The sequence below is a fragment of the Dipteris shenzhenensis genome, chromosome 14 (assembly GCF_047967505.1).
Source record: "Dipteris shenzhenensis isolate YYH24624 ecotype China chromosome 14, Dip_SZ_1.0, whole genome shotgun sequence".
NCBI classification, from domain to species: Eukaryota; Viridiplantae; Streptophyta; class Polypodiopsida; order Gleicheniales; family Dipteridaceae; genus Dipteris; species Dipteris shenzhenensis.
This window is the reverse complement of record NC_141609.1, coordinates 1457877-1602055: the sequence shown is the minus strand read 5'-3', so window position 1 is coordinate 1602055 and position 144179 is coordinate 1457877. Positions and strand designations below refer to the sequence as shown.

The following is a 144179-nucleotide window of genomic DNA, read 5'->3' as shown; positions in this document are numbered from 1 at the left end:
CATTTTTATAAGTAGTTTTGGATAAAATATTAAAAAAACTCTTCAAAAAACAAATTAAAACAAAAAAGTAAGCTGATTTTGTAGGTTTTCAAGCAAATAAAATTAAACTAATGAAGGAAATATCCTAGTATAAAGTTCTAATTTGAAGAAATATCCCCGATCTACAAACTAGCATCCCATTGGCTCCTCACATGCTAGCCAACATCCACTCACCCATGCTCTCTCTTGCTTACATTTAAAAGGGATTTCCAACAATTAAAAAGTTAAACTTTTCTTTACTTATTAATAACTCATGGAAACAATTAACCATGCAATTTTTTAAAGAAATTTTAAAAGATTAATTAAAATGTTCACCAAATTTTTTGCTTTTTTAAATACTTAAAGAATAAATAGATAAAATTAATTAATTAAGTAGGTAGTTATTAATAAATTTAAATAATGAATTAATTATTTAATTTGACTAATTATTAATCAATTATTTAATTGGTAAGCCCCCCCCTCCCCTTACCTCTCTCCTCCCCTAGCCCATCTTACCTCACCTAAACCCTCCCCCTTTGCTCTCTATCTTACCTCTCTCCTTGCCCTTACTCCCACCCTACCCCCCCTCCTACACCCTACCTCTCTCCTACGGCCCCCCACCCCCCTCCCCACCTCACCTACACCCACTTACCTTTCTCCTAAACCCTCCCCTCCCCCTCCTGCTCTCTTCTTGGTGATCGTGACCGTGGCAGCCAGGCCCCCCTTCCATCCTACCTCTCTCCTAAACCCTCCCCCCCCATCCCCCTTACATGTCTCCTTTTAAAAAAACCCACCCCTACTTATCTCTCTCCTAAAGCCCCCCCCCACCCCCCAACCTCCCTCCCTCCTTACCTCTCTCCCCCCCCCAAAACACACACACACACATGCATGTGTGCACGCATGCACACAAACACACACACACACACACACACACACATACACACACACACACACTTACCTCTCTGATAAGCCCTCACATCCCCCTCCCCTCTTTCCTCAATCATCCCTGGGGGTTGCAGCAGCTAAGCCTTGCATCCCACATCACGTTTCCCTCCCCTCCTGCCCCCCTTACCTCTCTCCTCCTTGCCCCCTAACCCTTGCTCCTCCCCCTTACCTCCTTCTCTCCTACCCTCTCCCTTCTTACCTCTCTCCCCTCGCCCCCCCCCAATCCCACTTTATCTGTCTCCTAAAGCCCCCCCTCTCTCCCCTTTCTCTCTGTCCCTTGGTGGCTACAGTCGCTAGGCCCTCCCCCTCCCACATTATCTCCCCCTGCCCCCCCTAAAACAACCCCCTTTCCCCCCCCGCTTACTTGTCTCCTTCCCCTCTACCTTAGCTTTTTCTTTTCCTTCCCCCTTACCTCTCTGTTCTCTCTCGTTAACGTCTCCATTACCTCTCTCTTACCCCCCTTCTCTTTTATCTCTCTTCTCTGGCGGCCGTGGGTGTCTAATGCTTTTACTTTTTGGTGCCACATCATCATATTGCCATGTGTCATACTGCCATGTCATCCCATTGCTGTTGTCACACAATCACATTGTGTTGGTTATGTTTGGGCCCATTTCATCATTTCTAATATGTCATATTGCCACATTTTCCTGATGCTCATGCTATGCCCTATCTTTGCCACAGTATACAATCTACTACACCAACAACTAGGTCACGCAGGAAAAAATGGGGAATGGAACCCTCTCTTCATCAAAGATTACTTGTAATTATTAGAGGAAATATTGGTAATAAGAAAGAAACAAATGAATTATTTTAACAGGGCATAACTTTCTATGGATAAGGAATTCTTGAAGGATGAAAAAAGAAAGTTGTTTCTTTTCTATGCTCTACCTCTTTATCACAAAAAAGTCAATAATAATAGCTTCCATCTTGTGGTCATAGTTTGAAATCTTCATGGTTGCTAGGAGGTTCAAGTTGCATTGTTGTAATAGTAAATCAAGATGCCAAGGAAAAACAATCCATGATATTAGGATGAGGGGATTATTAAAGAATGAGGCATCCGATACTCATACATTCAAATGAGGCATCTCGATGCATGTTTTTTGACCCTCATGCATGATAAGTAGTAAAAAAGACACAAAAATGTATCCCCAACCATGTAAATGAGATCCGATGGGCACAATACTTTGCATAGTCCTTAGATGTGTGCAAAGTATAGTACCATCAGAGAATCATATGTTTGAATAACACTCCCCAATGAGTTTTTTTAAACCTTCGAGTGCAACAGTGGTGAAAACAAAGGGAAGAATGCATCCTCGATCATGGAAATTATATCCGATGGGAATGATACTTTACATAAGAATTAAAGCAAGTGAGATTCATGGTCACCATGTAAAGCACCTTCTCCATTGAAGATAACACATTCAGATGGGACACCCTGATGCATGTTCTTTGATCCTCATGCATGATAGGTGGTGAAAAACAAGGAAAGATACATCCTTGAACATGCAAATGAGATTTTATGGCCATGGTAGTATGCATGATCCTTGATGTGGTTGGGATTAAAACTTGTGCAAATTATTGTACCCATTGATTCGGATGGGACACCCCAATGCATGTTCTTTGACCCTCATGCATGACAAGTGGTGAAAAACAAGGAAAGATACATCCCTGAACATGCAAATGAGATTTTATGGGCATGGTAGTATGCATGAGCCTTGATGTGGTTGGGATTAAAACTTGTGCAAAGTATTGTACCCATTGGAGACTCGTAGTTTGAATGAGACTCCCCAATGTGTGTTTTTTGATCCTTATGCATGATGGCGGTAGGTAGTGAAAAATAAGGAAGAATGCATCCTCATCCATGCAAGTTAGATATGATGAGCACAATCATTTGCACAGGCAGTAATGTAGGTTGTATTGATTCCCCTACAAAGTACCATATCCATCGGAGATTCACACACTCAAATGGGACACTCCGATGCTTGTTTTTCAACCCTCATCCATGACAAGAGGTGGAAAGCAAGGAAAGATGCATTCTTGAACATGCAAAGGAGATCCGATGGGCATGGTACTTTGCAAAAGCATTGATGTGGGTGATATCAAGACTTGTTAAAATACCATGCCCATTAGAGATTGGCACGTTCAAATGGGACTCCCAGAAGTGTTTTTGGACCCTCATGCATGGTGGGTGGTGAAAAACAAGGAAACATGGTCCCCAATAGTACAAATTAAATCCAATGGGCATGGTACTTTTCATGGTCCTTGAGGTGGTTGAGATTAATGCCCATACAAAATATAATCCCCATCAAAGACTTGCACATTTTGAGTGGGACACCCCGATGCGTGTTTTTTGACCCTCATGCATGACAGGTCGTGAAAAACAAGGAAGAATGATTTTTGTACCTTGAAAATGAAATTCGATGGGCACGATATTTTCCACAAGACTTGACATGGTTGAGCGTAACGCTCGTGCGAAGTAAATCCCCATCAAATGTTGGCACGTTTCAATGAGGCATCCCACACACGCACACATGTACACACATGTCTATGTGCATGCATACATGCACACATGGTCATGCTTTTGTGTGCATGCATGTATGTGAATTTATATGATACATTTTAGTGGTTCTACAATATGCACGTCATCCTAATATCATTTCCTTTTTTCCAGTGGCATCTTGATTTATTTTTGCAAGCAAAAGTTATAGCAATGGAACCCGAACCTCCTAAGGATCATGATTGGTTTTGAACTATGACCAAAATATGTGAGAACTTTGATAAAGAGGTAGAGAATAGAAATGGGAATGAATTTTCTTTTTATAACTTTCAAAAATTCATTATCCACATAAATTTATGCTGATTTGAAAAGTGCATTTTCTTTTCCTTAAGACCTATATTTTCTCTAATAATTATTTATAATATGTGGTATCATAGTGGTAATAAGGATTTTTTCTAATGAAGAGGTCAAGGGTTTGATTTCCCATTTTGCCATGCATGAGAAAAATGGTCAACCAAGTTGAAGATGTGGTGAATTGTACAAAGATTATACATGTGGCAAAGAGATGGCATGGCACCACCATTGAGATAATGTGGTATGTACACACACACACACACATGCATGCACACACACACACACACACACACACACACATACATTGACACGATGTGATGATGTAGCAATAATGATGAGATGATGTGGCAATAATGATGATGTGGCACCCCAAAAAGTCAAGCATAGCAGCCGTTGTCTTGCTAGAGAAGAGAGATAAAAGAGAAGAGGGGAGGGGGCAAGAGAGAGGTAAGGGAGAGGTTGAGGATAGAGGTAAGGGAGGGGGGAAAGAAAAAGGTAAGGTAGAGGGAATTGGGTGGGGGGGGGGGGGGAGCTAAGGTGGGAGGGGAAGGGCCTAGCAGTCATGGCAGTCAGGGGGGAGAGATAAAGGAGTCAAGAGGGGTGATGGGCTGCTTCAAGAGAGATATATGGTTGGTGGTGGGGGGGGGGTGTTTTGTGATTGCCACTCCTCTCCTTCTCTTCCCCCCCTCTTCCCTTTTCCCCACTCTTTTTCCCTCTCTCCCCCCCAATTCGCATCCCCTTTCATCTTGTGGAATCACATTGCAATGTTCTAGAAGTTGTTAGAGTGACAATAGTGGTTGACAAAAGCACTTGCATTGCTCCCAACCTAGAGTAGTGTGGCGTGGAGCTCATCGGTGTATCGGAAAAACACCACAACACGTGAGTCACAACCAGGTCTACACATTTTTTGCTCCATTGCTAGGGATAGCTAAGTACGCTTTTGCATTGTGTCTTATCTTCTTCCATTACACAATGCTTTCTAACTTAACTAGGAGCTAAGTTGCATTAATTCGGGCTCTTTTTTTTTAATTCGAAAAAAATGCCCAAATACGCATTTTTTGCGATTTAAAATGTTTCTAATGTTTTTTGCCATTTTGTTCGTACAAATAGGTTATTTGTATGAATACTCTATTCGTACGAATAAACAGCTATTCATACGAATAACTTTATTTGTACGAATAACTCGATTTATTCGTACTAATAAACATAGTATAAACTTGCAGCCACTGCCATTTTTGGTATTCATACGAATACATCCACGTCTTCCTTGCCACCTTAGCCACTTGCTTGCTAGCTCTGCCACCTCCTACTTGCCTACCTGCTACCTCCTGCTTGCTTCCATACCTACCAGCTCTCTTCATAGGTAACTTACTGCACCCTTGCTTGTGTTGTAGTCTTGCGTTATAGTAATTAATGTCTCTTTTGTTTTGTTTTGTTTAGGACTGGTACTCATCTCTCTTGGGATAGTTGTGTGTTGCAGTATTTTTAAATTGTTTAATATTTAATATTTTGTATTGTATTTAAGTGTGCTGAAGGCTGGCACTCATCTCTCTTGCGAGAGTTGTGTGTTGCAATCTATTTTTGTCGTGTGTTGCAATTTCAATTATAATATAAATAATTGTTTTTTACTTGAGGCTGGCACTCATCTCTCTTAAGAGAGTTGTGTGTTGCAGTCTCAGTTTGTATAAAAATGTTTGTTTGTAGGAACTCTTGGGCTAGCACTCATCTCTCTTAAGAGAGTTGTGTGTTGTAATCCAAGCTTAGTGATGTTTTCACAGATGCTTATTTTGGCACTCATCTCTCCCTTGAGAGTTGTGTGTTACAGCCTATGTTTAGAGATGTTTTTAAGCACTTAGTCTGGCACTCAACTGTCCCTTGATAGTTGTGTGTTGCAGTCTAACTTAGATATCATGCGACGTGCTCTTAAACACTTAGTATGGCACTCAACTATCCCTTGATAGTTGTGTGTTGCAATCTAAGTTAGATATCATGCGATGTGCTCTTAGACAATTAGTCTGGCACTCAACTGTCCCTTGATAGTTGTGTGTTGCAGTCTAAGTTAGATATCATGCGATGTGCTCTTAGACACTTAGTCTGGCACTCAATTGTCCCTTGATAGTTGTGTGTTGCAATTGAAGCCTAGTGTTAGATGGTGAAGTCCACGATTAGGTTATACCTAGGTCATTTTTTGTGCAGGCTACATGCTTATTTTTTGTGTTTTGATTTTCTATAGTCTGTTACATGATGTGAGCTTGAGTTGAGAGGTTATATCTAGGTAATTTCTTAGACTACGTGCATTGTTAATTGTTATAGCTTAATGAGTTTCTTATTGCATCTGGCACTGAATTCTTTTTTGAATTCTATGTTGCAGCTTACTACATATGACATGGCTCACACAAGTGAGGAAGTGTCAGCAACCTAATCTCACTAAGATTCAGAGGAAGGTGCTAAAAAATGAGAATGTACATTTCTTAATGAATGTTGATTAGGACATCATTGAGACAGCTTTCCAAAATGGTGAAAGTGGTTTATAGAATTTGGTGAGAACAATGGCAAAGCATGGAGGGAGGACCTTGTGTGATCGATTTCCAGATGTTTTCACAGTAGAGTCTATAGACCAGTATTTGCACCACTTAGCATTGGAGGGTCGACGATGCCTCGGTCAAATAGATCGAGACATAAACTCCTGCTATAGATGCCAGGGTCACATACATCAAGAATGCATGGCGAGGTTACAAAGGCAAAGGAGCTGCCTCAACCTCCCTTCCATCAATGCACCCATGCCCCCAAGCACAGCCACAACCACAAGCACTAATGCACCCATGCCCCCCATCACATGCCGCATTACACCCACCGCAACCACAAGCACCAATGCACCCACATCCCCAATCACATGCCACATTCCACCCAATGCAGCCCCACAAGCACCACTGCAGCCATGCCATGCGTATGCACCATTGCATCGACCACAGAATGTCTTTCCCCGTATCCCTTTTTTCCAAGATCTTCCATACCCAGAAGAAGTTCCTCCTCTCGGTCCACATCTCCCACCACATGCACGACCAAATTTCGCCACATCTTTTGCTTCTCCATTTGTGCCTCCTACCACACGCACAGACCCATTTCCATCTCCCACATACTCACTTGCACCAAGAATGCACAATCTATCTGCACAAGCAAATACATTCCCATCTCCTTCATTCTCGCCTACACAAACACCACGCACATCACATGGTTGTTGAGAGTTGTGGTGCCATGAGCACATAATTAGAGGCTAAGGTATGGTATAGGAAAGAATCAAAGTAGCCACCCTAGGATGTGGACTACAAGATGTGAGGATGTGGATTGAGGATATCCACCACAAGGAGAGAGGTGGATCAGAGGATCCCACAAGTGTTGACTATTCAAAGGGCACTCTCTATATAAGAGGCCTATCATGTATTGTTGATATAGAGCACATTGGAATAGATTGAGTGTTTCATACTTTCTGTCTCTCTCCCCATGGCTTTTCGTATTTGGTTTGATCCTCCATGATCTTTATGCTCATTAAGTGATAGATTAGGCTAGTACGATCCGCACTTTTGACATGGTATCAGAGCTTAGGTTTAGCTAAGCCTAGATTGAGAAGTTTATGTCTTTCATTCCGTTGATGAAAGATTTTCGTCCATTCTGCATTGAGGAATTCTATTCTATTGAAGTCCAAAGACCCTCTACAGCACAAAGATTTTGTAAGGAGAGAGTTCTTTGTAAGGTTTAATGGACATGTTCTTGGTCCATAACGCTTCTATGTAGGGTCTGGTGTACGACTATCTCCTATGCCTCCTAAGGAACAACTCGGCTTCTACAAAGCACATGCTGCGGCCGACTCCAATGCTCGACGAGCAGCAAAGTTGCAGCTTTCCACAGCCATTAGGCTCTACTCAAGCAGACTCTACAACGAACTGTCTCAACAGCAAGGATTGCTTCATAGTTATCATCAAGCGCTTCATAGTGGCGGCTCTTCACCAACACTCAGCCTCGACGCTGTTCTGTACAATGCATCACTGATATTTGTAAAAATTTTGAGTCTAGTCATCCGAAACATTGCGGGCAGCTGGCTACAAAATTATAGCCCCTAGTGAGGGAAAGGAATCTAGCCCAAAAAAAAAAGGGAGGTGCAAGCAACGTTTGGATACTGGATCTCCTAGCTCCTTCCACAATCAACAGCTGCCTTCCACAACGGCCTATGTGGCTCTCCAAACCACCTTATGAGCTTAGAAAGCTCCAACAAAATGGCCAGAACCAATGGGCACCAGCGAGCTTCTCGTTCAACGACCTCGCTCCCATTCTAAGGCTCTAAGCCCTTGCAACATCCACATAGCACCTTCCAAGTGAATCTGCAGTAGCAATAGGAGGCTCGCAATCCTGGGCTTGTTGACCGTCACTTTTCTAGAGGGCTGAGGATGAGGATCAAGGGTGGCCTGAGAGTCAATGATATGGCGAAAGCAATACTCAAAGCATTCGTGGTGTCTGGTAGCCCAGCTTGCTACAACCATTAACGCTCCAGCGCCATAGAGCCTAGAGTCTCGAGAGTTGTGAGAGGAGCTGAATGCTCCATAGAGTGGCTATGTCCTTAGCGAAACTGAGACACTGAAGTTTTGAGCTTGATGAAGCACAAAAGGCAGACTCTTGCACCGACTCTATCTCCATCAAAGACCACAGCTCTTGCACCGAGGCGCAGCAGCAGCTCCACAGAACCCTCAGCCATCCCCATCGACATCACCAAGCAAAAATCGTGACATGTGGCAACCCCATTTCTTGACACATGGCAGATTGGAGGTAATCAAGTTCCAATAACTAAGGGTTAGCCAAGGTGTGGTCAACAAGCAGATAAGGCTAGTCAAACTAACTATGGTTAAGTTAAACCATGGTTTAAGGCTAAAGGTTAGGTTAATGCCACATCACAAGTGCCTTCTAAGTGTGGGGGTTAAAGGTCACTGTGCCTTAACCCCAGTTATGTACAATACTCAAACACATATATAAATGAATGAAAAAGAAGATTAGGGTGGTTCTGCACCCACCAAAACTTGTGTGGCTCTTTGTCACTCTCTCTCGCTCTCTCTCCCTCTTCCGTTCTTGCTTCCGTTGAGAGCACTCTCAACTGGTATCAGAGCCCGGGTGATCTAGCTGAGCGTGCGTGAATGCTTGAAGCTCAGCAGCTCTGTGGGAGGAAGGAGAAGCTTTGTGGGAAGCTTTGTGGGTGACTTTACTTGCATCCGAGTGTGCAGAGACCTTGGAGGAACCTTTGGAAAAGTCACTTTGCTTTGCGAAGTGGTTTTGAGAGCCTGTTAAGAGCTTTCAAAGAAAAAGTCGTTTTTTGAGCTTTTCCCTGTTCCGTTCGATGACAGAGACTCTGTATTGACTTGTAGAGGCAACTATTGCTTGCTTTTGGTGTCCACATTACTTCAGGAGCTTGGAAACACCTTCATTCTTGAATCTGGGATCATTTCAGTGGATTTCTGACTCACTGTATCAGTTCCTGCGTTTTTTGCCCGGGTGTTGGAACTCAAGTTTGGAGCAACCATTTGCAGATCTGTCAGTTCCGGTGGACTCGAGGTCCTAAAACTTCTATGTTGCTCATCATTCGCACTCCGGTGGAGTTTACAGATAGCTCTGTTTCCAAAAACGTTTTTCAGTCCGTGTGTTGGACCCAGTGATTGAGACCACAGTTTCCAAAACCGTCTGTCCCATTGCGTTCCGGACACCCAAAAACCCCTACCTATCAGTTCTTGCGTGAATCGGTGGAGGATTTTCAGAGTTATAAATCTCTGTGTATTCGATTTCGTCTCTCTGTTATGCATTTTTCATGCTAAGGTTTTGAAACCTTAGATTTATGCCACATGGCAGTGGATAAGTGTTGACTCCCATTTCTCATTCATCGGTTGGGATTTTGGAGTTCTGGCAGAAGAGAGATATTTGCAGATTTTCTTGCTGAGTCCGATTATGCAATGGCACCCATGTTTTGAAGCATCTCAGGTTCTATTTTCAGTAGCGCTCATTACCGTGGGACTATGATTTCTTGAGCATACCTTATGCAGATCACTCTGGTTGCAGTTTGAGCAGTGTGCGCTCATTCGTGGTATGCATTGGGTTGCAGTGGATGATTTATAGGCCATTTGGATGCATTGCGGTCCTTGTTGGATGCACTGATAGGCCCAAATTGCCTTGTGGGATGCTATTTTTATGGATGCTTTGCACATGGATGCTATTTTATGCTGAGGGACAGCTTTGCAGGTGACGCACTGATAGTGCTATGCTCTCTTGGATGAGACATTATTGATGCATATGCCAGTGGACAGTGTTTATGCTTGAGTCATTTGGCACTTATTGGCATTTTCTTTTGGGCCAGATTTGCTCATATGGATGCATAGTATATGCACATGAGTCAGATGCTTTGAGTTTTGAGTTTTGGTGATATTTCACTCTATTGTGGCATACACATTTGGGTGCACCTGGTATTTGGTGTGATTCTCTCTTGCAGGCACTAGCATTTGGGATTTTGCTTTATTTGCATCATGGCATCCTCTTCCATGCCTGAAAAGGAGTTTTTCAGCATTAAAAAGTTTGATGGGACAAACTTTTCTTTGTGGAAAGAACAGATAAGGGATGTGCTTATTCAAAAGAAGCAGATTAAACCCTTGGCAGGGATTGAAGCTAAGCCTGCAAATATGCCTGAGGATGATTGGAATGAGTTGGATGCATTAGCAAAGTCTACTATTAGACTTCATCTTGCAGAGTCAGTTTATTTCACAGTAGTAAATGAGCAGACTACAGAAGATTTGTGGAAGAAATTGTGTGCCACTTATGAAAAGGAAACTGCCTCTAATAAAGTTTACCTCATGAAGAGGTTATTTGAGCTGCAGATGAAGGAAGGGGTCTCCATTGCTTCTCACTTGAATGAATTCAATATTATTTTCAGCCAGCTTCAGGCTCAGAAAATGAATTTTGATGCGGAGACTAAGGCAATATTTCTCTTATGTTCATTGCCATCCTCATGGGATACCTTCCGTACAGCTGTCAGTAACTCTGCACCTGGTGGAGTACTGAAATTTGATGATGTTGTGGGTAGCTTGTTGGCCGAGGAGATTAGACGGAAGTCTATGGATGGCAACAAGCAGGATGCAGCCTTAAATGTGCAAAGGGGCAGATCACAGTTCAGGGGGAAGTCCCAAGAAAGAGGGAAGTCTCGTAGCAAATCCAGGGCACGGAACATTGAGTGTTACCATTGTGGCAAGAAGGGCCATATGAAAAAGGATTGCTACAAGCTGAAAAGAGAGCAAAAGGATAAGAAAAAGAATGCAAATTGGGGTGCAAATCAAAAGGAAGAGAGTCCAAGGGAGGACAAAGGAAAAGTGAAGATCGAGGAGATCAATGCAGTCACACGTGATAGTGACAATGATGTTCTCTTCATGTCTAGTTTATCTGCAGAGTTGCTTACCACTTCAGATGATGCATATTCCCAAGATTGGATTTTGGATTCTGGTGCTTCATTCCATGTTACTCCCCATAGGGAATGGTTCTCCACTTATGATAGTGGAAAGACAGGTTGTGTGCATCTTGGAAATGACTATGCATGTGACATAGTGGGAGCAGGTGACATAAAGTTTTCTTTTGCAAATGGGTCTGCATTTGTTTTGAAACATGTGAGACATGTGCCTAAGCTGACCAAGAGTCTTATTTCAGTGGGTCAGCTAGATGATGCTGGTTTTCACACCACTTTTGGCTTTCAGAGTTGGAAAATTCAGAAGGGCTCTATGCTTTTGGCCAGGGGTGCCAAGTGTGGGACTTTGTATCCCTTACATGTATCAGGGGTATTTGATCATGTTGTTGCAATAACCAAGCAGCCAAGCACTTCTTTGTGGCATTGCAGGTTGGGGCACATGAGCCAGAATGGAATGAAACTCTTATGCCGTTTGGGTTATGTACCGCATTTGAGTTTCTCTGATTTTGAATTTTGTGAGCATTGTCTCTATGCGAAGCAGACTAAATCAGCCCATAAAAGAAGGGGAAAGAAAGAGTTTGAAATGCTTGATTTGGTGCATTCAGACGTATGTGGTCCCATGCCTACACGGTCATTAGGCGGGGCCGAATACTATGTGACATTCATTGATGATGCAACTAGGAAAGTGTGGGCTTATGCTATAGCTCGGAAGAGTGATGTATTCCAGGTATTTCAGAAATGGCTGGCCTTGGTTGAGAATCAGTCAGGTAGAATGCTTAAATGCCTACGGACTGACAATGGTGGAGAGTATCTCTCTCATGACTTTCAGCATTTCTATGATACACGTGGGATTAAGAGGGAGCTCACATCCCCTCGTACTCCAGAGCAAAATCCAGTTGCAGAAAAGATGAATCGTACCATTCAAGAAAGGTTGCAATGCATGCTTTCCAATGCAAGTCTTTCTGGTGGTTTTTGGGCTGAGGCAATGAAGACTGCAGTGCATGTGATCAATAGATCACCTAGTAAGAGTTTGGATGGTGGTATTCCTGAAGAGGCATGGAGTGGCAAGAAGCCCTCTTACTCTCATTTGCGTATATTTGGGTGTGAGGCATATGCACATGTGCCAAAAGAGCTTCGAAAGAAGCTAGATCCTAAGTCTAGGAAATGCATCTTTCTAGGTTATGGTGAAAGTGGAGAGATGGGCTATCGTCTCTGGGATCCAGAAGCAAAGAAGATCATACGCAGCCATGATGTGGTCTTCAATGAGAAGAAGATGCATAAGGCACCCATGAGGGATGTGGAAATGAGGAGAATCACTTTCCAGGATGTGAATCCACGTGCATATGTTGATAGACAGCAAGCTGTCCATGCACCAAATGTGCAAGAAATGGTACAACCAAGTACTCCCACAGGTATACAATCAAGGGTAGATGATGGATCATCTATTGGTGGAAATGATGAGCCAAATGTGGCTGATATGCAAGTGGGACAGCAAGCTGAAATGCCATTGAGAAGATCATCTAGAGTGTCTAGACCGCCTGATAGGTTTGTTCCAGGGGTAGACTATGTGATGCTTACTGATTGCGGGGAGCCTTCTTGCTACAAAGAGGCTATGATGCGTGAGGATCAATGCAAGTGGGAGTATGCTATGCAATCAGAGATGAGTTCACTTATGAAGAATAAGACTTGGGACTTGGTTTCTTTGCCACATGGAAAGAAAGCATTGCCATGTAAATGGGTCTACAAAATGAAGGTCACAGGTGATGATGTGCCTAGGTACAAGGCCCGATTGGTTGCTAAAGGGTTCAAGCGAGAGAAGGGTGTGGACTTTGATGAGATATTCTCTCCAGTTGTGAAGATGACCACACTTAGATGCATGCTTGGACTAGTGGCAGTAGAGGATATAGAGCTTATGCAAATGGATGTCAAGACAGTGGGGATTTGCATGAGGAAATTTACATGGTGCAGCCGGAAGGCTTTGAAGAAAAGGGCAAAGAGCATTTAGTTTGCAAGCTGAAGAAGAGTCTCTATGGTCTTAAGCAAGCACCTAGAGAATGGTATCAGAAGTTTGATGCTTTCATTCGATCCCAGGGTTTCAGAAGGAGTGAAATTCATCACTGCCTCTACACTAAAAGGGCTAAGGATAATAGCCTAATAATCCTGGCACTATATGTGGATGATATGCTATTGGCTAGCAAGAATACTTATGAGCTAGATGCATTAAAGGCCAAGTTGCATGAGGCCTTTGATATGAAGGATTTGGGACTTGCAGGTCATATTCTTGGTATGCGCATCACGCGTGATCGGAGTAGGAAACTCCTTTGGCTTTCACAAAAAGAGTATGTTACAAAAGTATTGCAACGTTTCAATATGGAGGGGGGGAAGGCAGTGAGTACTCCATTGCCTCCATATGTGAAACTGAGTCATACAGATAGTCCCAAATCAGATGAGGAGAGGGCCATGATGGCCAAGGTTCCTTATGCATCAGCAGTTGGGAGTCTTATGTATGCTATGATAGCTACTAGACCAGACATTGCATTTGCAGTGGGAGTTGTTAGCCGGTATATGGCTAATCCAGGAAAGAGGCATTGGGAGGCAGTTAAGTGCATCATGAGGTACATGAAGGGTACCAAGGAGATGTGCATTTGCTTTGGTAAAGGAGACATGCGTGTACTTGGGTACACAGATTCAGACTATGCAGGGCATGTGGATAGTAGGAGATCCACTTCCGGTTATGTGTTCACCTTTGCAGGTGGTGCAGTGTCGTGGATGTCTCGTGCACAGAAGTGCATTGCTTTGTCTACCACAGAGGCTGAGTATGTTGCAGCCACAGAGGGTTGCAAGGAGGCTATATGGCTTGATCGGCTAGTGGGAGATTTGGGGATTCATACAGGTGTACCGACATTGCATAGTGATTCCATGAGTGCTATTCAGCTAGCACGGAATCCGGTCTTTCATGCAAAGACCAAACACATTGAGGTCAGGTATCATTTCATCAGGGAGGTACTTGAGGACAAGCGCATAGAGCTTGTCAAGGTTCATACAGATGATAACCCTGCAGATATGCTGACGAAGAGTCTACCTAGTCAGCAGTTTGAGTATTGTCGTGTATTGATGGGCATTGGATAGTATGCTCACTGGTTGTTCTCCCTTAAAGGCACATTGTCCTTTAAGTGGGAGGTTGTGGGGGTTAAAGGTCACTGTGCCTTAACCCCAGTTATGTACAATACTCAAACACATATATAAATGAATGAAAAAGAAGATTAGGGTGGTTCTACACCCACCAAAACTTGTGTGGCTCTCTGTCACTCTCTCTCGCTCTCTCTCCCTCTTCCGTTCTTGCTTCCGTTGAGAGCACTCTCACTAAGCACACAGCCTCTTATTAAGCACAGTTTGAATTCTACATGTGAATCCCTGTGCCACATCATCAAGGACCATTTCTCAATCAAAACTTCGACAAGCTGTAACTTCCAATCCAAGAAGAATTTGCACGCACTCTAAAAAGGAAAAGTGATCGTCTTTTTGAGCTCTACACGCTTATCAAATCAAAATCATTGTTAGCAATTAGACACTACAAATATTGAAAGAAATTAATTGGTAAGACCTTTGCAACAAATGCTAAAGCAATGCATGAACGCAAAAAGCATGCCACAAGCACAAGTGTATGAGATGACCATAGCACAGGACATGGCATTCACACATAAAGCATTAAGGCACATGGAAGAACAAAGTATCATGCATCAAGCTACATCAAGCAAAGAAGACAATGACATCAACAACATGTATTGAGAAGCAATATCCTTGCCACCTTCAGCCCATATGTTTATAAATCAAACCTGACCACCTGAGAGTAGCCATGTAAGCACCCAGGGGAGGATTTGATCTTGTAACTCACATCTGATCACCTTGCAGGAGCCAAAGGATCATGGCACCAAGGGGAGGTGTTGAGAGTTGTGGTGCCATGAGCACATAATTAGAGATTAAGGTATGATATAGGAAAGAATCAAAGTAGCCACCCTAGGATGTGGACTACAAGATGTGAGGATGTGGATTGAGGATATCCATAAGGAGAGATGTGGATCAGAGGATCCCACAAGTGTTGACTATTCAAAGGGCACTCTCTATATAAGAGGCCTATCATGTATTGTTGATATAGAGCACATTGGAATAGATTGAGTGTTTCATACTTTCTGTCTCTCTCCCCATGGCTTTCTATATTTGGTTTGATCCTCCGTGATCTTTATGCTCATTAAGTGATAGATTATGATAGCTAGATCAACCCTTGAGACTTGAAAACATAAACTTCGATTGTGCATATTTGATTATTCTTTCCAACTTTCTGATGTTGCCTTGAAAGTATTTGCAAGTCACAAGGTTGGCTCTAACTATTATGTATACCCGAATCATCCACAATCTCAATAATTACAACACAACATCGCTTGTAGCCAGTTCTAGCTTTCAAGTACAAAAGGAGACGAGATGGATACGAGCATATGCGCTCTTCCATCGCTTGACATATTCTCCCATCCATCCCCTTACACACAACATTATATCCGATATAATTAGAGCTTCATCCACCCTATCACCTATCATATTCTTCTATCACTCTATATTGCATTCAACACAGGTACGATATCATCTATCTCTTTGACTTCACTATCACTGAGTAGCTCAAGAACAGTGTAACATCTAATTCGAGAACTGTAACCTCAAAATGAGAACTCTAGGAGAATCTTTCAAAGATTCCCTTCTTTTTCATGTGAATTTTACATAATTTTTAAAAAAGATGGCCATTTTGCACAATGTCTTTTGACAAAAGACATAAAAACCATCTTTTTTTGAAAAAATTTCAAGAACGGTTTTTCAGAAAATAGGCATGAAAACCTTTACTTAGAATACAAAATCCACATAAAACACAATAATGTCTTAAAACCATTACAATATGGACCTACGCATCTAATGCAAATAAAAAATGCCATGTCATGATATATTTCAAAAGTGTAATATGCTAGAAATTACATTGCTTCACAAATATACATGCCATTGATTCTACAAAGAATAATACTCATCCTCGTATCCTATACCTTCAAAAGCACTAGAGCTAAAGCTTTGTGGGGTAAAAGTTGTAAGAGCCTTCCTCCTCCAAACTATCCACTAGAACATTCTCTGAGCCAGGTCGATGATATCATCGACTGAGAGCCGGGTGCATGCTTTCCCATCTAGGATTTTCAAAACATCGTCAAAAGGTATCCATGTTTACAGTCATTTTTAGGGTTTTAGAGCCTTTTGAGATCATTTCTAATGTCAAAAGTACCAAAATATGAATCTATAAAAACTTTACTTTTTTCCTCAAATAATTTAAAGGTTTTTGCTCACTCCAATAAAAGTTTTCCATTCTTTCTATATGTGATTTAAAAAGTGGGTGAAAAGTCTCATTTGGACAATAATGAGTAGAACATGCTATTAGGTGCAACAAGTTAAAATAATAAAAGTTATTTTTTGATAAAACTACAAAGAGCACGGGAAAGTAAAATCTCTAAGACTTTGAGAATATAGAAAATTAAAAGATATTTTGCGATATAGGGGAGGCCCTTTTTAATTTATAGGCATGATGTTTGAAAAATGTATGAATTGATGTTTGAAAATTGTATGAAAAAAATGGCCATTTAATTGTAACTCTTAAAAAGTTATAATTTTAATGAATTTTTTAGGGAATCTTAAAACGGGTACCAATGTTACGTACCTAAAATAGATGTTACACTTTTCAAGCTCGTCTTCCTCTTCGCTGAATGCACCCTCAACAACTAATTCTGTAGTCAATCGTTATCCAGCAATTCTCATTACAGTGGCTTCGCTTGCTGCCCTAGCCACAACATTGAATCCTTTCAACAATCGTAGATTTCCAAAGAAAAATACCAAATCTGCAGGTCTTGATGGCTTTAAATGATTGCATCTCTTAGAATGAATAAAATCATATGCACTCCAATTTCGCTCGCATGCACCCGATGATATAGCAATAGAGAGCACACGAGTTGCAACTCCAATGTCTCTCCACCATATTCCTTCCACCAAGTAGGTGCAATAGTCGTCTTAATAACATCAAGATTCCAAGGATCTCCAAAAGAGCCTTCGGCCAAATATACCACTTGTTGCTTTTCCCTAGGTGCAAAGCGCACGAATTCTTTAACTTGTCGTATTGCTTCTAACATCTACCAATACACTTTACCCACCATAACAAAGGCATCAACGTCGACCATCCTCAATACTGTTACAAATGGCTATACACCTTCTTTTATTCTTTCGACATTTTTCCAGAATAGAGATGATTGTACAAGATGCACACATTTAGAGTCTGGTATTGCATACTGCGTCCTTTTCTCAAGCTAATTCGCCCATTGTCTATCAGCAACAGTCTCGACTAAAGCTTGACACACTTCCAACAATCTAGCAAGAAGAAGTGGCAAATCTCGTTTGACAAAATTGCATAAGTTGCTTCACAGAGTGCTCTCTGAATACTGCATGCAAGTATTGATGACTCTTTATAAAACTCACTACGGCGTTAGCATCTTGCAGTATTGGTTGCACAAATGGCAATTGTCCAATATCCTTCAACAATAAGTTAAGAGTATGAGTGCCACATGGCACCCATGTCAGAGTGGGATACTTTGCCATGACCATCTCACCCGCGGTCTTGTAATTCGATGCATTATCTGTTACTAATGCAGTAACATTTTCACTACCACCAACTTTACGAATTGCTCTTTCGTATTTTTTTACAATATATGCTCAAGTTTTTTCTTTTAGAGACATTTCAATACTCTTTAAAAACATATTTCCCATGGAAGGAATGCACATTACATTTATCAAGGGTCTAACCTGCTTGCTAGTCCATCCATCAAAAGCAAGAGTGCACCCATATGTAGGAATAAAATCCAATTTTTTTAAAGCAATCCGCCACAGTTTGTTTGACTCTATCAAGATGATCTCTATGCATTTTATTATAATCCAGCAAAATAAATCCTAGTCTAGCACATGATTTCAAGGCATTACGAAACGTCTCATCTCTCATGACATTGAATGGTATACCATTTTTAACAAATGCTTCTATCCATCTTAAGTGCTCTTCATGCACTTGTTGTCAAAGAAATCCATTCTCCATAGAAGATTGTTCTCCCTTTTTTCTCTTCTTTACCTGACAGGCATCAATCACATCAAAACTCACCTACAACCCACTTGCTAGCATATCTACATCACCTTCATGTATGGATACACTCCTCACATTTATTGGTGCTTCTCCTTCAACCGTCTCATCAACCTTAGCACTCACATCTTGTTGATTTGAACAATTTCTTATTAGGATCGGATTAACCACTTTCACTTTCTCTAAATACGATTTGCATAACGGAAGAACATCAAATGGAGTGCATGTGCAAGCTCCAACGTCACTGCCTATTCCAAGAAAATGTTGCTTGATGCGAGTAGAACTGCGTGTGAACTTGTGTCCACAATATTTACACTACAAGAAAGAAAGCAAGGCATGTACGTTTCATATCTCCGTCTTGCCTCACACCATGCTTTTGAAGTTGTCAAAAATTAAGATGCAAAAAATTTAATTTAAGTATACAATAGAAACATACTTAGAAACATACTGCAATACACATTTTATAAAAAACAACACATGTCCTTTAAAAAACACGTTCAAGCATGCAATATATTAATTGTCATTCAATCACGCTCTATTAAAAGAATATGAAATATTCATTTAAAAGAAACTGTAAGAATAAGTAATAAAAATTAAGACATTGATTTATTTCTATTGAAAGAATATACTCAAATTGAAAATCATTCATTCACATTCTATTGAAAGAATATTATATATTCATTCAAAAGAAAGTGAAAGAATTGAGTAATAAAAAGAGATATGGATTCATTTTCTTTTTAAGAATACATTCACATTGAAAATCATTCATTCACATTCTATTGAAATAATATTAAATATTCATTCAAAAGAAAGTGTAAGAATGAGACAACTCTTCTAATAGCTTTTAAAACTTTCAATTCGTACACTTTAAAACTCTTTGTATTCTTTCACATTCTATTGAAAGAATATTAAATATTCATTTAAAGAAAGTATGAGAATACAAACACAAAATAAAATCATATTTCTCACAAGAGATCTAGGGAACTCAACGAGGAGATCTTAGGACTCCCACATACAAAAATTCTCACAAAAGATCTAAGGAAATCAACAAGGAGATCCTAGAACTCCCACAAACAAATTTCATAATTTCATAGACACAAAAACCAAGCCCATTTCTGACAAGAGATCTAAGGGACTCAACAAGGAGATCTTAGAACTCCCACGTACAAAAATCTTATCACAAGATATCTAAGGAAGTCACCAAGGAGATCCTAGAACTCCCACGTACAAAAATCTATCCACATGAGATCTAAGAAACTCAACAAGGAGATCGTAGAACTCCCACAAATAAATTTCATAGACACAAAAACAAGCACATTTCTCACAAGAGATCTAAGGAACTCAACAAGGAGATCCTTAAACTCCCACAAATAAATTTATCTCACAAGAGATCTAAGGAACTCAACAAGGAGATTCTAGAACTCCCACAAACAAATTTGAAACACAAAAATGTCTAAAACATTTTTATCACAAGAGATCGAAGGAACTCAATAAAGAGAACCTAGAGCTCCCACAAACAAAAGAACAAAGACCAAAACCAAAAACCTCACAAGAGATCTCAAGAACTCAAAATGAGATCCTAAAGCTCCCTAACAAAAAATCCATCTTATTTTGGACCTTCTAGATTGCTGCCACAACCTTGAGGACCTTTCTTCTTCTTTTCCTTGTTTGATCTCTTATGCTTGGCTAGGGAACCAAGCATGAGATAAGAGACATTGGCAAACAGTGAGCTTATATGCAAAAACACAATAACATATTCGTCCTAATACAGGTTTATTCGTACGAATAAAATTTATTTGTACAAATATGTGGGAATGACATGTCGATTTATCTAAAAAACGTGACGTGTCACTGCTTTTTTAACCGATTTTTTCTTCCACTCAAATCATTCGAGCGATTTTTCTGAATTTTTGGAATCACAAATTCAAATTTTTCTACTTAGACTAGGAGTGTTGGTTTTGGAGAATAGGAAGTGGTTGAGAAGAAGAGAGAAGAAAAGCTATCTTTTCCCATTTTGGAAGCATTTGAGATGAATGTGAGCTGTTTTTTGGTGTTTGTACCTTTTATTTCCAATATTACACTTTCTCATTCTTGCTTTGTGGTCCACCTTGGTTTCTTTCTACCCAAGGCTTCATCCTGCTTGCTCTCTACCTAATCTACATCAATTGTGGCTTTACAAATATGGTTGGACCAAAGAAATCATCCCTCACATTTATTTTTTCAAGCATTAAAGAGCAAATATAAAAAAGAGGCTATTGACTTGGTACATACACAAATGGAAAACTAGTGACTATTTTTGGTAAATTACAAGTAATTTTTCAATGAGTTGACTATGATGATTGTAGGAAAGGAACCAATGGTTGACATTGAGTGTAATGCAAAGTGTGAGACACTTTTACAAATACTTGACTCAAGTCTATGTAACTAAAGATATGCTATCTTTAAAAAAAAATTTGAGCAAGAAATTTGTAAAGCCCTTATATGTATAGAGTTGGAGAAATATCCAATCCTATATGGATTAAAAATTGAGTTCTATAGAGCATTCAAGCTATTGATCATGTTATGCAATGGAGATAAGTTAAAATAAGCATGAGTCAATGGGAAAGATACTCTACAATAGTATTTTAAATGTGTTCATGGCTTTAGATTATGCATATAAATTCAATATGTGGTGCATTTTTCGTATTGATTTGGATTAGGCATATAATACAGTCAAAAGGGATTTTATATCAAAGGGGGTGTATTTTATACCCATTTTATACTAAAAGTTTTTAAAAGAATGTTAGTAGTCACACGAATATGAATGCTTTTATAATTATATGTCTAGATGCAGGGGTGGAGAGGGAAAAATCAACAAAAGAGTGTATATAGGTTATCAGCTAGACCCCCTACTATTTACCCTTGTATACTTTCGCTAATAGATCTAGTAAATAAATGGGTAGAGAATGGATGAACTTAACTGGTCAGGTTGTCTTTTTGTAAGCAGCTAGTCCTATAGTTTTTGTTGATGGAACCTCATCCTTCCTTATTGCTATATGGAATCTTTTCTAATGCTATAGAGATACTATGATGTCTTGGGGTGATGGTATAACTTGCAAAAGAGTTAATAGAGTGGAGAAATCAAATTGGGCTGATATATTAGCAAAATTTGGGATAGGTAGGAAATACATTGAACAATACTTTGGTGTCTCATTGGGGTCTAATGGTTTAATTAAACAAAGGTTTAAATCCTTTACCTAAGATCCTTTAGGTTGGACAAGGAAAGGGAATAGGTTGGGCATGTCCTAGTAGTCTTGCAACATCTTTTATCATCTACTATTGTCTATGTGGAATCAAAAGCTTGATGAATTATGGTAGTATAGCTTGAAATCCTTGATGTTGAACTGAGAATGGATATGACCCCTTGAATCTGTTCCAAATGTTGAGAAACCATGCTCAACATCATGTATTCAATATGTGCATAGAAGTAACCCAAGAGAGTGCTATAAAGAAAAGGGTTAGATGCCCTAACCCTAACCCTAAAAGGGTTTGTATATATTCTACAATTTCAACTAAATCTAGTGTATAGTTAGTCATTTGTGGTGTGCTCTCTAGTTGTGCCCTCTCTCCTCATTTTTACTCTTCTGCTCTCCCCTCTTCATATTTTGTCATGGTATCAAAGCATGGTTGTACCTTTTCCTGAGGCACCATCTTTGTGATAGCATGATAGATAGAGAGTTCTTGAGCGATCTTGTGCTCATTTTTTCACTTCCATTGAGTGATAGAAAATTCCATTCATTTCAAAAGAAAATTTCCATCTATTCCATTAGTGAGAGATTTCTTATGAGGGAGAGAGTCCTTATTCAACTCATGGCCAACTTCCACCTCCAAAGCAACGACTTCTCCTACATAGCATAGCATAGGCGAACTCCTACGAGACCTACAAGGTGGCTCCAATGACCTACAAGGCAGCGCCATCAACCATAAGCTTCTCCATCGACCATAAGAGATGGCTCCTACAATGACCCACAAGCCTCACCATCTCCTTCACGTAGTGCCAGTGCCAAGTGGCTGTCTATCTCCAAACACCTTTAGCTGCCATCAGCTTCAAAGCAAATATGATGGATCTACACATATGACTCCCTAAGGCTCAAAGGTGCCTACACTCTGGCTTTCTTCTACGGGCAATGACCTCCAAATTAGTTGTCGACCAGCCTCTAATGCCTCGTACGGCTCCAACATCTATCGAGTTAGCCTTGCAGAAGCACCTCCAATCGCTCATGACCACCCGAATGATCGAAAGCTCCAACGCTTTTGATCAAGCCTCTCCTCAACTAGTCTATAGCTCCAAACGGCGCCATCAGTGCGACTATAGCTCCAAACAACAGCTCTTCTAGAGAGCCCTTCTCCAACAATAGCCAGCCGATGATGACCATAGGCACCATGACCTCCTAATTGGAAGAGCCTTTCTCTAACAACAGCCAACTGACATTGACCATAGGCACCACGGCCTCCTAAAGCTCATATAATAGCAGATGGTTGCAAGCTTCAACATTAGTCGCCTCGTATAGTGAGTAGCAAACGATAAGGGCAGCTCTTGCGAACGTTCCACGATGGAAATAGTACCATCTCAAGGATTCCATCATGTCCTATCTAGACCACTGGTTGGTCCTCAAGGCACCACGTGGCACCACACACCTCAACCACATCACCAACCTTATCCTAGGGTCACAACCCACTATTGGTCAACTTTAACCCATAGGTCATCAAGTTAACCCCGGGTCAAGATAACCTCGATTGGGTCACCACAGAGAAGTGTGGTCAAAACTGTGACACGTGGCACCCTTATCTTCATTGCCACATCAGGACTACCACCTCACTTTCCACCTCAGCACTGCCATGTGGCAGTCCCTTGGTAGCCATAGTTACCCCTTGTCAGGTACTGCATGTGAACCAGGATGCCACCTCATCACACAGTGCCCCAGAGGCACACTCCTTGGTAGGCACACCCCTGCATGTGAAAGCAGTGGCCACATCATTGCCACATCAACATTTTGCACCCTTTTTTCCCCTCTAAGCAATATCTCTTTATCTAGAAAGAATTTGAGGATGCTTCAAAAAGAAAAATCGCTTGATTTTGTGCTCTACGCATTTGTTACATCACACACATTTTGGTGCAAGTATCACACACTTTTGAGCCTCAACGAGACAACAAATCCACTTCTTGCATGCACATCAATCTCTCTATTGATGCATTTGAACTAGCACCTAAAATGAACAAAGAAAATGAATTATTTGCTGCTTTTTCATCGCTCGATGGTTGGTCTAGATCTAGTTCAGAGTTGGTCTAGATCTAGTTCAGAGTATAGTAGATCATCTATAACGAAGAGAACTCCAAAGTAGCCAATCGAAGCCATGCCAAAAAATTCCTAAATGGTTCAGTCCCTTCACTCACATGCGATTTCACATCATTGCATTATATCTGAAACTTGACATTTTACAGTTGAGTGAGCAGATTTTAGTGTTCAAAGGCATTGACCAATTGATGTAGTGACAATTTGAGGTGCACCATAGCCACAAAATGGCAGGGCAAAACTACAACGAAAGACCCATGCAGACATGTCATGACCACAAACAGTACACAAAACCACAATGGAGTGAGCAGTGCCTTAGCACAAAATGTTTTCTATCTATAGAATACTACAGTAGAAGGTACTTATTGTTGGGAATCAAGCTCTCGGTTATTGTTCCTGTTGTATGAGTAGGTGAATAAGGTGAGTCACACTGACTCAACCATAGTTAGTTCTTATCTACTATGTATGAGTGTGACCTTAGTAGTGTTCAATTATATTGTGTGGGGTGAATATGAGCTGAGTGTGGAGGAGACTGTTGCTCCCCCCTGGTTGCTTTCTATATCTGTCTTCTTGTTTTTTCTAATATGGTATCAAAGCTACCGTTCCTTGCCTTCTGGTTGCCCACTGCTTGTGGAAGCTTGCGGGAGTGCTTCTCCTACTCTGAAGCTTCGAAGCGATGAGAAGAGATCTCGTTTTTTGGACTGAAGTAGCAATCTCCAGCTTCTGTTTGGCTTAGGAGCTATCCAATTGATGTTTTTTTGCTAAGGGGAGATCGCTATTACCCATAGGTTGCTTGTGGGAGATGTATTTTGACAAAACACAACTCGTTTTTACTGTTTGGGTGTGATAGAACAGAGTTGATCTCTTTTTTTGGACAACTACTACTTGGTGCAAGAGGGTATATACAACAGTAAGAAGCAAAAATGTCTCTCCAAACCTCATCGCCCAGCTCTCTGGAGGTTGTTAGTGGCTGGAAAAAACTCTCCTACATCTCCTATCAAGTGAGGAGAACCGTAAATCTCGTTTTTTTGCTCCTGGACAGCTTTTGGAGACTTCAAAAGTGATATACGACTTGCTTTCTTCCTTTTCCAGCACCCCAAAGGTTTACTATATCCTCATACATCATTTTTGTAGAGTCTTAGTCTCTCTGTGAGCTACCAGGACTCTCGTGATCCTGCAAACACAAAAAGTGCAGCTGCTGTTTTTTTGTTCAAAAGTGATCAAATTATCATTTTTTGGACTGTTTATTTCTCAAACTATGTGGATTTGGATGCTGGTCTGAACTAACAAGTTGGAGGTAAGTATACAAGCTCCGACTTTGCTTTTGGAAGCAAGTTCATTTGGATTTACTGTCAAATTTTATGAGCTTGGGAAAATCAAAAAAAGTCACAGTTTACAACTTACTGTCAAATTGTCAAATGCAGTTGCAGGCATGATATTGCAATGTTCATGGATATATGTGATGATATTTGGATGCCCAGTGGTTGGATGCTAATGTCAAGTAGCTTGACAGATGCTAGGCCTTATCAGTGATAGTAGCAAAGTGGCATTTTGAGTCCAGTTGATCCATCGAACTAGTAACTAAAGTTTTCGGACTGCTGTCAAAAGTGTGCAGGTGCCTGTATTCAGTAGCAGATATCAGAAAATCCTTAAAAATTTTGGATCTGCACTGAACTGGAAGTTTGTAGATCCATGCACTGGCTACATTTTTTATTTTGACAGTATTTGCATCCAAGCTAATGTGTGAAAGTTATTGACAGTCCAAAATAGTAAAAAGTTGCAGGAATCTATTTTTTTGTAATTATGGCAAATGCAAGTGGGTCTGATAATATCATTCAGATTGTTGGTGAGAAATTAGATTACCATAATTATCCCATTTGGAAATTTAGAATGGAGAACTTTTTGTTTGGAAAAGGCTATTGGGATTTGGTTACAGGTGATGAGAAAGAGCCTAATTTGCTAGAAAGAAATGCTACTGCAGAACAAGTTAAGAATCATAAAGCTTGGCTGGAAAGAGCACAGAGGGTACTTCACTGATTTTTAATATCTATTTCAGATGCCATGGTTATGCAAATTTTGAACTGCAAGTCTCCCAAGAATGCATGGGACATCTTGACAAGATATTATGGCACAACTACAAGTGCCAGGAAAATTTAGCTGAAGCAAAAGTTCAACAATATGTCAAGGCGGGGTAGAACAATATAGGAGTATGTGACTGAAATCAAAACCATAGCTGATCAATTAGCTTCTATTGATGCTTCTGTGGATGATGATGACATGGTTGTAGTCACTTTGAATGGACTTGGTCCTGAATATAAGTCTTTTGACGCTTCTATTTCTGTGAGGTAGAATATGCCGGATTTCAATGAGCTGGTTGCTCTTTTGATCCATGAGGAAGTGAAGCTTGGGCTGAATACCAATGGTAGTAGCTCAAGGAATAGTGATGCAGTGTTCTACTCTGATCAGAGAGGCCGTGATGGACGACACAGAGGTTCATTCCGTGGTAGAAGTGATGGCAGGCATGTCCCTACAACCCCTAGTCAGTCACCTCAAAGAGGAGGTGGAGCCTTTAGAGGTAGGGGGAGAGGTCCTTCTTATGGAAGAGGTACTTGGCAGCAACTGCAACAAACAGTGCAAAATCCTAATAGTGATAAGACATGTCATTACTGTGGCAAGGTTGGCCATATTGCCAGAGACTGTTTCAAGAAGCAAGCAAATCAAAGAGGACAAGCAAATCAGCATGGTCATTTTGCCTCTTCTAGTCATGCACATGAGACATCCTCAGATCAGCTATTTGCTATGACGCATATGCAGGATCATAAGCCTACTAATGGTGGCTTGGATGATATATGGTATATTGATTCAAGAGCATCTAATCACATGACACCACATGGAGAGTGGTTTGATGAGATGACTCCTGGTGTGCATGGTTATGTTTGCACAGGAGATGATACACAGCATGACATTATACACAAGGGTGTTGTGCCTCTGGTGATGCATGATGGTCAGACCAAGAAGCTGCGTGAAGTGTTGCATGTGCCTTCGATCACCAAGAACTTGTTGTCTGTTGGACAAATGGCTGAGCAAAACTTGCAAGTCCAGTATAATAAGGATGGATGCTTCATTGAGGAGTTTGGTAATGGCTGCAAGTTGATTGCGAGAGGGAAAAGGCAAGGAAGAATGTTTACTTTAGATACAGGCATGCCGAAAATAAAGGCTACCATGTTTACCCATGGTATAGGTGTTGTCTCTGATTTGGAAATTTGGCACAAACGCATTGGTCATATTAATATTCAGAAGCTAAAAAATATGCAGCATAAAGGCATTGTTGTTGGCCTACCAAAGTTCAAGTATACTGCTTTAGAGCATGTTTGTCCTGCATGCCAGTTTGGAAAACAATCAAGGTTTCCATTCACTAAGCATCTGCGGGAGAGTAGTAGACCTTTGCAGTTGATTCACTCTGATGTTTAGGGTCCCGCACACGCTACCTCGATGGGAGGTTCATCATATTATGTCACATTTATTCATGATTTCAACTAGTACACATGGTTGTATTTTTTGAAACATAAGGATGAGGTCCTGCCTGCCTTCAAGCATTTCAAGCAACATGTTGAAAAGGAGTTTGGGTCATATATCACATGCTTGAGATCAGGTAATGGAGGTGAATATCTGTCAAATGAATTTGATGACTTCTTGGCCTATCATGGGATTAGACGGGAGCTTACATGCCCATATACACCACAGCAGAATGGAGTGGCTGAACGTAAGAATGGGGTGATTGTTCGTGTGGTAGAGCCATGTTGAATGAAAAGAACTTACCTGATTATTATTGGGCAGAAGCACTTGCAACTATAGTGTATGTGCTGAATTGCACTCCTACTACTGGCATTCATATGCTCACACCATATGAGAAATTGTATCGATAGAAGCCTGATGTCAGTCATTTAAAAGTGTTTGGTAGTTTGGCATATGTGCATATACCAGATGAAAAGAGACGGAAGTTGGATCCCAAAGCTGAAAGATGTGTGTCTATTGGCTATGCACAAAACCGAAAGGGTTACAAATGCTACAACCCATCAACCAAGAAGACTATGGTGAGTCGGGATGTTGTTTTTGATGAGCCGGAATCTTGGTATGGCAAGCCGAAAGTGGTTGTTCCAAATGATGCATCTACAGGTCATGCATATGATAAAAATCAACAAATTAGTACATACATATCTGGGCCTACATCTAGTGGTTCTACTACAGTGAATCCTTGGTCTGGTAGGTTACGCAATTTCACTAACATTCCTATGTCAATGAGGGGGAGAGATAAAGGGAAAGCCAAGGTTGTTGAGGTGCTTTCGCAAGCTGAAAATGATGTCCCTGGGCCATCAAATTGTGGCTATGATTCATCATGTAGTGACAGTTTGGATAGTGAGCTAGGTATACCATCTGTGTCTACACCTGGAGTCAAGGGAAGTAGGTACATACCTCCTCATGAATGAGGAGAGTCAGGCACTCCAGTGAGAAGGTCACAGAGAGTCAGGTATCCTGTTGACAGGTTAACTTATAGTGGTTATGCTACTCGGCATTATTCCATATATGACAAAAGTTATGGGACATACTAAGCCAACTATCTTTGGTGAGGCTGTGCAACATGGTCATTGGCAGAATGCCATGGATGAGGACATGGATGCCCTTGCCACTAATCAGACTTGGGATTTGGTGGAGTTACCTTCAGCCTGAAGGCAAGAATCCTATTGGTTGCAAATGGGTCTACAAAGTAAAATGCAAGTCTAATGGATCAGTGGAAGGTATAAAGCAAGGCTGGTTGCCAAAGGGTATGCACAGCAGTATGGGCTAGATTATGAGGAAACTTTCAGCCCTGTCACCAAGATGGCAACTGTGAGAACTGTCATAGCATTGGCTGCTGCAAATGGCTAGAAATTGCAGCAAATGGATGTCAAGAATGCTTTCCTAAATGGTGACTTGTTGGAGGAATTCTATATGGTTCAGCTTGAGGGTTATGTGCACCCTGACTATCCCAACTATGTTTGCAAGTTGAAGAAAGCTCTCTATGGGCTGAAGCAAGCACCTAGAGCATGGAATGAAAGGACCAGTAGATACCTGCAGGAGCTTGGTTTTGTAGTTGGGAAGTCTGATCATTCACTATTCACAAAGAAGACAATCGCTGGATATGTTGTGATTGTGATTTATGTTGATGATCTAATTGTGACTGGTAGTCATGATGATGGCATTGCTGAAATTAAGAGCAAGCTGAAAATGGAGTTTGATATGAAGGATCTAGGGGACTTGAAGTTCTTTCTTGGCATAGAGGTGTTGAGAACACCTGATGGCATTTGGCTTATGCAGAGGCAATATGCCTTGAATATGCTGGAGAGGTTTGGCATGAAGGATTGCAACTAATGGATATCCCCTTGGATCAAAACTTGAAGATGATGGCTGATTCTAGAGCTGATATAGATGACATTACCATGTATAGGCAAATGGTTGGAAGCTTGATTTATCTGACTATTACCAGGCCTGATTTAATATATTATGTGGGACTCATTAGTCAGTTTATGCAGAAGCCACAGAAGCCTCACTTAGATGCAGTGAGGAGGATTATGCGCTATGTCAAGGCAACATATCAGTATGGACTCTTTTATGAGTATGGAAAGGATATAGAACTGGTTGGATACACAGATGCAGATTGGGCAAGATGTGCCTATGACAGGAGATCCACCAGTGGTTATGCATTCAGCCTTGGTAGTGCAGTGGTGAGTTGGAGTAGTAAAAAGCAACCCACAATGGCATTGTCTAGTACAGAAGTAGAGTACAGAGGTGTAGCATTGGCTGCATGTGAGATTGCTTGGCTTCAGAAGCTTTTGTAGGATTTGGGACTGCATGTGGAAAAACTAGTCAGACTTTATTGTGATAACATGAGTAGTGTGCAGTTGGCAGCAGTTGGCAAGTAATCCGATGTATCATGCTAGAACTAAGCATATTGAGGTACACTACCATTTCATCAGAGAGATGGTGTTATCAAAGAAGATTGATCTCATACATGTGAAGACTGAAGATCAGGTTGTAGATATCTTTACCAAGTCATTGGGTGGAGATAAGTTTACATACTTTAGAGAGCTACTTGGTGTTATGCTCCCTACTTGAGCTTGAGGGGGAGTGTTGGGAATCAAGCTCTCTGTTATTGTTCCTGTTGTGTGAGTAGGTGAATAAGGTAAGTCACACTGACTCAACCATAGTTAGTTCTTATCTACTATGTATGGGTGTGACCTTAGTAGTGTCCAATTGTATTGTGTGGGGTGAATATGAGCTGAGTGTGGAGGAGACTGTTGCTCCCCCCTGGTTGCTTCCTATATCTCTCTTCTTGTTTTTTCCTAATACTTATGTCCACATCATGGGATTCTTGAAAGTGTATTGTAAAGCTCTTGTTTTGTCATTGATGCTTGGTGGACCTCTTTGTGATTTTCTGCATCTAGACCCAAGTATTGCAGTAGTATGTAGTAAATGTGCTTGCAAGGAATGTAATGATCCAATCTTCTAGACCTAAATAGGAAGTCTTCGCAAGTGCAAGATGGAAAAATGGATATGGTCACTATATACTGAAGCCCCCTCATGCAAGACCTAGTTGTACCAACAATAATCTTCACATGCTCCTTAGGCTCCACGTCATTCACATGAAGCACCTCACATTCCATAGACCTTGCTGAATCCATCCTTGCCTGCATATCTTTAGTTTTTTTTTTTCTAAAGACAACTCTATGGCCCTCTTGAAATTCAGGTCTAGCTTGATTCTCCAAACGTTTTTTATGGCCCTGCCCAGATTTCCTTGACCCTTTTTGAAGTGGTTCTTCCAAAACAAATCCTCCTTCTATAAGAATATGCAACTCTTCCAAGTTGATATTAGTTTCTTCAGCAACCTTCCACTTTGATGACACTGGTTCTTGCAATGCCTCAATTGCTATTGTTGGATTGCAAGAGTGGTCCACACTATCCCCATAGAACCATATCATTTGTGACTTTACACCTATCGGTGTTCTAATCCTCCCAAAAAATGAAGGTGCAGGGATTCCCAAAGCTACTCTTCTGCCCTTTGAGTCACTTAACTTGTTACACTTCCTCCCCCTTCGATGCAGATACCCTTGCAACGGTAGTCAGCAGTTTGATGTTCAAGAATATGAAGCCTTCGCCATCTTGATTTTGAATGGTAGATCAACAACTAGTTGAACCAATAGGTATGCTTGCTGATGTTATGCTCAGTATTGGGGAAAATTGTTACACTTGGTAATTCCTTTGGAAGAGAATGCTTACTGACTACTACTGGAGAGACCTTGGTTAAAAAGTACAAAAATACTGCATGATTAGGCAAGATTGGGCTGACTAAAGGTTCTAGAATTTTGAGATTAGTTTCTATAAGATGTTGAAACTGAATAGATGGAACTCTAAATCTTACCAATAGCAGAACTTGATCTCTTTCAAATGTCTACTAACTTAAACAAAAGATCCAAGATGATAAAATAGCTACACAAAAAACCCTTTACTCGAGTAATTTCACTAAATGCATGGTGGGTAAAAGACAAGTATCCAATCCAAAATTCACAATTACTTGGCTTGGTTCTAAACAATTGGAACTATTTTAGTGCAGTGGTTACAAGACATGTTGGTTGTATTTTAGTGTGGTGGTTCTAGTGCTACTTGAAATTAATCCTAAAACCAGGGAAAATGTGTTTGCTTGTGCACCATTGCTTGTGCAATGACTGTACAACTAGCAACGAATGTGATAATAGTATTATTTATATTAATAATGTTGAAACTTAAAAGAGATTACATGAGGTGAGTATTACCACTCATCCACATTGCTGAGGGTAAAAGTTGAACAAAGAGATTATGTCCACAGACACTTTATAACAACTCATCAATCATTGAGAGCCTCATCAAGCAAAAATTGAACAAAAAATATTACATCTACATCCAAAGACGGTTTATAAAGACTAACAGTTTAGCAATTGCTAAGAGTCCCATGGAGGAAAATTTGAACAAAAGAGATTACGTTTATAAAAACTCAAAAATTGTTGAGAGCCTTAGAACCCAAAAGATTACATCCGAGGACATTGCTAAGTGGTTATGAGCGTCATTGAGCAAAAGTTACAAAGTGGATATTTGTACAACTCAGTATTGCCAATTGCTAACAAACCACTATATACATTATCATATTCACAGAGGCCATCCTAGCTTGCTACATCTAAATTTTTGGGGAGCTGATCAAGGAGATGATGGAGAGGCTTAAGACCATGCACAAAAGCAAGACTCCAAATATGTCCCCCCAACAACATGAGAAAAATTTGCTTTGAAAGTCCTTATCCCTTTGTTAACATCTCCAGGGAAAACATATAGCACAGCCATAAAGAGGCCAACTGTGTGCATGCCATCCAAGGCGGCAACACGGAGATGTGTGGGAAATTGATGGAGATTATGAAGACACACAAGAGCAGGCATTTCAAGTCTTGGTGAGTGCAACAAAATGACCTTATGCAAGAAAGTAGACAAGACTAGGATCACGTTGTATCGAGGGCTCATCGAGGGGGAATAGTAATGTTGGTTGTGTTTCCTATAGTTGCTGGCATGGTGAAAAGAGTGGGTGAACAGTGGAGTGGATGAGTGAGTAGATGAGCGGATGAGAGCTAGAGAAGGAAGCGTGGACAAAAGTAGCTGAGCCAAGGTGGATGAGAGTTGGAGGAGGGAGTGTGGAAGAAAGTAGTAGAGCAAGAGAATAACGTAGCCATGTGGGCCATAGTTAAATAATCAACATTTTAGTAATGAGGGCAGTAATATTTGTAAACATATAGTTGTGAGCATTAGTGAGCCACCGCAGCTAACCAGTGTCTCGCCTTCCTCCCCCTTGAACACTATTGCAAGGTGAGGGAATTAGCCCTCTATTCTACTCTGAAGACCTCTCAACTGCACAAGTTGTGGCCACCAATTAGTAGCAACTACAAGAATCCATAATGAAAGCTACTCGAGCAGTCCATCATGTGGCACACGCATGGGTACAACCATAGGAACTATTCTATGAGTGGCAGTAACACGCATGGCATGTCTGAGACATGCAAGGCTAAGGATCTATTAGATCTCCTCTCAGAGAGAGAAAAGAAGACCAATGAAAAATATGTTTGGCTTCACACAGCACACAAAGAGCTTTGAGTTGACTATGATAGAGTGCTACGTCAATAGAACAAAGCAATGAATGCTTTAAAGGTGGCTCAAGAAGCCAATTTTTCACAAAGGAGGCTCATGGTTCAACAAAAAGAAGCCATTTCTTCACAAAGGAGGCTCATGGTTCAACAAAAAGAAACCATTTCTTTACAAAGGAGGGTCATGGTTCAGCAAAAAGAATGAAAGAATACAAAGGCCGAGTTACAACAAACTCGAGAGGAGAATGTAGCTCTAAAGCAAAAGGTTGGCACATTGGTTCAAATCTAGGCTTTGCTGCAGATCCTTAACTAACCCATGGAATAACCAAGAGTGCCTCAAAGAAGACAAGAACCTGATGAAGGCAATGGCACTAGCCTGAGTGTACAGATTTGGACTTCTAGCATAGCTACAATAGTTGAGCTAAAATAGCAGGTAGTAGTGTGAGGGCAGCTATGACAGTCCTAGTAATAGTAAAGCTGCATCAAGTTTCATGAAGGGGACTCCACATTCTGGCGAGGCAAACCTGGCAAGGGAAGACCAGCCTATGGCCCAAATTATTTTGTTGCTAGATCTCAAGTCTCAAGTAGGAGAGGCACCGTATCTTGTCGATGCTAGCACTCAAACATCGTCCCCTTGACTCGTGGAACTAGAGTTGCTCATGGAATAGGAGTTGGTGCCTACTAGAGATTTTGTATATAGGGAGGAGTCACATTTTGAAGGGGCGGATCTTTATATAGAGTACACCTGAGTACTACTTGAGCGCATCTAGGTTTTGACAGGAATGACCCCCTCAATCTTATTCTTTATGAAGAAAGAGTGGGTGGACATGCCTTCCCATAATATATGGTTCTAGCCAGCTTTCTTAGATCCAAATTGATGATGCAATGTTGGCACTAGAATATAAGCAACAAGACACCTTTGTAGCTCAACGGGGAGCTATTGCGCATCACACCATCAATAACCACCCTCAAGCATGTCCCAATCACCATATTATTTTGCCTAGGTACTTTGCCTTATTGAACAGCTTCTCATCAATTCCTTAACAGTGAATAAGTGCGAAAAAGGGGCCCACACGGGGGCACTAATCGACATGTTTTATGGATGCCTAAATGGTGTGGGATTGGCTAGAAAACGTTCTCGTAGCTCAATGGTTCTGTGTGTGAAGTTGTGGTTTAATTTGGGTCCCATTCGGGTCCCAAACAGGCAAGATATGGATCCTCAAAAGTTAGGGGATTTTAGGGCCCCTTTTATCTTTAGGGCCAAGTGTGAATGGTCCTAGACCTTTGACCTAACTAGGATTGTGCACTAACTGCTAGTTAGTTTGGACTCAATTACTATAACTGGTCCTTAACCTAGCCTAGTTTATCTAACTCTATTAGTTAGTGTGACTGTAGTTAGCCAACTAACTAAAGTTAGTTACTAAATGATGCAGAGTTAACTTAATCTAACCCTCTGATCAACTAACCTAATCGAAGGTCAACTAACCTAACCAATGTGCAACTAACCTAACCTACTGTCAACTAACCTAACTATGGTTAGTTTGTTTAGGGTTAGTTTATCCATCTTTTTTTTTTAAAAAAAAAGAGGCGGGGGGGAGCCACCGGCGGCAGTGGAGGGGGGGAGGGGAGGGGGGTTGGTTTTTGTAGATGTAGGAGGCGGGGGGGGTGAAATGAAGGGGGGGGCTTAGTAAGAGGCCTTTAAGGCCTTTAGTTAGGTCTTAGGGAGGGCGCTGAGAGGCACTGGTCGAGCAGGTACCGTCATTGCTAGCGAGTGCCGTCGTCGCGCTGCTGGCGTCGCGGGCACCATGCCTGCGGGCTAGCTGCCCCTAAGGCCAAGGCCTTATGGCCTTATAGGTAGGGAGAAGGATGGCCTTATAGGTAGGGAGAGGGGGGGAAAGGGGGGGGGCAAAGAGAGAGAGAGAGAGAGAAGGTGGGCGAGGGGGAGAGGGAGAGAGAGAAAGAAGAGGGGGGGGAGAGAGAGAAAAGGGGGGGAAGAGAGAGAGAGGGGGGGAAGAGGAGAGAGAAAGAAAGAGAGAGAGAGAGAGAGAGGAGGGGGGAAGAGAGAGAAAAAGGGGGTGGAGGAAAGAGAGAGGGGGTGAGGGGGATGGAGGGAGGGGGTGGTGGAGGGGGTGGGGGGGGCGGAGGGAGGGTGTGGAAGGTGGAGGAGGTGGAGGTGGAGAAGGTGGAGGAGGTGGAGGTGGAGATGGGGGGTGGGGGTGGAAGGGGGGATGGGGGTCGGGGTCGGGGTCGGGGTGAAAGGGGGGATGAGATGGGGGGTGGCTAGAGGGGGAGGGGAAGGAAAAAGGAGGGTGGTTGTGGAGGGGGAGGGGAAAAAGGGGAGATGGGGTGTAGGGGGAGGTAGAGAGATAGTGAAGTGGAGGGTGATGGAGATGGGGGGCTGGAGGAGATGGGGGGTAAAGAGAGGTAGAGAGATAGTGGAGTGGAGGTTGATGGAGATGGGGGGTGGAGGATGGATGGAGGAATAGGGGAGATGGGGTGTAAAGAGAGGTAGAGAGATGGTGGAGTGGAGGGTGATGGGGGTGTAGACAGAGGTAGAGAGATGGGGGGTTGAGGTGGAGGGGGAAAATGGGAGATGGGGGTGGGGGTGGGGGGGGAGGGGGAGGGGGAAAAGGGGAGATGGGGTGTAGAGAGAGGTAGAGAGATGGTGGAGGGGAAAAGGATGGTTACTTTGAGTGGGGGAGATGGGCAATGGATGGAAAACGTGGAGATGGTGGGGAGGAAGATGATGGGAGATGGAGATGGAGATGAGATGGGGATGGAAAGGGGGGGGACGGAAAAAGTGGTGGTGAAGGGGATTTTGACGGAAAAAGTGGTGGTGGAAATGGTGGACGGAAGTTAGAGGACAAAAAATAGAGATAGACGGAAAATATGGAGGCTTAACGGAATTTGGAGAAGGAACTAACTAGCAAAAGTGTGGGGAAAGAAGTGAGGTGGGTTGGTGTTGCTCTAATAGGATGTGGGGGGATTAAGGGTTCATTTGGGGTGTTTAGTGTATTAATGAGATTTGTAAGTCAACATTATCCTTTTTGCATCATTTGGAAGCATTTTTTCACTCCTTTGCCTTGAGGGATGTATCTTGAATGGTTTTTCGAAGGGGGTTCTTTTTCATACATGCAAGCACGTGCTCTGCTTTCGCTTCAGGCGCTAACCTCCCTGGCAACGGTGCCAAATGTTTTCTCTGTTTTACCCAAGTGCAGGTTCCAAGGGTGTTGGTCACTTACAGTCGTGTCGTTGCCCGTTGTAGCATAGGTGTTCACAAGTGTAGCATAGGTCCTCGGGTCGTGTTCCGGTGAAAGGTGTAGGCTAAAGCGTGGAAAGCAAATCTCATGCGTGCGTGAATGAGGAAGAGGGCTTGATTATAACGATTGATGGAGGCTCTCGCCTCCACATGAGTTCAAGGGTTTAGAAGGGGATTTCAGGGTTAGAAAGGGGGACAGGGTTGAGAGAGTTAACCAGGAGTTCCAAGGTTCAGAGGGGGTTGCAGGGTTTAGGAGTCCAAGGTTGAGGAGTGGAGAGCTAGTCTCCTTCGCGGATTCGAGGGGTAAGGGTTGAGGAGGAAGGACAAGGAAGGAGGAGGAAGAGAAGGGAGGAGGAGGGAGGAGGAGGAGAAAGGAGGGAGGAGGAGAAGGAGGGACAAGAAGGAGAAGGGAGAAGGAGATGGGAGGAGGAGGAGGAGGAGATAGAGGAGGAGGGTGAGGCAACAAGTTTCGACACTACCTTCTTGAAAGCCCCTTCATCTTTCACGTGGACCATTCAGTGCTACTATTTCTCATCAACAAGCCTAAGTTTGTAGATAAGCTTCTCAATGAATGTTGCTATTGCAAGAATTTGACTGCACTGTCATTCATACTCTAGGTATTTTGCATGCATTGGTGGTTGATTACCTGTCCAAGCTGGACGGCGGTGAGAACCCTGACCTCTTTATCGATGATTTCCCAAATGTGGACCTTTTTGATGCAGCAGTCAAGGGATGCATGCCAGCCAATGTGCCGAATGGGACACAACCTGCTATTAGTGTAGGACTTGGGAGAAGCACAAGATAACATCCCACTATTCATACCAATGTGGTATGATGACATGTACCGGTTCCTACAAATCTGCGTGCTAGGCTGTCACTTGTCCTGAGAAAAGCGCAAGTGACTTGCTCTATAGAGCCAAGATTTCAAGATCATCTAGGACTCTTGTACCACCTTATCCAGACAAGGTCGTGCATAGATGTGTTCCCCCACATGAACAACAACCTATCCTACAATAAGCTCACCAAGGTCTGGCTAGAGGCCATTTTGCCTAAGATACCACCGGTTAAAAAAATCCTCTAGGTTGGTCTGTGGTGGCCTATGGTTATTGGTGATTCCTTTGCCTATGCCAAGCAATGCAAAGCATGCTAAAGATTGGGACAACTCACTATCAAGGACTGCATGCACATAACCCAGTTCTCCCTTTGGAGCCATTTTAAAAGTGGGGCTTTGACTTCGTTGGGCCCCCACCCATCTGGTAACAGATACATCTTGATGGTGGCGACGAACTACTACACTAAGTGGGTTGAGGCTAGGCCTCTAAAAGACAATTTAGCTACATTGATAACCAAATTCATCCTTGAGCATATTATCACACATGATTTGGCTGTCCAATTGAGATAGTCAACGACAAGGGAGGCCACTTCATTTATGAATTGATGAAGAAGATGATGAGGTGCCATGTCATTATCCATAACTATCCACTATCTATTATGCATAGGCAAATGGCCAGGTAGAATCCTCCAACAAGACCATGATGACAATCACGACAAAAATCATCAACAAGAACTCCACGGATTGGGACCAAAAGCTGTATTCTATCTTATGGGCTTTTCGGACATCTTATAAGGTAACAATAGGCCTCACCCTTTTCAAGATGGTCTATGGAATCAAAGCTTTGGTGCCCATGGAGTTTTATACACCATGCCATTAACACCTCATTCCCCTTGCCCACTAGTCTCTAAACAGTGACCTTCTTGGAGGCACATCCATCAGCTCCCTCGATGAGCCCGACTATCCTAGTACCCCTTCCTCTTGTTCTGATTGCCTTAGCTTCACCATCTTAGCTGGCCCTTCCTTTATCTCTTCCTCCAGCATCTCTGATCATACCACCTATTTTAGTGCCTAGCAAGGCCCCATCATAGATATGTATGCCACCACTTCCAATAAGTGCTCAAGGATGGACATGGACCAAGAGGCACAATCAAAGCTCTCCATCACCATTCCTCCCACCCAATTTCTCACTCCAATCAAGTTCGCACGTCTACCCTCGCCCAAAAATGATGAGGTGGCTCGTCACTATGCCTAGCCTCCTCACGAAGTACCTCGCAATCGACCAGACAGAGTGCCTTCTCCAAGACCTCGCACAACATCAGGCTGCAGAAATAGGAACAAGAGATGGCAAGTGTTTGTCATCACTAGGGTCTCCTAGCTGTCATAGGAGATGGAAGACCTCAAGCACACACAGCAGTAGGCTGCAGAGGAGCATGTCTAAGCCAAGTGTTTGTCATCACTAGGGTCTCCTAGCTGTCATAGGAGATGGAGACCTCAAGCACACACAGCAGCAGGCTGCAGAGGAGCATGTTCACATGCTGGAAAGCCCTTGCAGGCAACATGCAAATACAACAACTCGACCCCTCCTCTAGGATACGTAGCTCTGCACCACCTAGAACACAATTGAAGGCATAGTTCCCATGGATGCCGACACACTGTCAGAGCTGCAAACACTCGCCATGGAGGAGCAGGCCCAATAGTGGAGACAACACATTGAGCACATACAGCTCATCTTGGCACCCAACTACTGCAAACACATGGCACCGGACTGTTGCTGCAAACAAATGGTAGTGTTTAGGCAAGATGAGCCACATCCAGAGCTACATGCAGATACAGCTAGTGCTTCTACTCTCCAACCATAGGTACAAATTGCGATAATTGGGCCACATGGCCAGTCTTCCACCTAGGGCCAAGATACTATGCCAGTCCTAGATGCTAGTAGCCAAAAATAGGCAGCCCTCTCCCTTGCAAAGGGAAAAGCCTCCGTGCCCATAGAGCCTCCATGGATAGATTGTTTCCTACTACTCGTCGGATTGGCAGAAGAAGTAGAGTTCCCTTGACTCCGAATCCTGCAAGGACACATTATGGCCCTCTAACACAATTAGGATGATGCCAAGCACCAACTTTAAGGTAGCCAAGCTACATTTCAGTCTCGAATCTAAGAGTTGGGCAGAGCAAGAGTACGAGTTGAAGCAACAGATTAAAACATTTGAATAGAGGAATAGAGTCTTATAGAAGAGGTGGGCATAGACAAGGAGTCACGGAGTCCCAAACCCTATGAAAGAGACATCATCAACAGATGAGTCGCCTCCAGCCCGGCCCGACCAGTGAAGAAGGCAGCTCCTCTGCCCCACCCCACCAGTGAAGCGAGCACAACAGCTTCCTCCCTCCAAGACTATTCTACCCCCACAAGTATAGAGGAGCATAGTAGAATGGCAGCAGTGTTCCACATATTGTGGACAAGCAACAATGACCTTCTGCTCAAGAAACATCAACAGTTAAATCCTTAGGACTTTTCAAGTGGAAAATTGTTGACGATGCCTACATTGGCATCCAATACCTTGCCTAGTTGGCAACACACGCACAGATTTTGAAACCCCCATGGTATCCAGTGCTCTCCAAATTCTTGTAGATACAGACGTACAATCGGGCCGATCTACCCTAGCTATTGTCGTTGCCTCCACCAATAGCGTTGAATTTGCTTACTATTGTGCCTCACCAGGCAAACACCTCCATTGCCCGGTTAGCAACCCGATGCACTGGCAGCCCAACCAGACAATAGTGATCAGCCAAAGATGATTGGATGACACCTCAGTAAATGCCGGAGTTTCTCTAATTGCTACAGGTAGCTGGTACCATTCACCCTCTCCAGATCCAGGCGCTTCTTCTTTTGTCTTTGGATGCCAACCTAACTACTACTTAAGTCCCTCATGGCCTACTTGACATGCTCTTGAACGGTGCGATGGAGCTCACCATGATATGCAATCTGAAAGCCTCTGATCGGCCTTACCATGATATATAGCCCAAAGGATCCATCTTCTGAGTCATTATATCTCCTTCATCAAGCATCTTCTGAGTCATTATTGGGTTCTCAACCCTGTCCCCTTCAAGGTATCTAACTTCTCCTCAAGCCTTGTGGATTCTTGATTTTTCAAACAGTTCCATTGGGGGTAGACCGGGTAGGTGTTCCAGTAACACGATAGGTCCAACCATCGAATTTATCTGACATGGAGCCACCTCTAATAGGCCTTTAAGGCATAGTCAAGAGGACGGCCACTCCCTATTGAATGCGATGATGCCCTTGGTTGGTGCGGCATTGCTCGTGTAGTTGTAGCCATTTTATGCATACAATAGTTAGCTCAAACCCCACGGCACCTTGTGATGGCCATTGGCAAGAAGTAGGCTTTCTAAGGGGCACCTTTCCCCTCTGTAAGTTGTTGATTCTAGACTTCTAAAATACAAGTGACCTTGCTCAATTAGACCCATTGGTTGAGTCGTCGTACTCTGCAGGAGGGAGCTTTGAGTACTGTATTTGCTGATGTTCCCCCTCGGAATCTATTCTTGTGCTTGCTCTTCGTTACCTTGGATAGTGTGGTCATTCTACTTCTCTTGGCCCTATTTTTTTGAGCAGTGGTCATCATCCTTAATTCTTGATGATCCTATTCCTCCTACTACTGTGAGGGCATTTGGCCATTGTACTTGGCTAGTTGTGAGGCATTAATGTAGCATGCAAGGATGGGGGCCGAGATTGTAGCGGCAAATCTTCGCTTGTACTTGCATAGGGCTAGGAATAATCCCTCTTAGGAATCCAACTTGCATGTTGTACATGCGAGTTCTACATGCAACTCCTACATGCAACATGCGAGTTCTACATGCAACCTACAAGTTCTACATGCAACATGCAGCTCCTACATGCAACTCCTATATGCAACATGCAACTCCTATGTGCATGTTCTACATGCAAGTTCTACATGCGAGTTCTACATGCAAGTTCATGCGAGTTCTACATGCAAGTTCTACATGCGAGTTCTACATGCAACTCCTACATGCAACTTACAACTCCTACATGCAACTTCTAGATGCAAGTTCTACATGTAGAGAGCAATGTCTTACAATTCCTACATGCAGAGAGAGAAGCTCTCCAACTTGTATAAATACCCCATAATGGAATGAAGCCCACACTCTTTGGGGCATTGTGTTGAGTTCTACTTTGGTATTCCAAGCAATTGTCTCCAAGTGTCGATGCTTCCTTGCACTTCACGTCCAAAAGTAGGTCCTAACCTTGCAACTCCTCTTCCCCTCTCCTCCAACCTTGAAACCCATCCTCTCCCTCTCCTCCTCCTCCCTTCTCCTTCTCCTCCGCCTCCTCCCTTCTCCCCTCCTTTCTCCTCCTCCACCCTCCTCCTCCCTTCTCCTCCTCCCTCCTCCTCCTCCTCCTCCTCCTCCTCCCTTCTCCCCTCTCTCCTTCCCCTCCCATGCTCTTACACCTTCTTATTCTCCCACTCCTAGGCTCCCCCTAAACTCTTAGTTCCTCAACCCTTGACCTCCATGATCTATGAGGGAGATGAGTTCTCCACCATGTACTCTACCTTGTACCTTGGATCCTCCTTCTAACCCTTGAACCTCTTCTAAACTTTGGAACCTCTCTCTGAACCTTGGAACCTTTTTCTAAACCCTGAACCTCCCCCTAACCCTTAAACTCTCCTAAAATCCTTCAACCCCCAATGAAGGCGAAAGACTTCATTACCTTAACCATGATGATGCATGTTCCTTTCACACATGCATGCACTATGTTTGCTTACCATATTAAGCCTACGTCTCTCACCGGAATACAGCTCGAGGTCCTAAGCTACACTTATACCACAAATGACAACACCGATATATTTGTAGGTGACAAAAAGTCTCGAAACTCTGCATACTAAGAATACCCTGCTCTTCCTATGGAAGCCATGGGAAAGAGCCAACACCTATCATGCCATGCCTTTCTCCTATGCTGTATCACCTACTATGACCAGGCTGCTCAAAGGTGTAATTCATCTAGGTGGCTTAGCTGATGCAACTTCCCTCACCCCTTGATTGCTTTTGATTTATCCTAGTGATGCTTGGTAGCAAGATGAAGGCTGGGAAGAACAATAAATTATAAGGGGACTACTGCTTTCCAAGTCAAAAGCCATACAAAAAGAAGTAAGATTTGTAGTGACCTTAAAAGTAGTTATGTATGCCCATAGTGCAAAATGAAGTTTAGTATCCTAGTCACTCTTAGATAATTGCACTTTTTTAGTGAGGATGAGCTCGAGTGTTTTGTTCTTGGGCTTAGCTTCACCATTGCTTGATTTTGAATTCAGTCTTGAGCAACTACACAATCTCATTGAGGAATTGTGGACCTTGATCACTAACAAGCTATATGGGGCATCCATATCTACAAATGATATTTTCAAAAATAAATTTGGCAGTGTTCTAAGCTGAGTTATCTTGGAGTGCCTTAGCTTCAGCCCACTTAGTAGCATAGCCAGTAGCCACAATTATGTATTTGTTCTATGTAAACCTAGCAGGTTTGAAAGGGCCAACAAAATCCAAATACTATCTTTGAAATCTTCCCAACGATGAGTAGGTTGCAATGGCATAGACTAATTTAGCAATAATGATCCAGTTTGTTGACAAAAATCACAATGTGTACACTTAATTTGAGCATGCTTAAACAAGGTTTCCCACCATAATCATGCATACAACACTTTCCTCGCAGTTAACTCTTCTTGGAAATGTCCTCTTGAAGGACCCGAGTGAGCTTCCTGTAGAATGATTGCTCGTTTGTGTGGCTGGCATAACCCATCGACACACTCACAATCAAGGTGTCCACCAATTAAAGTGTATTGCCATGCCTTCAAGGCTAATTGTCTATGATTGTCACAAGGCATTGTATCAAGAAATGTACTATTAGACAAATAATCCATCAACTCGGCATGTTTATGTTTACAATAGTCAATTGCAAATAGTTTAGCATATGGAAGGTTAGTTGTAACTCCTTGATTATCCTCGGGTGCACATAGTCTTGATAGATAGTCAGCTCCTACATGATATTTCCTGAGTTTATGAATAATTTTAAAGTTGAACTCTTGAAGAAGAAGCATCCAACGCATAAGGCACCCTTGAATGATAGTCTTATTGATCAGATAAAGTAATTCCTGATGATCCACATAAACCACAAAAGGATTGTCGAGTAAATAATGCCTTTGTTTTTGCACATTAAATATCATACCCAAAGCTTCTCGCTCAATGGTACTATAGTTGGACTCAATAGGCATCAATAACCAACTGGCATATATACAGTGTAATCTAACCGACCACCTGATTGAGCCAAAATAATGTTTGAAGCATACCAAGAAGCATCCACACTCACATGACAAATAACATCCTACCTCAGTTACCTTGAAATGGGTGTAGCCATTGCTCAACTTTTATCATGGAAAACCACAAACAACTCAGTAGTCCATTTAAAACTTGGCATCTTTCTTGGTCAACTCATACAAGGGAGCTACAATCTTGGCAAAATCTTTGATAAAGCATCTATAGAAGCTGATAAACCTCACAAAAGCATCCAATTGAGTTAGATTCTCAGGCTCCAGCATTTTCTGAATGGCTCGAATCTTACCTAGCTCAGTACGTATACCATCTTGAGAAATGACATGACAGAGCAATATGCCCACTCAGACACAAAATGCACTTTTAGCCGAGTTGAGAAAAATACCCGCTTGCTTGAAAAGACCTTTTCTAGATAACCAAGATGATCTTTGTCTAAAGAGTAAACACATAAATCACCTAAGTAAATGGAAATGCACTCTATGAGATAGCCACATAAGGTTTGTACCATAAATTTTGGGAGGTTGATGGGGCATTTCTTAAACCAAAGGGCATCACTTAGGCTGCATAAGCACCCCATTTTGTGATAAAGGCAATTTTAGACTGGTCCTTTGAAGCTACAGTAATTTGATTGTAACCACTGTAATTATCCATAAATGAGTACATCTCATGTACTGCAACTTGATCCAAGATTCCATCAGTGAAGGGTATTGAAAATGGATTAGGGACTGCTGTCTGTGCATTTAAATTTTGATAGTCTATGCAAACTCAAATTTTACCATTCTTCTTAGGCACAACCACAACAAGAAACAACCAATCATTGCAATCAATAGCATACATAAAACCAACTCACAAAAGTTGATCCAACTTGACTTTTACTTTTGTTTAGTTGCGATTCATTCTATACCTCTATCGTTGAATTGTCTTGACATCTGGTACTAAAGGTATGTTATCTTGACACTAGATCAGTGTAATTCTAGGTATATTATGTTGATACTAGGTCAGTGTAATTCCAAGAAAAAAACATCTTGCTAGGTACCTAACAAATAGATCTTTGGTGACTATTAGTTGTTTAGAAGAAAGATTGGCAGTTACCACTAGCATTAAAGGGTTGTGTTTTGTTCTAAGATTGAGTTCTTATATTGGCTCTGGCACTAACTGCTCAGTACCAAGTCTTGTAATAGTCATTGATGTTTCAGCTAACTCTTCCCTTCAATATATTCAATGAAGTTTCTCAGAAAGAGCTTTTTTAGCTTAGCATTCCGCTCAACCTTTAATTTTTGTTTGATGTCTGCAAGCACGTGGAAAATATCAATTTCACCCACAGCTAGTATCTATAGTCCCATCAATCTTGCGACTTGACATCTTGAGGAAATGGATCTGTGACTTCCAAATCCTTTGGCCGACAACTACTCGGAACCTTCTGAGGATTTTCAAGAAAACATCTTGCCCATCTCTTTTAATGATCGTCTCTTTTAGACCCCAATCACGGAGTACTTTTGCAATTTTAAGCCAAGGTTGTCCCAACACTATTGGATAGGCACATTGCTCCATAGCAATTAAAATAAAACTGACTATATAATAGATACCACCTATAGAGATGGCAACATCCTGTAGCATATCTTTTGAGTAAAATGGCCATTGATCTACCATGCGTACTCGAAAAGGTGATGGTTTGAAGGACTTGAACTTCAACCTCTTAGCAATTTCTTCATAAATAATGTTTACTACAAAACCACCATCTTTTATCACTCTCGGTATAGTTTGTTTCTTAACTTTGATGGTGATCACCGATCCTCATCAACTACTAGAGTATCAATGATAGGTATAGTGGCTAAAGAATCCACCTCTTTTGGTTGCTCAGATGACTCTTTAATCTGTTGGGAAAAGAAATCCTGACAATATGGAGCTATATGCATCAGCTCAACAAATGTTAGATTGACTTGCATATTCTTGAATATTTCCCATGCTTGGGCTAGCTCTGCACTAGATTTTAATGAAGCGCTCAGTTTTGATGCATTTGCTTTAAATTTTGAGGATTCTCCTTGCCCGATAATGGATTGCTAAATCTATTCTTCAGGCATCTCCACTCCTGTTGCTTTCTCCTTTAGATCCCTTGCAATTTTAGCACAACAAACTCCTTTTGTGCCTTCTAATTAATATCTTTATTTGAGGGACCCATGTCTACAGGAGTTGCAACTGATCTGCATTTGGTAGTTTAGCTACAACTACTCAGCATTCTGGATCCACTTCCTTTCTTTCCATATTCATTTTGAGAAACCTAAGATATTCAACCCAAATTGGACAATCTGAATGTAGATTATTTTCTCCACACGAAAAATACTTAATCTTGGATGGATATATTTTCTTGTTACCATTCTTACTTTTTTCCTTCTACTCGGGAATTCGATTCATTGCATTTCTTTTGTGAGAGAATTCAGTTTAAGCTCTTGTGAGTCCCCTCTATTGAAAGAGAGTGATATGAGCAAAGGTCTTGTTTGAGAGAGAGATATAGGTCTTAGTCTTTGAAAGATAGGTTTTGAGCGAGCTCCATCGATAGCTCCCTAAAGCAGCTCCATCCAAGCAAAGTAATAGAGCCATAAATTTAATATAATTATTATTATATATTGAAAAATAAATATATCAAAAATATCCCTATGAATTAACATCCAAAAATTTTGAGTTTTGTATGTAGACCTTGACAATTATGTCAAAACTCCCAAAATGATAGAGGATAATTGCAAGCAAGAATCCCGGTCCCAGACCCCCTAAAAATAAGTAATATGCCCATTTTCACTAAGCATCTCAACACACTTAGTGAAAGTGGGCATTTGATATGTTTTTGGGCATTAGTCAGGGCTTCTTGCCTGCAATTATCACCTGGCATTTTGGGATTTTGTCAAGATTTTCAGGGGTTCACTAACCAAACAAAATTTTTCCAAGATGTATTAAAATTTTTCCAAGATGTATTAAAATTTTTCCTCTAAACCCCTCAAAATTTTCAAAAAAATAGGGCACATTTGCTATGAGGATGCCAAAGGCCAGGGCCCTCGAAACATGTCTAGCCAGGGCATCCATTCTACAAATCCACCCTAATTTTTTGGAAAGTTTGGCATCCATTTGGAGTTTTGAGTCAACAAATTGAAAAATGTACCATAGGTCTTTTATATTTGTGTTAACATCCTTTGTGTAAGAAAACAATACAACGTCGGTGCTCAACAGATAACAAGATCTCGTACACAAGAGAGAAAACAGATAGTATGGAGAATAAAAAATTTGATTACTATATAACATTTTGGCAACATAGATGCCCTATAATGACCAAACTAACAAATTTTCCATGTACTTTTTAATAAACTTAATAAGTAAATTTAATTATCTAGATTTGTATGTGATGACATGTATTTTTTTAATTAATTTATTAAATAAATAAATTTATACATATCGATTGTGTCATGGTATCTTGCCTTCCATCACTGAGGCATTGTGATTCTTGAGAGTGCGAGAGAGATTGAGAGATTGTGAGATTGAGAGTTCTCTTGAGTATTCTCCATGAGAGTCCACTTCCGGTGAGATATCTTCATCTATTGAGAGGAAATTTTATCCCCTTCAAAAGCTATTAAAGACCTCCTACAAATTATAACATTCATATAGTTGTATCGCGCTTATTAGCCAATTTAATCGTGACTTTTGGATCCAATCTACATAAGACCTCACAAGTCTATGAGACAAGTACAAACATCAAAAAGAGACTTAACTACATCTAGATAAGTAGAGAGTTGAGGGAGTGCAAAAAGCCAGCTCCTTTGAAGCTATTATAAGGCATAACGACTAAGAGTCTTTGGGTTTGGAATTGAAGTCCCTAATCAGTGCTTGCCCATCTCGATAAACCACCCATTTTCTTGCTTTGTGTGCTTCCCTTACTTTGGTGCGTTTACTATTTCTTTGTTTGAGCTAAATTGGAGTGACATCCTTAAATATACAAATCTTTGTACCCTTTAGCGTATGCAGTGTCTGAGGATCTTAACTCTTGCTACCCTTCCTCTGAAATAAACCTATGCTTGTGTGCCATTTTGATTGATATTGCATTTTAGCGTATGCGTTGTCTGAGGAACTTAACTCTTGCTACCCTCCCTCTGAAATAGACATGTGCTTGTGTGGCATTTTGATATGTCTTTCTCCTCGTATCATGAAGGCAACCACCCTCCAAGCCCCCAACGTGTAAGACCATTCTATTGTTCACACTAGATTCTTGCTCTTTTACTTCCATATATAACTCTTCTAAGCAATTATGAGCTAGTTGCGACACTTCTTCCCTTTCCTTCTTAGAGAAATGATATGGAACTTTGTTAATTGGGTTACTTCCAAGCCGTTCGCAATTTAAAGCCCATGTTGCATGTCAATATCCTTGACAAGGGGAATATTGTGTGTCGACTTCTTTAGATGTAGGGCACTTTCTTTCGTGCTGTGATCTAGTGCCTTTACATGTCATGAGACACTATGACATTACTCTCCTTTGTGTGGGAAGCGAAGAATCTGTGGCAAGCAAATCTATAAAAAAGTATCCCGACAATCTCATCACAATCACATCTTAGAATCAATCTTATATGCAAGGTTAATACTCCTCTCCATCACTCGTACAATCATTGTATTTTTCAGGCATATCCAATGCTTATACATTAAGCTAATCACAAACATCCCTTATATCAATATATGTGTCCTCTTCAAGTAAATGTGCCTCACTAGTGCTAAGGCCCATCATTTCCTTGCAGCAATAAGACCAAGACTCTTCCATGCAATAGTCCAATTGTGACTATCAACAAAGGCTTCAATACAATGACTTGAGCAGGAGGGGGGGGGGGGGGGGGGGGGGAGAGGGGGACCGGAGCCGGGGGGGGGGGGGGGAGGGGATGAGATTTTTATGTATATCAAATCATCACAAAATTACATGGGCTCTTTAAGCCAATCTCCGAGAAGCAGAACCAAAGCAATCGTAACAACCTGCTGAATTTTCATGATTTGGAGCTGAAAAAGCGCAAAGCTGTGGACAATATTCTTCTTCTTTTTAATATTCCCTTCTGGGCTAATGTTCACTACAATCAAAGTCTTGGCTACAACATTCGAGAGTCTACTTCTTAGATTAACTTCATGGGTGGCCTTACCCTCATTGAAGCCTCGTCATGAGCAATCATATCCACCTCCAAAGAGCCTGTCATCTACATTTGAATCTCTTAGCTATAATAGTTGATTCATTTTCTTGATCTTTTGATCTAGCAATGTAATAGACATCTAATTAATGGAGAAGAGAGAGATTATTTTTCAAAGGGACAAAACCTATAATTCCTTCCTCACTGATTTCTTTTGTCCACTTTTCACAGTCCTCCTCCCTCTCTCAGTCCTTCACAGTAGAGCACCCTGTCTTGGTTTTGTGGAAGGCAAGTAGAGCTGGCTAGCTGAAATTTTCACTTGCCTCAATTCTCAAATGGGAGGATGAAGCTAGATTAAGGTGCGAGACCAAGAGTGGCTTGAAACTTTGCACTTTTCTCTCTGGACAATAGCTGTCATGCTGTTTGACACGCACAACATGAATTTAACAAAATTTGCTAGGTCCACCTTTTTTTTTTTTTTGGAGGGGCAGGAGGGGGGGGTGGGGGGTAGATCATATCAGCACAAAAATTATATGAGCTCTGTAAGCCAGTCTCTGAGAAGTAGAACCGAAACAATTGTAGCAACCTCCTAAATTTTCATGATTAGCAGTTAGAAAAGCCCAAAGTTGCGGAAAAGCCCAAAGTTGCGGACAACATTCTTCTTTTTAATTTTCCCTTGTGGCCTAATGTTCACTACAATCAAAGTCTTGGCTGCAACATTCAAGAGTCTACTTCTTGGATTAGCTTCATAGCCCTAATTGCAACGAGTTGATAAAGCATTCTTCCCAACCTCATCGCGACCAATCATATCCGCCTCCAAAGAGCTACCATCTACATTTGGATCTCTCAGCTATAGCAACTAATTCATCTTCTTGGTCCTTTGATCTAGCAATGTATTAGGCATCGATTCCCACTCTTCTTCTAATTACTAAAGAGAGAAATTGTTTTTCAAAGGGACAAAACCCGTAGCGCCTTTCCCCCTTTGTTCTTTTGGCCACTTTTCATAGTCTTCCCTCTCTAAGTCCTTCACAGTAGAGCACCCTGTCTGACTTACGAAACTATTTTGTGGAAGGCGCGTTGACTTGGCTGAAATTTTCACTTGCCTCCATTCTTGAATGGGAGGACGGAGGTGTTCCGAGGTGTCTGCAAGAACAAGAGTGGCCTAAAACTTTGCACCTTTGCTCTTTGGAAAATCTTTAACTACGTGTCCTAACGTTTCACACAAAATGCACTCGGCAAAATTTGCTAGGTCTAAACTTGTGGATCAGCACTTGGATTCATGAGGCCTTCCGTCCCAACCATTAGGGCTTTTCCCAAATTGGAAAAGAGCATAGCTACTTTGTTGCCAAAAGCTCAACCCACATAGAAGCCTTGACCTTGGGGCTTTTGGATCAATTTTTATTGACCATAAAGAGTGATTTTTAACTGCAAGAGCAATCTTCAACTTCTCAAAAAGAAAGGAAATGTCCTCAAGTATCGCACATTTGAAGCTGAGAAGCCCTTGCTTACCGAGTCATCCAAAAAATAGGCTAGATGCAAGGGACCATGATGATACCCTATTGAAGGGTGATTTTTCGAGCCGTTGCACCAAAATCCATACCATTAGAGCCTGGTTTTCACTTCTCTTGTAAGGATGGCAACGGTAGACCTGTAGCAACCTGTAGTACTCCTGAATAGGAGGATTGCTTAGGAGCAACAAGTTTGGCAATACTTGCAGCATCTTGGATCCAACTAGCAGAGAACGTCCATTGAAAAGGCAAAGCAACAAAGGGCCAAGCTCATTGTACTACAAGCAGCAAAGGGCCAAGCCCGTTGTGCTACAATAAGAGAAAAAGCAAGGGAATGGGCATCGAGGAGGATGGCAGTTCTGTATGCCGAGATATTTTGCAAGCAATGAATTCTATTATGACACACGCACACACAATCACAAGATTATTGGATTCCATTCACGAAAATGGCACACAATAATTGAGCAATGAATTCTATTATGACACACACACACACACAATCACAAGGTTATTGGATTCCTGGATGTTGATTTTGTTAAAGCTAGACAAAGTCCAGCATTGAGATCTCACCCTTTGATCATTTTAGCTTGTTGCTATGTGAATTTCACCAATTAGTCTTATGAGTGAAGCCATGCAACCTTATATGTTTACAGAGAAATACATGGAAAGAGATGTAATTTCAAAGGGAAGCTGATATCACTGACCAAACACGAGAGGAAAGAATCACTCTGCAATTGCGTTGCAAAAACTTCGAATCTGGCTTAATATAATTAGAATCGAGCTGGTGGAGACCTGTCAACAATTACCACAGTCTCAGAAATGCTATATGTGTTTGGTCTGTGAAATCCAGGCCTTTGTGACACATCCATGTTTGTAGAAATTAGCATTGGATCAGCATCTTGTCTACGATGCTGATTTAATTCTGAAACATGATGCTCCTCTGGATTGACCTCATTGTACATTGCATTTTCCATTCTCATGGTCCGCAATATCTCCTGCAGGCGCAAGAGATTGCTTTGTCCCACTGGTTGTGCTTGAACATACCGCACAGCCGGCATATTATTTATACTTGTCCCAGAACCCTGAAGTGTTCGAGCAGCATCCCCTCCGAAGTAGATACTTGTAACTCCATGAGGCCGCTGAGGGTGACCACCAGCCAGAGCAGAGAGGTCAAGATTAGGGAATACAGAACATCGACAGCGAGGGCATTTTATATTCAGGCGCAACCAGTCGTCAATGCAAGTGACATGAAAATTGTGTGCACACGGCAGGCCCCGAACCTGTAGAAACCGGAAAAGTTGTGTGAACAAGAGCAATTGACTGTTCTTCATAGCCGTATTGTAATAGGCAGGTCAGTAAGAATAAACTTAGTGATGGGCTAAAAGATACTGCAATTTTTTTCAGATCATTCAGTTTCCAAACAAACTTTGACATCAGATCAGCATGCTATCAATCATATGGACGGAGGAATCTCACACCTGCAGCTGCAAAATCATCAAAAGAATCCTTAGACAAACACTTAAGCAAACTTAGAATTGCGCGTAGCTCAAGCTTCGCCAGTTATTCAAGCTTCTTGGAATCTTCGATGCTTCAATTAAATGGTGGGCCCATGACTTCAACTTTCAAGTGCATTAAAATTATTAACAAATTTTAGGATCACATTGAACAAAGCACCTATTCCTGCACATGTCAACCTTGCCATCAGCAGGATCCAGAATTAAAGCCAAGAGTAGCATTGTTTTCATCATTGAACATTTTAGTACGCCTCGTCTCCTTTATGCTGTCTGCATTCTGCTGCAAATATAGTTTCTCACCATATACCTTATTTAAGAAAGTGGAGTATGTCACTTTTGGCATCGTACCTCAATCGTAATTACAGAAACACAGGCACACAGCAGACCTTTCTCTAGTAGAGACTCTGCAGATTTGGTTTCTTTCAGTATTGAGTATTCTACTCTATACTAAGGCAGACTACAATCCTACAGTTGTCTACATGGAAGAAACAGAATAATATGCTCATTGCATGGAGCAAATCTCACTCCGTCTTTTGCATCTAATTGTTACTGGCATGGACGTAGACACATACAGCTAGAACAATAGACAGCCATGTACACAATCAGACAGTATTTATTAAGCCCTCAAGAGAGAACCATATACAAAATACGCTCCTCGAAGCATGCCAGGTGAATAGCTTGGTGGTGACTCCACCTTGCTCCACTTCTATTCTACCTATGCCTCCTTGCTGCTCTGCAATGCAGCTAAGAGTGAGGCACACACCAAGTACTTGGACTGCTAGAAGCCCTAGACCTGGCCGACCCAAATTAAGGTTCAGCAGAGCAGACCTACAGACTGGGCAGTACAGGCTGACCTGTACCTGCTGTACAACCAACCAGTACAGGCCATAAATAGGCCATACTTTACTGTTGACCGTAGCCTGTATCAGTCATCTGCACCTGGCTCCTGTACCTGACTGCCACAGCCAGCTGCCAACCTGCATCTGCTCAGCAACCATGCTGCAGTTGCTGCTGACCTGCTGCTGCCTATCACACTCCAATGCCCACATGGTATCCCAGATGCTGCACAAAATATTGAGTGTCCCAAACACTTCATCATCCTCAACACAAAAGTTACCCTCACGTTCTCTACCATCATCCATATAATCATCGAGAATTTGCACATTGCATAGCTGGCATACTCTTGGGCAATTGGACATGCAGTCACCATTAATCATGGTGTTTCCCAAGGTAGAACCACTTGGATCAAATGGGAAAGAAGACTCCTTTTTGGATCCATGAATAACCTCATCATCATCCTTGACATCATTCTCACAACCATGAATTTCAGAATCTGCTATTGGATTATCAGAGGGTAGCTCATCATCACCATTGGCTGGTCACACACGATTATTCAAGAACTATGAGAGATTGAAGCAGAGTTTTGATTGGAAGGACGTGTACAATTATGTGCAGCGCTCTAAGCCATGCCATCAAAACAGAGAATTAAACCTCGGCCCAGCTGGTCTGCTCCAAACTCTACCTATTCAAGAGGGGAAATGGGAACGCATATCCATGGACTTTACCATGGGTCTACCCTGTGACTGCTAGTGGCTGGAACAGCATATATGTTGTAGTTGATAGGCTCACAAAGGCTGCACACTTCATAGCCACCAAAACTCAATATTCAACTCCATGATTGCTTCCAAATTTGGTCAGTTTTGAAGGAATTTGGGGGCTGTTTTATACTTTTGATGCATTGACATTTGCAAATCATTGCAGGACAGCTTTTGTATTTTGCTCAATGTTTGAGTTATTCATTGGGCATTCACATTAATAGAGCTTTTGCTGTTTTTTGGGTTGACATTTGCAGATATTGTCTTAGCTTTTGAACAGCCCGCTCATTGCAGTGATAGCTTTGACATTTGCAGAGCACTTTCTTTTTTGGGAATTCTCATTTGCAATGGTCAACATGGATTTGTTGGGAATGATTTCAGCTAAAGAAAAACTCGATGGTACCCATTACCCCAGGTAATCATACTTAGTGCGCCACCTCTTGGTATCCAAGAATTTTTGGGGCATTGTATCTGGCTCAAAGACTAGACATGTCTCTCAACTGCAGGCACTTGCAGACACCTTTGGCTCTACTGCAACTACAGCCACTTCAGGCTCTGCTACCATTGCTACACCACATCCTCCCGCACTGAAGCAGTCCCACTGTTATTGCATAAGAGATTCTGAGTGACCGAGATGCCAAATCCATGGGGCATTTTTGGCAAGAGTTGTTTTAGTCTTATGGACACACTTCTCTCCCCTTAGTACTGCTGAAACCAATGGAATAGAAAGGGTAAATAGATGGTTGGAAAAATACCTCAAACATTTAAGTTTGGACACTCAGACAACGTGAGACAAGTGGCTTCATCTAGCTGATTTCTGCTATTATAGTACTGAAAATACATCCATTGGGATGAGCCCATTTGAAGTTATGTATGGCTGCAAAGTTCATGTACCTTCCACAATTGTTGATAGTGCAATGGCCAACCAACAAGCAAATAATGACCTGGCCCACATGACTGCTTTAATACAGCAATGAAAGGATGATATGATTAAGACCCAAGCCCGTATGAGACTGTATGCAAACCAGCATTGAAGAGAAGTCTACTTTGAGGAGAAGGATTATGTGTTTCTCAGGCTCCACACGACCAGAGATCCTTCTTTGAAGGGAAACACTAACACTAAGTTTGCTCATAGATATTATGGCCCATACAAAGTTCTACTAAGGAGAGTTGGCGAAGTGGCCTACCAATTGAAACTGCCCCCATCATCTAGAATTCATAAGGTATTCCATGTCTCACTCTTGAAGAAGTACTTGAGTCCTCTTGAACAAGCACTTTAGGAGTTGCCTCCCATGAATGAGGAAGGACAGATTCAGTGCACGATCATTGGTTTCAGGGACCATGTGCTCAGAAATAAATCCAAATGTGCAATACTACATCAAATGGAAACACCTTCCGGATAATGAATCCTCTCAGCACCCTCATCTATTGTATCTACTCAGCCGATACAGTAGTTGGGGAGGTTTTGGGCATCATCATTGCTCCACCAGATATGATCAGTACCATCTACTCTTCTCACTGTTTTCCTAGAGGTATTTTGCAGAGACAGCGACTTAACAATTAACATTAGAAAGACCATGGTCATGATCTTCAACACGTCATGCGATGTGTTGCACTGACATAGCTTCACTTACCGAGGTGAGCCAGTGGAGATAGTGCAGTCCTACACGTACTTGGGGGCAGTCTTCACAGGGCCAGTTTTCACGATGGTACATGCAGCCAGCGCACGAATCACGCAAGGACAGGGAACTTAGGGAACTTTGGCCCAACTAGAGAGGCAGTACTTTCAGGCACACTATTCTACCGACAAAGGAGTGTCTTTTCGACACCCTAGTGAGGTGGACTGCCAAGTATGCAGCACCTTTCTGGGGGAATGATCTCTCGAGACAACAGACTGGAGGAGATTTGAGCAACTACAGATGATCATGGGATCTAGGATGATTTGGAGTACGCCCTCACTCCCTCATCTGATAGTACACAGAGAGTTCGCCATGACACCGCTTCAGCCTAATGCCATCATTCAGACGGGGACATTCCTCCACAAAATTTGGGCCTTAGCCCATTGGAGACTGTCGAGACTAACACCCTAGACTCATCCAAACAATTAGCAGAGAGCGGGGTCAACATAGCATGGTATGCAAAGCGTGTGCACATGGTTTGCCGATCAGAGTATTCAGATGGACTGCCTCAGCCCATCAGTTGCAAATTGAGGCAGATGCGAGTCTCATCCCATCAGCTGCGGATTGAAGCAGGGAGAGCGGCAAGCACACCCAAAGAGCAGCGGATTTCTGGGGAAGGTTGACCGAGAAGAGCACTTCCTATGTGCCTACCCAACCTACTATGAGGTCCAAGGACGATATCATTGCCTCTTTGAAGAGGGGGATGGCTTTGGTTCACTATCACGGTTAATCCACTTCCATGACCAAGGCTATGTTGGGCTCTATCTAATTGAGATATGACAGCACAGAGAGACACTATTGAGACAGATCAGACAACAGCAAGAGGTGAACGCACCACAAGAGGATGGGGTAGACCGGGTAGACGACGCACATTGACATGACACGGATTTCTATGCGTTTGAGTCTTGGATCTCCAAGACAATGGGGGTAGAGGAAGAGAATGAAAGCAGTATCGATTAAGGGAAGAGACGACGCGACCCTACCGAGCAAAAGACGCAAAGACCACAAACGACATGGGGAGTGGCCAGAACACGCATGATCAAGGTTCGGTCTATCTCGGCTCTATCTCAGCTCTCCTCAGAGGAGACCGCCAGAGACGAGGTGTCACTCTTGATATGTAGACCATTGGATAAAAAGTCGAGGAGACCATGTTCTCCCGCCACAATGAGAGACAGCTCGATAGACACATTTGCAAGACATCTTTACAACCCATCGAAGAGCCACCATGGCACCAGGTTTTGGATTCTGAGTTTCAATTTTTAGTTTTTTATTTTTGAGTTTGAGGTATTGGTCACTTTAGCTTACTCAAGGGCCCTAGTGCACCCTTTGCTTCAGCCCACCGAGGCTTGTATGAGTTTCTTCTCTTGATGTACGTTGTCCCATAGGCCCTTGAGGACGTTAATCTCTCTCTTGCTCCGGTTCAACCCGCAGGTATGTATAGCAACCCTTGTGGGGGGCCTGATCTATTAGAGATAGAGTCGGTTGGATTTGAGAGGGGCTTCAGATTCTCATGCTTTCATGGATGATCCGCAACAAGCCTTCTGTTCCACATCAGATAGTTCTAGCTGAGTTGGGGACATCCCCAGTACAGCTCAATGCAACATTTCACGTCATCACATATCTCTTCCACATTTGGCAGTATGGATCTCCACCCTTTGCTTCAGCCCACCGAGGCTTGTATGAGTTTTTTCTCTTGATGTACGTTGTCCCATAGGCCCTTGAGGACGTTAATCTCTCTCTCTCTCTCGCTTCGGTTCAACCCGCAGGTATGTATAGCAACCCTTGTGGGGGGCTTGATCTATTAGAGATAGAGTCGGCTGGATTTGAGAGGCTTCAAATTCTCATGCTTTCATGGATGATCCACAACAAGCTTTCTCTTCCACATCAAATAGTTCTAGCTGAGTTCGAGACATCCCCACTACAGCTCGATGCAACATTTCACGTCATCACATATCTCTTCCGCATTTGGCAGTATAGATCTTACACCATAGGACGACGCAAGCTTCCTTGGTTGGCTTTACACTCCTCCATGACACTGGCAGCAGAGGGGGCCAAAGGTGTTGGTATGCCCATACTTGCAGATGGTTTAAGAGCCTTCGGATCAATATAGACAAGCTACCCCCATTCTAGTATAGTGTTGAGCCCCCTCTATCCCGCTCACGTATCATGAGGTGAATCAAGCCATCCGATAGGATCTCCTACGGTTACACGCATTCAGACTCAGTTGGCACCCAAGGAGCTCCCCGTGAAGCCCAACTTCTACAAAGACCATTGCCTATGGATCTCAGTGGAGGGCTTCATCAACAACACACAAATCCACCTTTCCCACTCCACGAGGATTTCTATCGAGCAGTACCGAGTCTCATCATACCGGCCCCATATAGAGAGTGGTCGAGCAGAGGGCATGACCGCATTTGCACCCCGTGTGACTCCTAGGAGATCGAGTTAGAGGAGCATTTCGCTTTCAAGTGCCCAATATACCAGGAGATCAGAGGTCGATACCACTGCCTTTTCAAAGATGGCTTTGGCTCCTCACCCAGTTTCCTATCTTATAGAATAGAGATGCTTGACAACCTTCATTCATGAGGCCGTACGACACAGGGAGAGGTTGCTTAGGACACATAGGGAGATCATGAGACACATCCAAACTCCAACCAGAGCATGATCACCAAGTTTTTCCAGCCAGACAGCACAAACCAGCAAGACTCACGGAGACATCGGCCACAAGTACACGAGCTAGAGTCAGAGACGTGTTAGACTCGCCAGCACACTGAGGCACTAGTGGACCTTGCTTCCATGCTTAATAGACCCGATGCATGACCCACAGAAATGACCGTGGCATTGGTTCGCCGTAGGGCTACAGCCAAGAGACTTCAGTGAGTCGTAAATGCCAACAATCACCACCGGCCTATCACAAGGTTTTTGCAATCTCACACATCTGCTCCCCCCCTCCCCCTCCCCCCTAGAGCTACGGATGCCGTTATGGGTTGTGGATTATGGATTATGAATGTTGGCTATGGATTTATTATGTATTTGTCCTAGGTGTTGAAGCCCATTTAGTGGCTCCACCTATCAGTTCATTGTATCAGTTTCTCTTAGTCTCATGACCCTTTTTGGTCTTTTGAAAACTTTTAATTATAGTTAAGCTGAAACGCGTTTCAGGGCCCAGCTTGCCCCAAAACGTCATTTCATAAGGATCCAGGTCTGAAATATTTCAAACTTTTGAAACGGCATTTGACACGTTTCAGCCTGGTCTGCAATGCGTTTCAGTGGCGTTTCAGAGAACAACCCTCTCCACTACTTCCTTTTGCTGTTTCAACCTGCATTTTGGCCTCCACTTCTAGCCTTGCACTCCCTCCACTCCTTCAGACTTATATTGTTCCACTCTTAAGGGGTTCCCAGCCCTCCTTGAGCCCCATTCACTCCTTTGAAGTCCTTTCACTCCTGCAGGCTGCTTCAGCCCTCCTTCATCATCCACTCCCCTTCAGCCCTCCTTCAAAGCTCAGCCTCCACTCCTTCAGCCCTCTATCAGCCCTTTTTCAATCCTCCTTCAGCCCCTCTTTTAGCCCTCTCCTTCAGGCCTCATCCCTCTCTTCCGCCCTATGTTTGTGCACTATGTCTCTTTCAGGTATGTTTTATGCACTATGTTTTTAAATTACAGAGAACAACCCTCTCCACTACTTCCTTTTGCTGTTTCAACCTGCATTTTGGCCTCCACTTCTAGCCTTGCACTCCCTCCACTCCTTCAGACTTATATTGTTCCACTCTTAAGGGGTTCCCAGCCCTCCTTGAGCCCCATTCACTCCTTTGAAGTCCTTTCACTCCTGCAGGCTGCTTCAGCCCTCCTTCATCATCCACTCCCCTTCAGCCCTCCTTCAAAGCTCAGCCTCCACTCCTTCAGCCCTCTATCAGCCCTTTTTCAATCCTCCTTCAGCCCCTCTTTTAGCCCTCTCCTTCAGGCCTCATCCCTCTCTTCCGCCCTATGTTTGTGCACTATGTCTCTTTCAGGTATGTTTTATGCACTATGTTTTTAAATTACAGGTAGGCTGTAGGTTGTAGCATTCTACATGTGTTTCCCCGTTTCAGCCCTCCCAGAAATCCCAAAACCTTTCTGTTTCCCCTGACTATGCTTTTACTAGACTCTCTCTCTCTCTCTCTCTCTCTCTCTCTCTCTCTCTCTATATATATATATATATATATAGATAGATAGATAGATAGATAGATTTGAGTTTTGAGCTTAGTCTAGCATAATACTTAGCAAATGGCCTTAGTGAGCCCTTTGCTTCAGCCCACAGAGGCTTGTGTGAGTTACTTTGACTTTGTAGTTTGTCTCATAGGCCGGCAAGGCCTCCTAAAGACGGTAATACATCTCTTTCTCTCTGCAAAAAGTGTAACAATGAGAAAAGAACATCCATGGGACAATTCAGTTTCAACAAGCACAACCATCTTTGAAAACACACAATTCCTTTTGACAAGCTTATTCTAGAAGGAAGGCTCAACCATAGACATCATTACCAATAAGTATCACTTTGTAGAACAACTAGAAGTACAAGCACTTACGTAACACTTAGGTGACACGACTGCTTCAGGTAGTATGGAGAAACAATAGTCACGTCATTCATTCCTAATGCATGTTTATTGTATTTAACAAATCAAGCACTGAAAAAGCCGCATAAAACCAGGTGCATGAGATGCCGTCTAAATCATTGATTCAATGGAATACGAAGAATTGTTACCTCATTGCCAGCCCGAAATTCTTCCAGGCAAATTGGGCATTCACTGCATTCTGTAGGTACTACCTTGAGACGGAACTTTGGAAGCTGCTGAATCAATCCCTCAACTGCTTCCCTCTGTCTCACACAAGTAAAGGCAGACATAAAGCATTTACCAGTCTAAGAACATGCACCAATTTTACCTAAGGGTGATTAAAAATGGTCATCCTGAAGAACATTATTGAGCACACGCAAGATCACAGACAAGAGCAGAAGAGAAAAAAGAAAATCCATTGAGAAGGAACTAGCTGAATCAATCCCTTAACCAGTTCCCGCACATAAAGCAGACAGATAAACTATAGATCAATTAAAACAGCAAAATAAAAAGGACCATCCTGAGAAGAAGATAAAGCAACCCGCATCATCAAAGATAAAAGCAGAAGCTAAGAAAGAAAATCCAGGACAGAAATACCTAGGTTATCAAAAGCATGTAAGAGAGGAAAAATGCATGAAGGATAAACTTGATGACTAGAGAACCAACGGTAAAGATCCAAAGCTCATGAGCAGAAGAGTTTAAGAGTTCACCAAAAAGAGCATAAGTGTAGATCAGTATTGTAGTGCCGAAATTAAACTAGGTCAAACCTTCTGACATTGAGCATTAGCATAAGTTTTAACTTTACAAGCACTTGAATAACTCTTGTGAGCTCTTCAGGCAACTCTTACTACTATTGAAAGTCATCATGATAAAAAAGCAATTTGCAGCATACATCCTCCGAACATACTCAGCCATGTCAGATGCTTGGTGCAGGAAGGCAGTCAATTTGCCAAAATTAATCCACAAAGCTTTCAGCTGCAATTCTCAGATGTAAATACAAAACCCGTGCTCATCTATAAGAGACTGTAGTGCAACCCAGGGGGACAGCTTCACTCAATGCCGCACAATATTAAAGGTCGCAGATCCTTACATTGTCCTACAAGATTTGGGGGAGATCATCGGTCCCAAATCAGGTGATAGGCTGTTCATCTGTTGACGATACGATGGCTGCTGCATCTATCTCATGATTTAAGTTCTCAGGTACATTAGCTGCTTTGATAATGAGATCTCTCCTACCACTCCAATATTGCTTGGAACGATTCTCGAACCAAATGCTTTGTCCAATGCTGGAATGCAGAATCAATACTGCCTGATTCCATAGCACAACCAATAATGTTGTAATCCTAGCCATAAATGATGACGAACAATTTAAGGAGATAGAAACATTAGTTCCAACTAAGCACTTCAAGAGTGCCTATGGAATCTCTTGAAGAAACTACATGCTCCAGAAAGAGATGCGGCCATCCACTTTTCAAAAGTATATCCCTCAAGAGCTCTCATCCCTAAAGCACGAAGGTCAGCCTGAAGACAATAATCTCATCATTTTGGCTGTACTTATCATAGCTCCAAGGGCCTCTATCTTGGACTGCCGAGGTCAGCTCTTCTCCCTAGTATGATGAAGACATACAATGCTATCATAGGACACTCAAGACTGGTGTCCTCTTATACCTATAAGAGGACCTCTTATAGGTATAAGAGGACCTCTTGTTCATGCTCTACCAATAAGAATGCCATCGTTCTCTACGATAGTTGACACTTGAAGGCCTTCTCTGCTAGCACAGAATCTTGAACTTTGAACACTTTTGTGAGGAAAGTATAAAACTTCTCTAGCAAACAAAATCTATAAAGGCCCTCTCCATAGGAGAGAATCTAAAATTAGAAAGCTTCCCAAAGCAAAACACAATACACCTCTAGCTTAAAAAACTCATTTAACAATGGCATGGTCCTCCTAAACTATACCAGATCGCCTTTCAAGCCTTGCTATAAGGAAGCGATTCTAGCATATCTCTAAGTGTGACTGGTGCCAAAAAAACTTGCATTGTGCCATGTGGAACTTCAAATTTGAAGAGAATCTAGAGGTATAGTATTGAATCCATCGAGAACATCCTAGAATGACCCCTATAGAATTGATTAAACTGACCATTGTCCTCTTATTATTGTTTTATGGTGGGAAGAGGATGTGTCCCTTGTTTAAGCAAAAAGCAACCCAACTCTCTTCAATAAAGGCAGAATACAAGGCTGCTTGCATTGCGACATGTGAAGCAGTATGGCTTAGGTGGATCTTGGATGATATGGATTTGGAAAGCCACCCTGAATTGCGATAAGCAAAGCTGTATAGCTATTGCAAAAAATCCAATGTTCCATGCTCAAATCAGTATAGATTAGTACTCAATAGGGGCCCTAGCACGCCCTTTGCTCCAACCCATTGAGAATTGTATGAGTTTTTCTTTTTGTGCACTTTGTCCCATAGGCCTCCTGTGGATGTTAATACATCTTTCTCTCGTTCTCTCTCTACCTTGTTCACAAAGATGAGGTCAATCTCACATGTGAGACATCTTGGAGGGTAGGTAAGACAGATACACCAACAAGACCACTAGTCATGAAGCTTGAGAGCCATGGATAGATCTACCCTCATGAGTATGAGGGCAACGTTGAAGAGAACCAAAATATACTTGGATAACGACCTCACTCTTTTATAGCAAGAGCACAAAAGGGAGGGTATGGTACGTGTAATCGCAGTGAGAGGAGCAAGAAAATGGGCATATAAGGATGGTAGAGTGAGTATCCGGGAAAGAGCAAACAAGGAGGAGAAAGAAGACAAGGAATTATGACGGTGTCGGGCCCATGAGATGAGTACACAAAGTAGACTCAAAATGGTTGTTTGGAATTGTAATGGCACCCTTTGGTCCGATCGACGGAGCTTCTTCAAGACATACGCAGATAGAGACATTACCTTCTACACCAAGACACATGAGAGCCCAAAGAGAGGGCTGCCCACAGTAACGGGATATACATGGGAATCAGCCTATAGAAAGGAGATGCAAAGAGATAGTGGGGTACGCGGTTCTGGAGTTTAGCTGCCTTATTCAAATCATACCTAAGGCCTTCCATATATGTGGCATGGAGAGAGAAGCATGCACAACACATGTGGATTATGGATATGAGTTAGGTTATCGGAGGCATGATCGATTTTCATTGTGGTGTGCTACTTCCCCCACATACATCATCCTATCCACATGATGTCGCTACAAAGGGGAATAGTCCGTATGAGACGATATATGATGACATCACGGAGTTCTCTAAGCAAGGAGATATCCATGCATAGGAGACATGCAGGTGGGTCTGCTAGACTTTGACTCCAACTCCCTCATAGTTCTGGAGCTAGACCCACTAGAGTTTGGGATTGTGAGACACTCAAAAGATGCATCACTTCTTCTGATTCCACTGCTGCTGCTCCCCGCTCCTCCTGCTCCCCTCCTCACTGCTGCTCTCCTCGCTGCTGCTCTCCCCGCTCTCTGCTGCTCCCCCGCTCCTTGCTGCTCCTCCTGCTCCCCTCCTCGCTGTCCCCTCCCTTCCCTCCTGCTGCTCCTCCTCCCTGCTGCTGCTCCTCTCCCCGCTCCCTGCTGCCTCTCTCCCCGCTCCCTGCTGCTTCTCCTCGCTACCCCCTCCCCTCCTTCCTCGCTGCCCCTTCCTACCTGCCCTCTCCCCTACACTGCCCCTTCCCCCGCGCTGCAGCCTCCCCCCCCTGCGCTGCAGCCTCCCCCCCCCCCCGCGCCTGCTGCTGCACCCCCTGCGCAGCAGCCTCCCCCCGCGCCTGCTGCTGCTCCCCCTGCGCAGCAGCCTGCTGCTCCTCCCCCCCCGCGCCTGCTGCTGCTACCCCTGCGCAGCAGCCTGCTGCTCCCCCCCCGCGCCTGCTGCTGCTCCCCCTGCGCAGCAGCCTGCTGCTCCCCCCCCGCTGCAGGCTGCTGCTCCCCCCCCGCTGCAGGCTGCTGCTCCCCCCCCGCTCTTGCTGCTGCTTCCCCCCGGCTGCAGCCTGCTGCTGCTTCTCCTCCCTTCTCCTTCCCCTTCCCTTCTCCTCGCTTCGTTTCTTCTTCTCTCTCCCTTCTCCTTCATCCTCTCCTTCTTCTGGATTACCCCTATTTTCTTATAGGGGTCTCCTGGGATTCAGGAAAGCGGACGGAGTTTTTATTTTTGTGTTTGAATCGGCCAACACACCTCGATTGACGAATGGGTTCCCATTCAGTCAATCCGTCTCCGCTCACACCGGCCGCGAGAACTGTAATTTTTTCAAAAGACGAGCTACAGCAGTTGCAAAAGGATTTCGAACATGAGTGTTCCACGACTTTCTTCGCACGCATTCATGGCTCACACCCCTCCAGGTCACAAGCTAGAGATTGGATGCTGTCAGCGCTTCCTCAGGACCTCGCCCCCCACCTCAAGGATGTTCGTTTGTTGGGACGGGGTTTCTTTCAGGTGTGCCTAGATTCCCCGGACGTCACGAGAGACCTGCTACAGGCCGGGTTTCTACTTCTAGGCTACAGGAGGATCTTTTTGTTTCCTTTTCAACTGGGATTTGACCCAGTTGAAGAGGACAAGCAGGGAGTTTCTGTTTTCATCAGGTTCCCTGGTCTTCCCTCAGTCTATCACCGGCTTCTTTCAGTTATTGGCGAGAGGTTTGGTGTGGTGGCAGAGATCCCCCCTCTCCCTGGCGAGCCCTCTTCGGCTGCTGAGGCGGTCAGGATGGACGGGGTACCCAGGGTTAGGGTCATTGTCCAGGACCCCAGTATTTCAGATGATCATATCATGCTACAGCGACCTGATGGGTCTTTTTTCCGCCAGAGATTTGAGGTTGCAGGTCGGCAGGACCAGTGCAGGATTTGCAGATCCTCGGGGCACTTCGCCAAAGATTGCCCAAAGAAGAAAAAGAGGCCCACAAAGCAACCAGCTCGTACTCGCTTACGACAGAGAGCTGGAGCAGGACCGACCGCTCCACAGATACGGCCTCAGACTCGGGCTCCCCCCTCTCCTAGGGCTACTCGAGTCCCTTCAGCACCCCACCCCACCTCTGGCCCACGGTGGGTTCCGGTCGCGGCTAGGCCCTCTACTCTAGTTCACTCCTCCACCTCTTCGGAGGCTACCCCCTTGGAGCCTCAGGAGGAGACTACTGTTCAGGAGCCTTGTTCGACTCCACCCTTGGATCAGGCTGTACCTTCCTCAGCAGCGCAGGTAGTTGGCACCTCGTCTGCACCACTTGTTGATCAGGATCCAGTACAGGTGCCTCCCTCTTTCGACAGAGGGAAGGGGGTTTTACATTCTCTTCCTGCTTCGGTAGGAATCCTTCGTACCCCCTCCCCAGGACTGGCTCAGCGGAACTCTTTTTCCGCTTTGGAGCACCTCTCTAGCCTCCCAGATGATGATTTTGTACCCTCTACTTTTGGAGAGCCAGTTATCAGCATTCCTGTTGAGAGATCATTCTCTCTCTCACCTGTGGATTTTCCTCCCCTCGGACCTCGTGTATATGGCAGGAGGTCTGCTCCGGTAGAGGCTTCTGTTTCCGCCACCAGGTCGGGTAAGATATTCCAACCCACTTCCTCCCGCCGATGAGGATAGCCAGTTGGAATATACAGGGATTGGGCGGCATCCCTCATCGCCGTCGCAGACAGCTGATCAGGAATCAGCTCCATCCAGGTGTTTCAGGTGGTTCCCTAGACATTCTTTTTCTTCAGGAACACAAACTGGATTTCAGAGATTGCTCCAAGTCAGGTAAGCTGCTTTCAGGCCGGACTTTTTGGCTTCCTGCCTTGGGAACCAGAGGAGGTACATGCATTTCAGTTTCAAACTCTATTCTCCCTCTGGTCATTGGACACGGTACCATAACCCCCTCCAGGGCACAGTGGGTTTTACTTCTGATTGACGGATGTAAGGTTGGTTTCCTCAACCTTTATGCTCCAAACAACAGAGGGGACCGTGTTTTGTTTTGGAAAGAGTTGCTCTCGTGGGCTGACATTGCGGATTCATGGATTATTGGAGGTGACTTCAACATGGTTGAGGCACCTTCTGATAAGAAAGGGGGCAGAGAAGGTGGTATCCACTCCCTTGAGAGAGCAGCCTGGGATGCCTTCTTGTTCAGGTTTAGTGGCAGAGATGCTTGGTCAGATGATGCATTTCTTGTTCAGTCTCAGTCACTTTTGTTTTCATGGTCGAACCATAGGGTGCAGATGCCTATCCATGCTCGGATTGACAGATTCTATGTGGATGACTGGGCTCTTGATAGAGGGGGGACAGTTTGCATTGCACCCGGTGTTTCCACTTCAGACCATTTTCCGGTAATTTTGTCCATTTCAGAGCCTCATCTGAGAGGACGGTCTCACAGTATCAGGATCCCAGACGCCTTATACATGGATGAGACTCTCACAGAGGTAGTGTTGGAGATCTGGGTTTCTCATATGCAAGGGGGGGTGGCCGGTCCTTCACATGTGGCCACAGCACTTGACAGTATCAGCGACTTCTATCACTCAGTTGCTAGTGCTCGACGAGGTGAGGTACTCAGGCGAGAGATCGGTATCCGCCGGCAGTTGGCAGCCCTTCAGAGGGAGGAGCAGAAACGACCATCAGATGCTTGGATACAGGAGCGCCTTGCTGCCGCAAGGGCTCACTTGCAGACCTTGCTTGATCAGAGAGCAGAGTATGCCTTCCATGCACGGGAGTCCTTTTGGATACAAATGGGAGGGAGAGTCAATAAACATTTTTTCTCTACACTTGGCCCCAGACATAGTAGAGAGAGTGTCAGGCAGCTTATTGACTCTGACGGCGTTTTGCAGTCCCATCCGGAAACCGTCATGCATTTAGCGACAGATTTTTATACCTCCCTTCTTTCCGCAGATCCGAACTCACAGGCCAGAGAGGCGGCTAGAGGTGAAGTTTGGCAGAGTTTACCTGTGTTGGTCACCCCAGAGATGTTATGCTCACTTGATGCACGCTTTACCAACACAGAATTCAAGGCTGCTCTTTCTGCCCTTCATAAGGGCAAATGCCCTGGTTCTGATGGTCTTACTCCTCCTTTTTTTATAGCCTTTTGGGATATGATAGGTGATCATATTACTTCAGCCCTGCAGGGCATTTGGGACTCGGGTGAGATGCCTGACTCATTGACCGAGGGACTCATTCACCTTATCCCGAAAGGTGGCAACAGGAATTTTGTATCCCATTGGAGACCCATCACTCTTTTGGGCACACTTTACAAAATCCTTGCCAAGGCGATCAGCATCCGACTACAGCCCCTTCTTCCAGACCTGATCCATGATACTCAGACAGGCTTTGTGCATGGCAGGAGCATTTTTGATAATATATTTTCCTTTTGGGAAGCCACAGAGTGGGCTATGCAGAGTGGGCAGAGGCTAGCAGTTTTACTCTTGGACTTCGAGAAAGCCTATGACAGAGTAGATTGGGGTTTTCTTGAGGGCACTCTTCTACGGTTTGGATTTTCAGATGCTTGGATCAGAGGTGTGGCCTCCCTTTACAGATCAGCCCACAGCCAGGTTTTGATTGGTGGGGTAAGGGGTGACAGGTTTCAGATTTCCAGATCAGTTCGTCAGGGATGCCCTTTAGCCCCCTTCCTCTTTCTTTTTGTGGCAGAAGCTATGAGTATCTTCCTTAGATCTCAGGCTGAGCTTTTTGGGCTGAGACTGCCCTTGAGACAGGAGCAGGAGCTTTTTGACTGTGAGTTGGCTGATGACACTGCTATTTTTATTCAGGCCTCCTTGCAGTCACTTGTTTCTTTCCGGACAGCCTTGGATATTTTTTGCTCAGCTGCAGGGGCACACATTAACTGGCATAAATCCTTTGGCTTTTGGATCAGTGATGAGGACACTCCAGGCTGGGGTGTTGACATTGGTTTTTCCTGGATTCAGAGGGGTGTTCCTATCAGGTATTTGGGATGCCAGGTAGGATTGGACATCTCTCCAGCACAGCAGTTTGCCCCAGTACTAGAAAGTATAAGGAAAAAGCTCCTTTTCTGGAGCTCTGCCAAACTCGACCTTGCATCTAGAGTTGTGGTAGTGAATCAGGTTCTCTTGGCCACCTCCTGGTTCGTGTGTTCTTGCTGGTGCCGGTCTAGGGATTGCATCACTCAGCTCATCAGACCAGTCAGGAATTTTTTATGGAGTGGACTTGATGGCACAGCAGATGTTGCAGCAAGGGTGGCCTGGGAGACCATTATTCTCCCTACATGTGAAGGGGGCCTTAATGTCATTGACCCGGACTTGTAGTGCAGGGCATTGCTTTGTAAGGTGGTGGTGAGGGGACTCATGCCTGGGCAGGAACCTTGGAAGGATTTCTTTTTTGGACGCATTCAGGCTTGCACACCAACCTTGGGAGATGATTGGGTAGACAGCCCTCGCTGGATTTTCACATCAGCCCCTCTCAGATCTCCTGCCTCTCCTCTCATGACTGCCATCCTGAAAGCTTGGGGGAGCTTCAGGAACACTCTTCGAAGGATTCCTCCTTCTACCGTCGAAGAGATTGATAGGCAGCCGATCATTTGGAATGATAGTATTCTTGACGAGCATGCCAGACCATTGGGCACTTCCCATTACATGCAGTGGTCTAAATGGGAGAGAGGCCCCGCCTACACAGTAGGCACTTGGAAATCTTTTATCAGGCTACCTGTGGATCAGAGACTGCAGTCCGTGAGTCACCTCAGAGGGGTAGCACGCAGGATTCAGCAGATAGATGCAGCCATCCCGGTGGAATGGACAGTTGAGCTGCCTATTACTTCCACCACTTGGATGGGAGCTTTTTCGCGGACATCAGTTCCTTTACAGGTGATCGCTCTCCGAGGTCTCGGGGAAGACGCTCTGGTATTTGATGTTGGGGATGGAGGTTTACTTTCTACATCCAGGGATGGCATTCTTCTTGAGGTTGCCTTTCAGCCTGTCAGGATTGCTGGTTTTGTGGACCTTGGAGCGGGCCTGCAGTGGTACTTAGACCCCGACCCTCTGCTCTTGGCCTTGGGATCCTGGAGGTTGTGGTTATATGGAGGTGCACCTATCAGGTGCTTGCAGTGGGACCCAGGAGAGTGGGAATGGATAGATCATGGGCACCGAGAGAGGGGGATTCCCTTCTTTCGTTTCACGGTTGGTAATGCCAGGAGGTTTCAGCTGAACAGTAGGGGTTGGATTCCCTCCAGAGCCCCCCATTGGGAAAGCTTCTTCATCACCGCAGACTTGCGTAGAAATTTCTGGAGGAGGCTCTGGAAATCCCTCAGAAATAGAAAGATCACTCTTTTCTTTTGGCTTTCTATTCATGGAGGGATTGCAGTGAACCTGTGGAGATCACGTTTTGGGGCTGATCCCACTTGTCCTCGTTGTCACTCTGCAGAGGAGTCAGTGCGACATTGCCTTTGGGACTGCAGTCAGGCGAGGACTGTTTGGAAAGGGGTTGCTCGGATACTCAGCATCTTTCACACATCCCCTTTCTTCATGACTTGGGGCTCGGTCGCATGGTTATCTCTTACCGGGCCCCAGGTGTTTTATGAGGGTGAGCCTTCTTCTTGGGCACTCTCGGTCCGCCGGCAGATGATAGAGCCCTGCTCTCTACAGGATGTACCACTTACTCCTTTCAGAGCTTCTCATGTTTCAGTGGACACCTCTTGGGAGATTTTGGCTAGCATTTCCTCTTGGCACATTTGGAGAGCCAGATGTACTGAGGCCTTGGATGGCACCCAGATACACCCATTACAGGTGTTCACGGGTATTTGGACTGACACGGTTCACACTTTGATAGCCATATGGGCTAGCATGCAGGGTTCTTCACGGGCAGCCTCTTCTAGAAGGACTATTTTTCTTCGAGTTTGGAGGGGTTCTCCCTTTTTCCCGGAGGCTTCTACCGGATTGAGATGGCACTTTCAGCCTCAATCCTTTCTTTTTGGCTCTTGAGCTTTTCGTGCATTGCATGATGTATCCCGTATGGAGCTTGCTCTAACGGTTTTTCTTTAATACTTAATAGAAGTCTCTTTTTGCAAAAAAAAAAAAAAAAAAGATGCATCACACGTGACAGGATATGGGCGTCATCTACTTCAGTTGGGAGCAGTCCAAGACCTGATTATATACCAGAGATGGCCATCATCTAACGGACTTACTTGTTTCCCACATGCAGGAGGGTCCAATAGAGTAGATTGTATGATGGGTCCTCAAGCCTTTCCAGCTGTCCATGACCTGATTATATACAACGGCCTCCACAGATGACCATCATCTGGCTATTGGAAAGGTCACCTCCCCATCTGTAAGCCCCCATATGAGGAGAGCGTGGGGGAGGGAGACCTAGGGCACGACATGCCAATAGGAAAGAACACAAAGAGGGGGCTGCCACATGGGCAGCACATCACAAGGTCAGGACAGCCAAGGGGGCTGCCACATGGGCAGCAAACACAGGCTGCCATGTGGGCAGCACACAGCAGGCTGACAGAGGAGCATCATGGCAGGCCAAAGGCACCGGCAAAGGGCAGGTCATGGGCCTGCAAAAGAGGTGCACACGTGGCGGCAAGGGCAGACTGGAGGCGCCTGCGTGGGGGGCTGTCTATGACGCAGAAGGGCGGGGCAGACCAGCATACCAGGTCGGCCACATGGAGGCATGGTGGAGCAGCAAAGGAGGCTGCTAGTAGGCAGGGACCTGCCTTTATATACGGCTGGGCCCTTGCCTTGAAAGGAGGGCCAAAGCCCTAGTGTTGTGGGCCAAGGGCCCTTGTAATGAGAGCCCTTTAAGGGCGGTTTTCCAGCAGACTGGTCAGCCTGTTTGGGTCAGCCAGAATGATGCTGCTGGTCTGTTTTTTGGGCAGGCCCTTGGGCCTATAAAAGGCAGGCCTTGTGGCCTCATTTCATATGTTCTGGAGCAGCACTTCAGGGAGCAGGAAGGAGCAGCAGAGCAGCACCAGTTGGGCCTATGACCAGGAGGTGAACTGGCCTGAGGAGCTGCAGACTTAGCTCGCAGAGGACTGCCTACCTAGGCTGACACACAAGGCAGCAAGGTTGAGAAGATCATTCTAAAAAGAAAGTCTACAGACGCTCGAGGTGGAGCACGCGGGCTCGAGTCTAGAGATATCTAACAGATAGTAGAAGTACCTTGTGGTAAGTAGAGGACCACACCATTGGTGGGACTCTGGATCTCTCTCTTTTGTATTGTGTCCATAGCTTTGGAAAGAAATATACTATTTTGGTGGTTTCTATATCTGGCTGGTTCATTGTCTATTGATGACTCTGCACATCTATGTTAAGCACATTAAGTTAAGAAGTATGTGATTCCACACCCCACACCACACTGTGTGAGCTCCTGGGTCTTCCGCTGTGCGTACCCTCTATTGGGTCATTTCTAACACTGGCGGACTCACTTGTTTCCCACATGCAAGATGGTACAGTAGAGTAGATTGTCTGATGGATCCTCGAGCCTTTGCTTCGCGACCCCCCCAGGTTCGAGTTGACCACTTGCACCTAGCTTTCAGTATCTTGACTACTATGCCACCCACAGGGAGAGCCTCCTCCATACCCACTTGTGTCCAAATCCACTTTGATCATGCTCTCGACCTAGTCTACATGAGCCACTCAGATCGTGAGCTCTCAGACCTACTCAGAAATAATGCAGATCTCACTCGAGCCTCAGACACCCTAGTCACAGTGATACATGACACAACCACTAGATCCTTCCCAACAACCAAACTTGCAGCTCATGTCCCAATTGGAACAGTGTCTCAGAATCCTTGGTATGATGATGAGTGCAAGGAGATGAGATCGCACCTCACGTGTGAGAGCCTTAGGCCATCTGACGACACATGAGGCACAACAAATTTCACGACGACGAACACGTCGTAAGAGGCGAGCTTTTGTCATACACATGACACAGGAGGTGATCCGCTCTTTCCCAAGGGAGACCCTTCCATTGGATGGGAGCTCCCTATCTGAGGGGAAGCCGCCTATTCCCATCGCAGAACCAAGAGTTTGGCATACTTATGCGAGCTCACACTACAACGTTCAGGCACCACCTGACATGTCCTCTATGTCCAGGCCTACAATATCCATTTGTTCATTGCACAGAATGTACAGAGGGCACTCTGCCGGCTCCATAACCAGAGAGCTCAAGACCATGAGGGACTACAGACATCATTTCGCACATAGGCAGGAGGTCCTAGCTCTGATCTTGGCACAGATGTTCAATCACGTGGTATGTCATGGCTTCCCATCCTCTTGGAGCACTACCACCATTGTGTCGATACACAAAGCAAGGAACCCCATGGACACTGGCTCCCCGTTGTGCTACAAAGGCGTCCTGCTATGCTAGTGCTAGAACTACGTCATCAAAATAACTAGTTGCCTACTCATAGTGCGATACCCCTTTAATTAGATTGCAATTAGGATCTGGGTGGGCTCCACCCACTCTTCCTCTGTGAATAATAAAGGTCGAGGAAGTAACTCCAATCAAAACTCGAACACGCTCGAGAAGTACCCGGGTGTATTACCCGTAAGGGTTTGTGTCTTCTGCAAAATGTGATTCATCCCATGTACACGCATCTTGCAGGCTTTAGATGCGGAAGAGAAATTGTTGCCTCCTTAATCTATCGCCACATTAGGGATGCTATACTTCATGTAGATTTTGAGAGCCATGTAATGTGTTTAGATTCGTTGATCTCCAAAAGCGATCATCTCCAAAAGCGATCTTTTAAATTCGCACCTCTCGTAACTCGTTTACTTCATCAATGTGTAATGTTACATGTACATTAGGATTGCTCATTGGGTGTGTGAGAGGAATTGGTCCGCTTATTCTCTCAAACACACAAAGACACGCAACAAGCTTAGCGCGAAACAATTGAAACAACTTATTTATTGTCACTCTAACTTGCATATGTTATGCAACATGCATGAGATGCCTATGGCTAGACAAGTAGACTTTTCCAATTCATATCTTGTGACTCGTGTTTGCTCTCTATAGTAGATACTTATGCGCAATGGTACTTAACCTTGTAAATTGTAAGTCCTAAGTTCTAACTACAATCCACGCCTCAAATTTTTAAGTTAATGTAGATGAGTGCAAGCTATCAGCAAATAAGCTTAGAAGTATCATCGGAGAGAAGGATCCAAAGCAGGTTCAAATTTTCAAGGTGTTAGGCCATCCGAGACAACCCTAACCTAGGTGAGGAACGCCACACCCATTATTGAGGACACCCTTGTGGCTAGAGAGCCAGAGTACGATGAGGGGGAAATGTTCTTAGTGAGGGTGACTACTCATGGATCCTCATCATCCTCCAGTGAGAATCGTTATGATTCTTGATTTGACAGTGATAGTATCTAGGACCTAGACTCTTGCCTCTAGTAAACTTTTTACACCTATATTCGACCTTGGCTCCTCTTTCCGTACTCAACCCTGTGGCTAGAGAGCCAGAGTATGATGATGAGAGCAATGTTCTTAGTGAGGGTGACTATGGTGAGGGGTCTCATGGATCCTCATCATCCTCTAGTGAGATGATCATTGTTCTAGATGTGACGTTGATAGTACCTAGGACCTAAACTCTTACCTCTAGTAAAACTATTTGTAAATCTTTTTGCATCTATATTGGACCTTGGCTTCCCTTTCTGTACTCACTACTTTATGTCACAGCTCACTACTTTTTGTAATGATATATCTTCTACAAAAGAATTGAAGATATACCATGATTCATGATTCATGTAACAAAAAACTACATTTTAAGCATTGAATGTTCATTCAAGTAAATGGAACGTAAGCTCAAGATTTTTTATTTCTTTTAGTATCGCACTAATATCGAACGGTACGTATCGTACATTATCACACGTGACAATCATGACATTGAGTTTCTTTTGTATCAAACGTAAGCTCAAGATTTTTTAGTTCTTTGACTCTAAAACTCTCAAAATTGTGCTTTTTTTATAAATGGAACGTAAGCTCAAGATTTTTTATTTCTTTTAGTATCGCACTAATATTGAACGGTCCGTATCATACATTATCACACGTGACAATCATGACATTGAGTTTCTTTTGTATTGAACGTAAGCTCAAGATTTTTTAGTTCTTTTAGTATAGCACTAATATCGAACGGTACGCATCGTACAGAGATGACAATCATGATATTGAGGAGGCCCAATTCTAAAAATAAAGAGTATATTGCTACTTTGTGGACTCCCAAAAAGACTTTGACTCTAATTCACCATTGCAACATGGCACGTGACGTAATAGGGAAAATCATAGCACTATATAAGAGGCGTTACTAGTAAAGTGTGCACCATGTAGGGTATGTTACAAGAGTTGAGTAGACCTTTAAGGTAAAGAATCAACATGGCACGTGACGTAATATGGGAAATCATAGCACTATATAAGAGGCGTTACTAGTGAAATACTACCCGTAGAAAAAAAAACAACCAACCACACTCTCATTTCCTCTCCCTCTCTCTCTCCCTCAACAGAGACACTAGGGCCCAGAACAACAGTCGGGCTAGACCCCCCCGAAGGATTTTATTACTTGAGAGAAGATGAAGTACATAGTTCAGCGTAGAGCTGTTTATACATAATCCAAAACGTGAATCAATGAATCATTACATGAGCTCTCAGGCTCCCCTTCTTGGCAACAAGCCACTTGTCAATTTCTACAGTTCTTTCCTAATTACATGCCATTTACGGCAACTCTGGAGTCTTCGAAGCACTTGGTCACGCGAACCGCCTCCTAGACTCTGATTAGGCTCCTGTAGCGCTTAGGAAAATAACTCTTCCTAGTACCTGCGACAATTAATTAAAGCGCACCACCATGGCACCCATTAATTATTAGCGCTTTGCATGCAAACAACACATTGTGGACTAGTTCTCGTCACGGTGGGCGTCCCCACTCAATACATGTGCACACATAACCAATATAAAAATATATATATATATTTATTCTCTCGTTGACCGAAGTCAACGCTCTTGATCATAATTAAGGGGCTTTGACCAAGGGTCGAGGCGCCTTAATTATAGCCAAGTCTCTCCAACCGAAGTTGGCACATCTTGGTTAATCGTGGTTAACCCTCTTGACGCATGCCAAGTCTCGTTGACGGAAGTCAACACTCTGACCGTAGTCAGCTCTATAGTTCTCTGGTTAACCGTAGTTAACCCTCTTGGTAATAAACCAAGTCTCCCCGACCGAAGTCAGGTTTACTTGACCAGAGTCAAGTATCTTTGACCGTAGTCAATTCTTTGACCATTAAAAGAACTCTTTGATCATAATTCACACATATAAAACTCTTTAATTATGATCAAATAAATGGTCAACTATACTTTGACTTAGGATATTTACATTGTGGTGGCATCCCCTCGGCTTCTATTCAGTTGACCTCAACTGAAAAGCTTCCTTGTAAACATCCAAAAGCTGTGGATGATCGGATAACATGTCTTCGTCCATCCACTTGGCATCTAATGCCGTATAACTCTTGAATTTTACAAGATACCTGCAAAACTCCTTGCCCTGAGGGCCTCTGCGTACAGTATGGTACACAATTTGCTCTGGCTCAAGGACCTCCTCCAGCTCATCCACTTCTGATGGATCCTCTGATACTAGCTCTGTAGGCTCTGACCCCTGGAATTTCTTTATAAGACTCACATGGAATGCATTGTGAATCCTCCAATGCTCTGGCAATGATAACCTGTATGCAACCTCATTTATTCTTTCTGTAACCCTAAAAGGACCATAGTATCTGGGAGATAACTTTCCATACACTTTCTGTTTGCCTTTAAACTTGCGGAGCCTAGCTTTTTCAAACTTCAAAAGTACCCAATCCCCTTCCTTGAGATCTAACTGTCTCCTATGCTTATCTGCAGCTCTTTTATGTTTCTCTTGAGAACTTTCGATTGCTGTCCGGACTTGGCTGTAAGCTGTCTGGAGATCTCTCACAAACTGATCAGCTGCAAATATTTCATCCTTGGTCCTCAGGATAGGTGGCAGAGTCACCTTCCCATAAATGACCTCAAAGGGGGCTTTCCCTGTAGAGCTGTGTACTATATTATTGTAAGCAAACTGTACCAATGGTAGGTACTTTTCCCAGTCTTAACCTTGGTCACCCACGTAGCATTTCAGCATATCCAATGTTGTAGAATTCGCTACTTCACTTTGACCATCTCTCTGGGGATGGAAAGAAGAAGAAAAATTCAAATTTATCCCCATGTAATCAAATAAAGCTCTGTAGAATAGACTGATCATTCTGGGATCTCGATCACTGACAATAGACTTAGGCATACCATGATGCTTAAAGATCTGTGCCATGAAAAGCTTAGCCATATGATCTGCCTTTATGGTTTTGCGAACCGGAATGAAATTAGCTTGCTTGCTGAATCTATCAATGATAGTCCAAATCCCATGATTCCCTGACTTTGATCTTGGCAAATCAAAAATAAAGTCCATTGTAATACTTTCCCATGGTGCCTGAGGCACGGGAAGAGGCATAAGTAGGCCAGGTGACTTCCGTCTATCGTACTTCACTTTCTGACACGTAAGGCATTCAGTAACAAACTGATGTATATCTTTCCGCATCCTTGGCCAAAAGAAATACCACTCTAGTGCTAGAGGAGTTGTAATTCCTCTATGTCCAGCATAGGGAGGTGCATGGCATTCCTCCAAAATCTTTTTTCTCATCTCCTGGGTGATGCATAGGCAATCATCTTTCATTAGATACCCTCTTTCAGGGAATAGTGACTACTGGACTACCCCTTTTGCATTTGCTGTACAATCTCGCCAAAATCTGCATCATTAGCATATTGTTCCCTCATGCCATCCAGGTCCTGATGATAGGCAATAGTCACATTATTGACCTGGGGTCTTCGGGACAAGGCATCTGCCACTCTATTCCGAATTCCTGGGGTATGGACAATCTGAAAATGATACATTGACAGCATGTTTGCCCATTTCATATGCTTCTCGGAAAGCTTGGTCTGAGTCAAAAAGTATCTCAGACTTTGGTGATCTGTTTTAACAGCAAAATCTGCACCCAAAAGATAGTGCTTCCATGTATGGATGGCATGAATTACAACCAATAACTCTTTCTCATAGATTCCCAGATATCTTTCAGCATCACGCAATCTTCGGCTCTCGTATGCTACTACATGTCCATTCTAATGTAATGCAGCCCCAACACACTCTCCACAAGCATAGCAATCAACATCAAAAGGTTGATAAAGATCAAGGACTACAAGAATAGGCTCTGTAGTCAACTTCTCCTTGAGTGTATTGAATGCTTTCTTCTGTGATATTCCCCATGTGAAGCCTGCATTTTTCTTAGTAAGGTCATGTAATGGAGCTGCGATATCAGCAAAATGCCTGATAAATCTCCTATACTAGGAGCAAAGTCCCAAAAAACTACAGACTTCATGCACAGTTTTCAACTCATGCCATTCTTGGATGGCTCGGATCTTTGCAGGATCGATCTGTATCCCATTCTTGGATATTATATGCCCCAGATAATGGATCTCTTCCAAGAAGATTTCACTTTTCTTGCTATTGGCAAAGTTCTTGAAATACCAAAGCAAGATGTTCCCTATGCTCTTCTTCTGTCTTTGAAAAGACTAGGATATCATCAAAGAAAGTACCCGTGAAATGCCTGTACTTTCGGAAGATGCGATCCATCATTCTATTGAATGTGGCTGGAGCATTTGTCAACCCAAAAGGCATCACTAAGTATTATTCATACAACCCGAATGTAGTGCGAAAAGAAGTCTTATGCACATCTTGTGGTTGTATCCTGACTTGATGATAGCCACTCTTCAAGTCTATCCTACTGAAAACCGTTGCTCCTTTGAGCTGGTCAAGCACATCATCTATGCATGGTATCGAAAATCTATTTTTGATGGTCATCTTATTCAATGCACGTTAATCAATGCACATTCAAAAAGAACCATCTTTCTTCTGTACTAGAAGTACTGGTGAACAAAAAGGAGACGAGCTGGGCTAAATCAACCCTTTGGACAGCAAGTCCTGTACCTGAGCTATAATCTCCTCTCTCTGAGTTGCACTGACTCTATAAGGTGGTCTGTTTGGTGGCTCACTACCAGGCATTAACTCTATCTGATGATCTTTTGGTCTCTCTGGGGGTAACTCTAAAGTTTAGAAGAAACTGAAATTTATCTTTGTCTACATCATTCATTTCAGCATGCGTATCATTTTCTTTTTCTTTTACAAAAACCATGTACGTGGAAATTGCAGACTTTATTGTTTTACCACATGTAACATCAGATATAATGGGGATAGTCTCCCCTTTATTCCTGGCAACTAAACGCTGGTTTTTCCCCCTGTGGATAAAATTCAGCACACTCTCAGGGTATTCTATCGTCACTTTCTTTCGATGGAACCACGGTGTACCAAGTACAACATCATGCTGCTTGAGAGGAAAGTCCTCCTGATCTACATAGTTCTGCACATGGACACGAAGCTTTCCAATCGAAGGAGTAACTTACACTGGATTCCCTTGAAACATTTGATCAGCATCAAGAGCTCTGCCTAGCTCTTCAGTTTTTATCCCTAATCTCAGGGCTAAATCTTCAGATATGAAATTGTCTGTAGACCCTGGATCAAATAGGATTAATGCTTACTGATCTCTTATCTTTCCCCATGATAGCAAAAGCTCTTTTTCTTTTGGGTCTGAGTTACTTCCCAAAACATCTGGGAATGCTCCCACCATTGGCCTCAGTGGTACTTGTGGCTTTTTCTGCTCCTTAGAACCCGAAGGCTTCTCAGGGCACTGGGCAGCTATATGTCCCTCTTTCCCACACTTAAAGCATTTCCCATCTCTGCGGAATTCAGCTATCTGTTCAGGAGTGAGTGGGGATTTGCCTTTAAATGACTTCGAAAACTGAGCACCCCTCGGCTTCTGAGGCTGAAACCCTTTCTTTTCAACCTTGGGATACTCTTTCTTTTATGATTTGGGAAAATCAGCTTTCTTTCTTTCAGCACGTCCTCCATGCAAGGAGAGTACTATGGATGGATCTTGTAACGGCACCAAACTAGCTACTGAAGCTGAATGCATAAGGTCTTGAATTTCTTTTGGCTGCTGCAAAAAGCACTGAGTATGCATCTGATTCCCTTTTTCTGAGCACACAAGCATGCATCCCTTTACTTGTGCAAATCTTTGATTTCTCTGCTTTTCTGACAGTAAAAGTCTGACAGGCATATACCCACAAAGTTGCCAAGGCATCAACGACTATATTGCCCCTTTTCTGGCTGCTGCAAAAAGCACTGAGTATGCATCTGATTCCCTTTTTCTGAGCACACAAGCATGCATTCCTTTACTTGTGCAAATCTTTGATTTCTCTGCTTTTCTGACAGTAAAAGTCTGACAGGTAGGTGAAATCTGCTGGCAGAAACAGTCTCTGCAACTGTCTCTTTTTTTTCCTTTTTTTTTGGAAACAGTAACCAGAGTTAACTAGCCAGAGTTAACTAGCTGTAGTTAACTTGACCAGGGTTTCATTAACCACGGCACCAGGTCACATGTGTGCCACATCAGCATCCACTCAGGCCTGCAATTGTCTGCCACATCAGCAAGCTCTAGCTATATGCCACGTGTCTTTTTGCCACATCAGCATATGACACGTCACTGCCACATGTAAGGTGGCCAGGTCAGGGCCATGTCAGCCACCTGCATGCACTGCCACATCACCACTGCACGTGTGGACACCACATCAGCTGGACCTGCTGGCTGCCACGTCAGCAGTCTGTCAGGCCTGCCACATCAGCATTTGCACGTGTCTCTGTCAGAGCACCACATCAGCAGGTGTGGATTAGCTGCCACCACATCACCTATACCACGTCAGCAGGTGCCTAAGGTTCCAGACCATGGCTGTGAATTGGTCGACGTCGCACGTCAAGCCTTCTGGAGACCATCTGTCGTCGCAGGACCTTCTGCGTGCATCTAACCATCCCGGGCATCCGCAAGCACTCAGCGGTGTGACACCCTACGCAGAAACGACCACCACCATAACCTTCCGTTGAAGACCGTCGTCTGTCAGGCTGCTACAAAGCATCAAAACTTGCTTCTACTCCCACAGCCACCGTTCGGTCCAATCTCCCCTCGCCAGGTCTCACGACGCAAAGAGTCGTTGTGCAAGCTTCGCCATCGAAAATTCCGTCAGGGTCTAGCAAAAGGCACCCGTCACCTGATGTAAACACTTGCGTAAGCGCGGTGCTCCTTTACGCCACTTAGACTCCTGGCGTTGGCTTACAAACAGTTTGCGCCTGCTACCTTCAAGTGATTATCTCGATGCGCCTCTTTCAATTCACGACTTTTAGTTCACGTCCCATGCAGGCATCACACTAATCATCTCACGTAACTTCTGCTGGCAACACTTGAAGCCCACGCGATGGCTCAAATCGTCAAAACCTAAAAAGGCTTTGATTGATGGCTCTGATACCAATGAAATACTACCCGTAGAAAAAAAAAAACCAACAACACTCTCATTTTCTCTCCCTCTCTCTCTCTCTCTCTCTCAACAGAGACACTAGGGCCCAGGACAACAGTCGGGCTAGACCCCCCCGAAGGATTTTATTACTTGAGAGAAGATGAAGTACATAGTTCAGCGTAGAGCTGTTTATACATAATCCAAAACGTGAATCAATGAATCATTACATGAGCTCTCACGCTCCCCTTCTTGGCAACAAGCCACTTGTCAGTTTCTACACTACTTTCCTAATTACATGCCATTTACGGCAACTCTGGAGTCTTCGAAGCACTTGGTCACGCGAACCACCTCCTAGACTCTGATTAGGCTCCTGTAGCGCTTAGCAAAATAACTCTTCCTAGTACTTGCAACAATTAATTAAAGCGCACCACCATGGCACCCATTAATTGTTAGCGCTTTGCATGCAAACAACACATTGTGGACTAGTTCTAGTCACGGTGGGCGTCCCCACTCAACACATGTGCACACATAACAAATATAAAACATATATATATTTATTCTCTCGTTGACCGAAGTCAACGCTCTTGATCATAATTAAGGGGCTTTGAACAAGGGTCGAGCCGCCTTAATTATAGCCAAGTCTCTCCAACCGAAGTTGGCACAACTCGCCAACCGAAGTTGGCACATCTTGGTTAACCGTGGTTAACCCTCTTGGCGCATTGACCGAAGTCAACACTCTCTGACCGTAGTCAGCTCTGTAGTTCTTTGGTTAACCGTAGTTAACCCTCTTGGTAATAAACCAAGTCTCCTCGACCAAAGTCAGGTTTACTTGACCAGAGTCAAGTATCTTTGACCGTAGTCAATTCTTTGACCATTAAAAGAACTCTTTGACCATAATTAACACATATAAAACTCTTTAATTATGATCAAATAAATGGTCAATTGTACTTTGACTTATGATATTTACATTGTGGTGACAACTAGTAAAGTGTGCACCATGTAGGGTATAGACACCTGGTCTCAAGATCAATCTTGGTAAAACCAAGTTCATGGTCTTCCACACATCTCGAGTAGCCGCACATTGAGAGCAACTTATCTTCTAGGGGACACTTATGGAGATAGTTGCATCTTATACGTACTTGGGGGTCCTTTTCTCAGGCCCAACCTTCATGATCAGACTAGCCATTTAGACCCGTTTGAGAAAATGGTAAGCTACACTTTGCCAAACTCGAGCGTGACTGTATTCACTCCATTTCCAAGACCCAAAACCAAGTCTCTTTTTTGTACTCAACTGTTCGTCTAGCTCAACGAGACTAGCCATTCAGGCCCGTTTGAGCAAAGGGTATGCTACACTTTGCCAAACTCGAGCGTGCCTGTTTTCACTCCCATTTCCAAGACCCAAAACCAAGTCTCTTTTTTGTACTCAGTTGTTCGTCCAACTCGAATGTACGGCCATCCCCTTTGGGGGACTGACCTATGGAGGACGACTGATCCCACGTAGAGAGACTATAGGTTCTACTTCTTGCTCAAATGATCCGTAGCAAGGTGTTCGGTCCCAAATCACACTGTGTTAGCAAAGTTTGGGGTTACCCCTCTACAACTTGATATAGCCTTTCATGTCGTAATTGAGTCAAGGATTTGGGCACCACGACATCTGGACAATACAAATTATCATGGCTAGACCTATACCTAGATGAATCCAGGAACATTCCCAAACTCATCCTCTTAAAACACAACATAGTGCAGTTTCAATCTCATGATAGTCACTCATAAGGTTGAAAACCATAAACTCCATCACGCATAGCATGGACTGCTATCATGACATCCCCACTGACGTCATCAGCGCCCAATAGTGGGTGTAGACCATAGTATAAAAATATGCTCTCACACATACAAATCCACACACCCACACATACATGAGCATCCATTTATACAAAGTCTTCGTACTGAGTTTTTGTCGACACTCCGGAGGTGAAGGGCAAACTCAACCATGACGAAGGCTAGCACTAAAAGAGAAGGCTAATCAAAAAGTAGTCCAAAATCTCTTCATTCAAGCTACAACTGCTTGTGAAGTCTAAACTATTTCATTTTAGCCTCTCCCAAACGAGCATCTAAATCTAGCTAATAGGGCAACGAACCATTTAAGATAGACCTAACTTCATCTCTGGCGCTAGAGGCAAAGGGGGGTCAGAGGAGTTGGTATGCTCGGGCACACGAATGGTTTGTAGGTTGGGGATTCCATATGGACAGATTGCAACCATTTCAATATAGCCTTGAGGCTTCATCGACTCCGCTCACCTATCATGAGGTGAACGAGGTCATTAGAGAGAGATTGTTAGCTATGGAAAGTAAAGTAGGAGTGGGGCATGCAAAATTCAACACTATAGAACAGTATTTGAAAAAACAACTAGAACAAGGGTAAATAGTACAAATGCAAGACAACAAGTATCAAAACACCAAGATATCATCACCACCGTAAATGACCAAGGGAACACCAAGAGCAGCAAGATAAAAGCCTTAAACCTTAGAATAGTGGGATAAAAGAAAGCGAGGAGGAAAAAATGAAATAGATCCTCATTAATGTCTTCCGACAAACAATGCATATCTCATCCATAAAATGGCAAGTTGCCTTTCACGTAGGGAGGCAAGGGGATAGACCAAGACAATTAACTTTGAAATCTTAGGACCCACAATCACGACGACAAGACTCAACCACAGACACCACCACAAGGGGCACTCCATATGGATAATAAACGAGGACCTCATGAGGAGCCGATACTCCTAAAAGCTCAAGGAGCTTGAGATAGTTGGAGATGCAAAAAAAGAGTGTAAAATGCATACATCAAAAATAGCAAACTAGTCATTACAGAAAATGGGGGAGAAAAGAAGGCATAGGGAATCGAGACCCTCATGATCAAAATATTGAATGTAGGATGATGGTATAGAGTCAAGACCCTAGAAACATGGGGGCACAAAGAACAGGAGATCCTAGAGGCACAAGGATTTTCAAAAAAATCAATATGGAACGCGGCATTTGGCCCCCCCAATCCCTAATCTACAAACACAACAGCAGCATATCATGAGGGGATCCCTGCATGCCTTTGGGAGACAATACCCATGTACTCTGAAGACCATGCAATCATACTAGCAAAGGTGATTAAGGCATGCATAAGCTCAAGGCAAGCCACCATAACAATGGAAGGGAAAGGCTCACTGTGGATAGAGGAAATGGATGACAATAGTGAGAACTAGAGGGGCGGGAAGGCAACTCAAAAATGAAGAGGGATCACCCAAACTCCTCACGCTGGGCAAATATTTTGGGCTACAGGTATGCAATGGCACCCACTCCTCAAAGACACAGGAGGTCAAGCTTCAGGCGTGATTGACTACACATCATAAGTCTAGATGCAAGACACGTGGTGTAATACCTCAAGATCGATGAAGAGACTCCGGAGTCTGACCGCTGCAGAAAAACAGAAGCACACTGCACAGCCCCTCACATTTATGAGAAGGAACTAGAAAGAGCAATCTCACAGTGCCGTATGCCTTACACCTTCCCGGGAATGGACAAATGCATGACAGAAATACTGCAGAAAATAGCCCATAAATGTTTCACAAAGAGCAAGGGAGAATGTAGGCATGCCCCTAACAGCTGTACGACCATGACTGCAAACAGCAAATTAATCATGGAAGACGACAGACACAAAAGGAAAAGATACAAAGGCAAGAGAGTGGAAACAGAAAGTAAGAAGAAAAAAGAGAGATTTCCTAAGACACAAACAGTTTGAGCACTTTGAAGAGAGCTCAAAAAAACAACAGAGTTTTTCCCAAACCTACATGAAAACAAATCTCAAGCTGGGAAAGCAACATTTTATACAATTTGTCAAGGAACTCTACAAATCTGACGGCAGAGGGACAAGCACCCAGAGTATCTCCATCAAAGCTACAGATGGCATCATCAAAAAGAAGACGTGAAGAGAGGACTGAGGAAGTTAGCCAATCAGAGGCTCCGGACTCACAAGGCTTAGTAGCAAAGAAGCTCACATGAAAGCCAGCCTCACATAACTTTCATTGCCTGCAAGGCTGGCATCAATGGATGGATAAGCCAATGTTGAAAAGACCAGCCCCCCAGCTGGCCTTTGCATCGACAGGAAGGCTTCTTGCTGCTCGATGCCTACCAACAAGGCTAGATAAAAGATGGAAAGATGGAAATGTTTTCTTGCTGCTCGATGCCCACCAACAGGGCTAAGGAAAACTGAGATGAGCAATATTTTGAGGACATGCAGTAGATGGCCTTGTTAGAAATGACCCAATAGAGGGTACGCACAACGGAAGACTGATAGAATTGCCCTGGTGTGGGGTGTGGAATCACAAACTTCTTAAACTTATGTGCATAACATAGGTGTGCAGACACATCAATAGACAATGAACCAACCAGATATAGAAGACACCAAAATAATATATTTCCATCCAAAGCTATGGACACACATGGCAGCCTGTGTGCTGCCCATGTGGCGGCCCCAACCTTTTTCTGTGTGCTGCCCATGTGGCAGCCCCAATATTCCCTGATCTACCTCCCCCATGCTCTCCTCATATGGGGGCTTATCGATGGGGAGGTGACCTTTCCAACAGGCCTGCCATCTGTGATTGCAAAAGATCTGTCTCCAGCTGACCCTTGCATCGACAGGAAGGCTTCTCCCTGCTGTTAAGCACAACTGTCTTTCATCGGGCTTTGCAATGGACATAACAGCACCCCCTTAACAAGGAGTGAATATTGCGTACTTGATATAGAAAAGCTCCCCATGGTATAAACAGTTAAGACAGATACATGTCGATATCTGTGTTGCAGTCAAGTTATTGCACCCGACTTAGCTGCTTTTCCAAGCTGGTGGGTGTAAAGTCCAAGTTAAAAATAGACATGCCCTTCACATGTGTAAGTATCATAGAATTTTCTTTTGCAGCTAGCCATTTAATCACTCTAAAGCGTAAGTAGAAATAATCACATTTTATGTGCTCCAAAGAGCAAAAATAAAAGGGCACTGTGGCTCTTCAAACGTAGATCCTTGGCATTAATATCAAGCAAATACGTACAGAGACAGAAATGGCGTAATGAACCTGAGGTGAATTTCTCGTTATCCTCCATATTTAGATTATAGGTTTAATGTCAACGTATAGTTAAGTATTGACAGCTGAAAATTTGCTGAGAGGCATATATATACTAGCAGATAGCTCTGCCTCTCAAGCACTCGCACTTTCGGCTTTCACTATTCTCTGTTTTCAGCTCAACAATGACTAGTGTGGGAGAAAGTTGTGAATATAGAATAAAGAGTAATGCAAAAATTCCCCTTAGTAGGTCAAGGAGTTGTCTTCTGAAGTTGCCATGCATATCCATTTTCATCTATGCATTAGTGTTGAAAGCCCTTGCCTGCAATAATGCAGATGCAGGAAAAATGCAGAGAATAATGCAAAAAGTCCCCTTAGTAGGTCAGGGAGTGGTCTACTGAAGCTGCCATGCATATCCATCCTACATCTGTGTATACGTGTTGAAATCCCTTTTGCCTGCAATAATGCAGGTGCAGGGAATATGCATTCCAGGTGACAGGATGCCACAGAGGGCATGGCACACTAGGTGGAAAGCTACAGACCTGGGGTGGTGTCAAGAACAGACCAGGGTGGTAGGTAGCTGCATCATGCCCAACTCCTCGCATTTCCTGACCAGGTGCAGCATTTTGATATGCCCAATCTGGAACTCTGATGAGGTCTAACAAAACCTGCCGAGTACAAATTCATTCAGTCCCAAACTTGAAGCAGATGGACCCAAAGTGTTCAATCATGAGGACTGATAAAGCACAAAGAATGAAACCTTAGAATTTTATCGCATAGAAAAACTATAAAAGGTACCAAGGACCCAAAGAAAAACAATTAAAGGTCCTGAGGACGTGTGCTCGACTACAAATCAGTATTGAGCGAAAAATGCAAAGTAAATGCTCTCTCACCTCCCACTCAGAAATAGCAGAGCCCTGTGGAGCCCGGTGAAGATGCGCTTGTCGCCGCACGAGCCACTAAAACAACGACAAGACAAAGCCAATAATCAAGCCTGTGTACTGTACAAGTAATCACTGAATTGTATTTGAAAGATTGGATCCAGTATCTTGCATGCAAAGAATATACAAAGCTCGGCATCCTCAAGAACAGAAAAACAACTGCTATACATTTTATATCATAGAGCAATCATCACCTTTACAGAGGACTTAATTATGGCAAGTCTTTAAATGTATGTGTATCATAGCTTTACAAGCATAATCTAACATAATTTCACAAGCAAAGGTATGAGTCATGACAAGTCTCATTTTGTCAGAAAAGCAGGGCCAACTCCCCACTTATAAGCCCCAATAGAGAGCTATCTCATGACTCTAACTCCACCCTCCCAAACCTATGCTGTGAAAGACCAAGTAGGAATCCCAAATCCATAATCCATGAAGTGACTGTGCGATACAGCTGTCTTGGAGAACTGGCCAAACCATCAAGGGGGATCAACTACATCTGGGGCCACTGTATATTCTTCATGCCATGCCTCCAGAATGACTGTCGATCTCCTCTATCTTGGAAGTAGCTCCCCTCAAGCACAATAGTGCGCAAAGTTGCTCCTTAAGCTTCTTTGGAAGCTGGCCCTAAGCTCCCAAAGAGTGTGCAGGTCCTATATCCCGCTGTGTCAAATTGATGTGGGAGCTATGACCAAGCATGTGCGCCTCCTGATTCCAAACCATATTGGAAATATTAAGACAGTGGTCACTGATAGGTTAGTAATAAGGAGACTGAATCCCCAAGTAGTAATGCAAAAGCCATAATGATTAGCTCCCCTATATTCTTCTTGATGTAAAGGGTAAAATATGCATCTAGTTTAGCAAATCAAGCTCAAAGAGCCTGCTTTACCGAGAATACAACCCTTACAAACATGTTTTGGGGAAGCCTCCAAATGTGGCAATGCATCAACCATCTGATATCTCTGTAAGAGCATCAACCTACCGTAGTTGACATGACCAAACCTAGCACGCCACAACTCTACATCATGCATGGCAGAGGTAGAAGAAGTAACAATACAAGCATTGTGTGACCACTTCTCAAAACTATCAAGCTGAAACAGTCCACAACGGAGAGTATCTCACATTACCAAGGCATATTCATTTTCTCTATCCCGAATCGTGCACCTATCATCTTCAAAGATAACACGGTGATACACAAAAAGCGGTATGGACAAAAGAAGCTAAGATAACACACGCGCACCAACCTTCGACTCCAATAAAGACAAACAATCACTCAGATAGTTTCTTCTTCTTCACAAAATTCCATGTGATATACATACTCAGGAAGGTCCTCCTCATCAACTAGAGTTACCCCTGCCCATTCCTCTTCTTTCACCCACAAAAGCAAAGAGTCCCACTGGTACCCAAGAACCTCATTGAACAACACTTCAATCTGAAAACCCTCAAAATACACACCAAGTACTTCTGGGCAAAGCTCCAAAGATAAAATCATCATATACTTTCAGGTTTGTATAAGAAAAAACAAACTGCAGCAGGAACTCGAGGTATCAGCAGCAATGTGAGCTCGAGTTCAAGAGCACGTGCACCAGTATCCAGAGCAAGGATCCTTGACACAGGCACTGAGACAAACCCCCACAAAAAAATCTGACTGAACATGAACCACACCGACTCGAAGAGAACCAAAAGACTACACACCCCGAAACAGATAAACTTAGAACTGAACTTTCCCCCAAAACTCAGAAAACAGCCAGCCTCAGAATTCTATGAACCCACAGCCGAAACTCCTACGCTTCCATGTAACTCTTCACATAGTCATAACTGCACCACAGCATCTCCTTCATGTGGAGAAAACCAGCAACACGGCCTCTCTTATCATCATGGAGCATTCAAAATCTGTCCACTCCAAATTTGCAGTCGAGATTTACAGCCCAGCATCCCAAGACTCCAGCAAAAGCAAACAGCCTGTACTCATCGCACAAGCCAAGTCTCTTAGGCTCCCAACAAGAGTAAGCAGCTCGTAGCTTGGCATATGATCAACATAGCGCCACAGCATCACTTTCCCTGTCGCCCAAGGTCCTCCACGCAAAGGTAACTGCCTCAAAGCCCCTGTACTTGCTCACAGAGCACCTGCGTATCTCTTCTCCTTCACGCCTTCATAGTAGCGACGCCATAGTATCGCCTTCTCTGTCATCAAGCCTCAGCATCCATAGCTCTCTTCAAATACGGCATCCTGCACTCTCAGAACAAGCTTCCTAACGATCAGCTATCTTCTATCAGGAACTTCATCATCGCAGCTTCCCCCCTGGACCTAGTGCACACGATCTCCACAGACAATGTATTCCAACCTCTCAAGAGCAGCCATCGTCAACACTTTCAGTAGAGCTTACGTACGTCATTCTTCCACCTTTACGTTGAAATAGCCAACAGAGCAGGCCTCCTGTCATCACACAAGCCATGGGACTCATGGACTCCCGTAGTCGGAGAAGCTCCCATTTCCAGAACCCGTCACAACCTCCCTTCCTTTCTCCTTCATTTGGTCGTCCAGCCTTCTCTTCTAGGAGCCCTCCCAGTGCAGCGTAGATCCTACCAGTAAGCATCCCCTTGATCCACTCCACCCGTCAGCCTCTTCTAGATCACGTAGCCACCTTGCATGCACATGTTCCCTTCCAGAATTTCCATTCCACATCATCACGTGGAATTTACTACCCTCCCATTAAAAAATGCAAATAACCCCAAGGCACATTAAATGCACATTTTTGGACCTTTAGTCACACAATTCCCACACATTAGCATGCACATTAAAGCTTGCATGCACCCCCGTACACCCACATGAAAAGCCCCTTGACATGGACACCAGAACATATCAAATTCCCGTAACATGCAAGACCACATTGACTTAGGACAATTTTTTAAAAAAAACCTACATGACTTGATTTTACATGACCCCAAAAACATTTTCACTTGACCACATACTAGATACTCTTGCTCTGGAGATCTCGTACAACCACATTGCATTTCATCATTTCCCATGAAGTCCTTGCAAAACATACTTTATTGTCTCAAAAAACTATACATCAGTCCATCATGCTTGTGAAAGAAAAATCCACAGATGCCAAAAGCCCACACCTACCCTAGATGTGTACAACTATGTGCCTACCCACAACTATATATAGTGCTCAAAAACTTGATACAGGTTTTGTCCTATCACGGTATCCCCTTTTTGTGAAAGAGGGGACAAATAACAAATTCTTCTTGATCCTAGGAACAAACAAAATGTCATAAGGACGGAGATCAGAGCCATCAATGGTTGTGAGCAAGATCTCCCCAATTCCTCAATGAGATAAGAAGAATTGTTGGCACAAGAAACTTTCTTGCCAACAAGAGTATAAGACGATTTGCCAAAAAAACATTTATGTACATTATGTCCATGGTAGGTATTGTGTCAGCAGTCTCATTAACACTGAACGAGTAAGACTTCCAAGAGGCATCATAATTGCAAGTGAAGAATGTGTAGTCATGCTCTACAAAGTTGGCGGTGGCATCATCCTTATTGGGCATCTGACTTAAAGAATCTACGACTACCATGCCAAGTTCTTTCTCTCTCTCCCTTGCCCAATCGTACTACAAAGTTGAAGGTAGCATCATCCTTACTGGCATCCAGATGTGAAGAATCTGCAATTGCCATGCCAGAACATGGTTGTAAGACACGTTAAGACACGACACGTTAGACACGCTTCAGACACAAGTGTCTAAAGTGTCTTAAAGATAAGACACGTAAGACACGCCATTGTGATTATAATAATAAATATTTAATTAATATATGTATAAGTATACAAATGTACAACTTGCTAGCATAGCTCACTGCTAGATTCTAGAAGTACAATAAGCTACACTTAAACAATGCAAGAAGGCACTTGTACAATGTAGTTAAGAGTCAAGACTCATCACTCAAGACTTAAAACTTGAAGTTAAGACTCGTGACTCAAGAGCTCGCAAGTATTGAGTACTTCAAGGTTTAAATGGACAATTGAATCTTGTCACATGTGATATGAATGAAATTTGCATCTCGATACATATAATTGAAAGGAAACTTTCGACTCTCAAGACTCAAATCTCTCAAGATTCATCCTAATCTGAATCTACGAGGTCACTGCCACTCCTAGATCCAAAGTCGCCATCGATGATAGTATGGTTAAGTCAAACTCAATGTTGTTGTTACCCCCCACCCACCCCAAAAAAAAAAAACAAGAGTGTCTAAAGGTGTCTTAAGGTAAGACACGTGTCTTAAGTGTCTTAAGTGTCTTACGATAAGACACGAGTGTCTTAACAACCATGTGCCAGAATTTATTTTTTCCTCCCTTGCAACCCTCTTTGGGCACTCATTGATGTGGTGACCGAGCTTTTTGTAGTAAATCAAGTTCCCGTATCAGAAATGAGACCTTGCCTCATTGTGGGCTCGATACATTGCTTGCAAAGTGTCCCACATATTTTTAGAAGATTGATAGTACATCTTGAAGATCGCACCAACTTGAATGAACAATCTCTTTTTCAGATTTTTTATGACTATATTTTGTTGCTTACAAGGGTATTCTTTTAAGGCTTACCAAAATAGGAAATAATATTTTACAGATAAAATCCTCTCAAATTGATAGGTTTGGTTAAAGCATAAAGATTATGATTATGAATTTTCCTTTTTGTATTCATTATGGGTGTTGATGCCGCTTAGGGGCTCCACCCTTCAGATGATTGTATCAAGTTTCTTTTAGTCTCACCCTTTGGTCTTCCAATTTCTTCCTTTCTTTCTACCAATCGATATGTACCACTTCTTCACATGTGTTTGCGAGTCTGTATCATGATGTTATGTCCGATACAAGTAATGGGTCGTGCTCCAATGTACAAGCTTAAATGAGTAGTCATGTGACACGTCTCTAGTGGTGCTCTATTAGGTTGGTATTGTTATAACACAATCAAAGTACAAAGTCCTTGTCAAGGGCGAGCCTTTTCCCATTAAGAGAGACTCTATGAAAATCTAACGTTGCAACTAGCACTCGCCTCCTATGCGAGGGTTGTTTCCTAGGAAAACCTGCTAAAGTAGGAGCTTCTAGTGCTCTAAGCCCGGAATAAGCCCTCTAATGATGAGCTTGGCCCAGAGGGTTATGCACTCATCTCTAGGTCAATTATGCCCAAGCAGCACTTTGCTTGTGGCAAGATCATTGTTTGCCAAGCAACTCTTAATTGAGTAGTCCATGTACCAATCAACTCCCCCACATAAGCTCATCCTCTGTTGTTATGAGGAAGCTGACTCAATTGTTTCGCCTGATTGTGGCCCCCATGCATAGCAGGTGGTTCAACCGCTCAAGCTTGTTGATGAGCCCTCCACAAAATAAGGTTAGATCACCCAAAACTCTAAATGAAAAAACTCCTCTTCCTGTCAAATTGAAAGACGCATCCCAGTCAAGCTAGCCTCTTGTGATCTAAGAAAATAGCCTCGGGCCTCAAGCAATCAAATTGAAAGACGCATCCCAATCAAGCTAGCCTCTTGTGATCTAAGAAAATAGCCTCCGGCCTCAAGCATGAACAAAAAAGAAAGGGGCATATCGGCAACCCTTTCATACCAACCAACAGAGGAAGGACACTTGTCTCATTGGAGAATTAAATGCAAGAGTAAATGCTTTCAGATGCCTCTTCTGAAGAGAGAAGCATCAACATTCTTTATTTCCAACTTTGACCTAAGCTCTATAAGGTTCATCACTATCAAATTGACAACATTAGAAAATTAAACATTGCATCCCATGATCAAAAGTTGCAAGCTATTGATCCATGTATGATAAATTCACTATAGATAGACAATTACTACAATTCCAATTCATTCAACACATGCTCATGCATGCTTGCATTCCCTTTCTTCCACATCCAAGGCTTGGCGGAGAGTGTCGGCGATTGCATGGCCAACGTTACAACGAATCTTCAAAACACAACTAACATATTTTATATATTACTAGTACCAACCAATAAGCCAATGATCCGTGTGACCTAATATCAACATTTGACTAGAGCTGCCCCCAAATAGCACTAAGATCCACATACCCACTACTCTAAGAATCAAGGTCCCCTCCAAGAAGGCCCAATCCACTCCATCATAGGTCTTCTCAAAACCTACAAGGACTGTTGCGAGGGACAAGTGGCTTCCCAAGAATCTAGGATGCTCCTCTCTTGGACAAAACTAGTTTAAGTGTCATGGATAACTTCTAGGAGGTGAGGACAAAATTGTAAGCTTAGGCTTGTATGTGGTATCTAGAAGAGTGATCGGCACCACTGATGAATACCTATCATGTCTCCCCCTTTCAAGATCAAGAAAACCCATCCACACGCAAGGGTCTCAAACACTACCCAAAATCAAAAATATCTTGCAAGGCTAGCTCTCAAAAAGGTGTAGAGGAACAAAGAAGACAAGCCAACTTTCTAGGGCATATATGCACCAAAAGGGCCTTGAGGGCCTCAAGGAGCTCCTGATCTTGAAAAAAAAAGGGCGGGGATGGGGGGGAGCTCCAACTATCAAGGGATGTGCACCAACACCTCCCAAGTTTCCCTCATCTTGGGGGTCTCCTCCTCTACTTGGAGCAACTGGCAATAGAAGGAGGTGGTCATCTCCAAGATCTCCTCAAGGTCAAAAAGAAGCTATCTCACTTCATCTCGAATCTTGAATCTACGAAATACATAGTAATTTTTAAAAACGGATAGTACACTTGCTAAGAAGTTAATTCTTCTTTTGCTTGAAACTTTCATCATAAACTCGCCAATATATGTGCTCCATGGCTGCATGCTCCAACAAAAGGCTAAAACATTTCTTCCAAGCCACTCCCAGTCATGGCAGCTCCTTTCTTCACAAGCAACCTTCATCCAGGCCAATTTCTTTACTCCATTAATGGATGCTTCTTACTGTTGGTGGGCTGCAAGGTAGGTTGTTCTTTTGCTTCAAAAGAGGTTGGCCTCTCACATCTAAACTACCCGAGCTTATTGGCCTTCAACGGTAATTCAAGAGATTTTGCAATAAACAAGGCATCAATCAACAACTCAAAACTATATTAAGGCTTGTGCTTAATAGGCCCCTACTAAAAAAGTGAAAAAAATGACATCTCAAGAAGCTTAAACAAAGACTAAGCCAAGTGTAATGCATCTAAGGGTCTTTAGTTGTACACATTTTGCTCAAATTCCAGAGTGTCTAAGACAAAAATCGAACAGCTAGAGACGATGAGCAAAGAAAAGGCTACAAGTTGCACCACCTCAAATCCCACGAGAAAATCATTAGCGGGATATGATCTTCACACAACCGGAAGTCACCAGGCTACACTATGTCTGTTTAGAGAGAGGAAAGTCACTAATCAGCCAGATTTTGGACAAAAACTTGAGAGGAAAAAGAAGCACCACCCACTATCCACAGAAAACAATAGGATGCACATGTGTGTACTCAGCAACTTTCGCCCAATTAACTTATATTTGGTCTTTCAAGGAGTTTTGTAAAAAGCATGTTCTCTTGTTGGCTAGCTTTTTCGCGTCAACCAAAACATGCAATGCAAGATTGTCTTAGATAGAATTTCCATGTTTTTGGATGTTTGGTTACTTGTGAACAGCAGCTCCTCTTGTTGGTAGCTTTCCTTGAACTGTGCATGCACATCGAATTTCCATCACCCGTGCTGCCCAATAACTCATTCGGTCTTACACTGAGCTTTAAATTCTGTGCCACAACTTTGTCTTGACGATTTAGAGAATCCCAAGTACATGTGCAAGATTGTACTTAAATCTAATTTCCATTTTGCTAGGTGTTTGTCTGTGTGTGAACAGCAGCTCTGCTTGCCAGTAGCTTTCCTAGAATTGTGCATGCACATCGACTTTCCCTCAACCATGTCATCCGGTCTTGCAAGGAGCTTTAAATTCTCTACCACAACTTCTACCATCAGTGAAATCTGTGCACAAGATTGAACATAGACTTCAAGGTTTTAGAAGATCCAGTACATGTAAGATCCTTGCATATTAAGTCCACTTTAACTCTCTTGAATTATTGCATTAAGTCGGGGCTGAAAGGTGGTCCTGGGATAGTGACTTGTCCTTCATAGACCTAGATGAATCCAGGAACATTCCCAAACTCATCCTCTAAAAACACAACATAGTGCAGTTTCAATCTCATGATAGTCACTCACAAGGTTGAAAACCATTAACTCCATCATGCATAGCAGGGACTAGCTACTATGACATCCCCACTGACGTCATCAGCGCCCAACAGTGGGTGTAGACCATAGTATAAAAATATGCTCTCACACATACAAATCCACACACCCACACATACTTGAGCATCCATTTATACAAAGTCTTCGTACTGAGTTTCTGTCGGCACTCCGGAGGTGAAGGGCAGACTCAGCCATGATGAAGGCTAGCACTAAAGGAGAAGGCTAATCAAAAGGTAGTCCAAAATCTCTTCATTCAAGCTACAACTGCTTGTGAAGCCTAAACATTTTCATTTTAGTCTCTCCCCAACGATCATCTAAATCAGGACTTGTCCTTCATAGTCAGGACTTCCCCTCATAACAAATTCAGTAAAGCTGTCAAGAAGCATAATGATATAACTAAGTTTATCAAAAAATCTAGTCTAGTACTAGCACATCTATAATAGATCTGTGCCAAATAACCCAAGACACAATTGATCATCAGCACGTCTTCTATTAGTTCTTCAGAACCCAAAGGCTTACCTTTCCTGTGGACAAGCAAGCAATGCAGATCAATCCACAATAGCTGAAAAGCAGCCAAACTAAAAACCCCCATTTCTGTCCTTCAGGTACCTGCCCATGAAGACAAGGAAGGTTAGCATTTTAGAATGACTTCACTCACTATGGAAGAAGAGTAAAAACAATTATAGTCTCTTGAGGTTGAAACTGGAAGAAAAAGAACCTGTGACTGTTCAAAGCAATGCAGTAGATACATGCACAAGTATTGCTTATTCTATCAAAGTTTAAACGAGCACCAGGTTAGTCTCCCAGGGCACAGAAGGGTAAAATTCTCCTGGACATAAAATCCTTACTCCGTAGTTTACAGTAATGCTTGAACCACAAATCTAAGGCTTGCTATTCCAAATACTCATCCATGATTCTGTTTATTCATAAGACCTCATAAAAATGGCTTAATTCGAGGCCACTCCATTAACAAACCCTAGAGAGGCCGTCTCACATTTTTAATTACACAAACCTTTAAATAATGTTTTAGCACGACAGGTATTAATTTTTACACTTCGCAGTTCAATGTTTTTCATCCTGCCTTCTCTTCTCGCAATTTTTTCTTTTCTGCAAAATGTAAGCCCTCAGAAACTATGCAAAAGAGTTTCCTTATTCTACCAGAATGTGGATGTTAATATAAATTCCTGAAGCAATGGAGGAAAAGTTTGTCTTTGAAACATTGAATCCCAACCAAGCTTTGAAGCATCAAGATTCTTCGACAACAGCACTCCTGCAACTTACACAGCTTCTTGTACTGGTGAACCATAGGCTGCCGATAACAGTCCAAGCCCAAAGAAAGGGATAAAGGAGAAGGGCCAGAGAAGCCAAGACTCCAACCCTCGCGTAAAACCTAATGAGCCTATGAACATCACCAGTGTCCCTGCAGCAAAGACAAGCCACACATTCAAAGATAAGAAACTCTCATACGACAGCATCATCACAGAGCCACTGAAACACCCCCTAAAAAACAAAGACAATCCCAAAAGCTGTTTGTGACTGTGGTACAATCTACTTGCTACAGAGAAAAGTAACCTGTATAAAAACGACCTAAATTTTACCATACTACTACCAAGATAACATCAATTTCAACAATTAGAAGTGAAACTTATGACACATGTCACAAAGGGAAATCATTGATCGTGTACTCAACAAGCAACCATCCATTTGAGGGCCAAATCTACACACTCCAAAGGCCATGACCAAGAAAAAAAGCACTCATGTATTCTCAAACAAAATAGCATCAAGGGCAATGCTTCTCCATCAGCCCATAATGTTTTAAGCCTCTATCCTTATCTTGAATAAATTCATTTATTGACAACGAACACTAAGTAATCTTTGCACGAAAATGCATATCGTAAATTTATTGGTAACTGCATCAAGTGTATGGCCATCCTCTTGAGCCATGACAAGAACTCTCTCCTGTTACCAAAATCTGCACAACTCCGGGATAATGTGATGTAAACATCAACCATTGTTAAATACTGTCTTGACATACCCCTTCACTCACCCCCCCTTCCCCCAAAAAAAAATTTTATTAAAAAAACTCCAGATGTAGCTTAGAATTTGCTAAAGCAGTTCTACTCCCCCACATCTTCATCTTATAAAATCAAGAATCTTGCAACAACACACTAATATATGAGGATCATAGAACAAATAGAATAGATCTTCTTGACTACAAAAATCACAATCTGTTCTAGAAACCTTAATCCTCTAAATAAAACAAAGAAATAAAGATCCAGTAGATAATGACCCTTTTCTCCATCAAAGATGCAAGCAATACTTAATCGGTACATTGCTTGTATTGAAAGCCCAATGTTTGCGGTCCAAACCCAAATTTTCTGCCTTGGTTTTATTTAGAGCTTCCCTAGAGTTGGGGCACCCCTTTCTCACACCATTTTGAAGCACCGATGCAAGGACAAACAAAATCCGCATAAAACAACCATTTCTTGTGTGTTCTTGCCCATGACGGAATTTTTAAATGCGATGAAGTGTCTACTGACAGGATGCAAACTAATGGCAAAAGGTGACCTTTAGCTTTTGCCAATAGTGAAAGCATGAATCGACTATATTAGTAAATCTAAACTGTCCCATTTGGGTTTCTCAAGCTCTTTGTTAGTAATGCTCATCCATAGAAGATGCAAGCAATACTTAATTGGTACATTGCTTGTATTGAAAGCCCAATGTTTGCGGTCCAAACCCAATTTTCCTGCCTTGGTTTTATTTAGACCTTCCCTAGAATTGGGGCGCCCCTTTCTCACACCATTTTGAAGCATTGATGCAAGGCCAAACAAAATCCGCATAAAACAACCATTTCTTATGTGTTCTTGCCCATGATGGAATTTTTAAATGCGATGAAGTGTCTACTGGCAGCATGCAAACTAATGGCAAAAGGTGACCTTTAGCTTTTGCCAATAGTGAAAGCATGAATCAGCTATATTAGTAAATCTACACTGTCCCCTTTGGGTTTCTCAAGCTCTTTGTCCGTAATGCTCATACCTAAAAATAGGAGTTTAAACTTTGCTCAAAATAAATGGTAGCAATATGCTTAACGCAAGCAAGTCAAAACTATAGGCCATCTTCTAGTGGTTCTAGTGATGCCCTATAGGCCATGGTATGTGCCTTGTAGGCATAAGTGTAGGCACTAATAGTGTTAGTGCCTTCTAGGCCACATAGGACACTTAGTCCTATGTGACACGTATGACACTTAGTCCTAGGTCTAGGTACAAGTACTTTGTACTTGTGTTTCTTCATTTTATCTAAGATTTGACGTGACTCCTCTATCGACTCGTCTTGTACCTACACTCTCTCTCTCTCTTCGTTCCATACCTTCAGTGGTATCAAAGCGCTACTGGACCTGTTCCCCTGCCTCCGAATCTGCATCATGCACAGATTTCAACAGTCTGCGCTCCATCCGTACAATCTGTACGATTGTACGGACTTTCGTACAGATTTTGAATTTTGCCGCACCTGCTCCGTACAACCGTACCTTTCTGCTCGTTACTTGTACTTGCGCCGTACAACCGTACGGCTCTGCTCCGTACCCTACGTCGTCACGTGTACCTGCGCCATACGTTGGATACAATCACTTGCATCCGTACACCGTACCTGCAACCGTACCTTCAATGATACTGCGTGTCCTGTACTTCCTACACCGTATAACCGTACAAGTCGTACATTGGCTGCCATACAGCCGTACATTGGCTGTCGTACAGCCGTACATTGGGTGCTGTACAGCCGTACATCCATACGCAATGCAAATCGTACAGTCTCACTTTCTTACGTGTGAGATCTACAGAGATTGCACGACATTGAGTCATTTTTGCAGGATATTGAGTCAAATTTGCAAGACATTGGGTCAGATTATCATACATTGGGTCACATTTGCAAAATTTCAGCAAAATTTGGGGCTTTTCTACATTTTTCCTCTTTTTGGCCTATTTACCCTCAATAAATTTGGGGCTTTTGCCAAATTTTTTGTTTTTGCAGTGAACATTGCCTATCACAGTCACATTTGGGTCAGATCTGCATTTGCCCTTTGATTTGGGTCAGAAATTTACAGATATTTGCTGTCTTTTTTTTTTGGAACAGCCAGCCTTTTTTGCAGTGATAGCCTTGAGGCTTTGGGTTTTTTAGGTCTTTTATAGCTTATCACAGTTGCTATGGCTGGGAACAATCAAGATTTATTTGCAGTTCTTCGTGAAGATGATAAGTTGGATGGCACCAACTATCCGATGTGGTCTTATCTCATGAAACATATTCTTGTTGCAAAGCATTTGTGGAATATTGTTTCTGGGGCTGATCTGAGGCCAACCAATGCTACAGTGTTTGTTTCTACTGCTGGTCCTTTTGCAGGTAGTACTCCCCCCAATGCCTCTTCCTCTAGCACTCATGCTGCTCCTCTTCCAACTCAAGAACAGTCAAGATGGGATGCAAGAGATGCAAATGCACATTCATGCAAGAGAATCATTATTCCACACATCCGGTCTTGCAGGACAGCAAAGGATGCTTGGGATATATTGGCTTCTCTCTATCAGATACACAATGAAGCTCGTGTTGCATATTTGAGAAGGCAATTACAGGAAGTGAATGTGAATGAAGGTGAGTCAATGGATGCATATTTGACAAAGGTCAAAGACCTCATGGAACAGCTTGCCAACATTGATGAGGTGGTGCCAAATTCACAGCTTGTCAGTACCACATTGAATGGACTCCCAGATACATATCAAGGGTTTGCTACAACCCTTCGATTAGTGGCCATGGGTAATCCAGACCACTATTCTTTTGACCAGCTAGTTACTTTGCTTTTGCAGGAAGAGCAAAGTAGAGCTAACAGACAAGCCATTATTCCTGATCATGCATTTGCTTCACAGCAGACAGGAAGAGGCACGGCTTCCAAGCCTATGGGCAAGCCAAAATCTTCGCACGGCAGCTGCAATTCCTCTACGCATAGCAGCTGCAATTCCTCCCATGCATCTAAAAATACAGCAGATAAGGAAAAGAAGAAAAGATGCAACTATTGTCGCAAGCCTGGACATGACATTTGAGAATGCACGAAGCGCATTGCTTCGGATAAAAAGAAAGCAGGATTGACAGTTAATGCCTCACATGCCATTGAATCCCACGAGCCAACAGATGCTTCACATGCACATGCTCTTCGGGATGATTGGGCATGGGCTGTCCATAGCTCATTTGATCCCTCCAAAGCTGATGCACTTTTTACTGCTAATGATGCTTAGTCCTGGTACTTTGATAGTGGTGCTTCCAAGCATGTCACATCTTGCAGACAGTTGTTTCATTCTCTAGTTGATGCACCTCGAGGGGGGACTGTTACATGTGCTAATAATGCTTCATATGCTGTAAAAGGAATTGGAGATGTGCAGCTCACATCCATTTCCACCCATCCTGTCACTCTGACAAATGTTCTTTTTGTGCCTGGCATTGAAGTCAACTTGATTTCAATTTCAGCAATTGCTACTTCAGGTTTCACAGTAATTTTTGATGGCTACAAATGCCTAGTATATGATCTTCGTGATGACAATGCCATAGTTCTCACTGGAACTTTGCAAAAAGGGCTTTATCACCTTGATCATCATTCAGCTGCACTTTCTATTGAAGCATTGGCTATTTCAGATTCACAGCTTGCTGAAACTCATCTTTGGCATGAGAGAATGGGCCATCTCAATTATAGAGCTCTTGCAAAGCTACATTCACAACAGATGGCAAATTATGTACCTCAGACTGACACAGTTTCCAAACATGTGTGTGAGGGTTGTCTTTTGGGTAAGATGCATCGATTTCCTTTTCAAAAGAATTGTCCAAAACTCTCACAAAGGAAATTGCAGCTAGTACACAGTGATGTCTGTGGCCCAATGAGGACAAATGCCATTGGAGGATACAAGTATTTCATGACTCTCATTGATGATTTCACAAGGTATTGCTGGGTATATCCTTTAAAGGCCAAATCTGAAGTTTTCTTATGCTTTCAGAGATGGCTGAATATGGTTGAGAATGAATCGGGATGCAAGCTTGTCACCCTCAACACAGATAGGGGGGGTGAGTATATGTCAAAGGAGTTTGATGCATTTCTATCCTCACGGGGAATTATTCACTCATGCACTACTCCTTACACTCCTCAGCAGAATCCTATTTCTAAAAGAAAAAACAGGTCCACAATGGAGATGGCCAGATGCATGCTTAAGGCCAAGTCTTTGCCCAATAAATTTTGGCTTGATGCAGTAATGTGTGCCAACTATGTGCTGAATAGATCACCTACACGAGCACTAAAGACTATCACACCTTATGAAGCATCGAAAGGCAAGAAGCCTTCACTTTCACACATGAAAGTTTTTGGGTCTCTTGCATATGTTCATGTACCATCTCAGCTGAGACATAAGCTTGATGACAAGGCAATCAAATGCATATTCATTGGTTACAGCCAAGAGAGCAGAGGGTATCGGTTATATCAACCAAATACTGGGAAGATTATTGTCAGTAGAGATGTGATCTTTGCTGAACATTCAGCTTCTCCTCTTGTGGACTGCAAAGCAAAGCCAGATATTGACATGTTTGATGCCTTTGAATCTTGGTTACCTCTGCCATCAACAGAAGAGGATTTTGAGCAGCAACATGAGCCTCCTGCAGGCCCTCCACTAAGCATTAATCAGCCACAACCTCATGCTGATTTGCAGGTTACTCTTCCGGCACAGAATGATCCCATTACTCATCATGCAGTCATTGAAGAAAGAGCTGTCAATAGACAGCAAAGGCAAGTTCCCAGATGGCTTCTGGATACATTGAGGGACAGCAAACAAGATCAGCCTTTTGCTGCCCGGACAAGATCAGGGAATAGACAGCATGGTCACTTTTTTGAGTTTGCACTCCTTGCTACAGCTTGCAATGAAGAGCCTTTGTGCCATAAAGATGCTTTTAACAACAAAGAGTGGATGTATGCAATGAAAGCTGAGTTACAATCTATTGCCAAAAATGACACATGGGAATTCGTAGATCTCCCACCTGGCAAGCATGCCATTGGAACGCGGTGGGTCTACAAATTAAAAAGGAAATCCGATGGCAGCATAGATCGATACAAAGCCCGTCTTGTTGCAAAAGGGTATGCCCAACAACAAGGCATTGACTTTGAGGAGACATTTGCTCCCACATCCAGGATTACTACCATTCGATGTGTCATTGCCATTGCAGCCCATCATCATTGGCAAGTGCACCAACTTGACATCAAGACCGCTTTTCTTCATGGGGATCTACAGGAAGAAGTTTATGTCACACAACCTCCTGGCTTTGAGGTTGTTAATTCTGAAAATAAGGTATGCCGGCTTAGAAAAGCCCTTTATGGTTTGAAGCAGGCACCCAGGGCATGGTATGCCAAAATTCATGCACACTTACTATCCCTTGGTTTTCAAAATAGTCCCACAGAACCCACTCTTTATTTCCGTGGGAGTGGATCTGATTTTTTAGTGCTGATTTTATATGTGGATGATATGCTTATCACGGGCCCAGATACTCAGCAAATTGCAGCCTTCAAGGCTGATTTGCAGCAGATTTTTGACATATCAGACATGGGACGGCTCCATTATTATTTGGGCATTCAGTTTGCTCATGTTGAGGGGGGTATCATGATGTCTCAGTCCAAGTATATTGGACAGCTCCTTGATCATTTTCAGTTCGAGGATTGCAAGCCAATCTCTACTCTAGTGGACCCTGGCTTCAAATTCTCAGCTCATGATGGGAGCCCACCATGTGATATCACTCTTTATCAGCAGGCTGTTGGATGCCTTATTTATTTATGTCATACCAGACCTGACTTGCAGTATGCAGTATCTCAGCTCAGCAGATTCATGCACATGCCCAGTTCACAGCATTGGCAGGCAGTGAAGAGAGTCTTCAGATATCTCAGAGGCACTCAAGATTTAGCCCTCTTCTACGGTGATCAGGGTTCACTTACCATGCATGCTTACACCGATAGTGACTGGGCAGGATGTTCCAACACCAGAGTGTCACATACTGGCAATTCTTTTTTGCTTGGCAATTCATGTATTTCTTGGCTCAGCAAGAAGCAACCGACAGTTGCCATGTCTAGCTACGAGGCTGAGTACAGGGCAGCTTTCACCGCTACAGTAAAGTGTGTTTGGCTTCGACGGTTACTTACAAATCTTGGTATTTGCCAGACATCCTCCACTATTGTCTACACTGACAGCCAGAGTGCTCTGGCCATTGTTTCATGCGCGTAACCTAGTGTTTCATGCGTGTACCAAGCATATTGAAGTTCACTATCATTATGTTCGGGAGCGGTTGTCAGCAGGAGACATAGAGTTGTCCTATCTTCCCACAGAGGACAACATCGCAGATATGTTTACAAAGGCACTTCCTCGTCCCAAGTTCGAAGTCTTCCAACAAGCTTTACACTTGGTTCCCTTTGTTACATGATCTGACATTCCTTGTACATTCATAGGTGGCTACATCCTTTTGGATGAACATGTGCCACCATGACCAAAAACTACCAAGTATTTTGAGACGTTTCCAGAGTACTTCAGCCCATCCCATGGAGGGGGGTTTGTAGGCCATCTTCTGGTGGTTCTAGTGATGCCCTATAGGCCATGGTATGTGCCTTGTAGGCATAAGTGTAGGCACTTATAGTGTCAGTGCCTTCTAGGCCACATATGACACTTTGAGTCCTATGTGACACCTAGGACACTTAGTCCTAGGTCTAGGTACAAGTACTTTGTACTTGTGTTTCTTCATTTTATCTAAGATTTGACATGACTGCTCTATCGACTCGTCTTGTACCTGCACTCTCTCTCTCTCTCTCTCTTCGTTCCGTACCTTCAAAAACTTATTTTGCTCTTGCCCTTACACCACTGTTGCTACACTTTGCCCACAAATCGTACAGTATCACTTTCTTACGTGTGAGATCTACAGAGATTGCAGGACATTGAGTCATTTTTGCAGGATATTGAATCAGATTTGCAGGACATTGGGTTAGATTATCATACATTGGGTCACATTTGCAAAATTTCAGCAAAATTTGGGGCTTTTCTACATTTGCCCTCTTTTTGGCCTATTTGCCCTCAATAAATTTGGGGCTTTTGCCAAATTTTTTGTTTTTGCAGTGAACATTGCCTATCACAGTCACATTTGGGTCAGATCTGCATTTGCCCTTTGATTTGGGTCAGAAATTTGCAGATATTTGCTGTCTTTTTTTTTTGGAACAGCCAGCCTTTTTTGCAGTGATAGCCTTGAGGCTTTTGGTTTTTACAGGTTATCACAGTTGCTATGGCTGGGAACAATCAAGATTTATTTGGAGTTCTTCGTGAAGATGATAAGTTGGATGGCTCCAACTATCCGATGTGGTCTTATCTCATGAAACATATTCTTGTTGCAAAGCATTTGTGGAATATTGTTTCTCGGGCTGATCTGAGGACAGCCAATGCTACAGTGGTTGTTTCTACTGCTGGTCCTTCTGCAGGTAGTACTCCCCCTGATGCCTCTTCCTCTAGCACTCCTGCTGCTGCTCTTCCAACTCAAGAACAGTCAAGATGGGATGCAAGAGATGCAAATGCACATTCATGCAAGAGAATCAGTATTCCACACATCCGGTCTTGCAGGACAGCAAAGGATGCTTGGGATAAATTGGCTTCTCTCTATCAGATACGCAATGAAGCTCGTGTTGCATATTTGAGAAGGCAATTACAGGAAGTGAATGTAAATGAAGGTGAGTCAATGGATGCATATTTGACAAAGGTCAAAGACCTCATGGAACAGCTTGCCAACATTGATGAGGTGGTGCCAAATTCACAGCTTGTCAGTACCACATTGAATGGACTGCCAAAAATGACACATGGGAATTAGTAGATCTCCCACTTGGCAAGCATGCCATTGGAACGCGGTGGGTCTACAAATTAAAAAGGAAATCGGATGGCAGCATAGATTGATACAAAGCCCGTCTTGTTGCAAAAGGGTATGCCCATCAACAAGGCATTGACTTTGAGGAGACATTTGCTCCCACATCCAGGATTACTGCCATTCGATGTGTCATTGCCATTGCAGCCCATCATCATTGGCAAGTGCACCAACTTGACATCAAGACCGCTTTTCTTCATGGGGATCTACAGGAAGAAGTTTATGTCACACAACCTCCTGGCTTTGAGGTTAAATAAGGTATGCCGGCTTAGAAAAGCCCTTTATGGTTTGAAGCAGGCACCCAGGGCATGGTATGCCAAAATTCATATACACTTACTATCCCTTGGTTTTCAGAATAGTCCCACAGAACCCACTCTTTATTTCCATGGGAGTGGATCTGATTTTTTAGTGCTGATTTTATATGTTGATGATATGCTTATCACGGGCCCAGATACTCAGCAAATTGCAGCCTTCAAGGCTGATTTGCAGCAGATTTTTGACATATCAGACATGGGACGGCTCCATTATTATTTGGGCATTCAGTTTGCTCATGTTGAGGGGGGTATCACGATGTCTCAGTCCAAGTATATTGGACAGCTCCTTGATCGTTTTCAGTTTGAGGATTGCAAGCCAATCTCTACTCCAGTGGACCCTGGCTTCAAATTCTCAGCTCATGATGGGAGCCCACCATATGATATCACTCTTTATCAGCAGGCTGTTGGATGCTTTATTTATTTATGTCATACCAGACCTGACTTGCAGTATGCAGTATCTCAGCTCAGCAGATTCATTCACATGCCCAGTTCACAGCATTGGCAGGCAGTGAAGAGAGTCTTCAGATATCTCAGAGACACTCAAGATTTAGCCCTCTTCTACGGTGATCAGGGTTCACTTACCATGCATGCTTACACGGATAGTGACTGGGCAGGATGTTCCGACACCAGAGTGTCACATACTGGCAATTCTTTTTTGCTTGGCAATTCATGTATTTCTTGACTCAGCAAGAAGCAACCGACAGTTGCCACGTCTAGCTGTGAGGCTGAGTACAGGGCAGCTTTCACCGCTACAGTAGAGTGTGTTTGGCTTCGACAGTTACTTACAGATCTTGGTATTTGCCAGACATCCTCCACTATTGTCTACACTGACAGTCAGAGTGCTCTGGCCATTGTTTCATGCGCGTAACCTAGTGTTTCATGCGTGTACCAAGCATATTGAAGTTCACTATCATTATGTTCGGGAGCGGTTGTCAGCAAGAGACATAGAGTTGTCCTATCTTCCCACAGAGGACAACATCGCAGATATGTTTACAAAGGCACTTCCTCGTCCCAAGTTCGAAGTCTTCCAACAAGCTTTACACTTGGTTCCCTTTGTTACATGATCTGACATTCCTTGTACATTCATAGGTGGCTATATCCTTTTGGATGAACATGTGCCACCATGACCAAAAACTACCAAGTATTCTGAGACGTTTCCAGAGTACTTCAGCCCATCCCATGGAGGGGGGTTTGTAGGCCATCTTCTGGTGGTTCTAGTGATGCCCTATAGGCCATGGTATGTGCCTTGTAGGCATAAGTGTAGGCGCTTATAGTGTTAGTGCCTTCTAGGCCACATATGACACTTAGTCCTATGTGACACCTAGGACACTTAGTCCTAGGTCTAGGTACCAATACTTTGTACTTGTGTTTCTTCATTTTATCTCAGATTTGACGTGACTGCTCTATCGACTCGTCTTGTACTTGCACTCTCTCTCTCTTCGTTCCGTACCTCTTGTACCTGCACTCTCTCTCTCTCTTCGTTCCGTACCTTCAAAAACTTATTTTGCTCTTGCCCTTACACCATTGTTGCTACACTTTGCCCATAAATGTTGATCAGCATTGTCGCAGCCTGGCACCGTCAAGAGTACTTGCAGCACTTCTGGGGACTTTCCTTGTTTGTACAGGAAGTATCTAAGAGAAGAAGTTGCTGCGTTTCATCAAGGGATTGAGTCCTCTCACTACAGATGTGAGAGAAGGAATATATACGTTTCATCCAGGGATTGAGTCCTTCTCTCGCTACAGATTGAGTCCTTCTCTCGCTACAGGTCCTCCCCGCTCATACTGAAGCAATATCTGGCTGAATTCTATGCATTGTCGCAGCCTGGCACCGTCGAGAGTACTTGCAGCGCTTCTGGAGACTTTCCTTGTTTGTACAGGACGTATCTAAGAGAAGAAGTTGCTGCGTTTCATCCAGGGATTGAGTCCTTCTCTCGTTATAGATGTGAAGGCACATAACCCTCAAAAAATTAAGCGTGCTGCCCAATTGGCGGAGGTGTTTAAGCCCAAATATGCCAACAAGTGCAGATCGGAATGCAAATGAGGCTGATAAGAAGCTAAGGTGACTCATTGGAATGAAAGGAAATGAAACTTTTCGCTCTTAAAAGACAGCCAATAATACTCCCAATTGCTCTCCCTCTCTCCCTCTCTCTCCGAGACACTAGCACCCAAGACAACAGTTGGGCTGGACCCCCCCGAACGATTTTATTACTTGAGAGAAGATGAAGTACATCGTTCAGCGTAGAGCTGTTCATACATGTCCCAAAACGTGAATGAAATCATTACATGAGCTCTTAGGCTCCCTTTCTTGGCAACAAGCCACTTGTCAATTTCTACTTTACTTTCCTAAATACATGCCACTAAGGGCAACTCTAGAGTCTTCGAAGCACTTGGTCACGCGAACCGCCTACTAGACTCTTGTTAGGCTCCCGTAGCACTTAGGAAAAAAACTCTTCCTAGTACTTGCAACAATTAATCAAAGCGCACCACCATGGCACCCATTAATTGTTAGCGCTTTGCATGCAAATAACACACTGTGGACTAATTCTAGTCACGGTGGGCGTCCCCACTGAACACATGTGCATACATAACAAATATAACAAACATATTTATTCTCTGGTTGATCGAAGTCAACGCTCTTGACCATAATTGGGGCTTTGACCAAGCATCGAGGCGCCTTAGTTACAGTCAAGTCTCTCCAACCGAAGTTGGCACAACTCTCCAACTGAAGTTGGCACATCTTGGTTAACCGTAGTTAACCCTCTTGGCCTATGCCAAGTCTCGTTGACCGAAGTCAACACTCTCTGACCGTAGTCAGCTCTGTAGTTCTCCGATTAACCGCAATTAACCCTCTTGGTAACAAACCAAGTCTTCCTGACCGAAGTCAAGCTTACTTGACTAGAGTCCAGTATCTTTGACCGTAGTCAATTCTCTGACCATTAAAAGAACTCTTTGACCATAATTAATACATATGAAAACTCTTTAATTATGATCAAATAAATGATCAACTGTACTTTGACTTAGGATATTTACATGATGGTGACATCCCCTTGACTTCTATTCAGTTGCCCTCAACTGAAAAGCTTCCTTGTAAACATCCAAAAGCTGTGGATGATCGGACAACATGTTTTCATCCATCCACTTGGCATCTAATGTCGTATAGTTCTTGAATTTTACAAGATACCTGTAAAACTCCTTGCCCTGAGGGCCTTTGCGTACCGTATGATACACAATTTGCTCTGGCTGAAGGACCTCCTCCAGCTCATCTACTTCTGGTGGATCCTCTGATACGGGCTCTGTAGGCTCTAACCCCTGGAATTTCTTTATAAGACTCACATAGAATGCATTGTGAATCCTCCAATGCTTTGGCAGTGTTAGCCTGTATGCAACCTCATTTATTCTTTCTGTAACCCTGAAAGGGCCATAGTACCTAGGAGATAACTTTCCATACACTTTCTGTTTGCCTTTAAACTTACGGAGCCTAGTTTTCTCGAACTTCAAAAGTACCCAATCCAGCTGTCTCCTATGCTTATCTGCAGCTCGTTTATGCTTCTCTTGAGACCTTTCAATTGCCGTCCAGACTTGGCTGTAAGCTGCCTGGAGGTCTCTCACAAACTGATCAGCTGCAAATATTTCATCCTTGGTCCTCAGGATAGGTGGCAGAATCACCTTTCCATAGATGACCTCAAAGGGAGATTTCCCTGTAGAGCTATGTACTGTATTATTGTAAGCAAACTCTACCAATGGTAGGTACGTTTCCCAGTCTGAACCTTGGTCACCCATTAGCATTTCAGCATATCCAATGCTGTAGAATTTGCTACTTCACTTTGACCATCTGTCTAGGGATGGAAAGAAGAAGAAAAATTCAACTTCGTCTCCATATTATCAAATAAAGCTCTCCAGAATAGACTGGTCATTCTGGGATCTCAATCACTGACAATGGACTTAGGCATACCATGGTGCTTAAAGATCTATGCCATGAAAAGCTTAGCCATATGATCTGCCTTTATGGTTTTGCAAACCGGAATGAAATGAGCTTGCTTGCTGAATCTATCAATGATAGTCCAAATCCCATCATTCCCTGACTTTGATCTACAGAGCCAATCTTAATAGTTCGAATGGCAAGAGCTGAAAACTGTCCATGAAGTTCGAAGTTTCCTAAGCCTGTGTTCTTACTATAGAAGATTTATCAGGCATTTTGCGGATATAGCCGCTCCACTCCACGATCTTACTAAGAAAAATGCAGCTTTCGGATCGGGAATTCTTATAAAGACAGCCTTCACCACACTCAAAGAGAAGCTGACCACAGAGCCAATCTTAATAGTTCTAGATTTGTATCAGCCATTTGATGTGGATTGTGATGCTTGTGGGGAATGTGTTGGGGCTGCATTGCATCAAAATGGTCATGTAGTGGCTTATGAGAGCAGGAGACTCTAGGATGTAGAGAGATATCTGGGAATCTATGAGAAAGAGTTATTGGCTGTAATCCATGCCATCCATACATGGAAGCACTATCTTTTGGGTGCAGATTTTACTATTAAAACAGATCACCAAAGTCTGAGATATTTTCTAACTCAAACAAAACTTTTCGAGAAGCATATGAAATGGGCAAATATGCTATCAATGTATCATTTTCAGATTGTCCATACCCCAGGAATTCGGAACAGAGTGTCAGATGCCTTGTCCCGAAGACCCTAGGTCAATAATGTGACTATTGCTTATCATCAGGACCTGGAAGGCATGAGGGAGCAATATGCTAATGATGCAGATTTTGGTGAGATTTTACAGCAAATGCAAGAGGCACAATCCACCAGTCACTATTCCCTGAAAGATGGGTATCTAATGAAAGATGACTGCCTATGCATCACCCAGGAGATGAGGAAAAAGATTTTGGGGGAATGCCATGCATCTTCCTATGCTGGACATAGAGGAATCACAGCGACAACTCTAGCACTAGAGAGGTATTCCTTTTGGCCAGGGATGCGGAAAGATATACACCAGTTTGTTACTGAATGCCTTACGTGTCAGAAAGTGAAGTATGAGCAGATGCCGCACTGGAACTCAATGAGTGGGCTTTTGGACATTCTTCCCGTAGTCTAGTTGAGACACTTGGAAAAATATGCATGTCTTCCAATGCAAACGATATCTTATGAGAATGATATTTTTCACGGGCATTAGGTCAGCTTCTCTTTGAGTGTGGTGAAGGCTGTCTTTAGAGGAATTCCCCATTTGAAAGCTGCATTTTTCTTAGTAAGATCATGGAGTGGAGCAGCTATATCCACAAAATGCCTGATAAATCTTCTATAGTAAGAACACAGGCCTAGGAAACTTCGAACTTCATGGACAGTTTTCAGCTCTGGCCATTCATGAATGGCACGGATCTTTGTTGGATCCATCCGTATCCCATCTTTGAATATTATATGCCCCAAGTAATGGATTTCTTCTAGGAAGAACTCACTTTTCTTGCTGTTTGCATAGAGCTTATGATTTCTCAGTTTTCAGCTCTGGCCATTCATGAATGACACGGATCTTTGCTGGATCCATCCGTATCCCATCTTTGGATATTATATGCCCCAAGTAATGGATTTCTTCCAGGAAGAACTCACTTTTCTTGCTGTTTGCATAGAGCTGATGATTTCTCAGCTCTTGAAACACTATAGCAAGATGTTCCTTGTGCTCTTATTCGGACTTAGAAAAGACAATTATGTCATCTAAGAAGGTACTAGTGAACTGTCTGTAGGGTCGGAAGATACGATCCATCATCCTATTGAAGGTAGCTGGGGCATTGGTCAATCCAAAAGGCATCACTAGATATTCATACAACCCAAAAGTAGTGCGGAACATTGTCTTGTGCACATCCTGAGGCTGTATCCTCACTTGGTGATAGCCACTCTTTAAGTCTATCCTACTGAAAATTGAAGCTCCATTTAACTGATCCAGCACATCATCAATTTCTTAATGGTCATTTTGTTCAGTGCACGATAATCAACGCACATACGGAATGAATACTGGACCAGTGTGGGACATCATAAAGAAGATGTGCATACGTGTGTCAAACTCTGGTGTTGGTGAGGGATGATGGAGACCTACGCTCAAGGGATCTCTACCAAAAATCCCTAGTTGTTGCTGTACAAGATATTCAGCAGCTCCTCCTCATTCCAATGAAGGAATGCATGCTTCTTCCGACATACGAGACGTCGATACTTGCGTACCAAGTCTGGTGTGTTCGGAAGGTGACATGTTCAAGTCGGAGCTGTCGGCGATAAGCCTTGCACTCCGCATCGGACCAGTTGTTGCAGGGTACAGAACCAAGAGGTGGTGGTCTAGTGGACCGTGTGGTGTGGGGAAAGATTTGGAGGACAGCCTTGTGGAGTGTGCGACTAATCAGGGCAGCACGGTCCTCTATGAGTGGTATGTGATCGATGTAGGTTAAGAGTCTATTTAGGCATCCAAAGTAGGCCGGTGAGAGGCTGTGATCAAAGTGTATGTCGTGGTAGGTGTCGTGCTTCCTATGTGGTGTGGCTAAGCGTGGGGTGGCAATAGTGAAGAATAGCTATGTGTGATCAGCTCCTGGAGGGAGTGGTGCTACAGTGAAGTCGGTGATACATGAAGTGAAGGTAGGGGATCCCATGATGTAGTCTACTACACTAGTGCCCCCCCATGTGGGAGGCAAGTAAAACCACCTGAGGAGGGCCATAGGTCAAGCCCGTTGTAGATGATGAGATCATGCATCCTGCCCAGATCAAGGAGCGCGTGTCCATATGGTGTAACAAGCCCGTGTCGGTCCGATGAGGACCTGGTCATACCTGCTCTGTCTAGGTCTATGTCTAGTAGCATGATAGAGTCGTCTCGAAAGTCCAGGAGTAGTGTCTTGTGCGTGCTCGTCTTGGCGTTGATCCCCAACAAGGAGAACTTCCCCGCGGGTTGAAAGGTCTGGGATATCCTGATGTAAGGGTGCATATGGCGATGTCTCATCCTCCTCGTGCCACTCTGTCGAAGCGGGATGTGTCTGGCAGGAAGTAGCATATTGCTATGAAAAGGTCACGAGTGTCTGTGCGTCGGATCCGGATCCACATGAATTGGGAGTGTGCATCCTTCCTCTCAATGGAGATGACTCCAGCGAGAAAAGACCTGTACAATACTACGATCCCGCCTGATCCTCGGACTCCTCCTGTATCCCTCGTCTCATCCTTGAAGGCTGACTCCCATGTGTAGCCATAGACTATCGGTAGTGGACGCTCTGGGCTCTGGTGTGTCTAGGTGTAAAAGACTATGTCTCGTCCTGTATAAGACTCCGAGAAGTTCCCTGGGTCTAACCATAAGGTACCATTACAGTTTCAAATGGTGCAGGCTAGGGTCTCAAAAACCTGAGTCTCATAGGTCTCGTCCCCTTAGGGGGTACGGGTGGGGGCCCGACAAGTGCCGATCAACAACCTACCATCTCGGACCACGGCCCATTTTTCCTCCTTGTGGACAACATCCCGCTGCTGCAGAAGAACTTGTCGCTCCTCAATCTGTAGTGGTGTCAAATCCTCGTCCATGGACAAGGTGGGACGCTCTCGTAGAGCGGCTCGACGTCGAAGTGTCGCTAGTCGAGCATGTGAATCTATGAAGCGAATGACTAGGGACTGCTCTCGGTTAGGGTCTCTCCCAACACGCCATGCTCCCTCTATGCCATGGTCGGGGACCCCCATGGTGGTGGTCACAAACGTGATCGCCTCCTCCATGGGTGTCGTAGTAGTGCCGGTGCTCTCTCGCGTGATCCCTCGTATCCGGATGTTGAGAACCTTCGAAGCCCTCTGCTGCTACTCTTGTATGGCGACTGAAACGGTTGCCTTTGCGGGCCTCCGTTTCACCACGTCCACCCATCTAGTCATCTCTGCTATAGCCAACTGTATCTGGCTATCTGTGCCTCCATCTCTATGACTGGGATCCCTCCAGGCACTGCTCTGAGGGTCCCAAGCTCCTCTCAAAGCTGTGTGATGTCGTCGTGATCCCTCGTATCCGGATGTTGAGAACCTTCGAAGCCCTTTGCTGCTACTCTTGTATGGCCACTGAAACGGTTGCCTTTGCGGACCTCCGTTTCACCACGTCTACCCATCTAGTCATCTCTGCTATAGCCAACTGTATCTGGCTATCTGTGCCTCCATCTCTATGACTGGGATCCCTCCAGGCACTGCTCTGAGGGTCCCAAGCTCCTCACAAAGCTGTGTGATGTCGTCGTGTCTGAGCCCCTGGATAAGGGTGCCCTGCTCGTGTATAATGCGGACCTGCTCCTGGGTGTATCGGACCTGCTCCTGAGTGTAATGTGTCAACTCTGCCTGACGGGGCCGGATACTGTGTATCTCAGCCAATAGGGAGTCCCAAGCATCTGATGGGGGCCCAAGATGTCCTGGTCCAGGTGGGAACTCGATCTCGAGAGGGCTTGGAATGAAGGTGGGCTGCTGAGGTTGTACTGAGGGTGGGGACAGCATGATCTGGACGGTGGAGTGGTATGTAGGAGTAGTAAGGCCGGACGAGGTGATGAAGGGTGGCTAACTGAGAGGCAGAGGTGACATGAGGGGAAAGTACTATGGAGCCGTGGCCGGTGGGGCCAATGGTGAGGCTACTAGAGAGGAGACCTGTGATGATGATGCAAGAGAGGGGGAGGAGAGAGGTGGCGTAGATGATGAGGCAGATGATGGTTGTGAAATAGTGGTGGTAACCATAGAGGTCGAGGATGTGGTGACCGGCATGGGCTTTGGGTGGGCCCCTTTCTTCTGGGCCGCGGTGCTGTCCACTGTCAAACCGCTCCGGTTGCTACATTTGTTGAAGTTCTCTAGACTGAGTTGCTTTTGTGTTTTCCCCTTGTCACCGTACCCCTTCCCTATCTCCACACGTATGTAAATTTGGACCGAATGGTCTCCCGCCTAGTCTCCTGTCCTCATCCCCTTGTTCCCTTCCAAGCTGCAAGCGGGGAGAAAGGGTCGGAGCTGCAAGCGGGGGGCTGAGCGAGAGCGGGGACTGAGCGAGGAACCAGGGCTGAGCTGAGCGGGGGCTGAGCGAGAAACCAGGGCTGAGCTAAGCGGGGGCTGAGCGAGGGCTAAGCGAGCGGGGGCTGAGTGAGAGAGGAGTTGGTTGGGGCAAAGGAAGAGAGGGAGAGGTGGTGGCAGAGGAGTAACGAAGGGGTGGCAAGGTAGCAACGAGGGTAGCAGGGGGGTAGCAGAGGGTGGCGAGGGAGCAGCGAGGGTGGCGGAGGGATAGCGGGGTGCTGAGCGAGGGTGGCGGAGAGGTAGCGGAGGGATAGCGGGGGGGTAGCGAGGGGGGCTGAGCGAGGGGGACAGAGGGTAGCGGAGGGTAGCAGAGGGTGGCGAGGGAGTAGCGGGAGGTAGCGAGGGGGGTAGCGAGGGGGCAGTGGGGGGTAGCGAGGGGGCAGTGGGGGGAGCGGAGGGGTAGCGGGGCTGAGCGAGGGGGGCTGAGCGAGGGTGGCGGAGGTAGCGGAGGGTAGCAGAGGGTGGCGAGGGAGCATCGGCGGGTAGCGAGGGAGGGGTAGCGAGGGGGGGGTAGGGGGGGTTGCGTGGCTAACAGAAGAGGTGGTTGGCTGCAGTCCAATCCTATGATTTTGACATTGATTTCGCAGCTAATTTCACGTTGAGAACAACCCTGCCCCTTGGTGATCTAATGCAGCTCAGTTTGTTACATTTTGCTGATTATAGTTAATTTATGGTCAAGGTCTTGGAGAAATCTAAAGTGCGATTCTCAACGATCTGATTCAGCTCAATTTGTTACATTTTGCTGATTTACTGCAGAAATAGTTGATTTCTGTTCAATATCCTCGAGTTATCTAAAGTGCGACTCAGTCCTGGTGGTTTTCTTCTCAACAATCGAGTGTTTTTTTTATCAATCTAGCTACGAAATAGCTTGGGGTTGATCTCCCAAGCACATTATGAATTTAGAACATGAAAGCTCAGCCACCAGATAGCCCAACCAAAGAGGTTGTGTAGAGCCAGATGATGATCTTGATGAAGATTTTATAGGAATCCGAAACCCAAGGATCACAAAGATTACAAGCATGATCAAAGGAAGCTCCTGATTAAAAAGGGATTCCTAGAATCGGCTAAGCATATTTGATTTAATAGTTGTTATTTTTTGACCCTAAGCCTTGAATATTTCTGTGTTATTTTCCTTGTTTATTCAAGGAAACAAGAGTATCCACACTTGGTTTGATTATTTATCAAAGTTATACTTCCATGGATTTGGGAAGAATTCCTTGATGGGACAAAACCCAAGCATTGGATATAGCAAATACATCCAAGTTTTCATGCCAAAGATATATGGACTTATGGGATTAATTCCTCTGATCAGCGACATCAGATGTCTATTATGAATTGCAAGAAATGTTCATAGAGAAAGTATGGATGTGCTAAGGAAGAGAAGTGTAGTATCCCTACAATTTGAGACTTCTAAGTTTCCACCCTTCATTGATATATCAAATTTAAAGTATGTATTGACACAAGTGTTAAACTTTAACTTCCAATGCCTCAACACTCATCACTTAAGGCATTTGAATGCAAGCTGACCAATAATAGTTATCATATTTCCTATAAGTACCTTTGCATGTAGTTGGGAATCTATGACACGTTTTTAGTCTACTCTCCCTCTACTTAGAATATAAAAAAGTTTTTAAAAAATATCACCTTTAAATTTTATTAGTCTTTGGGTCTCATAGCACATGCGCCTCTTACATCACGCACCTTACACCTCTTACTGCTCTAAGCATGCTTCATCAATCACAAAGAAGGGAGACGCATCAATGCTTGTAGAAATGGTTTCAAGACATATGCACTATCCAACCGCAAGGAGCTTGTCCATTTAATTGGTATCACTACGTTAATCCACATCTATAAACCTCTTGGAATCTTGGATCTTTATGTAGCCTCCTATAGCACTACCAATACCCCTAGGTCAATTCATATGTATGCATTGGACCGGAAGATCTCCATAAAAAACCTTAGTCAAGATGTGACCCTAAAATAGGCCACCTTAACAATGACAATCTATGTTCTTGTACTTTGAGTAATCTCAAACAAGGGCTATAACCTAACAATTTACAATCATCTGATCCCTAGCTAGTATTAGGTGCTAATCAAGGTCATAGCAAGCCTTTTACTGGTCCCATAAGCTGCATTCAAGCCTCCAATGAATGTCAACCACCACACATGCAAATCTCTTTTACTTTCCTTCCTCTTTATCCTTTCATTTTCACTATTTTTGACCTCGTGCTCTACTCTCACAAGCCTAAAAACTCGACTTAATATAGTGATCAAACTCCCATTTTCTCGAGGTTAGAGAGGCACGTAACGTTGACTAAGTGGAGAGTGAGAATGTTACGTGCTCTACTTCGGACTTTCTCTAATGATAGTTGTCTTTTGGTACTGTCCAGAGTTTACTAAACGATCTAAGAATGTTGGAATCATCCCGCTCAAGGACACACGCAGATCCTCTCAGGGTCACATCGACAAGTTTTTCAGATATTGTCTCTCAGCGTTCGATTACGATTACGACTATTGACATTCAAGTAATATGCCAATTTCTTATCCATTCGTGAGAATTCGTGAGACTTGTCCTCGACGCTAATATTCTCGGCATTTATATTCTCGACACCCAAGGAAGGACCCGTTCCCTCACATTATAACTCTTTGGGAAAGGAAACGCATCGCCTCCCCGCCCACACACTGTGTGGTTATAATATTTTTGTTTTCAATCTGAATTCTTAGAACATTCCTCTCGTTTAATGCATGTTATTGATGCGAGGGAGCAAGGAAATCCAAGATGGATGCAAGATTGAAGGATGACTACACCTTTATTCATATGGCTGTAGTCCATGTAACAATATTGTAAAAAAACCAACGAAGATCAATTATTGTATCGCCTTATGCATGTATTTGTTGGACTTCAACTTCCAAAATATGGACATCACAAAATCAATAATAAATCACCACCCTTGGCATTGCAAGGAGGATCGGGTCCTAACGGACCCTATGTCACGTCTCATGTCCACTATTTTACTCATTCTCTTTTTTCCTTAAACAATTGATAAAATAGTAGGATTCAGCTTCAATTTCAAGTTAGTAGTTACTTGCTCCACGATGGAAAGACTACCTGCCACAAATCTACCTCCGATGCATCACACTTTTTATGAGTCAGTTAAGCTTCCTTTCTCTCATCTTTACAAGCTTCAATTGTGAGCTCTCCAACGCTTTCATTCACTCACTTTTAAGAACCTCAATTATTCTCCTCTGCGCTTCACTTTGCATTCAAGCTGCACAAGCCTTCATACGGCTTCCGAATAGAAGAGAGAACAATATGAGTACGCAAGGTAGCTATTGTATACTAAATCAGCAATTGACACCTTGCATTCTCTCCTTTATGATTTCTATTTGTCACGGTGCTTGCCATGTCCAACTACACACGATACTCAGATCGTCACTTCAACAAGTGCCTGAGTATTTGATGAAGTTGTTTCATGAACTGCATTTAACAGTCTCCCTTAAATAAGTAAAGCACATAGCCTTAAACAACCTCAAAGACATGCAAAACCAGTCAACCATTGATGTTTGCTAGCACATCAAGAACATGTCACAATGTAGTAAAATGAGTTTCAGCCTCATTCTAACACTTACATATTGCTTTCATATCTCACTGAAAGCGATCTACTTCAGTTGTGAAATGGACAAAATATTAGGGTGAAATGGTTGTCAACCCTAGCGATGGCATAATAAGATAAATTTTTCGCTATATAGTGAGAATTCTCGATTTCCAACAAGCACAAGATTCACACTTCGATCATTCTAACATAGATTCACAAAAAATTAGGGGTAAGTTGTCTGATCGCACGTTGGCCATTGTTAAGTTTTCCGTCATTTAGTGAGAAATTCACTCGCTTCCCAACAAAGAAAAGGACTTATCATAGATTCACACTTACGGTCCCAGTCCAGCTGCCAGCCCATTGTCGACAAACATGAGGACACGAAATGCAAAGATAGTTGCATAGTCAATCTGTAGAAATTAAAAATATTTTTAAAATCTACGGTATCCTCTAGGAGTGTTTTAAAAAACTCCATCCAAGTATTGAACAGGAAAAATGGCATATGGAATAAGCGCTCACCACGATCCAGATGCGCAGTGGATATGTGCACGACCGGTACCTTTCCCAATTGATAGAGACAACAACACTGGTAACGGGAAATGAATCAAGGATGACTTCGAGAACAATGAACATCAAAGCGCCTACATAAGAATAACCCCACGTGGGAAAAAACGTCACTAGTGCATGCTAACCCTGACACCATTAAAAAAAGGCGCACGATGTGGGACGTCATCTCGTAAACGCCTGTGCCACTTTTCGGAAAGCATTGTTGTAAAGCACGAGGTATACATTATAAGCCCTCGTAAGAAGATAGGATCCTGTAAATGATGAGATAGAGAAACCAATTTGATTGGCGCCGCATGCAAGAGTATACCACTTCCGGCAATCAAATGTCAGCTTAGTAGACGAAGCAAACAAAGCTCTCCTAGTGTTTAAACCTATTCCCCCCTAGTAAAGTGCAGCTCTACATTGCATTTGCAGGGAATAGCGTTTGCAAATAAAGTGCATTACAGCTTTAAATGTAAAAGAACCAACCAAAAAGGATACGCACTGGTCGCAAGCATGGAAAGGAAGAAAGCATCGTACCTGCAGAACACGATCGTCTTACAAAAAGCGAGCAAAATATGAAAAGATTCAAACTGGACCATTAAAAAAGCGAGCATACCATTTGACATCCAGGTTCCTCAAACTCATCGTCGCCTTCAGTCTTGCAGGTTGGTTAGAGAAGTGAGAGTGGCAAGCCAATACTGGGGTATCGTAATTCCCATTTCACAACACAAGCCTCATTAACAGCAATGTTAATTTCCGCCTGTTTCACTTGAGAGAGAAAGTCTACAATTTCGCTTCCAGGCTGCACCTTTGCACAGCTTCGCTAACGGTGTCACAAATCCCTATCTTCAAGAAAATAGAGTGTTAGATAACACTGGCATTATATTCTTCCGAATCGCAACCTAAAATTGCGCCTGGTAGCGTTTCGACCAGATATTTGGTTGCTGCGGCGATCCAAGGAAAGTAACCAAAATCGAGCTAGGCGGAGCAATCTCTGGCAAGTCTGCACTCTGAGAAAATCCAACGGAAATCCAGCTAGACGGAGCAATCTGTGGCAAGTCTTCCAATATCGAGCGAACGATCCAAATGCTGCTTTGAAAGGAGCAAATCAACAAATGCAGTCTTACGAATGCGGCGAGGAGGGGCGAGGCAACAAGGAGGGAAAGGAAAAGCGAGAAATCTGCCGATCCGTAAAAGGTTTTTCTGTGAGGAAATGGATGCAGATCAGGAGCCGTTGCGCGGGAGACAGAAAAGAAAAGAGAAAGGAGAGAGACAACAAACAGGCAGAGAAATGAAGCGTGAAGAATAAGACGCCAGGCTGTTTAATAACTAAATGACGGTTAACTTACCACTAACAGGCTCTTAATTGCCCGCCCCCAGTGTTCCGCACGTGTCACTTTTTTTGGTTTTGAGAGCCCCAACAACCACCCCTTTCCCTATACGTTTCTGCATCATGCCCTGCCCCTCTGTCTCCTTGAGTCTTGACAAGAGAGGAGCATCCACTACTCTACCCTTTTCCAAAGAACGTTCGCTCTGAGGAGCTTCCGCAGCTCAAACGGTTCTCATACCCGCATTCGAATCCTTGGAATGCCCTCCACTGCGTGTGTGTGTGTGTGTGTGAAGGGGAGAGTCGGTTTGGGGGGAAAAAGAATCCCAAAAAACAAAGGCATTCATTGCAACACACAAATCCACCATTCAAAAATAACCACGTTTTTTTGTAAAAAGGCATGCATTGCAACATACAAAGCCACCATTCAAAATAACTACATTGGAGATAAATTCTCTCCAATCCTTACTTTTTTTTTAATAAAAAAGGGAGTCGAGAACCACTTCTTAGGGGGAATGCATGATGTAAGTGAATCATTCCCCTCACAATCTTTAACCCTACCTACATGAATGGTCTTCCACAAGGACAATAGGCATCTCAATCATATTCCATCGATACGCATGTCCTTTGCTACCTGATAAACGCACAATCACCAACTCATGGCCTCAAGCAAACGGCGAGCAAATAGTGAATCTTAAGTTACAGAAAGCTAGTGGGCTAATAGTGAATCTTATATTGAAGAAAGCATGCCAATAAGAGATTGAATAGCCTCACCACTAAAGTAAGCTTTGCTATAAATATGGCTCCACTATGAGAGGTCCCCTCTTGGAGTAAATGGCATGGTAGTAGAGAAACAAGTGCACTTATGCTCCCAATGATGTATCTCCAAAGGGGTACACATGGACTAACTAAATCATGTGTAAAATCGATTGCTAAACAAGCTTGCTTTTGTCAAGTGGTTACCATGTGAATTCCAACATCTTCATGTCCCCATACTTGATAAAGATTTGTAATAAATTCCAATTAGTTGAGGTTAGAGAGGGAGGGATGAAAAGGAACGGGATGAAGGTATTATTTAATGTAAAACGGGCTAGCATTAATAGGGAAGAGGGTGACTTTTTTCATTTGTTGTTGCCTCCTCTTCTCCTTCTTCCTCCACGCCTCAATTGCTTACATCCCACACTCACTTTTTTGATCCTTCATGAAGCAATTGTTCCATAATTAATTCTCAAGCATGGCAAATTGAAGCCAATAGTATTTTAAGCACAATTATTGGCTCTCTTGTAGTCAAAATCTTTAAAACTTTCCATCATTTACAGATATTTATATGGTCTCCAATAGTTAGCTCACACGCAAAAGCCCCAAGATTAGTATAGAATTTCTTCGAATTATGGTCTTCAATAGTTAGCTCATACTCAAAAGCCCCAAGATTAGTATACAATTTGTATGGTCTCTAGTTAGCTCACACTCAAAAGCCTCAAGATTAGTATACAATTTCTTCGCATACAATTATTTCCTCCTTTCTACCAGGATCTTAAACCTTTTATTGGTCTCCACCAAAAACCCAAGATTAGCAAAACTAACGTGGCCTAGTGCATGCTTAACAATTTTGCTTTACAAATCCAGTTGCTAAGGATCTTTCGTCAGGTTACCCTATATACAATTCAAGCCTATGTAGTTGTACAAAATTAAAATTTCATCATGTACATGATTTCGACACGAGGGGTTGGCTTCTGACAATTTTACCTTATTTGATCTCTCCCATAATTATTGACTATAAGAATTTTGACATTGTTGGCTACCTTTAAAGTTAATTAAATTCATATAACCTTTGCCAAAGTGACATCACTTAAGGTAAGACATGGCAATTACTCTATTCATTTGCGTAAATATTTTAACATGCTTTGTGACAATCACTTGCATGAAGAAGCTACACACATCTTTATAAGTATAGAAAAGTCTAGCAAAAGTGCTAATCAAAATTATGTTCAGTCATTTGTTGAAACATTGCATGCAATTTGTTATTGCCTAGATCCTTCCTCTCTTTTAGCAAAATCTTGCCATCACTTATAGTCATCATTTTGGTTCCAATAGCTAGCTTACAATTAGAAGCCCCAATTAGCTAACAATTTCTTTACATACAATTACTGCCTCTTTTCTACAAACATCTTACACCTTGTTTTGGTCTCCACAAAATCCCAAGATTAGCAAATAAACTTAGCTTTGTACATGCTTTATAAATCTATTTTACAAAATCAAGTGCTAAGCATCTTTGATTAGGCTACCCTATATACAAATGAAGTCTATTTGATTGTAAGAAGCTAACAATCATCGTATATAGAATTTGGATGTGAAGGTTGGGCTTCTATCGTCCTCTTGACAATTTTACATTATACACCTATAATTATTGACTATAGAATTTTCTCACTATTGACTACCTTTAAAGTTAACTAAGACTACATGACCTTTGCCCAAGTGATCAAATCCTTAGAAATCAATGCTTAATTTCATGTACATATTTTGTAAAGGGGTTTTCATATGTACCCTTTAAAAGATAGACTGTTTAGGCCTATTTTTGGTGGTTAATAGAATTAAACACCAATTAAGGTAAGGTCTGGTGATTGCTCTATACATTTGCATAAAATTTTAACATGCTATGTGACACCATTGTGTCATCGGGTTTTGTAGCCCTAATTTTGCTAGATTATTCTATACTTATAAATATTTGTGTTTGGCTTCTTCATCCAAGTGATTCTAATAAGCAAAGGCCATATAAACATGTGATAGATCACCTTGCTTATACCATCTTTGTCCATAGAAAATTATGTTCAATCATCCATTGGATGTTGCATGCAACTTGTTATTACCTAGATCCTTCATGTTCAAGGATTTGTTTCTTCTATATTGTGGTCTTGTATTACCTCTACTGGAAAAGCAAGGATCTGTGTAGTCCTTTAGCAAAACTACAGACACAAGGCTTTTTTATAGCATAATTAGGGCATGCTTTCCAAACAAATACTTTATGCCACAAATCATAAATAAAAGAAACACAAATGACATAGTTTTGAAAAATCAAGGCTTCGTGTCACAAGGTAGACTAGCATCAATTTTAAAAGGGCATAAATGTTCTCTTAGGAGTCAAAATTTAGAGTTTTCTAAACCAAATCAAAGAGCTCTACACTAGAGCATATGATATCATTTCTTATATTTCAAAAAATCCAAATGAATCAGCCATACCATGATGATATTTGTGGTGGAATTATGAGTGCTAAACACTATTGTCTAATGGAAATAACGTCCACATATGGAAATGTTGGATAACGATTATGTTGATTAGATGGAAGTCATGCTGGTTGACAAGGGTTGCCCACACCAACACAGCCATCCATGCATGTGGAAAAATATGCCTATTAAATGCTTTTACAACATGCCTCAAGAATACAATCTTAATATGCAAGTAGCAAATCTAAAAAATGAGAGATGTTACTGCGGTAATGGATCGTCTAAACAAGAGTAAAACCCTCAAGGACCAAGCAAGTGAGAGTGGCTTTTACATGGAAGACTTTGAGTTTCTTTTTCTATTGTGATAGAATTGAGATTCTAATTAAAGCTTGAAAAATAAACCATACAAATCAGCAATTCAAAGGTGTTGATCATGGAAACGAATCAAAACCTGGTTGTCAGAAAGAAAAATCAACCTATTTCTAGAGAACCTAGCACACTGCCTAGGGAGTCTCTGCAACGTGTGCTAACAACCAAGGTGGTGGTCTATACATCCACAGAATGCCTCTCATGATAATGATGTAAAAAATGCTTGCAGGCCACAGCCTTATAGAAGTGCTTCCACCTTTTGACGAAGTCTCGTACTCCAAATGTTGCATAGGGTGAATATAATGTATTGCAAAATGGCGACGAGGGTGGCTGCTCGAGAAACCTGATGCCTCCCATCACCAAACTGTTTTAAAGACACTACCAAAAGCATGAAATAACCTCATGAGGAATATCTTGCTCAATCACATGATGCTCCCTTAAGAGGGTCTAGGCTATGGCCTCAAGCTATATGCATCGGCCAATGCAGGTGTTATATGATAAAAAGGGCACCTTCTCAACCCTATCCAAGTGCTCTACTAAAGAATGCCACCACTCACTCGGGCCCCACTGGACGTCTTGAAGAGTCCATCTGTCCCATAACCAAACGTAGCCACAATGCTCTCTCTTGACCTACTAAGGCTGTGACTGGGTCGATAGTTCGATCCCTACCTAAACAACCCACTATCCTAAACCTCTGCCACTCCAACCCATCCAAGACATTAGCATCCCCATAATCAGTAATCGTCTTGGGTTGCAAGAGGCTTCTAGGCCCCAATTGTGGTGTATGCAACTATAAGAACCACATGAGTGCTGTAGAAATTGAATCCTGAGAGGCATCCCTATCTCAAGAATTATCCAGACCAATGGTGTGGGGCCTAGGGACTACATAGCCCCTCCCACCATGAGGCAAGAATTGCCCCGTAAATCTTTGTCATCTCAGAATGTACTTCCCCCTTACATGCGAGAGTGCTTGCTCCCTAGTCTCTATTTCCAAGAGAAACCCTCCAAGCCCCGAAAGACCTCATTGGGCCACTTGTGTTCAACTAATATGTGTTCGTTGCCCTTAGATGAGTCTCTTGTTATCCTGAACCTCTGGGTGCCAAATGAGCAACTGCCTCTCAAGCTCCTCCAGCCATGTGGGGATAGCCTGGATGAGTCCCTCAAACAGGCACTAGCAAACCCTAATGAGGCTCTAATTAAGGGGGATCTTGCCCCCATAAGGGGGACCTCCAAAAAAATTTATATGTGACACTGATGCCATTGACCTCCTATACATGGGGTGTTCTTGAAAAGCCCTTGCCTAAGCAAGAGCTTCCAGGGCTTGGAGCTTAAAGTGGGATCCCATACCACCAACTTGCCCAACAGGGTTCCGCTTTGCATCTCCAAGTGAATGATGTTGAACCCTTCCTGAGCTTGAGGTAGGATCACCATCTGGCATGCGACCCTAGCCATAGAGTTCCTTGCACCATGGAAACCTGCCCATAAGAAGTTACATACTAGGCATCTTTAAGCACCAGGATGAGGCAATATACGAGGACATTTCCAAAAGGACTTGGTGGCTGACTAAGTCCGTGCCTACTAGAGATAGTTTGGCTGAGCTCCAATGCAAGAGCTTGCACCACACACTCTCTACCACAAGGGTGATCTGCTGCTCTATTGAAATATCGATGCCTCCTTGATAGTCTAGATATTAAAGATAGCTAAAGGGGGTTGTGGATGAACTCCCAGAAACATGTAAAGAAATATGGGGCATTTTTTCGGGCAAGAGGGCCTCTGAAAGCTGCTCATCATCAAAAGGCACCTCCATCTATTTGCTCCTATTCACGAAGACCATTGAAAAAACTAAGCTCAAGCTACCTCTCAGGCCACAAGGACCTTGGGGACGCCTCCTTAGACTTAGACAATTGGTAGTAGAAATCCATGTGCCATCTTCAAAATCTCTAGTGGATCTCAGTGCATTTGCCCACCTTCATCTCTCAAACTCTCAAGCTATGTCCCTACTGAGCATGATCCAATACTCTAGAAGAACTATTGGTCATCTTGTCACCCTATTGTACCCACAGAGCCCTAGAGGAGTGATAAGGAAACTAAACTCAATGGATCTCCATAGCTTGAAGATCCAACCTCCCACTCTCATAGTGGTTTGCTAGATGCTTTGAGGCTAGATCTTGCTCTTTGAGTCACTCTATGGAGGCTAGGTCCTATCGCAACAAGAAGTGTTGCCTTCAAAGAGCTTGCAAGTGGAGCTCCTCATTGCTCCATTGAATATCATCTACCACCTAGGGAGCCTATCTTCCCCTTGGGGGGCTCTCTAGCTCTGCTACCAAATCCCACACACTACATACTGAACCTCCATCTGAATCCCCTTCTATGGAAGTTCAAGCCTGAGTTGCTCTAAGTGAAGTACAATCAAGGAGTGATCTAAAATCGTCATGCCTACCAAATTACTCGTGGCTCTCCCTCAATGCATTGCCCAATCCCCCACATAAATGTTGGGGAGTGGAAGAAAAGATGGACATCATGGAGGAGAGAGTGGGAACCAAGAGCAAAATTGTTCCATTAGTTTGAGAGGAAATCCTCTCTTTTATAAGGTGGGAGAGAGGGTGGCCTAGATCATAGGCACCTCTACTACATCAAAGGAAATCACTCCCTACATCATAGGGACTCTTAAAGCTAAGGCACCTCCTCATGTGGGGGCCTTTGCATTACATCATCACTTATGTCATGGTCTAGACACATCATAGCACTTAGTGTGCTACACACACACACACATGATCATAGGACAAGCCCTTGATCACATAATTCCCAACATACCCCCCTTTTTGCCTCTTGCTATGTCAAGGATTCATCTAGGCACATAGTTTCACAAGCCATATCACGGTGGTCAAGGATAAATCTATGGCTAGGATCTCATGCTAGCAAAGGTGCCCAAGGATCAATTTTTAAAAAATGGGATAGATCCCCTCAAATGGTTATCTCCCTTGCATATACAATCTTAGGCCTTTGTGTGGACCTAGTTTCTCATGTCGGCAAGAGGTACCATGGAGGCAAACACATATCACATGGCCTACATCATATGGTGACCAGAGGTGATTTACAAAGACTACAAGGACAAAACATATAACTATAACATTCTTTTTGGAGTACTACTCCCGGCAGAGAACCTCAAAATTGACTATCTACATTATGTCAATTTGTATATTAAGCTCATCATGGATAAAAGAGTATTCTGATCCCAAATTCGGTTCAATGGGGTTGTTTTAGTGGCTTTATTTTAGGCTGAGCCTTCTTGAGCATTAATGGCTCCATTAGCATGATCTTACCTCTTCTAAGGCTGGGGACGTCCTCACACAGTTGACATCTAATTCTTATATGGTCTAGTAATAAATGGAGTAGACCTTTTGGTAACCCTTGAGCAGTTTGCTATGTTACTTTCAGTGGAGACATGCCCATTGTGTGAGTGCTATTTATGCTTACTTCCACCTTCATTCTTGATCTATGAGTGTAGTCTCATCCAATGTTGCCATGTCAGATGTTGAACAAGACACTCCAAGTTCACATATTTATTATCAGTCTCGACCAATGGAACCTCCCTGTCTTGCTATGAAATCGAGAAATCTGGTACAAACTTTATGCATTGGCAGACAAAAACTATGCCTCATCCTAACGCAGTGGAATTTTTTCAAGGAAATGTGAATGCAATTGTAGTAATTGCATGGAATGAAAAAAATGATTGAGCTCTTGCCATTTTTGGTTTGGGTCTTGTGGACAATGATATTCATCACCTTGATCTTGACAGTACAATTGAAGAGATATGGAAAAATCTGAGTGATATGTTTCGAGATCTTAATAATTCCAAACTTTTTCTCAAGCGACAATCGTATAATATGTCCATTAAGGATTCCTCCTTGACCGTATTGATGCTTTAGGTATCCTCATACAAAAACTTACCGCCTTGAAAGCTCCTCTTAATGATGACAATAAGAAGGTTGAAATTACTAATAGTGTCGAAGGAAATCCCAACTATGCATATATTATTGTCCTTTGAGTTGCTCGTGAGATGAAATATGAAGAAATGGTTATTATATTGATGGAGAATGATCATCACCACAACACACCTGTCACTCCAAAATTAGGAGCAATGTACAATGGAAGCAAGGGCAACACCAATAAAAAATTTGCTAGTAGAACAACCAAGTATACCTACTATAAGAAACCTAGACATACTATCAATCGATGCTTTGAAGGACTTGAAAATCTTGAAGAAGAATAATAAAATCTTATGGAGGCAGAGTTTGATCAAGAAGTTGACAACCTCTCAGGAAAAAATGCAACACAAAGTTCTCATCTCTCACTTCTCCATTGCAAGCAATCACATGAATCTTGAAAAGGATAATCCTCTAACTATTTCCATACAAAAATCATGGTTATGGGTAACAACACACCTCATAAGATTGTAGGGAATCAAGAAACACTCCCCTTCATAGCAATATAATTCTTGTAAAAAGATTTGGTGATGCATCTTTATAACCATGAAACAAAATCTTCTTTAGGCTGGTTCGATGATAAAAAATGCTATGAAGCTTGCCTTCAATAAGTATGGTTGCACCATCAAGGAAGCCCAATATCATCATTACCAAAGGTGCCAAATTTGGCTAGATATTCAAGTTTTCTTTTAGTTACAAAACACTAGTTGCTCATCATCAAAATTAATATGCTTATCTGATCCCTTTGTGCCACATCAATGGGTTTGGATAGCTCAACTTTATGAGCCTAGTCTCTTTGAATAGAGAAAAAATAGTTCAAGGCCTTCCATAGGTCTACTTTCAAATAGATGATTGTGAATCATGTTGTCTACATAAGAGCATCGATAGGAGTTCCCCAAATATTGACCTATGAATTTTGATATTCTCCTAATCATTTACTAAAACCTTTGGGGTTATGCTTCGACTTTCTCTTTGAATAAGGCTTTACATGCCATCGCTTTCATCGATGATTTTTCCAAAAGGACTTGGATTTGCTTTTTGAAGCAAAAGTTGATGCATTAATGCACTTACACTTGAGAAATTCAAAGCCCTTCTTGAGAATCAGACCAACAAGTCAATCAAGATATATTGATATGGTAATGGAAGAGAATAAAAATCCAATGAATTCAAAGCTTTGTGCAGCATCATGCATCACATAGTAATTCAATTGCAAATACACTCTAGGGTAGAATGGAGCTACATGAGGATGAAGCATGTGCAACTACAATTAGTATGGAGCTACATTAGGATGAAGCATGTGCAACTACAATTAGTATGAAAAAAATAAGGGGGGAAAATACTAATGTCTATTTGATGAATAGGAGTCCAATTGCAATTTTGTAGAACATCACTTTAGAATAAGCATTTATAGGTGTCTAGCCTTTAGTAGATCACTTAGGAGTATTTGGATCACTTGTTTAAGTTCATGTTCCAAATGACCTTGAGAACAAACTTAATGTCAAATCTATCAAGTGTGTTTTCATAGGATACATTGAAGAAACTAAGGCACATCATCTTGATGATCCACAGCCGAAAGAAGACTAATTGACTCTAGAGATATCATTATTGGTAAAAAAAATTTCATATTTTGGTTAGACCACAACAATTTTGGTGCCAATATCTTATTTTACTTTAGTAATTTAGTAGGTTAATTTGCTATCAACAATAAAGAATTTGCTATTAATGAGTAGGTTAATTTTCAATCAACATAAAAAAATGATCGTTCCCCAAATTGCGAAGGGAAGCAAAAGGTGCAAGATACGGTGGATACTATAAGAACTACATTTATTATGGAGAATCTACAGTTCCATAGCACATCATAAGATATTGTCATAAAAGAGGAGCCAAAAGGTCAAAATATCGAAGCGACTTTGCTTTTATGGCAAACATTATGGGAATTGAAGACCATTCAGAGAACTGGTCAAATTTCCAAAATGGTAACGAGCCATGAATGAAGAGCATAGTCATTGTGCTCATGCAATACTGTTTCGACATTATTATTTTTCTCTTTTCAAAATTTCCAAAATTTTCATTTCAAAAATTCCATATATTTGTAAAGGACTCTCTACTTATCCGATGCAATTTAAGAGGAAATTAGATAAGCTACATTCTTTCTATGTCCCTCAAAATGCCAATCTAAGTGGCCAATGGGCACCAAGTAAGCCTTATCCGCTTTGGGGTTGTATAAGAGACTATTTTTCTTCCTAATGGGTTATTGTATATTTAGCTGGTTCTTGTGGTCTTTCTTTTTTTCCCTCACCTTGTGCACTCTTTGTCTCACTCTCTCTTTCTCTCCGTATTGAACATCTTTTTTTCCTCTAAGAGCTTCATTTTGAAACAATATGCTTCATGATCTCCTTCCATATGGGTCATGCTGTTCATTGTGATATCTTGCATTTTATATATGACGATTCCATCTATTTTAAGAATGTATGATGAATATATATGATGAAGCTACTTATTTAGATATTATTATTTCATACATGCAATGGTTATGTATGCATTTTTAATGTTCTAACTATTGCTATAGTATGATCCATCCATTTTATTGTTATAGTATGATCTATGCATTTTATACCTAATAGCTCCATCTAGTTTAAGAATGTATGATGAATATATTTGATGAAGGTGCTTATTCTCATAAAATAATTCCATGCACATAATGGTCATGTGGATATTTTCCTCTTCTAACCATTATTCTAGTATGGTCCTTGATGTGCATAATGGCCTTGAATAGGACCATGATTATCTCCATGTCCTCTACCTCTATAATTTCTTTACTCCCATAATATCTTCATCATATTGTTTGTATGTAGTCTCTTTCATAGCGATCAAATTTATGACATGATTGAATTGAAAAATATTGAATAAACTTTTGGACATACATGCCTCTTCCATGCTTGGGTCCCCTATTTTGTGAAATCCCTCTTGAGGTTACTTGCCTTTTTTATATATATATCATTTGTTGTTACTGCCATCATTGTTGTCATCACCATGATTGGTGGTGGTGTAACCCTCTTCCTCTTCTCCATTTAGTTATATTGATCACAATTTTCCTAATAATAGATCCTACATAGGAGCCTCTCCATTTGTGGCTGCGAGAAAATTACATCTTGCATTTTAAATCTCTACCATGGGAGAAACTGTGTAGTGCCAAAGTCGCCCAGGGAATTATGGGGACGTATATCATCGACCACAACTCAGTATTCTTTGATGGGCATTGCATTGCTCTGGGACCTCTATGCGATAGTATTCCTTCTACCAACTGGTCTGACTACTAGACCAGCTGTGAATGTGGCGACCTGTGATTCATATTTTATACTAGGTATGCATTCTACGTCATAGGGGTATGCTATCAATAAGTTTGTGGATCTATAGATAGAACCTTTCTGTATCTTGTTGGAGTTTATTGGGTTGAAAAAGAGTGTGGGGAATATGACATGTACTTTTGTGCAACTTGTTGTTGTGGTCTGTCATACAAGCCTTCCTCTAGATTGGCTCACAGTCTTCACCAAGGCCTTCGACCAGCAGCAGTAGTAGCTGAAGAAAGTAGCCCAGGGCCAAGCCCACAACAAGTTGGGACCACCACTCTGCATGATCTAGTATCGATTGGCTTTGGGATAAGTACGCTGGCATGTGCCCCCTTTTTGTATTTTTGCTTGAACCTTAGTACCCCAAGCTTTTCCACCAGTCCTAGTCATCACCACCGCTAAGGCTTCCACCGCAACTTTAGTTTTTTCTTCCACATCCATGACTGTCCACTACTATTGTCTCGATTTCAACATCTACTACTACTATTACTCTTGCTTCCGTGCCCATCTCTATTGCCAAGTCCATCCTTGCCTCTACCATTGGCACCTCTGTGCCTACTTCCACTCTTGCTGAATCCTTTACTTCCTTTCCTGGCTTAAGTGTGGACACAATCATTTATTTGGAAACAAGTGCACTTGGTGTAGTAAATGGCACTCACATCGCCACTAGTGCCATTTTTATTCAATCTCTTCTACTACAGAGGTTTCCCATACATCTTCACTCCCACTTGTTATTGGTTTGATCCCTGCTATTGTTTCCTTGACTGTGCATCTAGAGTTCCCACCTACCCAGTCTCTTCAACTAGGGGAGCGACCTCAAATGATCCTAGCCACCCATGCTACCTTTCCTCCACCAGGTTCTTTTGAGCAATAGGGAGTAAACAAAATTTTCTTTGTTGAAGACACCTCCCCGTCAGACGACCAGTATATAGAGTGCGTCGACAGATGGATATTGAGTTTGCCAATGCCATATGTACCATGAACAAGGTCTCACATTATTGGGTGCCTTCACAGTTTGTTTGAATTGCACAGAGAGAGTATGTTATTGGCAACCAAGTATAGTAGGCTAGACTGACTCATTTGTAGATGGATTATGATGCATTGCGGGTCTAGTTTCACAAGTGTTAACAGAGAGCAATGAAAAGCTTAAGACAGAGCACACTACCTTGCAGCTCTAGAAGAAAGAAGACAAGAAGTTGCTCACTAAAGCGGAGTAGTGGATTAACATGTTCAAAGAGAGGAATTGAGGTCACATCTGGGACAAAGAGGCTACTTAGGAATTCGTAGACCTAGCTACTGAAGTAGCATGCTTGGAGGCTGAGAATGTGTAGCTCAAGCATCAAAATCTAGAATACGAGGACCGCCTCCACACTCTCAAACAAATTGAGAAAATGTTTCAGTCACCCCTTGATGAGCAGCTGAGGAGGGACCCCAAAGATGATGAAGATCAAGTAGGCTAGGGAGGGTTAGCTTTTGGAACTCCTTTTGGGCAGCTATACTAGGGAAGACAGTGTGCACTTTCAAGTCCAGACAACCGGCACCTATTGTACCCAACAACTGACACCAGCCAGGCCCATTGTACATAGCACACTTCGAAAGCTTCTATCTTGATCCATCTCATCATGTTGCTAGGTCTCTATCTCTTCCTTGTTTTTATCTACGGTATCGTATATGCCAACAAATATTTTGTGTGCAATTCCTAGGAAGGAAGAAATTTGGGTCACTTATCGGACAATGGAGGTAGCTACTAGCATCCTTTCCTAGACCCAAGTTTTGTATCAATTGTGCCAGTCTGAGTTATTCCTTTGGAGTATTTACTAGTAGAAATATATTTTTAGGATTTTTAGTCTGAGTTAGTCCTTTGGAGTATTTTTAGGATCAGGCTGTGCATGAGTTTGATCAACAAATAAAAGCTAAGGTAGTTACTCAACATGCTAATTACAAGATTGAGCACTAGGCAATTTTGCATAGCATGTAGGAGCTACCTTGCCCTATAGCTTCTACTCTACTTGAGTATTTCAAGGCGCTACTATGATTGATCCAGAAGTTACTATTGCAAGTGCCGTGATAAAAAACATCAATCTATGGCAACATTTTTCCCAAGTTTACAAAGCATCGCCAAGTTCACAAAGCCACAAGTGCAGCAAAAGCAATATAAATATAAGTTCGTGCACCTTGGCATAATGGATGTGGATGTGGTCCACGTAGTGTAGCAAAGGAAGGAGGAATGGCGGATCCACCCTGACGAAGTACATGTCAGTATTAATGCCTTGCATTCGTGGCCGCTAGCCCCAGCACTAGGATGTCTTGATCCACTTCATGCCTATCTCTTTGATTAGGATGCATTGGATTCTCCTTCACTTCAACCATTCGCCCCAGTGACTATGTTGAAATATGGTCGATCACCTCCCCATGTGTGAGCCCCCAAATGAGGGAGAGCAAAGGGGGGCTGAACCATAGGGTGACAAGACTACCATATGGGCAGGATCTAGACTACCATGTGGGTAGCATATACACATAAGAGTGGTTGCGTAATGGTGGTGACATAAGCTGGGGCTTGGAAGAGGTTGCAAGACAGGCAAGGATGGTGGCCTTGGATGGCCACCCACTTGGTCAAATAACTACCCAAGGGTGGGGCCTAAGATGGGCCGTCCTTGGGATCTGGTAACAGCTCAAGAGGGCCAACAAAGGGCCCTTATATAGGATAGGAGAGGAAGCCAACCAGGTTGGTTGGTTAGGGCTGCTAAGTCGACTGGCATCTTGTAAAAGAGTCGGCAAGGGGGGGTTGGTACATATCACCCTGCTAGTTGGTATTTTTGGAGGCCCTAGAGCCCTATAAAAGGAGGGGCATTTGGCCCCATTTACTCATCACTTGGAGTAGCAATCCAAGAGCAGGAAGGAGCAACAAGAGGACCATCCTTGGGCCATACATAGGAGGTGAAGGTGACCTATAGATGGCTATAGACTTAGCTCAAGAAGTTGCCCACCTAGGCTGAGTTTTTGGGCAGTAAAGTGGAAGAGATCTTTTGGACGGAGAGTCTACATAAGCTCAATGGAGTACGCATGCTAAGAGATGTAGAAGTAGGAGAATCTTTTGGTATTGTATCTTATCGAGTTTGTAGATGGATGGAAATATATAAGATTTGCTTCTATATTGTCTTTGAGCACATTCTATTTGCTAGTTTGCCCATACATGAATGGTTGTAAAGTACACACAATCGATGAAGCTTGACTCCATAGTGAAACACTAACGGGTTTATTCCTTGGCCCATCTATCATTCTAGTGTAATTATTGGGCCCATCTATTAGTCTTCCACTCTGGGATACCCTCTGATGGAATTTCATTTTCTAACATGGTATCAGAGCCCTAACAGAAGTTCTCGGGAAGTGGATCTTTAAGGCAAGGACCTTGTTGAAGGATGATCTTGATTCGTTGCTCATTGTCTGAAGGATTGTACCCAGGAGGGAGGCTCAGATTCAGGTAGGTGTCTAAAGGATTATACCCATGTGGGAGGTTGAGGTTCAAATAGGTGTATGACACTCTAAACTCTTTACCTATTTTATTTCATCATCATGGCCAATAGATACCAGATCCCAAATGTTAGTGAAATAGTCGAGCTCGACAGGAACAACTACCCATTGTGGAAAATGAAGGTTTAAAGCCACTTAGTGTTGAGGGAGTCGTGCATGATTGTGACAGAAATGGGGTTGATACCTCAAGCCCCCGTAACTACTCTAGCCACATCATTCTTGATGGCAGTAATAACACCAACAGACACTACATTAGTGAAAGAGCATGGTAGATCTGAGATGAGGAAGCCTTGGCTATCATTGTGGAAATGACGATTAATATAGTGTTGTCGCATATGCAGATGGAGCACTTCTTTCAAGGCATGGATGACATTGAGGGATATGTATGAGGCGAGAATCTTATACCTTGAGGCAGATCTATACGGCATGAGGATGGATTCAGTGGAATTGCTACAAGAACACATCACCAAGATGAAGGTGGTGTGGCAATTGGTCAAAGGATGAGCACAACCGATGGAAAGGATGTTTCTCTCCTCTGGAGCTATAGTAGTTTTGTGACTATGATGACTGTAGGGCATAGGGCAGCACCGGTGACATTTGAGGAGCTGGTTCCATTACACTTGCAGCAAGAAGCTCGGGGAAAGAAATACAATGGTACAGATAAGGATGACAAAGCCCTGATAGTTCAAGACAAGAGCAAAGGCAAGGGCAAGGGTAAAGGCAAGCCCAAATCTGACAACAGAGTGGATTCTTTAGATGAAGACAACAAGAAGAAGAGAAAGAAAGAGAGGAAGTGCTTCTACTGCAATGAGCCAGGACATTTTTTTAAAGGAATCAGCTCAAGTGGCGATAGGAAAACTTTTCTTGGTGGCCACTTTGTGTGCTATTGAGGTTAGATATGTGGATCCTAGTGTGATTGTCAGAATGTCAGATATTGAGGATTGGTCAAAAGAGGAGTTAGGACCCTTTGTGAAGGTGATGGACAGTGTACTACAAGTGCCTGGAGTCATTTGGGTTCTTGGCTAGTGTTACTAAAGTCGCCTACTAGCCAGTATTTTTGGAGGGCCTAGAGCCCTATAAAAGGAGGGTCATTTATCCCCATTTACTCATCACTTGGAGCAGCAATCCAAGAGCAAGAAGGAGGATGAGCCTTGGGCCTATACATAAGAGGTGAAGGTGACCTAAAGAGGGCTGCAGACTTAGCTTAAGAAGCTACTCACCTAGGCTGAGTTTTCAAATAGCAGCATGGAAGAGATCCTTTCGATGGAGAGTCTACATAAGCTCAATGGAGCACGCAGGCTCAGGTGCTAGGCATATAGTAGGAGAACCTTTTGGTATTATATCTTGTCCAATTTATGCACTGAGAGAAATATATATTTCTTCTATATTGTCTTTGAGCACAGTCTATTTGCTAGTCTGCACACACATGAATGGTTGTGAATACACACACATGATGAAGTTTGATTCCATAGTGAAACAATTTCGAGGTCCATCTATCAGTCTTCCACTGAAGTCTTCCACTGAAGGATACCCTCTGGTGGGATTTCATTTTCTAATAGATTGTGCCCAATCTAGCATCCCTAAAGCTGAGAAGGTGACTTCTATGGGTGTTAAAGGTCATTGTGCCTTAACCCCAGTTATGTACAATACTCAAACACATATATATATGGATGACATAAAAGATTAGGGTGCTCCACACCCACCAAAACTTGCGTGGCTCTCTTCTAACTCTCTCTCTCTCTCTCTCTCTCTCTCTCTCTCTCTCTCTCTCCCTCTTCCATTCCGCTTCTGATGAGAGCACTCTCAACTAGTATCAAAGCCCGGGTGGTCTATTTGATGCTTGTGGGTGGTCTAGCTGATGAGCCTGTGTGTGTGCCTGGATCCTGGAGTCTGCTGCTACTGTGCAGCTCTGGAAGCAAGCTTGTGGGTGCTTGTGTGAGCTGCCCAAGTGGTATTAGAACCTTGTAGAAGCCTACAAGTGGTTTCTAGAAGTCTCTGTGTGGTCTTAGTAAACCTCTGGAGTCATTTTCCAAGTTGTTGGTGGTTTTTTGAGCAAAATTCTGAGTCAATTTCCTCGTCTTTGTTTGAGATTTCCTCCCAAATCCACACAGTTGCCACGTGGCTTTATTTGCTAAGGTTTCTTTCCTAAGATTTTATGTACTAGTCAATTGTAAGGGTTGACTCCCCGGTTTGCATCCATCAGTTGGGATTTCACAACTCTAGCAGTAGAGAGATATTTGGAGATTGTCTTGCTGAGTCCCATTATGCAGTGATGCCCATGTTTTGATCATTGCTGTGGGGCCGTGACTTTTGGGACATACCTTATGCAGATTACTCTAGTTGCAGTTTGAGCCATGTGCACTCATTTGTGGTTTGTATTGGGTTGCAGTGAATGCTTTATAGACCATTTGGATGCATTGCCATAGGCCCAGATTGCCCTGTGGGATGCTTTATTGATGGACGTCTAGCACACAGATGCTATTTTTTTGTTGAGGGATAGCTGTGAAACGTTGCAGTTAATGCACTAATAGTGTTGTGCTCTCTTGGATGAGACATTATTGATGCTTATGCCCATAGACAATGTTTATGCTTGAGGCATTTGGTTCTTATTAGCATTGGGTTTGCCATTGTTTTGTCATTATAGGTTGACATTTTCTTTTGGAGTAGATTTGCTCATATGGATGCATAGTATATGCACATGAGTCAGTTCCATTTTTTAATGCTTTGATCCTTTAAGATTTGGTGATATTACCTTCCGTTGTGGCATACATATTTGGTGCACCTGGTATTTGGTGTGAGTTCTCTCTTGCAGGCACTGGCATTTGGGATGTTGCTTTATTTGCATCATGGCATCCTCTTTCGTGTCTAAAAAGGAGTTTTTCAACATTAAAAAGTTTGATGGGACAAACTTTTCTCTGTGGAAAAAATAGATAAGGGATGTGCTTACCCAAAAGAAGCAAATTAAACCCTTGGAAGGGATTGCAGCTAAGCCTGCAACTAGTAGTAAATGAACAGACTACAAAAGATTTGTGGAAGAAATTATGTGCCACTTATGAGAAGGAAACTACCTCTAATAAAGTTTATCTTATGAAGATGTTGTTTGAGTTGTAGATGAAGGGGTTTCCATTGCTCCTCACTTGAATGAGTTCAATATTATTTTCAGCCAACTTCAAGCTCAGAAGCTGAATTTTGATGCATAGACTAAGGCAATATTCCTCTTGTGTTCATTGCCATCATCATGGGATACCTTCTGTATAGCCATCGTAACTTTGCACCTAGTGGAGTACTAAAGTTTGATGATGTTATGGGTAGCTTGTTGGCCGAGGAGATTAGACTAAAGTCTATGGGTGGCAACAAGCTGGATGCAGTCTTAAATGTGCAAAGGGGTAGATCACAGTTCATGGGGGGAAGTCCCAAGAAAGAGGGAAGTCTCATAGCAAATTCAGGGCACATAACATTGAGTGTTACTATTGTGGCAAGAAGGGCCACATGAAAATGGATTACTACAAGCTGAAAAGAGAGTAGAAGGATAAGAAAAATAATGCAAATTATGGTGCAAATAAGAAGGAAGAGAGTCAAAGGGTGGACAAAGGGAAAGTGAAGATCAAGGAGATCAATGCAGTCGGTGATGATAGTGACAATGAAATTCTCTTCATGTCTAATCTACTTGAACAATTGCTTACCACTTTCGATGATGCATATTCCCAGGATTGGATTTTGGATTTTGGTGCTTCATTCCATGCTACTCTCCATAGGAAATGGTTCTCCACTTATAACAATGGAAAGACAGGTTGTGTGCATCTTGGAAATAACTATGCATGTGACATAGTAGGAGCAGGTGACATAAAGTTTTCTTTTGCAAATGGGTCTGCTTTTGTTTCAAAAAATGTGAGACATGTGCCTAAGTTGACTAAGAGTCTCATTTCAGCGGGTCAGCTAGATGATGCTGGTTTTCAAACCATCTTTGGTTTTGGGAGTTCGAAAATTCAAAAGGGCTTTATGTTTTTGGCAAGGGGTGCTAAGTGTGGGACTCTATATCCCTTACATGCACCTGGGGTGTCGGATTACGTTGTTGCAATAATTGAGCAACCAAGTACTTCTTTGTGGCATTGCTGGTTGGGCCATATGAGCCAAAATGGAATGAAACTCTTATGCTGTTTGGATTATGTACCGCATTTGAGTTTTTGTGAGCATTGTCTCTATGAGAAGCAGACTAAATCAGCCCATAAAAGAAGGGGAAAGAAAGAGCTTGAAAATCTTGACTTGGTGCATACAAAAGTATGCGGTCCGATGCCTACACGGTCATTAGGCTGGGCCGAATACTATGTGACATTCATTGATGATGCAACTAGGAAAGTGTGGGCTTATGCTATAGCTCGAAAGAGTGATGTGTTCCAAGTATTTCAGAAATGGCTGGCTTTGGTTGAAAATTAGTAAGGTAGAATGCTTACATGCCTACAGACTGACAATACTGGAGAGTATCTCTCTCATGACTTTCAACATTTTTGTGATACACGTGGGATCAAGAGGGAGATCACGTCCCCTCGTACTCTAGAGTAAAACCTAGTTGTAGAAAAATTGAACCGCACTATTTAGGAAAGGTTGCAATGTATGCTTTCCAATGCAAGTCTTTTTGGTGGTTTTTGGGATGAGGCAATGAAGACTGCAGTGCATGTGATCAAATAGATCATCTAGTAAGAGTTTGGATGGCAGTATTCCTGAAGAGGCATGGAGTAGCAAGAAGCCCTCTTACTCTCATTTGTGTATGTTTGGGTGTGAGGCATATGCACTTGTGCCACAAAAAAGCTTTGGAAGAAGCTAGATCCTAAGTCTAGGAAATGCATCTTTTTGGGTTATGGTGAAAGTGGAGATGGACTATCATCTCTGGGATCTAAATGCAAAGAAGATCATACGAAGCCATGATGTGGTCTTCAACAAGAAGAAGATGCATAAGACACCCATGAGGGATGTGGAAATGATGAAAATTACTTTCCAAGATGTGAGTCCACCCGCATCTATTGATAGATAGCAAGCTGTCCATGCATCGAATGTGCAGGAAATGGTGCCACCAGGTACTCCCAGAGGTACACAATGAAGAGTAGATGATGGATCATCTATTGGTGGAAATGATGAGCTAATTGTGGCTGATATGAAGGCGAGACAACAAGTTGAAATGACCTTGAGAAGATCAGTTAGAGTATCTAGACTGCTTGAGAGATTTGTTCTAGGGGCAGACTAAGTTATGCTAACTGATTGCGGGGGGAGCCTTCTTGCTTCAGAGAGTGTGAAGATCAGTGCAAGTGGGAGTATGTATGCAATTGGAGATGAGTTGACTCATGAAAAATAAGACTTGGGACTTGGTTTCTTTGCCACATGGAAAATAAGACTCGGGCTTGGGACTTGGTTTCTTTGCGACATGGAAAGAAAGCATTGCCATGTAAATGGGTCTACAAGATGAAGGTCACAGGTGATGATGTGCCTAAGTATAAGCCCCGTTTGGTTGCTAAAGGGTTCAAGCTAGAGAAGGGTGTGGACTTTGATGAGATCTTCTCTCTGGTTGGGTGAAGATGACGCCACTTAGATGCATACTTGGACTTATGGGCAACAGAGGATATGGAGCTTATGTGGATGGATGTCAAAACAGCTTTCTTACATGGAGATCTGCATGAGAAAATGTACATGGTACAGCCGGAAGGCTTTGAAGAAAAGGGCAAAGAGCATTTGGTTTGCAAGCTGAAAAAGAGTCTCTATGGCCTTAAGCAAGCGCCTAGAGAATGGTATCAAAAGTTTGATGCTTTCATTCGATCCTAGGGTTTCAGAAGAAGAGAGATTGATCACTGCCTCTACATTGAAAGGGCTAAGGATAATAGCCTGATACTCCTAGCACTTTATGTGGATGATATGATATTGGCTAGCAAGAACACTTATGAGCTGGTGGATGCATTAAAGGCCAAGTTGCACGAGGCCTTTGACATGAGAAGGATTTGGGATCTGCAAGTCATATTCTTGGTATGCGCATCATGCATGACCGAAGTAGCAAACTCCTTTGGCTTTCACAAAAGGAGTATGTTACAAAAGTATTACAACGTTTCAATATGGAGGGGGGAAAGGCAGTAAGTACTCCATTCCCTCCATATGTGAAACAGATAGTCCCAAATCAGATGAGGAGAGGGCCATGATGGCCAAGGTTCCTTATGCATCAGCGGGGTTGGGAGTCTTATGTATGCTATGATAGCTACTAGACCGGATATTGTATTTGCAATGGGAGCTGTTAGTAATCTAGAAAAGAGGCATTGGGAGGCAGTTAAGTACATCATCAGGTACATGAAGGGTACCAAGGAGATGATTGGCAGAGGAGAGATGCGTGTACTTGGATACACAAACTCAGACTATGCAGGGCATGTGGATTGTACGAGATCCACTTCTAGTTATGTGTTCACCTTTGTAGGTGGTGCAGTGTTGTGGTTGTCTCATGCACAGAAGTGTGTTGCGTTGTCTACCACAGAGGCCGAGTATGTTGTAGCCACAGAGGGTTGCAAGGAGGTTATATGGCTTGATAGGCTAGTGGGAGATTTGGGGATTCATACAGGTGTACCAACATTGCATAGTTATTCCATGAGTGATATTTAGCTAGCAAGGAATCTAGTCTTTCATGCAAAGATTCAACACACTGAGGTCATATACTATTTTATCAAGAAGGTACTTTAGGACAAGCACATAGAGCTTGTCAAGGTACATACAGACGATAACCCTGCAAATATGCTGACGAAGAGTGTACCTAGTCAGCAGTTTGAGTATTGTCGTGTATTGATGGGCATTGGTTAGGATATGCTCACTGGTTGTTCTTCCTTAAAGGCACATGGGCATTTAAGTGGGAGTTTGTGGGGGTTAAAGGCCACTATGTCTTAACCTGGGTTATGTACAATACTCAAACACATATATATATGGATGACATGGAAGATTAGGGTGTTCCTCACCCACCAAAACTTGTGTGGCTCTCTCTCTCTCTCTCTCTCTCTCTCTCTCATCCTCTTCCATCTCTCAGCTTCGAAGGCACTCCAAGTCTTATAGTTCATCCAATTTTGAAGATTGACTTCAATATGTTTCCTCATGAAGACCTTGTCATCCGCTGAGACATAGATGAAGATAAATCAAGGTGAAGTGTTGAGTCCTCATTGACACAAGAACTTGTAGGACATGGATAACTAGACACGTTGGTTGGCTAAGCAGGTAGCCAAGCGCTAAGTGGTGGAGTTCTAAGCAGTAAGGACAAGTAGTGCATTGACACCGAAGCGGTCCACTAGTAGTTACCAGTTGAGTAAGGTTCCCAGTTAGTAATTAGTAGGTTGGTTTCTAGAACTGCTTGGTAGATGGAATCGATAAGTTTTTGATTGTAATAGGGAAAATGGGCTCTGTTGTATGAGAGGAAAATCCAAGTGAGTCTAGAGTCCTGTTGCAAGGGTGAGTAGTTTGCCTTGAGTAGAGGCATGATTATGTGTAGCTCCTATCTGTTTGTGTTAGCCGAGTGTCTTTGATAACACAAGTATTGCATCCCATTACCATGTTGGCCAATATATTTGTGTTCTTGCATTGTTTCTCTTCCACCCATTTTCATATAATTTTCTTCCACACAACACAGACCCAGTTAGTGCACGCTGCAGTTTTGCAACCAAGCACCAGAAGGAACATGAGCCAAGCCACCAAGGAGTGCAAGAGAGGGCATCTTCCACCAAAGCATTGTGCACGAACTAAACAATAGGCACCCTAAGAGTAGAACCAAGTGTCAGCATGGTGCTGATTATCAACTTTATCATACTCATCACTAGCAATATTTTGTTGTCCATTACCAAATCTATTGTACTAACCATTTGCAATATATTATTGTGCCTTTTGGATTTAGGTTCCTAATGATATGGGATTCCATAGCAATGGCAACTTCTTACTACTCTCTTTGGAGTACTTTGTTGGTAACCTCATTTGTTGTTGAAATCATCTCAGTCTCTAGATTCAATGTCCCCCTCTAGTTGGAAGGACCTTAAATGACTTGGTGAGATGAAATTTTCATAATTTAGCAAAAATTGGATGCATTTCCGAACTCCTTTGCCTTAGAGATGTATCATTGATGGTTGTCATAGGGTGTTCTTTCTAATGCGAGCAAACATGTGATTCACTTCCGCTTTATGCACTAATCTCCATGATAGTGATGCCAAAATGTTGTCACTTTTTCTATCATTTCCAATTCCGAGGGTGTTGGTCACCCACTATTATGTCGTTGCTCATTGTAGCATAGGTGTTCACAAATGTAGCTTAGGTCCTCCGGTCGTATTCATGAGAGGTGTAGGCTAGAGCATGGAAAGTGTTTTTGGGTTATTCTTAGGTGAAAAAGAGGTGTTGATCACAAAGTTTGATCGAGCTTCTCATCTCCATTGGTATTCAAGGGTTTAGGAAAGGTTTGTAGGGCTTAGGAGGAGGATAGGGTTGAGAAGATAACTATGGGTTCAAGGTTGAGAGAGAGTTGTTGGGGAGTAGAGAGCTAGTCTCCTTCACGAGTTCATAGAGTTAAGGGTTGAGAAGGATTGAACAAGGGGGAGGAGGAAGGGAGGAAGAGGGGGGAAAAGAGGAGGGAGAAGAGGGAGGAGGAGGAGGGAGTAGTTTGTGTTGCAAGAATAAGAACATGCTAGAACACATTGATAGTGTAGGGAGCATAGATGTCAAGAGATCAAGTACATGAATGCAAAAGTGAACTAAACATTGTGCCCCAAAGAGTGCAAGCTTCTTCATAGTAAAGGATATTTATACAAGTTCCTAAGTTTCCATCCTATAAGTACTTTCTCTCTCTCTCTAAGGTCTTCTCTCTCTTGTAAGAATTTCTCTCTCTTGCAAGAACTTCTCTCTCTTTGTAAGGATATCTCTCTCTTGTAAGAAATTTTCTCTCGTACACAAAAGTGCAGATTCTAGTTAGTAGTATTTCTCTCTCTAGATCATGAGTTTGTAGGTATGATCAAATATTTTCTAGCGAGCATTTTGGCTATCCTTACCCTATTGGATCCATCAAACCTCCTTTGAATCTCAAGATATTAGAAGTGAAACTTTTCCGCTACTCCACACACACATAGTGGATGCTCTCACCTATGGTTTGGTCCTTATTGCCCACAGGGTTAACACCATGGTCGCTTGTTGATCAATTCTCTCATGGGAAAGTGATGATCATAACCCCACATAATACTAACATAGACATATGCTTGTAATATTAGAACGATGCATTCAAATCCTTATACATGCAAGCTATAAGATGTAACATAAGTAGAAAGATGCATAAAGAAACAATTTTACTTACATGCCAATCACATCCCAATGGTATCTCCTCCTCCTTATTGCGAGTCACACGAGTTCCATTAAAGCATGCCTTACTTAAAGTGTCTTTAAAACAATCTATAGGAAAGTTTTTTGGGATTGTCTCTAGCTCAAGAGGATATCTTACTTGCCTACCATCCCTTTTGTTTGTCTAAGACTTTGCTTCCATGCACCTTATTTTCTTTTTGAATTTCATAGAGCCCTAGCCTAGAATTTATTAGTCCACTTTATATGCTTACCTTATGGAAAACTTGCTCTTCATGTGATAAATCCAACAGGACTCTAGTACAATCATATCATCTCTCTCTCTCTCTCTAGCATGGAAAGCTAATTCTGAAACACAAAAAAAGGTCAAAAGCAAATTCTTGTACAATCAATACGAACAAAGGACATCAAGTCCTATGTTTCAAACATGGGGAATTGAACCCCCTTTTAATGGAACCTCCCAATGAAGGCACATGGAAGGATGAGACAATACAAAAGAGAAATGAAATGAAGCATATAGCCTTCATGATAGCTGATATCTATAAGTGATGCGAAAGCTGAGGCAAAAGATCACAAAGAAGGTAGAGAAGCGAAGTAGACATCTAAAGGCATACGGTACTTTAGCTAAGCATGGGAATGAAAGGAAGATCAAATATAGAGAATTTCTTAAGTACAATGGGTATATAGTGGAATACGTTGGATAACATTAAGAAAGTGATAAAAAATAAACATTGATTGTAGCATTGATAGCATCCTATGCACTAAAAAGATGTTGCAACTTACTTTCAAAAGTTTAGGAAAGGCAAAGATTATGGAATAGTGTGAAAAGCTCAAGGGATCGCAAAGAAGCTTAGCTTGAAGCCTTTAATACAAAGAGTTGTCAATTTAGTAAATGTCAAGAATGAGAACGAAAGCAAGCCGGCATTAACGAAGGAGGAAGGACAAGTGCTAAGTCAAGGTATCACTCTTGAGATGGCCCACCAAATACAAAGATCACAAAGGCCATGACCCCGACAACGAGAGACAACCCGATAGAGGCAAATACAAGATATCATAATATCCCATTAGAGGACTGTTGAGGCACCAAGATCATAGTTAATCACATCTCTAGAAACATCCAAATAATATGCTAAGACAAATTAACAAGAGTAGCATTGATTTTGCTCAAAACTTTACCTTCATACGGATAGTCACAAATCTAAAACCAAAGTATTAACAATCTAAGTAGTGTTGAGACCCAAAGGGTGATTGTGATTGTGATTGTGATTGTTACAATGGCAACCCCTCAATATTTCATTGATTTTTGTAATAAATGGAGGATGGAGTCGAGTAGGGCAAGGATTGGTTGCTGTCCAAGAGGCCTTTTAAAGGCTTAAATTGAATGATCTTGTTTGTTCATAGGTACCCTGTAACCTTTGATTGTGGGCGATAAACC

General features: G+C 42.9%; 1 protein-coding gene across 2 annotated transcripts; it reads right to left on the bottom strand.

Annotated features, from left to right (window-relative positions):
• Positions 1-50848: 50848 nt before the first annotated feature.
• On the bottom strand, positions 50849-118872 carry SIS3 (SUGAR-INSENSITIVE 3). Of its 2 annotated transcripts, XM_087384570.1 has the most exons (11): positions 118551-118872; positions 118237-118462; positions 118119-118157; positions 117591-117657; positions 117408-117481; positions 95460-95598; positions 94698-94787; positions 85906-85971; positions 85555-85680; positions 59650-59763; positions 50850-51405 (listed from the first exon to the last, which is right to left on the bottom strand). In XM_087384570.1, exons 2-11 carry the CDS (start codon positions 118263-118265, stop codon positions 50896-50898), a joined length of 1254 nt encoding a protein of 417 aa, XP_087240696.1. In that variant the 5' UTR covers positions 118266-118462; positions 118551-118872; the 3' UTR covers positions 50850-50895. The 2 variants fall into 2 exon arrangements, with proteins under 2 accessions (XP_087240697.1, XP_087240696.1); XM_087384571.1 differs by lacking the exon at positions 59650-59763 and having other exon boundaries at positions 50849-51405; positions 118237-118872.
• Between the last annotated feature and the right edge of the window lie 25307 nt (positions 118873-144179).

What these genes read in the sequence shown, in the direction of transcription:
- SIS3 (XM_087384570.1), bottom strand. Translation starts at nt 118,265, where the DNA reads ATGAGTTTGAGGAACCTGGATGTCAAATG. An exon ending in CTTGCTTGTCCACAGGAAAG is followed by an intron (nt 85,972 to 94,697) that starts GTAAGCCTTTGG and finishes TCGTTGTTTTAG; the next exon opens with TGGCTCGTGCGGCGACAAGC. An exon ending in TGTTCTTGACACCACCCCAG is followed by an intron (nt 59,764 to 85,554) that starts GTCTGTAGCTTT and finishes TGTGTGAGACAG; the next exon opens with AGGGAAGCAGTTGAGGGATT.